Consider the following 144,179-nt stretch of genomic DNA (forward strand, 5'->3'; position numbering starts at 1 on the left):
GTATATGTAGATGAGGAAGAAAATGAATAAGAGCAAGGAGAGGAATTAGAATTAAATTATTTTTTGGATATAAGTGGTACATTTGAAGAATTTCTAGAAGTATAAACTAAAATTAAAAATTCCCAACAAACACCCACTTCCCGTCAACCATCATCGACTTCAAATATGTCCCCAAATAATGATATTATAGTTTCCAAAACCTTAATTTTCCCTAGTAAAATTGAATATGACATTTTTGAGGACATGAAAATAACTAGAGAAAGCATAATATTATATGAATTAATCAAGTTTAAATCCAAAAATAATGTTTTTCTAAAAGTGCTAGGTTATGGATTTAAGACATCTGTGGTTTATATCTTCTAACTTTGTAATCGAAGAACCCACAGTAACAACCATTTCTCGTCAATGTTTCAAATCCCATCAAGGATCCATCATTAGGACTTCTTGAATGATGATAGTAGAAGAGCTTGAATGAGGGTTTTAAATAGTTTTTAATAGTTTTGAGGTGAGAATATTTAAATGGATGTCGACTTGTTTTAATGAAGATTAAAACAAGCCAACGTCCATTTAAATCTTCTCACCTCAAAACTATTAAAAACTATTTAAAACCCTCATTCAAGATCTTCTACTACCATCATTCAAGAAGTCTTGATGATGGATCCTTGTTGGGATTTGAAACGTTGAGGAAAAATGGTTGTTACTGTGGGTTCTCTGGTTACAAAGTTAGAAGTGTTAGGTTATGTTGATAAGTATCCCCTTTCTCCTATCACATCAGCCAAAAATGGAAAAGCTATTATTAACCAAAATGCTATTTCTAATAGCCATATTGATACTATAATGATTAGGGACAAATCCAACTCACATACACCTCCCTTCCTCCTTACTTTTTATTTTTTCAACAAGAATGTTCACAACTTCTTAGTTGATTCTGAAGCATCTTCTAACATTATGCCTTACTCAGTTTGTTTAAAGCTCAATGTTGAACCCCAACAATTAGCTATTCATATTGCACAATTAGATAGGAGAACAAAAGTTAAGGTTTTAGGAGAGTTACCAAATATCTTCATTAGGATCTCTTCCAATCCTCAAGTGAACCAAATCATAGATAACGTAGTTGCTAACATTCTAGAACAATATCGTTTAAATTTGATTCGAGATTTGTTGCAAAAATTGAATGGTATCTCAGAATAGAACTGTCTCACTTTTTGCTTCCTTGTAATAGGAAACCAAATCAAATTAGAGTAGAAAGAGAAAGACATATGAAATCTATTATGACTGATTTTGGAGAAGAAATTGAACCAAGTGTCACACCAAAATCCATTATCGGTAATTATTCCTTTGATTCATTCTTTGGGAACTTTTCTGCACCAATGTCTCCTTTCGAAAAAGGTTCTCGGTTGTCTAAAATTGAAATTTTTTCCCATACCGACTCTTCTCACTATGTAAATCTTGTATATGGTCATGGAGATAATTTTGTAAGTAACCCATTTTGGACTTTATACTTTAATGGATCAAAATCGAATTACAAAGCTCGTGCAGGTTGCATTCTTGTAAACCCTGATGGTGAAAAGACAATGTTAACTTGTAGGTTATAGTTCAAATATACAACCAACATAGCTGAGTATGAAGCATTATTGCAAGGTCTTGAAAAGGCTATTAGTATGAATGTTAAAGATATTAAAGTGTTTGGTGATTCATAAATTGTAATTAAACAAGTCAAAAATGTTATTCACTATGTCTCCAACAATATGAAAAATTACCAAACTTTAGTCCAAGATCTAATCTGTAATTTTTATTCATTCAACATTAGTGCCATTTAAAGACTACAAAATAATAGTTCTAATTTCTTGGCTAATGTGGCTTCAAAGCTGATTTCCCCAGAAGATTTTAATCCTGACCAATTTTCGATACAATTAATTTTCAAACCTTCCATCCTAGATAACATCAGTAGTATGCGAGTATTCAATGATGATAACCATATAATTAACTTTCTTACATCTGATAGTAAATCATGTCATCGATGAACAAACCCATGATCTTTCAAAGGTGATAATCTCATAACTGAAAATTTCATTCCCAAGTTTATGGTTAAGCTAGAGGACTTTTATGATCTTCAATATAGGTTCAAAAAATCTATAAAAGCTAAAAAAACAGTCCTACCATGAATCATGAAATCATCAACTTAGGTATAGACCAAAATTTGAAAAATGTCAATATTGGATTAGGGTGTTCACCTTTAGAAAGAATTTCATTAATAAATCTCTTCAAGTAGTATAAATATGTTTCTTCTTGGTCATACAATGATCTTAAAAATTTTGACACATTCATTATTCAACATACGATCCCAATCATGTATGAATCAAAGCTTGTTCAACAAAAGTTACGGAAATTCCATCCAAATATTGAATCTAAAATTAAGGTTGAGCTCAATAAACTATTAAAGGCCAAAAAATTATTCCCGATAAGACACTCTAAATGGGTTTCTAACTTATTTCCCATTAGGAAGAAGAATGGTGACATCCGGTTATATATCGATTTTTGGAACCTGAATAAGGCTTCTGAGAAAGACAACTTCCCACTTCCTCCTATGGAACAAATTCTTCAAGCAGTGTCTCAATCTGAAATGCAATCTTCTCTTGATGGATTTTTGGGTTACAATCAAATTCTAGTTCACCCAAATGATAGGCTCAAAATAACCTTTAGAACTAAATGGGGTACATACGCATATCAAAAGATTCCTTTTGGGCTCATCAATGCAAGTGTGACTTTCCAAAGGGAAATGGACATAGATTTTAGGGGTTTGATTAACAAATATGTTGTTATTTACTTGGATGACATCACCATCTACTAAAAAATATGATCCAATCACTTGCATAATCTGAAACGAACTTTTGAAAGATGTTGAAAATATGGAATCTCATTAAATCCAAAAAAAATATTTTTTTCTAGTCATCGAAGGTAAGTTACGAGGATTCATTGTATCAAAAGAAGGCATTTCCATTTATCCTAATAGAGTTGAAGAAATATCTAACATTCCACTACCTAATAAAAAAAAATCCATGCAATCATTCTTGGATAAATTAATTTCGTTAGGAGATTTGTTCCTAATTTTACTCAAATTTTCGTACCTCTTAAAAATATGATCAAGCAAAACAACTCATTTAAGTGGAATAAACTTGAAAAGAATGCTTTGAATTCTATTAAACAAATCATCGTAAATGCTCCTGCTTTACTCTCTCCAAATTATGAAAATGAATTCATTATTTACACTTTCGCATCAGATCTATCTTATGCAGTCGTACTAATTCAAAGAAATGATCAAAATGCTAAAATACCAATTGCATTTCATAGTTGCAGTTTTCAAGGAGAAGAATTGAAATACTTTGACGTTGAGAAACAAGCCTACGTTGTATTGAAAACCATCACACATTTGAGGCCTTTCTTAATCAAGTCTCACACAAAAGTCATTGTTCTATTCCCTGCAGTATGAAATTTTTTAGTATAGAAAGATCTTAGAGAAAAAAGAGCCCACTGGGTTACTTATCTTCAAGAATATGATATTGAAATCAAACCCACAAAAATTGTACATGGTCAGGGGTTATGAAAATTAATGACTCAAACTATTGATTCTAATTCTCATGATGTTTTTGATGAACAAGAAGTGTAGGAAATACAACAAGTAAATTCAAACTCTGATTCTCAATATGCTGATTTGATATATTATTTGACTCATGGTACTATGCCTTTACATTTAGATACTAAGAAAAAGTGCGCTTTGAGATTAAAATAAGTATCAAATCATTAATGGTGTTTTATTTCATAAGAATTATGATTATTTTTTGCTTCGTTGTTTAGAAAAAATAGATGCTGACAAGGTTTTACAGGAACTTCATGATGGAGGGATTGGTGGTCACTTTGGAGGCGAGACAACTGCACAAAAAAAATTGCATGTAGGTTACTACTCGCCAATATTATTCAAATATGTACATGCTTACGTGCGGAAATGCAAATTTTGTCAGACATCAACAGGAAAAGTCAAAAGACCAGCACTTCCCTTACAACATGTGGTCATCAATCAACCATTCAAACAATGGGGACTTGACGTCATTGGTGAGATTGTTCCAAACTCATCTAAGAAACATAAATTTATTCTTACTGTGACTAATTTCTTTACAAGATGGGTGGAAGCTATACCTTTGAAAATTGTTACTTCAGATCAAGTTATTTCATTTATTGAACATAACATTATTACTAGGTTTGGCCTTCCTAACACTTTGTTGTTTGATAATGCTCCGCTTACAATTTTTGTAGTTTAAAAGGGTATAAAACTGAAATATTCTGCTAACTATTACCCACAAGGTAATGGTCTTGCAAAATCCACTAATAAAAAGCTTTTAAAAATCATGAAGAAAATTGTTGATGAAAACCAAAAGAATTGGCACAAAGTACTTATTAATTCCTTATGGGCTGATAAGATAACACATAAGACCTTGATAGGAGATTCTTCTTATTTATTAGTTTATGGTAAAGAAGCTATATTACCACCAAACATTGCTTTTCCATCAATATCCTTAGTCCAATCCATCCAAGAAGAGACTTTTTCTAGCTTACAACATAAGTAAGCCCAAATATTTAAATTAAAAGAAGCTAGAAACAAACTAATCAAACTTTCACTAATCATCAGAAAATTGTCAAACATTGGTTTGATAATCATATAGCGAGTGACAAAACTTTTAATGTCAGAGACACAGTTCTGAAATGGGACACATCCCATGAAGACAAAGGTAAACACACAAAATTCCAAAAGTTGTGGCTTGGACCATTTTAGATTGCTAAAAAATTAGGCTCATCTACTTTTATCCTTCAAACTCTATATGGAATAGAGGAAAACTTATGAGTAAATGGGAAAATTATTAAAAAGTACTTTTATTAAAGATGGAAAATAACCTTTGTAAATATGTAACTAATAATCTGTAAATTTTCAGTGTGAAAATTATTCCAGTAATAACAGTTGTGACAAGCTCATATTATGTCTCATTTGGGTCTTCCTTAAATGAGAATTGTTTTAAAAGTATGTTGATAAGTTGTAATGCATGATCATCTTCATCATAATCAGTCATTCGTGTCACATTATTTTAAACAAGAAAAATATTCCTAAATGACTCTCCAACTTCTCCTTTATTTAGAATTGCATATTGTTTCAACTAAATAAGATAATAAATAAAATGAAAAATAATGTATATCATAAAACAAATAGCACATTGAACACCATTACGTGTATTGTTCCTTTTTTACATAACTTTCTATATCACCCTGCTTTCCTTGCCCAATTGCAAAAAAATAAAAATACGAAAATAAATTATTTAAACAAGTGATACTAATAAAAAATGGTGTCACAAGAAAGTTGAAAGCACTCAGCGTTAGAAGCGTATGTAAACCCGTCAGGGCTATGGATGCTTGCTGGCAGCGAGTAAATGCATATATGATACTAAGGTAACTTTGTCGAGGTACTGTCGAGGCTCGCTGGTAGCGAAGCAATGCTGGGTCAAGAAAGTATAGTAAATAAACATACATGTTGAATAGTATTAGTTGTTGCTAAGTAGTTAAACCTTAAACCTTTTGTTTAATTCTACATATCATAAATTGCAATCCATATTTAGGCAAGTTGTGAAGGTGTTGAGGAATACTACTTTTCTCATTGTTTCAATGCTCATGAATTTGCATGATTATGAATGTTTTCCAGTCATGAATTGCCACTTGTTTTCATACTTATTCTCTTCCATTTTGCCCTAAACATAGATAATTGGTCTTCCTAGCTTGTCGCTAGTTGTTGTAGCTGCAACAACCCCCCATTTTGGTTTTCTCTTTTCATAATAAATGGGGACCCTTCTTGTAAATTTTTCTAAGGTCATTCTTGGCTTTCTTTGCTTTGATAATTTTATACTTGTTTCGATCACATCCATTGTCGTGGGCTCTCTGAAAACTTTCAAATATTCAGTTTACTTAACTTCAGCCTCTAAAGTAAACTTTGAGACCTTTTAAATTATTCCATTACTTTTGTCATCTTGACAGGATGGCTTGATGAACTCCCTTTGATTTTTTTTAATTTTGGCTCGATTGGATCACTTTATGACATTTCATAATCTTTATTACATAATGTACATATATTATAACATATACATTAATGTAAAATATATTATCATATGTAAATAAATATAGTTATGAATATTCATGTACATAATAATAAATATATTATTACAAATTAATTTTAACATAACAGATATATATATATATATATATATATATATATATATATATATATATATATATATATATATATATATATATATATATATATATATATATATATATATATATATATACACGAATCAAAATGTAACATAACCATAAAATGTCATGCCAAAAACATCCAAGGCTATTTAATGCAAAGGGAATGATATAAATGCTCAACGTAATGGAGATTTTAATGCTCAACGATGGCTTTATGTGCGTCAACCTTATCTCCACGATGGCATTATGCGCATCAAAAATTATGTTTTCAGTAATAGTAATTCAATTAATCTTGAATTGTTGAATTTACTATCCATCTTTTATTTCCAAGAGCATATGTTTAAACCTAAGCTTGTATATATTTTAGTGAAACATAGAATTGCATTTAGAGTAGGTTTGATTAAATGTGTTTCTCTCATATCTTCAAAAAACATTCAAAAAATATGCTTTCCTCAAATCAAGGCTCCATTCGTTGGAGCGTCACCTCGTGAAGGGTAAAAGGGTCCCAAAATTCCAGTCAATACTTCCATTAATGGAAAATATTTTAATTGGGAATGTGACCAAGCAGTTCCTCCTATGTTGAGTCAGGACATTTCCAGACCTCAACAAAATGATCCTATTTCATATTATCATATTGGTTGGTAGTGCATCTCTCCATGTGGAGAATAAGTCACATATGCAATATGCTCTAGAATGTCTAGAGCTAACGATATTCAACTAGAGTGAAGGGGTATTGGTAAACATGAAAGAGAAACTAACTAAAGAAAAATATGGATGGTTGAAAAACTTTGGCTATGGTTCGATTATGATATCTTTTACTTAAGAGTGAATTCCATTGCTCAGGCACACCACATCACGCTTGATCTTGCAGATCTGAGAGTCTCACAGATGAGGAGATGAGTGGAACTCATGTCTAGGCATGCATGTCCTTCATTATCTTCTTCAGTTGGTTGTGCATGTAACTTATCATGATAAAAGACTATCCAAATGTAGGGATGAATTTCTGTAGAGACCCAGAGCTCACTCCTCCTGATGGTGAGTGATGAGGTGCCATAGGTAAGAAATTTTGACCATTTTTTTTGTATTTTTAAATTTTAAGTTTTAATTTTAATTTTTAATATATCCGAGACTAAACTACTGGTTTGTAATCATGCATACATTGGACTTGTTCAACCCATGGGATCTTCTTATCTTCATTATGCAGAAGACCCACAACAAGCACCAATAGTAGTATAGGTGGTTTCAGTAGGATGAGAGGTACTACTAGATCTTGATGTGGCCGAGGTCCTAGAAGAAGTTGAGTGTGATATGGAGGGATTGATCCATGGTATAGATGAGACTAGGGTCGACCAAGTCCCTATATAGTTGCAGTGACATACTATTGGCATGCCTAGCTGTATCAGTCGGCTTATGTGCAAGATGACTCGCATAGTTGCGAGCTACCATGAGAACTATGATGAGTATACTAGGGGGCTTATAGCCATATTTTGGTGACATTTATATTTTAGGCCGTGTGGCAACACGTGTCTTGGGCACAAATTTTGTGAAACCAAAACTTTGATATATATATATATATATATATATATATATATATATATATATATATATATATAAGTATCTATCTTCAATGTTTCTTATGGTTCTATTATTTGTTTCAATGTGATGTGATGTGTATTGAATTAATTTACATGTGTTGTAGATGTATATATAAAACATGATTGGTAATTGCATCTGTTAGTGTATGTACATTTCTAGAAATGTGTTAATACTGTATGAAATCAAAATACCTTTCTATAAGGCGAACCCTCACGAACATGCAAAACATAGTTAGACTTCTAACTGAATAGACATTAGTCAATTGTACTACTACAAGTTGTGAGTCAAGTATGACGACTATGTGGTAGATATCAAGTGAAATAACATCAGACAATAGTTTGATCACTGTGATATACTTAGCGATTTTATTTGTAGAGCGACTGATAGGAGCAAATATGGCCCAATATTTGAAAGAGAGGTTCCAAGTACTAGGAATAGCACCATCAGCATAACCAACATATGGTTTGAGGTATGCTGACATCTGCAAAACAAATGTAAACAAAATTAATAGAAAGCTAGGAAAATTTGAAGGGAACACATTGCAAACACACTCAATCACACTTATAGACAGTCTGTACATAGTGTACTACGTAAAACTCAAGCATCATATTTCTTAAGGTACAACCCATTACTAGACTACACCAAGGGAACTCCATCAAAATCAACTAGTTCATAGGCCCCTTTATCAAGAGCACATTTGACAATATATGGACCCAACCACATTGGCTCGAACTTTCCCGATCCTAATTTATCGGATACTTGATCATATAACAGAACGAGCTCTCCTTCCGTGAAGACACAAGGCTTGACACTCTTATCATATTACGCCTTGATATGTTTCTTATTAGCTTCGTTAGACATAACAACATCTCGCAGGGTTTCATCTAAGCACGTTAGATGTAAGAGACGTTCCTCTTTCACAAAAGTAGCAGGGAGTAGTTCAACAATAGGTTTTAGAGGTGGAATTTCACATTCAATTGGAAATATTGTTTCCAAACCATAGACTAATTGGAAATGTGTAAATCTAGTAGTAGTCCTAATAGAAGTTCAGTATGTCCACAAATTCACATAAATAATGAGATGTCAATCCAATTTATGAACCCCTATCATACGTTGAAGAATTATTTTGAGAACTTATTAATCGCCTCAACTTTCCCATTTGCTTGAGGGTAGTAGGGAGTGGAAATTTCATGGGAAATTCCCAGCTTGGCATTTAATTCAGAAATCATGTGATTTTGAAAATGTTCTCCATGCTCCATAACTACAACTTGCGGAACACCAAACCATGCAATTTCATGGTTGCATAAAAATAAATCAGTTGTTTTGTCAATATTGTTATATGTAGGCATCACCTCAGCCCATTTGGTAAAATAATCAACCACTACGATGATATAGCCATGCCCCTGATCGAGTGAGGGTTACATGTCATGGAATCAATGCCTTGTTTGATAAAAGGACCAACAATAATAATAAGATATAAAGGAGCGGGTGGAACACAGAGCTTTTGATAAAAAATCTAGCATGCATGGAACTTCTAGACGACAGGGATACAATCGTGAAATATGGTAGGCAAAAAGTAACCAACATGTAAGATCTTTTGTGCAGTTGCATATCTAGATAAATGACCGACACATGCCATAAAATGACATTCATTTAAGAATTTCTCACCCTCCTCATGGGTGAGGCACCTTTGAAAAACCGTATCGATATCACTACAATAGAGAGTGTCACCAATTATAATATAATTTTTGCCTTAATATCGGATATGTCGTTGGTCAGAGTGAGAGATATCAGACCAAAAAGTCTAGGTCTAGAGATATATGAGAATGTATCCATACCATGGGTCGAATGACAAAATAAAAAATAACAACTCATCTGGAATAGAATCACTAGATTTCATTTCGGTTTTAGAATTGGGAAGCTTGCAAATTAACTGAGTGAAAACTAGGGATTTCTTCGACTTGGATTTGATGAATTCCAAATTGAACTCTTGTAGGATGAAAATCCACTTAGATTATTTAACCCCCAGTAACTTTCATGATAGGATGTACGTCATGGGGTTACAATCTGAAACAACCATAATTTTGTGGAGCATGATGTAACGGTGGAATCTCTAAACGGCTTGAACAACTTCCAAAGATAACTTCTCGACATGAGTGTACTTGACTTTGGTATCATTGAGATTATGACTCAAGTAATAAATAGGATGTTCAATTCCTACATCATCCTCCTAAACTAATACGATAGCAATGGTAGTACTTGTAATGATGAGGTACATGAAATAATCACGTTGGTAATCAAGGGAGTATAATAAATATGCCTGAACCAATACATCTTTCAAGGCATCAAACACTTTTTGAGCAACATCATTCCAATGGAAGGGGACCCCTTTCTTTAGCAAGAAAGTAAATCCTTTGGTTACTTCAGCATAATTGAGAACAAACCTCCGAAGAAAATTAGCCTTCCCTTTGACTCATTGAATCTGAAGGAGGGAAGAAGGACCAGCCAGATCAATGATCACCTAGAATTTCAAGGGATAGACAAAAATTCCTTGATTTGATACAATAAATCAGAGAAGATGACTAGAGCTAACAAAAAACACACATTTGTGTAGATTGAGTCAAATGTTATAATGGCTACATTGTAAAAGTATGGCTCTAAGATGCATCAAGTGCTCAACTCGATGTCATGAATGAGCAAGAAAACTATCCAAATAAGGCTACAAAATATGCTTGATGTCATGGAAGGCATAATTCATGTCCCTTTGGAATGTAGCCCCAAGATTCTTTAATTTGAAAGGGAGTTTTTGTACGAAAATTTGCCCTAGGGATAAATGAATGCAGTCTTATGTTGGTCAGCTAGGAGAATTTGGATATGATTATAGCTGGAGAAACCATCCATAAATGAAAATATCTCGCAACTGACACAATTATCAACAATGTGTTCAGTGAACAGGCTGGGATAATTGTTCTTCGGACAAGCATGATTTATGTCTCGATAATCTATGTACATGTGAATTATTCCTCATTTTTCATAACAGGAGCAATATTAGACACCTAGTTAGTTAAAGGTATAGAATAGATGAAATCATCTCATACAAGTTTTTCAACTTCAACTTTGATAGCCATGGCCTTCCTGGGATGAAAGAGGCAAAGGCATTTCCGCACTGGTTTAACATCAGGATACGTTTTAATCTTGTGCACAATTATGTTTGGATCGATTGCAGGAATTTATTTGTAAGAATAGGAAAAAACATCTTTGAATTCTTGGAATAGGGCTTTGTAAGTCTTGGCCTCATCTGGAGAGAAATATACACCAATATGTAGATTTTTGACAATGTTAGGTTTAATTGAAATGTCGAGAGGGAGGGTCTCTTCAATTTTCGATAATTTCTTCTCAGAACTGATATCGTAAATTGATATAGAATTCGTAGATAACTCAATGATATTGGGTTGATAAAGTTCATTAAGATTGTTTGTGAAGGAATCTAGCAAGGATGAATGATGATGATGATTTTCCCATGGTGCATCATCTGGTATCATGATTTGCATGATTCTTTCATAGGTGGAAAATGTACGTGAGAAAGGATTGGATGATGCACTATAATCTAAAGAACGATAAACCTAATTTATTAAAGAAGAAGGATCAAGATAGGTCGTGTAAGATGAATGGATGGCTTTGTAATCTTGGTTAATGGGGTTGAGTGGCATACAGTCACATAAACTATAGATATTAGATTGATCTGGTACTACCCATGGATCAGTTGGAGCAGTACAAGAAGAAACCATATTAATATAGGCGAACAAGTGGATTTGTCGAGTATATTGGTGGAGAAAGCGGAAAGGTTCCCATGAGAGAGGAATCCTTAAGTACTCCAAATCCAACATGCTGATACAGGTGAGGGGCTTCACCACGAGAGGGACTCTTCTTGTAACTGAAGAATCAATGGAAAAGAAAGTGAGTTGATCGATGGCAACGATATCGCCGTTATGAGGAAAAGTGATAATTCGAAAGTATGTGGAAACAAACTCAACCATGACATAGAACCACGTGTGACACAGTAGAAGATTATAATCTAGAGGTATGTCGATAACTTCAAATTCCATTGATACAACCTTTCCACCTAATTCTACTTGTAGAGAATTCAAAATCCCACATGTTTTGTAAGTTCTTCCATCAAAATCTTTCAAAGTGGTTGGTGACTGGCTCATTTGGGGAGAACCAATATCCTTCCAGTAAGACATGGACATAATATGGGTTGTGGCACCTTCGTCCACTATGGAATGATTAATACTTTTACCACGAAAAATAGCCTGGATCATGATGGCTAGCTGAGCTTGAAGTCAAGGTGTATGGTTCTTATGGTTAAAGACTACTAGGTTGGAATTTCAAGGATCAATACATCCAATTTTTGAGAGAAAATTCATATTTTGGGTGAGCCAATTTTGCAACACCTCGAGAGTGGACATAGTTGATGGGGCTTGAGCCAGGTCCTCAACTATGTTATAATTTTGAGCAGCTCTTGCATGAGGGTTTAATGTCTATTTATGAATAACACCCTTGGGAGGCTTAACTGTTAATTCAGTAAGTATGAAATTTGGAGTAGAGTCTGATGGAGATGCGATCAAAATGGTCGATTGATCAATAGCTTGACAATTTGAAGGATTCACATTACCATAGTCCTTACTTCTAGTATACCCCAAAATATCATTTTTAAACTTAGTAGATGAAAGCATTAAAACCAAATTAGAGGAGGTAGGGTCTTGGGCAACCAAATTGGTCTCTTGATTTAAGAATGGGCCAGTCAACACAATGGGTGTGGTAGAGGATTTAAAAAATTGATTCACCTTTGCCCAGTGTGGACAGTCATGAGTGAAATTCTCATCACTATAGATTAGACATGGGTAAGAAGGTTTCCTCTTGTATTTAGGAGAGTGATTTTTTTTTTTAATCCAACAGAGCATTGTCTTTCTTCTTCTTGCCTTTGCCTTTCTTCTTACTTCCTGGTTGCGTAGATTTGCCTTTAGATTATTGAATGAAATTGACCTCAAAAGTAGAATCCATAGGAGTGGAAAGAGAGTTTTGAGAAGCGACAACAATATTTGAACCAGATAGTTTACTTGTCGAATGCTGGCTGGTAGAACCAATCATGCCATCAACAACATGTGATTGTTTACCAGGAGTTTGAGAAACAATATAGGTAGGTCATGGAGCATCAAGTATCTTATCATACAATTTGACAAATTGGGTATAAATGAGATCCAGTACTGGGCACGAGCGATTACATGTTCTTCAGTTACAACTCTACCTTTGGCTATGTCTTTTGTAATAGATGGCAATAAAGACTTTATGAACCATTTAGCTAACAATTGATTAGGAATGAAAGTCTTAACCAAACAATGTCAGCATCACCACTCATGAATATGATTAGAAATGTGAGTGTCGTTACTTTGTTTGAAATTAGTTAAGAGTTATATTCCAGTCTCATATCTCATGGGTAACTGGAAATGTGTTAGGAATGTAGTAGCTAAGTTGATAAAGTTATCAAATGAATCTTGAGGTAATTTTAAGTACCATGTATATGTCATACCAGTGAGTGTATGCTGGAAAAGATGCAAACGAATAGAATCATCATTGAGTGAATTTGAAGAACACCACAAATGATATGTCATTATTTGCGTGGATGGGTCTTCTCTAGGATTTCCATTGAATTTAGGAATATCATAAGGCAAATTGGTAGGAATAACTAGCCACCAAGAAGAATGAAAAATGGGATCGTTGGTGAGTTTGGTTTGCTGGAGGATATCCTGGATAAGAAGGAATAACCTAAGAAATAGATATTTTTGTCTTGAGATAGGGAGGGTTTTGATAGCTAGTATACACATAACCTTGTTTTCTAGTTCCAGGATGGCCTTGCAAATGTTGGAATGACTGAGTTTGGACTTGTTGATCATAAGGCATATGAGGGATTCCTTCATATAGTGGATATGGGTGCCTAGTGGGACTCTTCATCATCCCAACATAAGTTGTATTCAGTTGTGGTTATTCCTGTGCCATATCCATACACATTCTAACCCATTTGATCTTAAGGGATGGCTTGCCCAAATTATTGTGATTGTAAGTTATTTGAAGAGATTGGGTATACATGGGTTGAGATGCACCAGATGCCAATGAAATGGGTTTAGTTAAAGGTACAAACTATAAATGTTAGCTCACATTCATTTAATTTTGGATAGGTTGAGACATGGGTTGTTGAACATAAATCTGAGGGGTAGATGGAACAGGTTGAGAAGCTAAAGATGAAGCCACAAATGAACCATGTTTAATAGGAAAAGTAGGTTTCCAAACACTAGCATTAATTCCTAAATAAGGAGGACTCATTTGAGGTTGAGCACTAATTTGAGGAGATGGAAATGAACCTACAACATGTTTCTCGCCTACTGAAAGAGGAGGGTAATACAAAGGCAACTACCCTCGAAGTGGAGGGTTCCCAATAGGTGATGGATTGGGTTGTTGTAAATAACCATGTCCACTAATATAAGGGCTAGTTTGTTTTTGAATATAGGTGTAGATAGAGGAAGAGCAGTCTGTGTAGCTGCCATTAATGGAGTGCTGGACAAAATTCCAGATGGAGATGTCATGGGAGCAACCCACGAACTGGATGTTGCACCAGAGAAGGTACTAGACAAGGATTGGTAACAAGGCAAGATGTGCAGACCACCATATAAATGTGCCTCTGGTGTAGTTACAAAGATGGATGAGCTTTCAGCTTGGGTTGTCTCATCCATGGTAGCATATATAGGCTGGGAAACCAAAGAAGACTCAGTCATGGTTAATCCCAAAGACGATTTCCAAGAGAAACTCAGAGGTGAGTTGAAAGGAAAAGAATCAGACAAAGGAGGTTGAAATGGAGTATGAGGAGATGGAAAAGGATGGGCTTGATAAAAATGAGTCCCTGCTCAAATGGGAGAGGATGGTTGAGGCTCTTCCTATGGAATCTATTCGATACTCACAAGGCTAGGCGGAAGGGGTTCATTGTTGGGCTCAAGATATATAGTTTGGGGTTATGTCTGAGATAGTGGAAGAGAATGAGAAGGGCCTTAAGTGATAGGTGAAGATGGCTAAGGTACTTTAGGTTGTATAACCTTGATTTGATTTTTCTCTAACTCTGGAAAGTCCGGTTCAATAACCTTAGGTAAATATATTTTAGTTGCTTCGATATTGACTGTCTTAGAGTCACTAGCCAATGGAGAGGCAATCTTGGGCTCCATACACATAGGAAAAGATGATTCTAGTGGATCTATCTCATATGGAGAACTAGAAGTAATAGCCGCTGAAGTACCAGATTTGGTAGTTTGCATTTTCTTATGCTTTTGATAATGACCATGAGTTTCCTCTTGTGGAAGAGGAGGCTTATTTTTCATTCTACACAAACGATGGGGTAAAGGGGTTTTTCTTTGAGGTTGGATTAGTAAATTTTAACAATTAACACAAAAAAATAAATCAAAGAGGGTAAACTAGGGAAAAATGTTTACCAAGCAACTGTGAACTACAATATACAACCTTAGGAAACCAAGAATTTACATATGGGCAGGAAATCTCCCTGAATGTTGTGTTCGATGTATCATAATGTACAAGGTGGTTGAATCAGTTACCTATGGAAAGGATAGAAACCTATGGTGGACTTCCAAAATATACTTGACGATACATGGAAGTGAAATCTGTGTTAATGTTTTCTAATGCATAACCTTACAATAAGAGCATTCCCATATACTTTTCATGTGTGGAGTTCCATCCAATATACCCAGAGGTACGTGGAGAACAGTTTGATACACTTACATACGTGGAATGGGATATCACCCTCGAAATGCAACACTGGAAAAAATGATAGCTCCAAGGTTTAAATACGTCGGAACATGTCTCTATCCTAGACCTCTAGATATTTGTGTTACTGTTACAATTTCTCCTTAGGTTGATTTATTAAATTTTAAATTTTATATCGATTTAAGTTTTGGTTTTCAAGGATCACCATGAATTTCACTAGCGAATATCCTAAAATGCAAGCTAGCATGATCAAATGAAACTTTTCATTTCAATGAAAATCTATATACAGGAGGGAAGGGAATAAATAATATGCTGCATACAAGATGCAACAAATAAAATTTGTCAAACAATTCCCCTAATGAAATTGTTTCTAACTACAAATTTCACTCACAAAACCCTAGATGCAATACATAATGCATAATATTTTTCTTTTAAATTCCATTTAATTTTTAGACGAAATCTAAGATATTTGTCTAATCACTAATAAAAAACACTTTTTAGAACGATGACTGAAATATCATGTTGGGCGCGGGATCCCCCAAGGGATGTTTTGAAGCTTAGAGCCTAGATTTTGGTAAAAAATTGTAACTTTGATGTAAAGACTCCACATTTTGTGGGTGCAGAGTGCGCAGCTTGTAAAAGAGTCATAGGGTTGTCCACCCTCAATTTTTTAATGTAATGTTGGCTGTAGAGATCTACCCATGGTCCATGGACCATGGGATTGTATAAATAGAGTGAGGCTCTAAGTATTTTGGGAGATTCATAATGGAATAATAATTGATGTATGCGAGATAGGTCTGTGGAGTAAAGTCTAGTTTCAGGTCGTAGAGTAGGAGAAGGCTCTACAGCTGAGTGTGCAGAGGCCTAGTAGTTCGCAGCTGAGTGCGCGGACCCCTACAGCTGAGTGCGCAGGGAAAGTCAAGTCTATAACAATTGAAGGCATTAATAAAGAGAAGTTTCATATCAATTCTGTGCATTTATTTCCTATTTTATGCATTGAATATATTGGGTATAAATTTCACTTCTATTGTTTATATGATGCGCGAATATATATGACTGTGTTGATTAAGTAAATGCAAGATAGAATATCTATTTACGCGAACTTAACCAAGATCTATTAAGAAGATAAGTAAGATACGCGATGTAGTTTGGTGAAATAGTGCAGTTCACTGCCATAGCAGTGAGAAAGCATAATAGCCCCTCATTAGGGCTATGCGAAAGGCAATTACAATAGATTGCGAGGGTATTGAAGGTTAGAACAGTGCGCAAAGTAACCTGCGCGAAGATAGGCATAGTTGGACTAAATCGACACCAAAAATGTCTCAAGGGTGTAGAAACTTGGTTCCAGCATCCTCCCATACTACTTCGGGTGAGACTTCAATCTACGCTTTGCAAAGAGATGATGAAAGGGCCAGTAGTGTAGGGATTTGTTTGGCTAAATCACTCTGAACCTTGGTCAGGCCCCCTTAAGCCAACAAATGGTTTCATTGTCGGGACCAAATCTGCATAGAAATGTTTGATGTTGTATCATTAGAATCCAACTAAGAAGGAAATTGGAGGCTATTTAGACAGAAGAATTCATGAGTTTGTAGCACAAGAAAATAAGAACCCACAACTTTCAAAAGAAGAGTGGTTGGACTACTACCTATACATAGAGATCCATGAAGTCTTCTTCGCGTCCTTCCCTACTGAGCTATACGAGTGGATCGCGAAGCTAGGAGATAGCCAAGGAAGGTGGAAACCTGATGGTCCTATTGTGTGGACCCTAGAGCTAGTACAAAGGTTGGAAGCATCGGAGGATAATATTGCACGCGCCATTGATCATTGACTCGATCGTATTATAGGAGGATTCATTATTGAGTTCGCGGTTGCCACCTTAGTTAGCTACAACGAGGTAGAGGGACACTTTCTCAAAGGATCATGAGGTAAGTATGCAAAATATTTGAATACTTGGATTAAAATGCTATTGTGCAAAAACAGGGTTATGCAGTCACCTTGATGTTCGGGGCTACGCGAAGTGGAAAAGAATACAAGAACGAAGGAAATAAGGGACCAGAAACTAGCCCCTTGATTTCATCTCCGCGAGGGGACGAGTAAGAGCTCGTGAAGGTCTCACCGTGAAGTGCGATCCATCTGATAAGGAAAATAATTTTGTGAATACCACCTCCACCCACATCACCACTAGCTTCAACACCATCACCTCCATCTTCAACCTACCACCTCCACCACCATTGCGATTGAAAATGGCAAGCACCGTGAAGTTGCTTGTGTTCAAAGGTTTGGGAAATGAGGATCTGGACCAATTATGGTTCTTGGTAAGGGCTATATGGGAAGTGCAAGGAGTTACAGATGACAATATAAAGAAAGTGACACTGGTTAGTGCCTTGCGGGACCTCGCACTGACCTCGTATATTAAACACTCCAATGATAATCCAAATGCAGGAATCATGAATATCCAAGCAGCGCTAAATAGAGAATTTAGCAGGCCCAAGTATGAAGTACAGTCAATCATTGGATTAAAAGAGATCATGATGCTACTAGGCAAGACTCCTTGGGAGCTAGATCAGATGTTGAAATGTACAATTTGCGAAGCTAATATGAATCTGATGGATTGACAACATCGCAAGTGGTTTGTAGCTTTGCTAATGCTACATTTAAGGAATGCTATATCAAAACAGAAGATAACGACTTAGGCAGAGGCCTTAGAGATTGCTATGAGGCTACATGAGACCCCGATGCAGGATCCTAACTTAGGATTTCAATAGATCCACATGCAGCTGAAGAATTTATGCCTTGAGATACAAAGTCTGAACTAGGATAGGACAACTCAACCGGAAGTGCGCGAAGAGGTATGGTGCATAAAATTCAAGGGTCAGGGTCATGGTAAGGAGCACTACTCAGTTTTCACATATTACCTCACAAGAGTAGGATCAATTCCCTTAAGACCAGAAGTGCAAGTAGGGCCTAGCGCGACACCCACTTTGTGGTGCATGATTTGTCAAATAGTAGGAAAACTTGCCACGGACAACTGTCACTTGTTACAGAAGTATACGCAAAATTCACAATAGTTTTTCTGCAAATTTTGTAGGTCAGTGGGGCAGGATGAGCGCACTTGTAGAAGCTTTGAGTTAATGATGGATAGAACCCCCAACTATAGAGTTTAGGCCGAAATGTGATCCCTTGACCAAAATGTCAGAATGGAGTGAATAGGATTTCAGGGGCGCGGACGAGGCCGAGGTGGAGGAGTACCTGGAAGAGGTCGCGGACAGTTGATATGCTACAATTGTGGAGGGCCAAGACATTATGCCCACGATTGCACAAATCCAACGTGCCCGTCGTGTTTGTATTGCAACTTGTTTGATCATGAGACAGAAGATTGTCCTACACTAATATCTAGGATACACGCAAAGGAGCGCTACTACCTCCCTTGACTCAGAACCTACAGATGATGAGGTCTGAGCCACGCGAGGAAGATCCAAATGTGAACATTATGCTCCGAAGTGGAATAGTGATGGGAGATGACAAAGGAAAAAAACCAGAAGATAGTACTTGGGTTCACAGAGCTTCGGCGAAAGAAGAAAAGTTTGATTTGGAGTGCACTCAGGAAACCTTCATAGTAGCCAAGAAGAGATTTGCTTATGCCTCCACTTCAGGAAGCAAAGATAAATCGGAGCTGGAGATGGACCCATCTATGCTCACAACGTTCCTGGAAACATGTATGAAGCTACTGCATGACAGTAGGGTGGTGAAAGGGTTATAGGAACTCATTAACATATGTGCTGGGACCATGCCAGGAGAACCACACGTATTTAGGAAGATCGGAAAACATAAGACAAGAACGGGAAGAGAAATGAGACTAACCACATAGATTGGAGAATATGAGATGGATCAAGTCATCCTGGATTTAGGATCGGATGCGAATGTTTTGCCGAAACTGACATGGGAGCAAATGGGGCGACCAGTGCAGTAGTGATCTCCAATTCAGCTAAGAATGGCGAACCAATAGAAAATAATACCCATTGGGCGGTTGCAGGGTATAACTGTGGATATTGAGGGAGCGAGCGTGTTAGTATAATTTGAAGTGATAAAGATTTTTGATGACAACAATCTCTACCTGGTGCTCTTAGGAATTTATTGGGGTTGCTTTCAATATACTGTCATGTCGTTTGGATTGAAGAATTCCCCTGCTATCTTTTCGTGTGTGCTTGTTGCGGCATTTAGGGAATATATACATAAGTTCTTAGAGGTCTATTTTGATGACTGGATTGTATTTGGTTTGGTTAGGTGCGATGTAACGAACTTGCGCTTGATGTTGGATACATGCCGAAGACACCAAATCAGGCTCAACCTCAAGAAGTGTATATTCCTCGTTCCTTTTGAGAACCTTTTGGGGCATGTGGTTTGTAAACAAGCGATGATGGTATACCCCGGGTAAATCATGGTGATTCTGAATTTGGAAGCACCATGGAGTGCAAAACAGCTAAACGCTACTCTGGGATATAGGGGTACTATAGGAAGTTCATCAAAGGCTATGCCCAGATCACCATGCCAATGGAAAAGCTATTGAAAAAGGATGTCATGTTCTGCTGGAATGATGACTGTAAGAAAATCCTAGATGTATTGAAAGAAAAGATGATTATTGTGCCGATTCTAGTCTTCCTGAACTGGAAGAAAAAGTTTCATGTCCATGTTGACGTGTCGTGTATAGAACTAGGGGCAGTACTAACACAGGATGGTGGAGAAGGCTTGGATCACCCTATCGAGTTCGCGAGTTGCAGATTATCTAAAGCAGAAAAGAACTATTCCACCACTGAACACGAGTGACTGGCTATGGTATATGTGCTCCAGAAGTATTGAGACTACTTGCTAGGAGGTCACTATAAGATGTATACAGATGATTCCGCGCTGAAGTACTTGGTCAATAAGCCTGTGTTGGGGCGGTGCATATGCAGGTGGCTTTTATTATTCCAAGAATGTGATTTTGAAGTTGTTGTGAAGCCTGTATGATTGAATGCGGGACTAGATCACTTGTCGCGCATTGAGACAAGCGAGGAACCTACTGGTTTGGAGGAAGGATTACCCGATGTGCAACCTTTTGCTCTGCACATAGTAGATGGACATTTTGAAGATATAATTCACTTCCTCACAGCTGGAGCTGCACTGAAAGAATACTTTTTCCAGCAGAAGAAGGAATTAGTGGTGCGCGCGGCTGATTTCTCTGTCATTGCTGGGAATCTATACAAGATGGGGAATGATGAAATACTGTAAAGGTATGTACCTAAATTTGAAAAAAGAATCATCCTCGTGGATGCTCATGGGGGCACTGTGGGAGGACATTATGCAGGAAGAGTGACCACGTAGAAGATTCTACATGCAGGGTTGTGGTGGCCAACCCTTCATCAGGATTCAAAAGCACATTACAAGGCATGTGATGTATGTCAAAGAATAGGGAAACCATCACGGAGGGACAAGATGCCTTTGAATCCACATGACGTTGCAGCCCTTCGAAAAGTGGGCAATTGACTTTGTAGGACCTATCAAACCTCAAGGAAAGACATGCGCGAGATATATTATCACTATGAAAGAGTACCTAACTCGTTGGGCAGAAGTGCAGTTGGTAAAGGATTGCACGGCCATGACAGCCACGAAATTTCTATTTGGACAAGTACTGACACGATTCAGATGTCCGAAGATCTTGATGAGTGATCATGGTACACATTTCCTGAACGAGAGGATCAACGTGCTGACGGAAGAATTTCAGGTGTATCATCAGAAAAGCACACCGTATTACGCGCAGGCTAACGGGATAGTAGAAGCGTTCAAGAAAGTACTGGAGACTGCACTGACCAAAGTATGCAATGCGCAGTGAAGTGATTGGGACTTGCGTGTACCTACAATATTATGGGCTTATAGGACGACATGTAAGAAACTGATGGGACAAACACCTTTTAGGCTTGTTTATGGAGTGGAAGCCGTAATGCCTATGGAATACATCATGCCTAGTCTGCGCATAGTAGTGCTCACAGGTATGACAGACCGCGGAGCATTGGAGGAGAGGCTTGCGCAGTTGGAGGAGCTCGAAGAAGAACGATTTTTGGCTAGCTTCCACTAGCAGGTCCAAAAGCACCACGAAAAGGCTTGGCATGATAAACATATTAAGTTGTGCACCTTCAAGATGAATGATTTGGTGTTGTTGTATGATAGTAAGTTCGATAAATTCCCAGGGAAGCTCAAAATGCATTGGCTGGGACCATATGTTATTAAGGAGATCACAGATGGTGGCGCGGTGTAGTTGGTAAAGTTAAATGGAGAATTGTTCCCAGGAAAAGTCAATGGAAGTCATTTGAAGGTGTACATAGGGGGATTGACCATCTGACAAGCCGAAAGAAGCACAGTCTTAGCGCTCTAGGCTACTGAAAGGAGGCGGTGACTATAAAATACTCTACCTGGGAGTTGCGTGATGTCAAGATTGTCAGTAGCGAAGCATCACAGGGTCCGCAGCAATGCCAGGGTAGCTACACTACCACGTAGGTCGGCTGGAAAGTGACCGTTACAATCACTATTCATGATGTGATGCTTGGTTTGAGACTAAATGGAGTGGGCAACACGCATTTAAGGCAAACTTTATGGGCTAGATTCTTGAAACTTTGCCGATAATCGAGCATTAATGGACCAAATGTGGGGAGAACGATCGAATTCAAATTCAAAAGGCGCTATACATTACAAAAGTTTGTCCAGCAAAAAATGCTTGGCTATTTGAGGACTGAGTTGTTGCATGCACAGACACTCATGAACCCAGACTTGTTCGATCTTCTAAAGGCGAATTCATTGCTTGAGCAATTACCTGAGCCGTTAAGAGAGTTATGGAATAACACTATGGTAACACCTGAGGAAGCCATGGATACCGGAGTAATGACCGCTAAGGAAGCCATGCAAGCCATGACGGAAGTGGAAGCCCCATAAAGTGTCATGATAGTCGTAGAAATCCCTAAATCATTGCGCACACCGAGACCCAAGAAGGACAAGTAGGCTATGGTACCAGTGCGTGTATCCCCTAGAAATTCGTTAAGGACTAATCTGACCATGGAAGAAAATGGAAAGGCTATTAATTTGGAGGCCGATGAGGAGGAATAATTTGAAGAAATCCTAGTAGAGGAGGAGGAGGATGTAGAAATGGAGGTTGACACCTAGGGTGTGGACCCTCTTACCAGGCTGCCCGCATATGTTCCTCTACGGAAGGGTAAAGCTAAGGTGCCTAAAGATATAGATGAGAGCAAGAGATCTTTGCAGACTCCGCTGCTCCCCGATGACATTATTTTTGATGGAGCGCACTTGGGGTGAGTACTTGTACTGAAATTTGAAGACTGGGATCTCGTGGACCATGATAAGTTCCCACATTTTGCAACCGAACAACTAATGTTCCAGAAGAAAGACACGCCAACTGGAATCATAGAGCTAGATTTGCATAAATGGCTGAGAGGTGTGGAGAATTTTTCGGCGAAAATCACATGGATTCCATCAGACAAATGGTATTACATGTGATTTTCGCCGAAAAATCTCTCTCAAACTTGATATGGATCACAAAATCCTGAACTCTATAAGGTGTGGAGAAGGCAGGACTGTTAAACTTGCTCTGGCTTCCGCATTACCATCGCGCCCTAGTGACCATTTTTGTCATTAGGCAGTTGCTCAGCTTGGTGCATGATGGATGCTTGTGGCTGGAGGAGCCCATCCCCATCACAGACCATTTGATTCACAGAATTACCCAGCTCCCTTACAAAGGGGAGGATCCAGCGAACATCTCGAAGGGCAAGAGTGATAACTTGGCCATTGCAGAGGCCATGAAGAAGAAGTTTAAGCTGGAGAAAAAGAAGAGAGGATACACCATTTATAGCATCAATAACCCTGTGGTTAAAGTCGAGACGCAGATATTGGAAGCGAATGTTATGCGGAAGTGTCGCGCGGATGAGGTGCCTGCGCTGGTGGTTGCTCTAATGGCGCAATGCGCAGAAGGGGTCCAGTTCAATTGGGAAAACTACTTATGTGGAGAGTTCCTTGAGAATTGTTGCGAGGCACAGGAGTAGGGAAAAATTTTTCATTATGTGTGGCTTCTGTTGTCCATAGTATTGGTGGCATGGGAATTGCTCGAAGACAGCCAATTCCCGATGATCGCATAGGACCTTCCAGAGGCAGCGAAGTATGCTTCCCTATGGGTAACCAGGGACGCACAAAAGATAAGGGACAACAAGATATTCTAGGTGTTCATGGAGATGAACATCAGAATAGGGATTAATTGCAAGTCGCGGTTATCGCCCATGGTCTACAATAACTTGTAGAGCTTCACGGAGTTCAAGGAAGATTTCCACCACATTTACATCAGGGCACAGAAGGAACCTGCAAAGACGTGGCACGAGCTACCCTATCTGGCGATAGACGATGTCATGTTTGCGTTCCTTAAGTCATGGCCACTGGAGTGGCATGTTTCAGCCAGCTCTGCGGCGGAAGCAGAGAAGTCCACCACGCAATGGAAAAAGGACGAGGTGAAACTACAAATGGCGCATTTGGCAAAAAAGCACAGAAACGAAGCGGCAACAACTAAGGCCCAGGCGGCGCGCGACACGATGAATTTGGGGGAAGAGCAGCAAAAGGCAACAGAGGAAGAGTGCGAAGGATAGAAGTCACCTTTGCCTAAGCTGGAGATAGATATAGAGAACAGTGGTGCGAACCCACAGACAGCGTCCACCTAGCTGAAAAGTTTGCACCCAAGAGAGTAGGTAGGGCTGCGAAAGAATTCAAAGGCTTCAAAGACTTGTTTCGACCCAATCACCCTCACTGAGGGGGATCTACATGAAATTGGCGAGACGATGAGGGATGTCATTGTGGAGACCCTCCAGTAGTTTGAGGAGGAACACTAGATGGTGTTGGGGGCCCTCCGGGCATAGATACAGGAGTTTTAAGTGCGCACTCCATAGGCTGGCACTGTGTTAACCAACTTTCCAGTAGGCACGTCCACAACCAAGGAAATGCTGCGCGCCCGGATGACCAACACCATAGTGTTGCTAGATGGAGAACTCATTACAGAAAATGAGGTCGACAGGCCTATGGTCAATGGGTTGAAGGTAATTGGGTTAAATGTGGTTGTGGTCCCTCGGGAGATGCTCTATGTTTTGCAGGATGGAATCACTGCAGGACTTTGACATAGGGAGGGTTGCGCACTCTAGGTAACGAGCGAGCTGAGCATCAACATTGAACAATTGAGCCTACAGTGCAACAAGGTAGTGGCGCTGAATAGACAACTCGTACAGGTGGTGGAGGAAGCCTGCCAGATGGTCCTGGAGTTGGTCATCCAAGTAGAGGAGCTGGTGGAGGTGCGTGTCCGGAAATTAGCCGTAGGGGTGCGCGAGGCAAAGAATGAAATGGCTAGGGTTCATCTTGAATTGAACCTTCAGATAGCCGAACTATAATTGAAGGCATGACCTTCAACCCCAACGGAGGTTAGGGAACAACATGCCAGTGTGATTACAACAACAATAACAGAGGTTAACAATGCAGTGATCTTCTGCACAAAGCTGTTTGAGCAGTTTTCCGAGGTTCTCACCACCCTATAGGAGAACCCGAATATACAACGTCTAGAGACAGAGGTGTGGAAGCTACAAAAAGATATGACGAAGTAAAAGGGACTGCGCAGATGGTTTCCCTTACACAAAGGCTCACGAGGATGCAGCAGGTGAAAGCACTCAAGGAATAGGTATGCTGCTCGACATAAGGAAGCAGTTTTGAAGGCATGCCTATAGCCATGGATTGATGAGGCGTATATCATTATAGCCTCCATTGAAGCAAAGATCGCACAACTGCAAGAAACACAGGAAAAGGTTTAGGGCAGCAGTTCAGCCACAAAGGTCTCTGAATAGCACGTCGAGGAAGTATAGCAGGCAGCCTCTTAGTGCACTGCTGATCTTGCAGTGATTTAGGCAGAATTGGGAGGTCTTCATGCAAATATCTTTGCACCAAAAAAGTGACTCGAGAGAGAGTCACGATGTTTGTGTTGGGGACTTGTTGCACGTAGTATCCCTCAAGGGACGTTTTGGGGCTTAGGGCCCAGATTTTGGTCAAAAATTGTAACTCCATTGTAAAGACTCCTCATTTTGTGGGTGCAGAGTGCATAGCTTGTAAACGAGTCATAGGATTGCTCACCCTCAATTTTGTTAATGTAATGTCGGCTGTAGAGATCTACCCATGGTCCGTGGACCATGGGATTGTATAAATAGAGTGAGGCTCTAAGTAGTTTGGGAGATTCATAATGGAATAATAATTGATGTATGCGAGATAGGTTTGTAGAGTAAAGTCTAGTTTTGGGTCATAGAGTAGGAGAAGGCTCTACAATTGAGTGCGCAGAGGCTTAGTAGTCCGCAGTTGAGTGCGCGGACCCCTGCAACTGAATGCATAGGGCGAGTCGAGTCTGTAATAGTTGAAAGCATTAATAAAGAGAAGTTTCATATCAATCCTATGTATTTATTTCCTATTTTATGCATTGAATATATTGGGTATACATTGCACTTCTACTATTTATATGATGCACGAATATATATGACTGTGTTGATTAAGTAAATGCAAGATATAATATCTGTTTACGTGAACTTAACTAATATTTTTAAGAAGATAAGTAAGATACATGGTGTAGTTGGGGGAAATAGTGCAGTTCGCTGCCATAGCAGCACGAAAGCATCTCAGCCCTTGGTTAGGAATGCGTGAAAGGTGATTATAATAGATCGTGAGGGTATTGAAGGTTAGAATAGTGTGCGAAGCAACCTGCGAAAATATATGCATAGTTGGACTAAATCAACACCACAAACATCTCAAGGGTGTGGAAACTTGGTTCTAGCATCCTCCCATACTGCTCTAGGTGAGACTTCAGTCCGCGCACCGTTGAAATGTGCGGAAACTTGGTTCCAACATCCCCCATACTGCTTCGAGTCAGACTTCAGTTCGTGCTCTGCTGAAATATGTAGAAACTTGATTCCACCATCCCCCCATACTACTTCGATTTTGGCTAAATCAATTTGAAACTAGGTTAGGCCCCCTCAAGCCAACACATCAATTCTTTCAAGATATCCAATGATCAAGAAATCGGTTTTCTAATGACCTAATGACAAGAAGAAAGTAAACCCAAAAAAAATCTTATCAAAGGCACTCAAAACCAAAATCAAACTAGATGAATGCTTCTCAGAGGGTTAAGCATACTCACGAATACAAAGAGGACCAACTGGAGTCAAGTTATCTAGAGAGAAAAGCATCAAACATAATTTTTTGCATGAAACGAGGGTTAGCGGAGGTGAAAAGAGGCTACTAGTCCCTACAACAGGTAAAAATAAGGCCAGGGTGCTTTACAACTCTCTATCAGCATATCAAGGGGTGCACTGATAAGGGAAAGGGGATTTTATGACACAACAAGTCAAATGGAACTCAATGAAAGGTATTCCTAGGATCAATTCAAGCTAAGTGAGACACTGGAGGTCTTATGAAGAGGTGTAAGAATGGGAAAGGTGAAGGAAACCATTAAGGGAATGAATCGATCCCTAGTAGAGTCACACATTTCTTATACGGAATCTACGACTATGGACAAAAGTATCTTCCCTAGACCTAATGGCCTGGTCAAGAATAATAAAAATAAAAAACTATAAATTTTTCCTTAGAATAATTGGAGAATGGAAAGATGCTTACTTTTGATCTGTCGCAAGTTCTTGTTGTTGAGAAATGGCAACAAGAAATTATAGTTTAATTTTTCCTTGAATTAAATAGTGAATTAAAATAAAATTCTTTTCTCTTTGCAATTTGAAAATAATTAATTAAGTTTAATTAACTTAATTAATTTAGGAAGTTCGAATTGGAAGCCTTTTAATAGACATGTATATGTTCTCCCTAACTTATAGGAGTTCAGGATGAGTTATGAATAAGTTCTAATTAGTTAACTCAGTTTATTGAGTTAAGTCTAGTTGAAATAGTTCCAATCAGTTATAGGAACTAATAGTGAGTAAATAGTCAATTGGGACACTAGTGACCTAATTAGTGCTTCTCTAGTTAACTAAAGATTCCACCATCAAAAACTCATGCATGTTGATTCTGAGAAAGACCCAATTGGGGCTAGAGTGCAAGGACATTGCACTATGTGTTTTATATTTTTCTGAGTTGCATTGATAGTGCATGCAATCATAACTGATCCTTGAGGGATTGTGGTATTTTTAGAGGCTTTATTCCCCTTTAAATACAAACTATAATTCATAGGAATTACACATTGGAATAGAGACTTGGAGAGCTTGTGAAGAGGCTAAGATTTGGCCTTGAGCTTGATTATGAGTTGGAGATTGAATTTTCTGAGTGTTGAGATTGTTCTAGAGAGGACAAGCATTGTAATTTCATCTTGATTTAGTGGGGTTTTGACCTGTGGATTTCCCCATATATTTATTGTGTTATGTGCCTCTGATTCTCTTCCTCTACTGATTATTGTTTCCTTGATTTTATGGGCTTCTGCTAGAAAGAGTAGAAGTAGATTCTTGTCTCTTGTTTTAGTAGATTACATGAGCTTGTGAATCTACAAGTTTTTCTACATGGTATCAGAGCAAGATTGGTTTTTGGGCCGAGAGTTTTTAGAGAATTCATGGGAATTTCTGTGAAAAAGTTTCAAAAACAAATTGCAGATTTGGATTCCTTTGGAAAATATACCTAAATTAAAAAAAATCAGTCGAATCGGTATTCAGATGGGGGAGATATCACTAATTTAAAATCATCTCTCTAGAGGAGATTTCGATGTTTTGAGTTTCTGGGTTGCAGGTGAAAGTTGAATTTTCATAGATACTTTAGGATTAGAAGATGGTGTTCCATGGGTTGAGACATGAGTATGCCTTGGAAGACAACTCAAATTTTATATCGTGGAGGGACAGGATAGAGGTTGTGCTAGAAGATAATGGCTTGAAGGAATTCATCGATCAAGAAGTCCCCAAGCCAGCAGCTACGGATGCACAGAACTTGGTCGAATGGAAGAAGTGTGTGGCAAAGGCAAGGTAGATAATCCTTGAGGGAGTTTGAGACCACATTGTCTCGAGTCTCCATGGCAAGGAAACTCCACATGCTATGTGGAAAACATTGACAGACTTGTATCAGAATAGCAATGATCAAAGGAAGTTGGCACTGAAGGATAAACTTCGTAAAATCAAGATGGAGAAAGGCGAGACGATTCCAAAGTACTTGAAAAAGTTCACTCAATGTCGGGATGAACTTGAAAGTGTTGGAATCACAGTTTCCAAGGAGGATATGGTGAGCCTTTCTCTTCTTGGACTCCCAAAGAGTTGACATAGTTATTAGGACTCCGTCAATGGTCGAGAGAAGCTGCCAGATTGGGAACACTATGGTCGGATTTGATGCAGGATGAGATCAAGAGGAACACCAGGGATGGCTTTTCATTAAAGGATGATGATGAAGAGAACTGTGCCTTAGCGATAAGGCAAGGAAGGGGAAGGTAAAATTTCTCATTCCAAATCAGATTCTTATCATGGAGATAAGAAGAAGGACATGAAGAAAGTTAAATGCTTTCATTGTCACAAGATGGGTCACTTTGCTACAAATTGTACATTGAAGAAGTCCAAGGCAAACTCCTTAGGAGGAGCGGCGAGTGAGGCTTTGGCCTCCCAAATTGAATTGGACTTTTCCCTCATTGCATGCATGGTGTCTTTAATGATTGGAAGTGTCTGGTACTTAGACAGTGGAGCTTCTTTCCACATGACTCGCGACAAAGAGTTATTCATTGAACTAGAGGAGAAATATCTCAAGATCCATATTGAGATGGGTGATAACAGTAAGTATAGTGTTACTGGTGTGGGAACTATTACTTTTCAGAGGGAGCATGTGGCTCCACTCACCTTGCAAAATGTTATTCATGTACCCTGACTGACGAAGAACTTGGTATCCATTGCCATGCTTGAGGATAGAGGCTATGATGTGATCTTTTCGAAAGGAAAGGTGTTCCTTCGACACATAGCCATAGGTCAAGTAAAGAATATAGGGATTCAAGTTCAGAATCTCTATAAGATAGAGGTAGAGGATTGTGCTAATTTGAGTTCAAAAGAAAAAAAGTTGTTGAGCCGAGATGTCGGCGAGTTGTGGCATAGGTGATTAGGCCACTTGCATCATGGGGCTTTGAAGATATTGTAGCAAATCTCTGCCGGTCTTCCCAAAGGTATGCTTGAGCAACTTGATACATGCAAGGGTTGTACTTTAGGAAAATACACCAAGTCTTCCTTTCGAGAGAGAGATAGTTGAGCAGATTCTATTCTAGAGAGAGTCCATTCAGATGTGTGTGGACCACTCTCGACAAGATCCACCACCAAATACAGGTATTATGTTATATTTATAGATGACTATTCTCATAAATGATGGATATTTTTCATGTAGAGAAAGGATCATATATTCACAAAGTTTTGTGAATTCAAAGCATTAGTCGAGAAAGAGTTAGGCAAGAAGGTTAAAACTCTACGATGTGATAACAGTGGAGAATATGTCTCCAATGAGTTTAAGAACTTCTATACAATAGAAGGGATTAAATGAGAGTTGACGACACCTCATAACCCTCAACAAAATGGGGTTTCCAAGAGAAAGAACATGAGCATAGTAGGGGCTGCAAGGGCGATGTTTCATGATCAGGGCCTACCACTACACTTGTGGGCTGAGGCATGCAACACAACGGTTTATGTTCAAAACCCTAGTCCACATCGGATACTTGAGAGTGAAACACTAGAGGAAGCTTATTACGGTAAGAGGCCAGATGTTGGTCACTTCAGGATTTTTGGGTCATCAGTGTATTTCCATGTGACCAAAGATGCACGAAAGAAGCTTGAGCCAACAACAAAGTTGGGGATCTTTGTGGGGTACATTGATACTCCCCTCAACTATCGAGTGTACATGCAAACCATTCGGATGACAGTGGTTCACAGGGATGCCAAGTTTGATGAGGAGAAGGCCATGCGAGTATCCCTTGAGAGGGAGCTTGAGCTACATGCGGAGGAGGAAATTTTAGTTCATAAGGTTGAGGAGCCTCATATTGATGTGGAGAAGCCACATGCAGAGGTTCCAGGAGTGGAGACATCTACTCAGGCAGAGTCTTCCAGAGAGGGAAGAAAGCGCGCTAAAGAGGCTGACAAATTGTTGGATGATGCACGCGAGAATGTGGGAGCACCCTCTTCTCAACACAGACAGAGGAGGTCACCAGAGAGGTACAATGGATACATGGCACTTATGGGTGCATGTGTTGTGACAGAGCCATCTTCCTTTCATGAAGCAGTGCAACACCCATTTTGGGTTGATGCGATGGTGGAGTATGACTCCATAGTTCGAAACTGTGTTTGGGGATGTTGTCCCGAGAATGGAGGACAAGTTAGTCGTGAGATCCCATTGGATTTACAAGGTAAAGCAAGCTGTAGATGGTAGTGTTGAGAAGCATAAGGCCAGATTTGTGGCCCATGGCTTTTCACAGGTAGAGGGGATTGATTATGATGAGACCTTTGCTCCTATTGCAAGGTACTCATCTAATAGATCTAGTTTGGCACTATCTACACAGATGGGTTGGAGTATCCATCAGATGGATGTGAAGGCTGCCTTCCTGAATGGCATGATTGAGGAAGTGGTGTACATAGAGCAGCCCGAAGTTTTTGAAACCTTGGACCGTGAGTCGCATGTGTTTCAACTCAAGAGAGTGTTGTATGGGCTGAAGCAAGCACCTCGTGCTTGGTACACCATGATAGATAGCTACTTCATTGGGTTGGACTTCTCAAAGAGTGAAGCAGATGCGAATCTGTATCGCATAGTGGTGGAAGGTAAGATTTTGATCATTGTACTTTATGTAGATGATCTCATACTGACAGGTGATGAGAAGCTCATCAAATCTTGCAAGGAGAACCTTGCAAGATAATTTGAGATGAAGGACATGGGGCTCATGAATTACTTTCTTGGCATGGAGGTATGGCAGTGAGATGGGGAGTTGTTTGTTTCTCAAGGTATGTATGCCAATGAGATACTCAGGAGATTTCACATGGAGAGTAGTAAACCCATGGAGACTCCTCTAGCTAGTATCTGGAGGAAGGAGGATGCTACATCAAGAGAAGTAGTGGAAGCTACTATTTACAGGCGGCTTGTGGGTTCACTCATGTATTTGGTGAACACATGACTAGATATGTGTTATGTAGTTAACCAACTTAGTCAAGCGATGGTTAGGCCTACCAAGCTGTATTGGAAAGTGAAAAAGCATGTATTGAGATACCTCAAAGTTACTACTTAGTTTGGGTTGTGGTATAAATGAACAAAAGAAGAGAAGCTTCAAGGCTTCATCGATGTAGATTAGGTGGGGAGTTCATCTGATAGGAAGAGCACATCAGGAGGGATCTTTAGTATTGGGTCAGCTACATTTTCTTGGTACAATAAGAAATAAATATCGGTTGCACTCAATTTCGTAGAGGCAAAGTACATGGATGCAAGTTAAGCAACATGTGAGGCTATCTGGATGAGGAATATCTTGGTTGGTTTGTTGGGTCAGTAGATGGATCTGACAATGATTTATTGTGATAATCAGAGTTGTATCAAACTCTTTGAAAATCTAGTTTTTCATGATCGGTCCAAGCATATAGATATCTTGTATCATCATCTCATAGATTGTGTATTGAGGCAGATCATGTTGTTAGATTACATTCCCACGAAGAAGCAAGATGCTGACATCTTGACAAAGTCATTACCAAGATGTAAATTCGAATTTCAAAGAGACATGATCAGGGTAGTGGATAATACCTTTCTTTTTGAGAGGGAGTGTTGAGAAATGGCAACAAGAAATTCCAGTTTAATTTGTCCTTGAATAAAACTGTGAATTAAAATAGAATTCTTTTCTCATAGAAATTTGAAAATAATTAATTAAGTTTAATTAACTTAATTAATTTAGGAAATTAGAATTAGAATTCTTTTAGAAGACATGTATATGTTCCCTCTAACTTATATGAGTTCAGGATGAGTTATGAATGAGTCATAATTAATTAGCTCAGTTTATTGAGTTAAGTCCAATAAAATTAGTTCCAATTAGTTTCAGGAACTAATAGTGAGTAAACAGTCAGTTGGGACACTAGTGACCTAATTAGTGCTACTCTAGTTAACTGAAGATTCCACCATCAAAAAATCATGCATGTCAATTATGAGAAAGACCCAATTGAGACTAGAGTGCGGGGACAATGTACTTTTGTTTTAGATTTTTCTGAGTTGCACTGATAGTTCACGCAATCAGGAACTGATCCTTGAGGGATTGCACTATTTTTAGAGGCTTTATTTCCCTTTAAATACAAGTTATCCTTCATAGGAATACACATTGGAATAAAGACTTGGAGAGCTTGTGAGGAGGATAAGCTTTGGCCTTGATCTTTCTTATGAGTTGGAAATTGAATTTGTTGAGTGCTGAAATTGTTTTAGAGAGAAAAAGCATTGTAATTTCATCCTGATTTTCAAGATTAATACAAAATAGATAGTGGGGTTTTGAGTTGTGGCTTTCCATGGATATTTATTATGTTATGTGCCCTTGATTCTCTTCCTCTGTTGATTATTGTTTGATCGACGTTTATGGGCTTCCGTTGTAAAGAGTAGAAGTAGATTCTTGTCTCTTGTTTTAGTAGATTACATGAGCTTGTGAATCTACAGGTTATTCTACACTTCTCTCCTATTGGATTCTCAACTCCAACTATAGCTCCAAAAGCTATAATTAGAACCTACAAAAAAAACAACACAAGCCAAATATCTATGACATCTATGTAGCATTATCCAATCATTCTATTCAATGGATCATCATAGCATAGAAACACATGTACATAAACATAAAATAACACATGTAGGAAAATGATATACTCTTTGTATTAAAATGGAAGGGAGAGATTTTACAACCAAAAGTGGAAGTTGATCTTGTAAAAAACCTCTCAAGTTGACTTGTCCTTCTATGCCACAATATACACTTCAAATCCAACCTAATGCGTGGGATGGATGTCTTCTTATGATCAAAGAAGCAACATAAGGGTATGATTAATCTCCAAAATCCAACTTCTAGCTTGTGGATGGTAGTTTAGGAATTCTTATCCATTTACCAATCTAGGCTTTAGAGCCACTCTTGACGAGAGGATGAACTCATGGGATAAGAAGTTGAAAAATCCAAGGTAGGGGAGATAGGATTGAAAGTTATTATCCAAGGTAAATGGTTGTAACAACTCCTAAAAGATTATGGAAGAGGAAACTTCGAGATCCTTTTTTTTCCATAATTTTCTTAATCAATGCACCCTCGATAAGGGAGAATCTACTCTGATCATAACATGTGCAAACCTGAGCAACCTTCCATTGAAAGAAAGTCCCTAAAGGGCCAAGGTGTGATGAGTCCTAAAAGCACTGAAATGAAGTAGTGAAGGTCATTAAATCAGGTATTTGAGAGAGTCATGCTTATGGATTTATGTAGGGATGATGACAAGGTATTCACAAATGTTGATGGATCCAGTTTATAGGCCTAATGACCAAATGTGAAAAAATGGCCTATAAAAATATGGTTATATATATAATGAGTTTGGTTTGAAATAAAATGGTTTGGGATACTGACTCAAATTGTAAGTGTTTGGTTATAGCATCATATATGGTATCATATGTTTTGGTTATATATATTCTATAGGTCTTGGTTATAGTTACGTTCCATATGGATGTATCCATAGGTATGATCATATGCCAAGTGGATGTGCTTGAAGATTCAATTATGTGTCAATTACGTGAAAGATGAAATGCCACAGAGAGAAGTTACAATTTGACAAGGACATTTTTGTTATATCTATGAGGATTTTGGGCTAACAATTTAGTTATCAAACCTTGTGGAGAAAATTTGCATGAGCTTAATGTTATTTCCAGGAGACTTTTATCTAATGATGAAAGGAGTTCCTTGGGATCCCGATAGATAGCGACCATTCCGGCTTGTTGCATCCACAATCATACATTCAACTATAGCCAAGATGATAATTCTCAACTACTCATAGGCTTGTGTAAGATCAGTTGTTTCATGTGCCAAGTTCAAGTTTTGGAAGGAATCAAACACTCCAGAGTTCATATCCCTTGAGGATAAAGTTAGCATAGGTAGTTTTGAGCGATCACAAATATTTTTATGTAATTGTAACTAATTACTATACTCTATCTTTGAGGAGTTAGCATGAATATGACCGAACCTCTTTGCGTGTCGTGTAAACTTTATATAAGAAGTAAGCTCTTAGAGCACAACAGTTGTTATCATTCCATTCATCCCTGAGTTATAATATCAAGCTTGTTGTTTGTGTGATTGACAGAGGTTCAATTCTATATTTTCACTCTATGGTATGGTATGCATTGAAAGCATGTTTATTTTCAATTTTTTGTGTTGAGTAGTTAGAAGAACATAGGCATATACCAATCCTTGAGTTGGGGCTGCTCAAGGTGTGGTCACATTCCATAGTCAATTTGTTTTATTGGCATGGTATTGTTTGTTTATATCTTGATTGAAAGTTGAATAATCTCTATCTTTTCTCCTTTGCGAATAGAATTGTGGTTTTCCTCTTTCGATTTCTTTATATTATGTGGATACTTCGAATAGTCATGCTTCTATATATGAATGTGTATTGTGTGTTAGGGTAGTTTGATATTTTGTTATCAAAGGTTACATGAATATTTTAAACCATTTTCTTTTGATTTGTTTAATGGGATTGGTTTTTAGTTTCATTTTAAATTGTTATAAAATCATTAATAGTTATAGAATCAAAAATTAAAATAAAATTACTACATCAATAACTTCAAAGATATATCTAGCTTACCTATTGGAGACCTTTAGGTAACTGAAGGTACAATTAGCTAAATTAAGTTAATACGTAGGATTAATTTTGATGAAACTACCATTCCCATGCACTTAGATTAGGCCATATCAATAAGCAAGAAATATTGTCATCCATGCATACTAAACTAAGGGTCTCATAAGTTTAATAGTCAGTCGACAGTTAAATCAACATTATATGATTAAGAATATTTGAGACTAATAAAAGAACTCATCAACAACCTTTAATATGAGATACGTGAAATACAAGTTCATAGTGGCATGATTTGGCCTCACAAATTCCCTATCCATATTCATTGAATTATGATCAATGTCCTCAACTAGTATTTCAACAAGTACTAGCTAGTATTTGCTGATGATATTTTGGTTTACTAAAAAACTAGAGAAGAACATGAAGAGCACTTGAAGTTTGTGTTGTAATTACTATGGGAACACAAATTATATTCCAAACTTAATAAATATGATTTCTTCTAATCAGTAGTATAATATTTGGAACATGTCATCTTAGAGGAAGGAGTAATTGTAGATCTAGAAAATATCAAGGCCATAATGGAGTGGTCCACTCCTTGAAGTGTTACAGTGTTTAGATCCATCATGGGATTGGTCGAATATTACTAGCGGTTTATACAACTCTTTTTAAAAAGTGGAACTAAAGAAACTTAAACACTTTCTCAGACATGCACCAATTTTCAGGATAATAGACCCAAAGAATGATTTCCTACTTTATAAAGATTCATCGAAGGAAGGATTCAATGAAGAACTGATGCAATAATAACATGTAATACACTATGAATCAAGGAAAATAACAAAGCACAAGAGAAACTATGGTACCGATGACTGAGGGCTAGTAGTAATTGTGCATGCACTAAACGTGTGGTGGCACAAATTGTTTGGGAGAAGGTTTGTGTTGATGTGAGATCATGGAGGACTGAGATACTTCTTTGATTAGGCTAATTTAAATTCTAGACAATCTAGATGGTTGGATTTGATTGATGAATTTGATTTTGAAATCAAGCATATTGACGATGAGGAAAACTGAGTATTAGATGCATTTAGAAAAGTTTTGCAAGTAGCTCACTTAAGAGCCACGAGCACTTATGAAATTAACACCAAAGAAAATGTTAACGAGGCATTGCTACAAGATGAGTATTTCCAGTATGTGAAGGAATTCTTGTAGTAGGAATTGGAGGGAACAATAAGAAATAATTATAAGCTAAATGATGATGGTATGTTGTTGTATAAACACATATGTTATATACCTTGTGTGACCAATTTGAAGAAACACATAATGGATGAGTTTTAGAAAATACCTTATTTAGGTCATCGTGGTTACTAGTAAATGATAATAACCATAAATAAATTATATTATTGGCCAAAAATGATGAAGTAAATAACTAAATATATTTCTAGATTCTTGGAGTGCCAAAAAGGAAAAATAAAATGCACACATCCAACAGGATTACTGCAGCCAATTTCATTCCTTGAGTGGGAATGAGAAGACATATCCATGGAATTTAACATGAGATTGTTGAATACATCCAAACAATATGATGCCATTATGTTCGTAGTTGAAAAATTGAGCAAAGAAGCTCACATTGTAGCGATTAAGTCCACCCACAAAGCTAATGACATAGCTCATAATTTTATGAAAAAAAAAATTGTATTCAAATTGCATGGTATACCCAACAAGATCATTTCATATCGAGAAGCCAAGTTCACTTCAATTTTTTGGGAAACATTGTTTGCAATATTTTAGACTCAACTAGCTTTTAGCACAACCTATCATCCTTAGAAAGATGGTCAAATTGTAAGAGTAAAAAAAATCCTAGATGACATGCTGAGGATGTATGTCATGCATAAGCCAAAGAGGTGGGAATAATACATACTCTTAGTTGAATTTTCATACAACAATGGGCAATAAGAATCACAGAATATGAGCCCTTTTGAGGCATTGTATAGTAGAAAAATCACTATTCCCATTAGTTGGAATGACCTAGTGAAAAGGGTGGTACTTGGACCTAACACAATGAGAGAAATGGAGCAAGAAGTGATTAATATTAGGAAGAAGTTGAAATCATCCCCTGATAGGAAAAAGAGTTATGCAGACAAGAAGAGAATGCATAAAGAATTCCAAATGGGAGATCATGTATATCTCCACATCAGACGAAGGAAGATCTCACTGAAAGTTGGTTCATGTGCTAAATTAGAACTGATATTGTGTGGATTGTTTTAGATTTTGGAAAGAGTGGGAGTAAAAGATTATAGACTGGCCTTGTCACCCACAGTGAATTCATAAGATATCTTTCATATTTATTTGCTTAAAAAGTATGTATGTGACACTAATCATGTGATAAATTGGTTTGCGATAGGTGGAACATGAGGGATAATTCCAACCCAAACCATTGTGCATCCTAGACTAGACAAACCACGCTTTGAAATCGAATAATAGATTTTGTTAAGGTGCAATGGAATCACTTTGGAAGCGATGAAGCTATGTGGCAATTTGAATACCAAATGAGAGAACTCTACCCATTTTTGTTTTATGTATCGATTAATTTTATAGTTATTAATTATAAAGCTCAATTTTTGTTTTATTTTGTAGAACACCAAGGACCATTTTCCTTTATGGGGTGGTGTTTGTGATAGCCATCACATGTACGACAATTTTTGTAATGTGAATGTAATTACAACATGGGAATAAGACTAATGACTGGATGATACATTGTATTTTAAACATTTAAATTTGATCATTATCATTGCCAATATAAGGAGAAGACAACCTTTTGGATCCCAATGTTTGATGGATTTTTCTTTCTTAGAAATCCATGAAACAAACATTGAACTTAAATTCTAAAGTTAATGAGCTAGTGTTTGCATACCTAATCGAGTCACTTCATGAAAGTTGATTTATGAGACTTAATTGGAGGTTGTGGAGGATACGATGGTGCATGTTCCCTTATTGCATCGAAGAGACAAAATTGTAGCCTCTAAAATTAAAGAAAGGACATTGAAAGAGATATATGAGGGTATAACAGAAGAAATTAGGTTTCTTTTATCTGTGGGCTCTCACTGGTTGGTTTCCTAGCTCTCAAGTTTTCTCTTAGACAAAGATTTTCTCCCTTCTTATTGCGCTTAGTTGATCACTAGAGCATGTGGGGGTCATTTGGTAGTGGTAGTAGAATATAGAGTAGTGCCTAGGCTAGTATGTAGAGACATATGCATGAGTTAAACCCTTGTGAATTTTGTGTGAATTCCTTGTGTTGTAGCCCAATTTGACCCTATTTAAATTGGGCTATCTTTATAAATTTCTTTTCACTTAGACTCTCATCATATTATCCTTATTCTGTCTCTAAAAACCCATCTTTGTCATACTAATGTGCCCCTTATAATTAACCTCTAGCTCAGTTATTTAAAATCATGAATCAAAATCAAACCCCCTTTGAAACAATGGAACATAATGACATAAGGAGTGAAGACACTTGAATTACATGAAAAATTTAATCATTAGATAACATTAAAGAATTTCAACAATAATGAGAATTATTAATGCTATAAAATAATTTTTATAAATATCTCATTATTAATGCTATAAAATAATTTTTATACATATCATGATACGCATGTGAGAATTCACTCTTTTTTAAATAAGAAAGCATATTTTTTGTAAAAGTAAAAAATATTTAAACTTTTATAAATAAATATTATGTTTAAACCTAGTTTAACATAAGGCACGCGAGCATTCTAATGAAATTGGTTAAAACTGGAAGGTTATGTCATGAATTATTTGACACTCGATGTAAAGTTCCACCATTTCTTTCATTGGTTACCTACCTTTGATTCCAATCACATGACAACTTCGAAATTAAAATCCCTTCTTTCTCAATTTGTGATATGCATATTTTGTTTATTGAAAAAACATGTATCACATAAAGTTAAAAAAAAAAGCTTTTATAAAACTTTATTAAATATTACATGTGAACAACCCAGGCTGCATTAGGTTCACATGAGAGGTTAATTAATGAAAATAAATTGTGTCTAATATGATTAATTAATCAAAAGCATTTATGACCATTCGATATATCAAATTGAGATATTGCATTTAAATCTTGAATACCTTTCCACCCGATATTCAAATCTAGTCATCCATCTTCGCCTCCCAGATTTATCTACTCATGTGATTGACTTATCCAATAATGTTGAATATTTTCGTTGCAGATTCATTTTACTATATGTTTTCTCTAAATTTTGAAAAACAAAATCCACTGAATTGAAATATATTTCATATTTTAGGTTTTTTTTCATATATAGGTTAATTGGGAGAAAATTGTACTGATATTTATTGCAAAATACCAAATCAAGAAATAATCTATTTATATTATGTGAAATATAAGACTCGAAACGTCGACGAAGAAAAAATGAAAACTGTGGAATATCCGAATTCAGATTCCAAAAAACCACACCACAAAAATCTACAATCCATATAAAATGTATTTTTACTTGTAATGATTTTTATTTTAAGTTATTTTAAGAAAATATTAATGTAATTAGTTAAGAAAATTAATTTTCTTTGGTTCATTTCTAAGTCAATATGTAAACGATTAATTCTCATTTTATCCTGATGCAAAAGTGTAAAGTGGAGACCGACTAAATTTTTAGGTGTAAACATTTGGAATAAAATATTCAACAAAAATCCCATTAATCTAAATTATCATTAATACTAAGGTTTCTATTAAGCGAGAAGCTATTAAAATGGAAATGGTAACTTACTTCGAATGAAAATGGAAGGGTTGTAAGCTATCAAAGCAGTAGGGGTTGGTGGGGGGAGGGGACAATTGTAATGTGAAAATTTATCTATTTTGAATGTGTATAGTGCACTTGTTGTGTTAGCTTACTCCATTATGACAATGTGAATTTGTTATATGCAATTGTGATTAATGATGCTTATATTTAGTGTACTATGTTTTGTTAATTTTATGTTTTTATACACTAGTACACATGAATGATTAACAATTTGAAATGATCAAATTAATTATTACATGATTTATTACTTCTTAAATATACATTATTTGGAAGATTCAAATTATAATTTGTTTGATTTGTTGCACGATAGAATTATATGGATACACGATGTCATATGATTTAATTGCATGTTTCATTTAAATACAAATACTTACCAATAATATACATTTTATTTTTCTTGTTTATCCTTCTTTGTTTGTTCTTTATCTTTATCTTTTGTTAATTGTATTATGTAATTTCATTGTAGGCTATTTTAATCACTTCTTGATCCCAATTTCATATTTGAAATTCATAGTTTCATTGATTAATTATTCATTTATATATGATTTACAAAATTATAGGGAATACCATCTATGGTTTAGGAAGGCCAATCCTGTGAATGATGTCCCTTAGATTGTTTCGATGACACAAACAATATTAAATGCATTCAATGAGGATCAATGATCCTACTGCTTTAGGTTAAATGACTAGCCTTACTCAACCATAGAGGGTATTCCGTGTAATTTTGTGAATATTTTTCTATTATAGTCTTTAAAGGTTAGCCAGATTATAGATAGAGAGTTCTGAATAATAATAGATGGTAAATCTTAGAATATATGAAATCCATATATAAATGAATCATTAATGTTTTGAAATGTCAATTTAAAAGATGTAATTGGGATCAGCAAGTGCTATAAATAACATACAAAGAAAGTACATAACACAATGACAAAAGATAAAATTAAAAAACAAAGAAAGAAAGATAAACCAAAAAGAAAATAAAACATTACTAGTATGTATTTATATTTAAATTAAATGTGCAATGAGATCATATGGCATAGTGTATCCAAATAATTTTGGTTTGCAAACAGAACAATCAAATTATGATTTAATTTTTCTAAATAATGTATTTTTAAAAAGTAATAAATGAAGTAATATGTAGGAAATGATTATCAATTCGATCATGTCAAATTGTTAATCATTCATGTGTACTAGTGTATACAAACATAAACTTAGCAAAACATAGAAAATTGAAAAGAAGCACCCTTAATTATAATTACATAAATAAGAAAATCACATTGTCATCATGGAGTAGCCTAACACATCATGTGTGCTATACTCATTCAAAGTAAAGTTTCATATCAAAGATCCCACCCCCACTGCTTTGATTGTTTACAACTTTTTTTTTCATGGGAAGTTGGTTACCATTTCTATTTTAATAACTTCTCCTTTAATAAAAACCTTAGGATTAATGTTAATTTAGATTAATGAGCTTTTTTTTGAATAAATTATTCCAAATGTTTAAACCCATAAATTTAGTCTATCTCCACTTTAATTTCCTTCATCATGATAAAATGAGAATTAGTCTTTTACATAATGCCTTAGAAATTAACTAAAGTAAATTTATTTTGTTACCTAATTACATTAATCTTTTCTTGAAATTACTTGAAATAAAATCACTAGAAATAAAAATATATTTTACATGTCTCATGTTTCATGTAATATAATGGATTATTATAAAATTTTCTCCTAATTAACCCGTATATGGAGAAAACATATAATTTGAAATATATATCATTTGAGTAGTTTTTTTTTTTTCAAAATGTAGAGAAAATATATAGTAAAATGAATCTCTAGCCAACACATTCAACATTATCTAACAAATCCATCACAAGAGTAGATAAAATTGGGAGGAGAAAATGGATGGTTAGATTTCAATATTGGGTGAAAAGGTATTCAAGATTTAAATGTAATATTTGAGTTTTATATATATATATATATATATATATATATATATATATAGAGAGAGAGAGAGAGAGAGAGAGAGAGAGAGAGAGAGAGAGAGAGAGAGAGAGGATTTTAATCATATTAGATACAAATGATGCTCATTAATTAACTTCTCATGCAAAGCAAATGCAACTTGTGTTATTCACGTGTAATATTCAATACAATTTTATAATTTTTTTTTAAATTGATATGATACATGGTTTTCAATAAAGAAACATTATTCATACACATTTTTCAATAAACAAAAATTATGCATATCGGAAAGTGATAAGCAAGGTATTTTAATTTTGAAGTTTCCATGTGATGGGATCTAAAGGCAGACGATTGATGAAATTAACAGTGGATTTTTTTTTCTACATAATGTTGTCATTGATGAAAATAAGTGTCATTGATGTCAAAGGTTATGCCTAAGGAACCAGCAATATCATTCTTGATGAAATATGATAGGCCGACTGTTAGTGTCAGTCTTTCCAGCCTTCCTCCAGTGATCAAATATGCTCTTACAAAGTGGTCTCAGAGTGTCAAGGTCAAATTTTGTCATTTCAAAGAGTCTTCAAGCAAAATTTGGTCACTAGGCATTAGGTCTAGGGTTTGCTTTCACTCCCTCTAAAGTTGTCCAAATGTCGGTCCATGTCATCATTCAGCCGAGTGTATTATCATTCATAGGGTTGCCATCATCATGTCAAGTTCCAATGGGTCATTCTACACCTTGTTCATACTTCAGTTGTGCTGTGGTAAGGTCCATTTCCCTCTCCTAGGGTTTTGGAGGTAAATTCTCTTGGAGGGTCAAATCATCGGAAAAAATTGTATCATGATGTTCATACACCTTCCCCTATCATTAATGTATCTTATTGAACACTTCCCATCACTGAGATTCCCCAAATTCCTCATTTTTCCACAAACCCTAGTTTCTTGCTACAACCTGGCAATTTTCTAGGTTGGGCCTGTGTTTTTCCCTTTTGGACCCCTTCCCCTCACTCAATATCTGAGATTCCACTTTCCCCTGCTTCCTAACATCCCTTCCTACTCCCCAAAATTTCCTCAAGAATTTAGAAGCCCCCTATCCCCTTCATTTCGCTTCATTTCAAAAAATCCCTTGTTCCACACATCAGGATAAGTTCCACTCAAATTATGTTTCAGAGCAATAAAAGATGAATTTTGGAAAACGGCGAGAATTTTTTGTCCACAACATGCAAAATAAGAAAAACCTCCCTCACTTTTTACATAGGCATCATGGTTTTAGAGAAATGTCAAAAATACAATCGCCTCAGGAGAATTGATGCACCTCAGAAGTGACCTTGGGAAACTCCTGTTTTCTCCTATCTTGGTTGGCCAAATAACTTTCTTGATGATTCAAAAGATAACTAGACAAAAATATCTTTCCAATGAGCTATCATAAGCTCAATTTGGAGTTGCGAAAGGCATTCAAACGTTGACTGCAACAGCACTCTGCCTTGAGGCAGCCTCATTTGGCACATTTTGACTAGTCTTGGGAGATTTGACTTTTGACAAGGCAAATGAACACCAAATTGAAAAATTCCAATTGGGTTGGAAAGTAGACTCAAGGACCTTTCCAACGAGCTATCTTGAACCTGATTTCAACACCTAGAAGGCCTCTAAAAGCCTCCTGCAAAAGGAAATACTCACTGAGGTGGGCGCTACGCATTGGGCCTCACTAGCCAGTGTAAAAATACACAGGCGCTACACATTCAGGTGTGCTCTACGCATTGGGTAAAGTTTTTTGCTCCTTCATCCAGATTCATGCCAAATTGCCTCCAACTGCTTTCAAGTAGGTTCTTTATGTTTTCTCAGTGAATTTTAGACATGATTATGGTGTTTTGAAGCGGAGAAACAAGTGTGAAATGTAAAACCCTATGTTTATTTCCAAATTCACTTCTTAGGGTTTGAAACAAATATTAGGGACTGTGTGGGTTAATATATGCCTATGTCATCTATTTTTAGTGGTGTCCATGCTCATTGTTAACCTTGGCCTCACACTCTCTTTTTCCCATTACATCCCTGCTGTCAGTGTTATGGCCATTGTCATTTCCACCTCTTTTCTACACACTTGTCAAATTCCTTCATAATCAAAGCAATGACTGTTTTTTCATGCAAACTCATTTGACAAAACTATTCTCATTGTGGCTTTCCTATGATACTTGGATACACATGTGAAATATTTTGAAATTGCGCCAAACTCTCATTCTTCATCTCATTGAAAGTCAAACAGACTTTGAAACACCATGAAGGCGGATAGACAGTGACTTTACAACTGAAACTGCATGCACCAAAAGGGCACTAAAATGTCGAAAAAGGGAGGATAAACTTTGAATATTGGCCGAAGCTTATTTTATTGAGCATAGTACTTGATTGGGGACCCCCAGCCCAAATTTCAACAAGTTTGGGGAAAATTTTGTCAATTTTGAAATTTTTGTGTAAAAAACAGGTTTTTTGGCTCAGCGCGTAGTGCGCCGCGCGCTACCCATAATATTGGGAGGTCCAAATCACGAAAAGTTTGTATTTTTTGATTTTTCATGATGAAATACACCTGCTTAGCTACTTCCAAGGCTTTTCATCAAGGTTTGGGTCCCCAAAAGGTCAAAAAACATGCAAAAAATGACCTCACTGCCCCTTTTTGGACACACAGCAAGAAATCTTGGGAGAATGAACTTTTGGAGGGGTAAATGGACACCAAATAGGAAAATTCCACTTGTGGAAATTAAACATCCAGACCTTTCCAACGAGCTATCGTGATCTCAATTTGGATGCCGAGAAGTGCCCCAAAAGCAGGTGGAAAGGGGCGCTACGCGTAGGGCTCAGGCGCACTATGCATCAGGATTTTTTGTACAGTTTTCAACTTCCAGCTCAGGAATTCGGTCAATTTTGACCAGTTTTGACTTGTGATGGGATTTTTCACCCTCCTTGATCTAATTAATGGAACTTTATGTTGACTTGACACTTATTTACCTATTCTAGATGATTCATTCATAAAATAGCAAAAATTTAATGAATGAATTGGTTTCCTAGCTTATAGAGGCAAGTTGTTTTGACTGCCTAGATTGTAGTGCTTTGTTTAGAATTGGTTGAAACAGCTCCTAGGATGATGAGCTCGATCCCTAGAGGATAGGGAATGGGTTGGAATGGTCTATATAATGTATTTTCTAAATCATTTTCATGGTTGGAGAGGTTGGACTCTTGGGAATAGCTTGATACACTATTGTACATATTTTATCTGCATTTTTGGCAAAGGATAGACCATGGTTTTGCAGCACTATTTGGGATTCATGTGGCCTTATGTGTTGATGGTGTGTTTCTCTTAGTACTTGTAAGTTGTGTATGTGTACCACTTTCCTTATTTGATCTTCTGCAATTAAACAAATGAAGTGTTAAGGTAGAATTCATAAATTTGCTATGCTCTGCCTTTAAATTTGTTTAATTTTCCATGTTTTCTTCAGTTTAAGGAGAATCATTGAGACTTCCTTGCTCTCCTTAGCTCCTCACATGTCAGATCTATTCATTCAATCACTTTAAAGGCATCAAAACAATCGCCTATCTTGCCCCAAGTAGACCTCTACAAAAGCTGTGCCTCATCCCCACACCCAAAATTGCCTTTCCCTTGAATTCAACAAAACTTCAAAAAATCAATTCCATAGTCCTTGTACTTCATACCTAGCCTAAAATTAGTCATCAATTCAGTCATCTCGAGCCTCTTTGATTACCTTTTGCCGAGATTGACCGGAGAGAGCCCTCTCCTGTCCTCGTAGGGCTAGCTACGAGGCTGAGCTTGGTTTGATGTTGCCTCGAGTTTTGCCTTCCTCAGCTTGAGGCAGATTCGAGCATTAACATAGTGGCGACCATACTGGGGAAGAAAAAATGGTTTACTTGTTGATGTCATTTGTTTTATAAGCTACAGACGGAGCCTGAAGTTATGCCAGGTAGCCTTCAAAACGCTTTTGCTTTACATTAGCGGAAGTAGATAAACGCTGCTTCAGTCAATCTCCGGTCTAGCTTGTAATCGTGACATCTAAATTGTTAATTACCCCAGTACATGTATCAAATTTAGATCTGATTGTTGATGGTGGACAACGATCAGACACTGGCAAGGCTGAAATCATTCACCTGGCGACTCCTTTCATGAAGAATCCAGAAACCTGTGCTTCATGGTGACTTCACTGCAGAGAGATCAGTAGCTGTGAGATTTTCAAGATGGACCGAATCGCAAGAAGATACGCTCCCATGAGCCGAGATCACATCCTTGGTTTTCCAAGTAAAATTCCGAAGGTAGATTGGTCAAGGAATTTGCCTACATTTAAAGATGATGGTCGGAAGGACACTGCTCTACATCTGGTTAGATTTCACATGCATATTCGCAAGTTGAAGGTTGATTTTCCTGAAGATTGCTTGATGAAGGTATTCTTGGCCACTCTGGAAAGTAAAGCCCAATCTTGGTATGAAATTTTGTCGCCTGCTTGTATTTACTGTTTAAAGGATTTTCATGCCTTGTTCATTGAAAGATATCAAGCATCTTATCCATCATTAAATTTGGTTCATGACTGTTGCAAACATGCTTCTACTTTTATTGAAAGCCTTGAGAAATATTATGAAGATGATAATTTTATGGATGATGAAATCATGGAGGCCCTGTACGAAAATCCGTTTCAGCAGCATAAAGAAAACTTAGAGGATACTTGTCAAAATGATCAGGACATTTTGCAGCAGAATCAAGATCAGCAGGCTGAAGATGGTCATATGGCTGAAAATAATGAAAGAGAAAGTGTCGTTTCAGATCTGCCCACAGAAGAAGACAGCGTGCAGGGTAGTCAAGATTCAATTTCAGAATGTGATGCAGTCAAGTCAGCTATTTCAGATCAACATTCAGATCATGATGACCAAGAATACCTTGTGCTGAATCTTGAAAAGGAGAATTTTGTTGTTGAGATCATAGACAACGGTATGGATTAAAATGTTCTCAATCGTGCTGCCAGTCTATCATTAGAACCGAGTCTTCATGAGGAGGTCATTCAGTCAGCTCATGAACAACAAGGTGAGATCTTTGCTCAAGCAAGTGAAAACGTTTCTATGAATGAATTTGTGGTAGACAACATAAATGATAATATTGTGTTTTTAAATAATGAATCCATACAGGTGAGGATAGTTTTAGGTAGAGGAGGAATGACCTGTTGTAGAGTTTTATGAACCCAACGTTTCAGACTACCAAGTGAGTCCATCATCAGGGGAGAATGCGTCAATAGATATTCTTAAAATCAATTATGATTTTAAGAATATCTATTGACGCATTCTCCCCTGATGATGGACTCACTTGGTAGTCCGAAACGTTGGGTTCATAAAACTCTACAACAGGTCATTCCTCCTCTACCTAAAACTATCCTCACCTGTATGGATTCATTATTTAAAAACATCAAATCCTACCATGGAAGGGGTATGATGGACAGCGCATCAGAATTCGATAATATTGTGCTTCAAGGATCATCTGAAGTTTCTTTCCTTGTGATTGAAGAATGTAATAAGGAACATGAAAACATGGCTGTCATATCATATACAAATGACCTACAACACATTCACACCACAGAAGAACAAAACATTCAGGATTTCCATTCAGATTCCTCTTCATATGTTTCATGTGCTGAAATGCTTTTCCAAGAAGAGATCTGCCCATCCATTTGTTCAGAGTTTTTTGAAGCCCATGAGCATACTTTTACTGAAGCACATGATGAAGGCAAATCAGAATTTGAAACAAAGGACACCTTGTTCTTTCAGCGGGAAGTGGCAGTGGCAAATCTTCATGTTTTTCACGATCCTCTGGCAAGTTTGTTGCAACCAGTAGTGAAAATGTTTATTACAGTGTTTTGTTGCAGCCATGGTCAACTATGTTTTTGGATGCCCAGTGATAGGTTTGTACTGTTGACCAGAAGTTCTGATAGGAAGAATCAGTCAAGAAGCCATCTTCTTGATTGGTTGCATTGGCATTTTGATATAGTTTGAGGATATATTGTCTTGTAAGAAACACAGGTGTCCATGTACAGCCACCAAGCTTTTGTTTTAAGTTTCAGGTCTTAGTATTTATGAATACAGTTTGTCGAGTCAGTTGATTAGTCCTTTCAGTTTTAAAATTGAGTCATCAGTTTTCAGTCACGCATTTTAGTTTGAGTTTTTGACTCCATTGCCCAATGGACGAAGGCATTGTCTGCTCTCCCAAAGATCTGCCATTCTTGGCACCTCCAAGGAGCTACCATCCCCATTGGAGCCAATTTTAGTGTCAGTCTTTCCAGCCTTCCTCCAGTGATCAAATATGCTCTTACAAAGTGGTCTCAGAGTGTCAAGGTCAAATTTTGTCATTTCAAAGAGTCTTCAAGCAAAATTTGGTCACTAGGCATTAGGTCTAGGGTTTGATTTCACTCATTCTAAAGTTGTCCAAATGTCGATCCATGTCATCATTCAGCTGAGCGTATCATCATTCAGAGGGTTTCCATCATCACGTCAAGTTCCAATGGGTCATTCTACACCTTGTTCATGCTTCAGTTGTGCCTTGGTAAGGTCCATTTCCCTCTCCTAGGGTTTTGGAGGTAAATTCTCTTGGAGGGTCAAATCATCGGAAAAATTTGTATCATGATGTTCATAAACCTTCCCCTATCATTAATGTACCTTATTAAACACTTCCCATCACTGAGATTCCCCAAATTCCTCATTTTTCCACAAACCCTAGTTTCTTGCTACAACCTGGCAATTTTCTAGGTTGGGCCTGTGTTTTGCCGTTTTGGACCCCTTCCCCTCACTCAATATCTGAGATTCCACTTTCCCCTACTTCCTAACATCCCCTCCTACTCTCCAAAATTTCCTCAAGAATTTAGAAGCCCCCTATCCCCTTCATTTCGCTTCATTTCAAAAAATCCCTTGTTCCACACATCGGGATAAGTTCCACTCAAATGATTTTTCAGAGCAATAAAAGATGAATTTTGGAAAACTGAGAGAGGTTTTTGTCCAACACATGCCAACGAAGAAAAAAATCCCTCACGTTTTACACGGGCATCATGGTTTTATAGAAATGTCAAAAATACAATCGCCTCGGGAGAATTGATGCACCTCTGAAGTGACCTTGGGAAAATCAGGTTTTATCCTAGTTTGGTTGGCTAAATAACTTTCTTGATGAGTCAAACGATCACTAGACAAAAATATCTTTCCAATGAGCTATCATGAGCTCAATTTGGAGTTGAGAAAGGCATTCAAAAGTTGACTGCAACAGCACTCTGCCTTGAGGCAGCCTCTTTTGGCACATTTTTTACCAGTCTTGGGAGATTTGACTTTTGACAAGGCAAATTAACTCAAAATTGAAACATTATAGTTTGGTTGGAAATTAGACTCAAAGACCTTTCCAACGAGCTATCCTACACCCGATTTTGACAGCGGGAAGGCCTCCAAAAGTCTCCTGCAAAAGGTGCTACGCACTGAGGTGGGCGCTACGCACTGGGCCTCACTGGCCAATGTAAAAATACACAGGTGCTACGCATTCAGGTGTGCGCTACGCATTGGGTAAAATTTTTTGCTCCTTCATCCAGATTCATGCCAAATTGCCTCCAACTGCTTGCAAGTAGGTTCTTTATGTTTTCTCAGTGAATTTTAGACATGATTATGGTGTTTCGAAGTGGAGAAACAAGTGTGAAATGTAAAACCCTATGTTTATTTCCAAATTCACTTCTTAGGGTTTGAAACAAATATTAGGGACTATGTGGGTTAATATATGCCTATGTCATCTATTTTCAGTGGTGTCCATGCTCATTTTTAACCTTAGCCTCACACTCTCTTTTTCCCATTACATCCCTGCTATCAGTGTTATGGCCATTGTCATTTCCACCTCTTTTCTACACACTTGTCAAATTCCTTCATAATCAAAGCAATGACTGTTTTTTCATGCAAACTCATTTGAAAAAACTATTCTCATTGTGGCTTTCCTATGATACTTGGATACACATGTGACATATTTGGAAATTGCGCCAAACTCTCATTCTTCATCTCATTGAAAGTCAAACAGACTTTGAAACACCATGAAGGCGGATAGACAGTGACTTTACAACTGAAACTGCATGCACCAAAAGGGCACTAAAATGTCGAAAAAGGGAGGATAGACTTCGAATCTTGGCCGAAGCTTCTTTGACTGAGCATAGTACTTGATTGGGGACCCCCAGCCCAAATTTCAACAAGTTTGGGGAAAATTTTGTCAATTTTGAAATTTTTGTGTAAAAAACAGGTTTTTTGGCTCAACGCGTAGCGCGCCGCGCGCTACCCATAAGATTGGGAGGTCCAAATCACAAAAAGTTAGCATTTTTGGATTTTTCATGATGAAATACACCTGCTCAGCTACTTCCAAGGCTTTTCATCAAGGTTTGGGTCCCCAAAAGGTAAAAAAACATGCAAAAAATGACCTCACTACCCCTTTTTGGACACACAGGAAGAAGTCTTGGGCGAATGAACTTTTGGAGGGACAAATCTACACCAAATTGGAAAATTCCACTTGGGTTGGAAATTAAACATCCATACCTTTCCAACGAGCTATCGTGATCTCAATTTGGATGCCGGGAAGTTCCCCAAAAGCAGGTGGAAATGCGCACTACGCGTAGGGCTCAGGCGGGCTACGCATCAGGATTTTTTGTACAGTTTTCACCTTCCAACTCAGGAATTCGGCCAGTTTTGACCAGTTTTGACTTGTGATGGGATTTTTCACCCTCCTTGATGTAATTAATGGAAATTTATGTTGACTTGACATTTATTTACCTATTCTATACGATTCATTCATAAAATAGCAAAAATTTAATGAATGAATTGGTTTCCTAGCTTATAGAGGCAAGTTGTTTTGACTGCCTAGATTGTAGTGCTTTATTTAGAATTGGTTGAAACAGCTCCTAGGATGATGAGCTCGACCCCTAGAGGCTAGGTAATGGGTTGGCATGGTCTATATTATGTATTTTCTAAATCATTTTCATGGTTGGAGAGGTTGGACTCTTGGGAATAGCTTGATACACTATTGTACATATTTTATCTGCATTTTTGGCAAAGGATAGACCATGGTTTTGCAGCACTATTTGGGATTCATGTGGCCTTATGTGTTGATGGTGTGTTTCTCTCAGTACTTGTAAGTTGTGTATGTGTACCACTTTCCTTATTTAATCTTCTGTAATTAGACAAATGAAGTGTTAAGGTAGAATCCATAATTTTGCTATGCTCTGCCTTTAAATTTGTTTAATTTTCCATGTTTTCTTCAGTTTAAGGAGAATCCTTGAGACTTCCTTGCTCTCCTTAGCTCCTCACCTGTCATATCTATTCATTCAATCACTTTAAAGGCATCAAAACAATCGCCTATATTGCCCCAAGTAGACCTCTGCAAAAGCTGTGCCTCATCCCCACACCCAAAATTTCCTTTCCCTTGAATTCAACAAAACTTCAAAAAATCAATTCCATAGTCCTTGTGCTTCATACCTAGCCTAAAATTAGTCATCAATTCAGTCATCTCGAGCCTCTTTGATTACCCTTTGCCGAGATTGACCGGAGAGAGCCCTCTCCTGTCCTCGTAGGGCTAGCTACGAGGCTGAGCTTGGTTTGATGTTGCCTCGAGTTTTGCCTTCCTCAGCCTGAGGCAGATTCAAGCATTAACACCGACCTCTTGCATGGGCTCATCAAGTGAAGTAAAACAAGTTTGATGTTTAACAAGTTTTTGATGAAGTTATGATGTCCTAATGAGCCTATGAATAACATGGTTCAATAGTCCTCATTGAGACCATTCCAACAATATATCAAACTATAAACAAACCTCTCGGATGAGAAGTTTTTTCCATTTGAAGTAACACTAATAAAGGGTTTAATGAGCATCTTCTAGGTGGATTTGTGGTTTAGTGATCTAATCTATGGTGGATATTGACCAAAATTGCATGAAGTTTAACATAGTTAAAGACCGAGCATGTTTTCTTATATTGGATTGATCTAATGTTTGGACAAATATTTGAATGAGGGATGAAATGTCAAAATTCTCATTGATTAATGAAGGGGCCACCCTTACACATTGGCTCACTCTTGTTGTGGCACATGGAATAAATTGGTCGATGTGGACCCCTGATAATGTGGTGATGATAAATTATAGGTAAAGAATGTCGGGAGTGACATGTGGCCTCCAACAGTTGGGCTGAGATGATGAAATGACACTCTTATTGACATGGCCTCTATGGATGACATGGTGTTGATGTGGAATCCTTTCATGATGTTATGTGGCATGTCAACATAGCCTTTTGGATAGATAATAAGAATGATTTTTGGTGACATGTGGACCACTAAAAATGAGGCACGTAGCGGGAATGACATCAGTGAGAGGTTGAATAATGACCCTTAGCCATCGAGTCACGTGGCATGGCCACATGAGAATGGGGAAGGGATAAAATCCCAATGATTTTTACTTTTAACCTAAGGTCACATGGTCATCCGTATTTTAGCCTCATTGGTCTGCTCTCAATAACCAAGGGCTACGTGTGAAACTATATATACATCCACCAGGAGCATGGAAGAATGCTTGTCTTTAAGTGCAGAAGTCACAGAGCAAAGTGTGGGAGTTACCATCATGGCTAGGCCAAGGTATTTGTATTCAAAAAGCAACATGGTCGATATCTTGTGTATGTTATTGGTTGGTCATAGACACTAGACATTGATGTGGAAAGGACACAATTTCCTTGATTGGTCCTGACGTAACGACGAAGAAGGTTGTAACACCCTCCTCCCACATCTACCCAACCAACTGACCAGTGGGGGTAAAAATGTGATGATAGGCCACTATGATATGATTTGAACTCCTAAGTCATGTTAAGGAAGTGGAACCAACAGAAACACACCATACACATATTCAAAAATAGCAATAGTACCCTCAGGAACCAATCTAACCTTTCTACAAATCAGCCCCTGGGTCCCACTAAGATTTTGGACCACTTGACCTTTGGATACTCTCATGTTATGGGCATGGCAATGTCTATAAACCTCTGGATGCTCTCACAGGCATGCAAGCCAATGTTTAGGGACTATTTTTGTCAGTGTTTGTTGGAAATAATACTGAGAGGGGGGGTGAATCAGTATTATCAAATTCTTTTCAATATATCTTCCAGACTTATACTTTAATTTATTCTTCAGATATTGATCATTAGTTTGTATGTCAGTACCATATAATAATGAGCAAGAACAGGAAAAACAGATAATCACACCAAAGAACACCAGATATAAGGTGGAAACCCAATGTGGGTGAAAACCACCTGCTGCAATATATCTCTATCTTCTTTCAATTAGAAACTTCTTTTACAATGATTTTGTACTGGTGCAGTCCTTTACCAGTATGCAGGCTACAACCTGCAGAGAGCTACAACCCTCTCTCGTTTTCCAGTCTCTCCTGGAAGGGAGCTACAACCCCCTTTGCTCTTGCACTAGCCAAGATACTAGTACGTAGGTGCTGGCCTACAGAAGGCTACAACCTTCTCTTTCTTCCAGGGACCACGTTTCATAAATTTTCAGACTGGATCCATGAACATCAATCAATCATCAAGTATATCTGCATCAAACAATCTCCTTTTCCCCAATTAGCACTGAATCAAGTAAACACTTCTCTGACAGCTGTACCCAGAACACAGTAACAGTAACCACACACCAAATTCTGAACCCAGAATACTGCAGCAATAAACAGAAGCAGCTAGAACATAAATCAAGAGATGTACGCTACTTCACTATTCAGAAACCTGCGTACAGATCTATAAATTCATTCTTTCAAACATTCAGATATTAGTTAACCCAGATTATCAGATTTATAGATCAAGCATGTGCCACATATCATAGATCAAAATCATATAGAGATACCACTATTCCAGCCTTAAGATTTTGACCCATCAATAGAACTTATCCTTCTCCTTGCGCTCAGGTTCCTTCTTTATTCAGATCTAGATCTGCACCATAACCCAATCACAAATATTTCAGATCTAGCACTTATAAGATATTCAATTCATTCAGATTGATTGCCTTGCCAAATGATCTCCTTCCTCTTTTATAGTCTTAGGCCTTTCACAATACCACGGTCCAAAACCATAATAACACAATACCATGAGCCCAATACTTGGGGTCAACACTTTTGGATGCAATACCACAGAAAAAAACCATAGGATCAAAAAATTTCAGACTAATACCATGAGCCAACCATGAAAGTGCGTGAACTTTTCTCTTCATGAAAGGAACTTTTCTCTGCATGAAAGTGCATGAACTTTTCTCTATATGAAAGAAACTTTTCTCTGCATGGAAGTGCGTGAACTTTTCTCTACATGAAAGAAACTTTTCTCTGCATGAAAGTGCGTGAACTTTTCTTTACATGAAAGAACCTTTTATCTTCATGAAAGTGCATGAAACTTTCTCTACATGAAAGAAACTTTTATCTTCATGAAAGTGCGTGAACTTTTCTCTACATGAAAGAAACTTTTATCTTCATGAAAGTGCGTGAACTTTGCTGCACTATAATTTATCATCTGAGATGAGTGGGTTTCCATCAAGTACAACATATGTATAATAATGCCAACAGTGTTGTGCCAGCGTCCCTAGGATTTGAGACACTTTTTCAGGCCCAAAGCCCAGGTCACTGCCTAGAATTGAATCACACCTTCAAAATAGTAAAATAAAAATGAAATCATAGTATACATGCAATCCCTTGAATGAGACCTTGACTGGACCCCTACTAGCCATGATAGCCATTTTGTCAAACATATCACAAATATGTAATATACATGTGTAAATAATAGATCTGAGCATAGGCGTCTCATACTTAGCTGAGAATCACTAAGTAGCATTGATGCCTCAACACATCAACTTCCATTTCATCCATTAGGTCATAGATACATTAATTGTTAATTTACAAGTAAAACCATGCTAAGAGCCATGAATATCTATTGATCTAAAACACATATATAACCAACATAATAGCAGCAAAAATACAATTGAAATCACAACCATATAAACCACATATAATACAGTATAATGCTCATATAAATACAAGGAGAAATAACCTCTTATTGATGATGCAAAATCCAAACCTGGGATGAGACTTCCACGTTCCACTTGACCATAGAATGGTTGAACCAAATCTCTCTTTAGCCATTCACCCTCGTGCCATATTCCAAGCATGAATGTGGGATCTCATAGAACACATTAATGAAAAACCATCAAGGGCTTCTATAGGCCATCCATCTGAACTCATCATATAGTGATTCTACCTCATGACCAGAAAACACAAAACCATCATCAGATTGGTCTCTATCCAAGGCTTCTAGGGCTTCCAGAGCGTTTGTTCCAACCGAGGCTTCCAAGACTAGCAACTCAAACCATAGCTGCCATGGGGCTTCTAGAGAATTTGTCCAACCAAGGCTTCTAGGATTAGTAACTCAACCCAAGTTGTTACATGACTTCCAGAGTGTTTTTCAAATTAGGGCTTCTAGGAACTAATAACTCAACCCAATCTATGGAAACATGACAACCAACTAAAACAAAACAATGAAGTAAACCCACAATCTCCATGGCTATCCAAGAAATGGAAAGGCTAGGCAATCCACTATCAATCCAGGCAATCCTCCATGCTAGTAACAGATCATGACCAATAAACCACATGCATAAGCCATGCATGCCCAAACTAGTGAGGAAAACATACATGCCACTTGGTACATCCAAGCATATCTTGTTGTAGTTGCTCATCTCGATGTCCTCTTGCACTTTCTTTCTTTTCCTTTACCTTCTTGCTCCAAAATCCAAGTATGCCATGCCCTTAGAGAGTGGTCCAAGAAAAATCTAAGTCTCCAAGAATATGAGAGAGAGAGAGAGAATAATGAGAGAGCTCCAAAAATGAACTGCTAAAGGGTTACCAATTGATCCTCAAAATCCTTTTTATGAATGAGGCCTCTATTTTCTTCATTTTCCATTATTTTCCTTTATTTTCCTCCTCACATGCAACTTGTGACCTTTCACCTCCCTTTTCTCCTAATTTCCATTATTTTCATAAATAAATGTGCCAAAAATTTCAATTTTCCTTTCAAAAGCCTTAGTCATTACCTTTTCCAATTTCCTTAGCCATTAAACAATCACAAGTGATCCCCATCACTAGGATTTGTCCCAACATTCATCTTGCAATCAATGTCCCATCAACCGTGATTATTATTTTGACTTTATTAACTTTTATTACATGGAATTTTCACCTAGGATGTTACAAAACCCTCCCCCTTGGGGAACACCATCCTTGGTGTTCAACAACACTTATAACCACAAAACTGTTGTAAGAAAAATATACTATCAATGGAGCTTTATAACTTAACTCATTTCAATATTTACAATGATAAACCTATTGAGAAGAAAACCACATGAAAAAATAACAAACATAACATCATAATGGCACAATACCCATACCGCTTATTGGAGCTTTATAACATAACTCATGGTGGTATTTACATCCATATACATATGTAACTATACCAAACATCATCAAAACATGTACCAAAACATATACCAAGACATATACCAAAACACCATACCAAAACTGCTTCGCCTCAACTAGCAAACAAGGAAGGATACATAACTTGCATCTGAACCATCATCTCCCATGTAACTTCATCAGGCCCAAATTTATTCCATTGCACTTTAATTTGCTCAATTTCTTGGTTCTTGAGCATGAGAACCTTTTTCTACAATATACATTGAGGCTTCAACTAGAATTCTCCATCTAGTTCTAGCTACAATACAAACCAGTCAATCACATGATCAACATCTTTAACATACTTCTTAAGCAATGACACATTGAAAACATCATGGAATTTCAATGTCAGAGGTAGTGCAAGTCGATATGCTACTAGTCCAATCCTCTGAACAATACTAAAGGGTACACATAACCATGGTGTCAACATGGCACATGATCCAATCCATTAGGATCTCTTCTTTGGTTTGATGTGCAAGTACACCTATTCCCCAACTTGGAACTCCTTGAACAACCTATTTTGATCTACATATCTCTTCTTCCTATCTTGTGTTGTATTTAGATTATTCTTAATCACTTGCATTTCCTGTTCCATGTCTGCCAACATGTCTGGTCCAATAAATACCCTATTAACTGGATCACTCCAACTAATAGGACTATTGCAACACCACCCACATAATGCCTCAAACATACTCATATTCAAATATTCCCAATATCCATTGTTGTAAGAAAACTGTACCAGTGGAAGATATTCTTCCCACTTTCATTGATGATGCATCACATACATCCTCAACAAGTCCTACAATATCCTGTTGACCCTCTCCATCTGTCCATCTGTCCGCGGATGATAAGTTGTACTAAAGTCCAACCCTATGCCCAAACCTACAGAAAAACTCCTTCCAAAACTTGGAAGTGAACTTTTCATCCTTGTCTGACACAATATTCTTTGGAACACCATGCAATCTGACCTCATCTATAATGAATACTTGTGCTACATCGCTAGCTAAGAATGTAGAATTCACTGGAATGAAATGTGTTGCCTTTGTCAACCTATCCACAATAACCATGATGGGATCATGTTGTCTAATTGTCCTCGGCAACCCTGTGATGAATTCCATGGAAATGACCTCCCATTCCCACTCTAGAATCACAATCGACTGTACTAGTCCTCCAAGATGCTTACACTCTGCCTTCACATGCTAAAAATCAAAACACCTAGCCAAAAAATTTGCTACATCCCTTTGCAAGTTCGACCAATAATAAGATCTCTTCACTGCTATCAATATCTTCTAATAACCTGAGTGACCCAAATATGGTTTCGCATGAAATTCCCTCAAGATTACCTTCTTGAGATCACTGCTATCTAGAAAATATATCCTTTCTCTAAATCTAACCAATCCATCTACTGTATGACAATAATCCACATCTTATGTATTTACACCTGCACCTGTACATATACCTTCACCTGTACTATCACCTATACCTGTACCAGTACTTCATTGCAACCTATGCCTAATCTCCCTAGACCTGACATCCTGCTGACCTACCTGCAAGATCCTATCATGTAATTCTGTCCCATAGGAGCTCAGATCTGCTAAGTGATTTACCTGTATCCACCTGCTAAGAGAATTTGCCACTCTATTTTCTTTGCCTTTGAATTACCTGATATTAAATTGAACTCAATGATCATAGCCAACCACCGAGCCTATCTACCATTCAGATTTGGTTGGCCAAATAGGTACTCAAAACCAATGTGATCGCTCATCAATGAAAACCTCTTACCTAGAAGATAGTGTCTCCACATCTTCAATGCATGTTTATCTTTGTCAATTCAAGATCATGCGTGGGATAGTTCTACTTGTGTTCATTCAGTTTCTGTGACCCATAGCATACCACCTATCCATCCCACATAAGGACTCCACCAAGTCCCTTCTTGAAAGCATCTGTGGATACCACAAACTCTTTGTTCATATCTACAACCTCTAGCACTAGTGCATGCGTCAACAACTACTTAAGTTGCTCAAACATAGCCTCACTCTCCTCTATCCATTCAAAATTCTTACCTTTTCTCTGTAATGATGTGATAGGATAAGAAATCTGTGAGAAGTTCCTGATGAACCTCCTATAATAGCCTGCCAGTCCCATTAAAGATCTCACCTCATCTACATTTTTAGGAGATACCCACTCCATGATGGCCCTTATCTTTTATGGATCTACTGCAATGCCATCATTTGAGATAACATGCCCCAAGTAGTTTACCTCAGTTTGAAAGAAACTGCACTTGTTGAGCTTAGCCCACAACTTATTCTCTCTCAACAATCTCAACAATGCCGCTAAATGATCGATGTGCTCTTTCTCATTTTTAGAATATACCAATATGTCATCAATGAACAAAATAACAAACTTGTCCAAGTACGGACGCAACACACTATTCATCAAGGAAAGTTGTCTTGTAAATGTCCTCCTCTTTGATGTGTACCTGATGATATCGAAATCTCATATGAATCTCTGAGAACATTGTTTCTCCCTTCAATTGATTGAACAAGTAATCAATCCTAGACAATGGATACTTGTTCTTGATGGTCACTTTTTTCAACTACCTATAGTCAATGCATAATCTAAGAGTTCCATATTTCTTCTTCACAGACAATATCGGTGTGCCCCAGGGTGATACGCTTGGCCTAATTTATCTCTTGTCAAACATTTCCTTCAACTGAAACTTCAACTCTACCAACTCAGGTGTGCTCATCCTGTAAGGTGCTTCTGATGCTGGAACTTCCCCTAGCACTAACTCAATAGAAACTTCTACCTCCCTATGAAGTGGAAGCTCTGAAATATCCCTAGGAAAAACATCCTAAAATTGTTGTAGAATAGGGTACCTACTCAAAACATATGCACCCTCAACTTCCTTACCTTTGTCATTAGAAATGTGCACTATGAATAACATATATCATTTCATGTGACTGAATTTTTTTTGCATAGATGTCACCATTATAATTGATGTAGCTTTCTTATTTCCCTTTAAGACACTTGGTTCCCATTGTCATCTAAGAAATCAATTTGTTTTTCATAACAATCTACCTTGGTTCTATGAAGATACAACCAATCCATTCCCAAAAACATGTTGTAGGATCCCAATGATAATACATTCAAATGTCTTGCGGTAGGCATACCATTCAAATAGAATGCACAAGCCCTTACCCAATGATGAACTTGCTTATTTGTACCAGTAGCCAACTACACTAACCAAGATTATGCATGTGATTCATTGAACCACACTTATCCACCAAGTCAGGAGTAACATAGCTATAATTATATCTAGGGTCAATCAAAATAGAAATAACTTGATCACAAAGCTTACCATCCATCTCAATGATAGATGCTTGATGATTTGCCTATTTTTTTATCCAATTCTGCATAAATACGAGGAATTCTCTAACCAACATCCCCAACAATCCGTGCATCCTATGCACTATATATCTAAGGTCTAGCACCCTAATTTTGCGAACAATCTCTCCTGCGATGATCTTTGCCACAAGTCCAAAACTCTATAGGCTTCCAACGTGCACCCTTATTCTGCTCCTCAGATCGATGCCCATGTCCTCTATTTGATGCATTGAACTTCTTAGATGGTGCAACATTCTCCTTATTATATGTACCCTAAGGTCATCCTCACTTTTTGTCCCATTTTCCTTTGTTTTTTGCATTACTTTTCTACTCTGGCTTAGTCTCATATATACGCTTTGATTTTTCATAGAAATGCCTTAAATTTTCAATGGCCTCCTCCAATTATCTAGGCTCATCGAACTCAATCATATTTTTTAATGAAATCGATAATCCACTAATGAACCTATGAATCTTGGCCTTCTCTTCTGTGAGATTAGGCGCATACCTCAGTAACTCCAAGAACCAACTAGAATACTCATCATCTGTCATTGATGCCATCTTTAGCTCATAGAATTCTTTTTCCCTGTCATCAAAGTATCTCTCTAACAAATACTTCTTCTTGAATAACTGCTCAAACTCACTCCAAGTAAAATATTCCTCATGTATACATTTGACATTCTTCACATCTTCCCACCAAACATCTGATTTACCTTTGAGACTGAGTGTATCTACTCTCTCTTTCATGTTCTCTGAATAATCATGTAACCTAAAGAACTTACTCATGCCAAGAAACCATGCCTCTGCATCCCTCTGTTTCTTCATCTCTCCATGAAAATTAGGTGGCTTTTATTTCTCAAACTGGTCTAGCAAGTATCCCCTATCACTCCTCCTATAAGGATGATAACGATAATGATCAGAGTTCCTATTTGTATCAGAACTAGAATAATACCTATGTCTCTCCCTCCTCCTATTCAAAATGTCTAAAATTCTTCCATATCTAACCGTGTCATCTCTATCTGACCTGTGACCACCATGCGACCTACTACCATATGCCCCATTATTTCTTCCCTCCTGCTCATAACTGAATCGACGTGTTCCTGTCATTTTAAATCTAAAAAAATCTCAAGTATCACTACATTTACCTTTGCTTGTTTCTATTGTGCTTGTATGATTCTATCATTATCTGCCTTACAACTCCTTATTTCTTCCTTTAAGATTATCAGCGTAACTGCCAAATTAGAGGAATTGACAACGCCATATTTGCCTTCTGATTCATACGGAGAGTCTTTGTAGTCTACCATCTTGCTAGCAATTTGATATTTCTTCCTACAAGGTATATCATGCCAGCTAAACCAAATCACAATAAACCAACGTACCTTAGTATAGCTTGGGGAGGATAACTTGTCTGCAATATCAACAAATCAATGTGATTCATGTATAACATAATCATGACAGCATATAGAAACATAATACATAAGCATATGACCATGCAACCATCATTTTATCTAGGGTAAAATCATCAATGCATGACCTTAAAAACAACACACATCACAACCTCATGCATAATAGGAACCACTACATCATTGTACACTTGACCACATGCAAACATTAACATGCATAAGCAATGTGTAACCAACCACCCATGTGCATAAACACATGTAATCAAGTAGCATAAATGAACGATACTTGAAACCAAACCTACAAGAATGATACATGTAACCAAACATATAAGAATGTAACAAAGCGACATATAACAACAAGTAAGCGCCATATAATAACATGTAACCAATCATACACTCATGTCAATGCACTCCACAATAACAACATCAAGTTCCTTATGATGACATCACTAAAACCATGATCAACATTTTGCAAATGCAACAAGCACATGGAATGCAAGTGCAAGAGACACACATGAAACTAACATGCATGCATGACCAACAAAGAATCCATACAGTCTGAAGGATGAACCATGTTATGATACCACTCTGTAACACCTTCCTCCCACATCTACCCAAGAAACTTTCCATTTGGTGTAGACATCTGATGAGTGGCCACTATGATATGATTTTACCTCCTAAGTCATGTTAAGGAAGTGGAACTGACAGACATGCCATACAGACATTCAAAAACAACAATAAGAACCTCAGGAACCAATCCATCCTTTCTAACAACTAGCCCTTGGGTCCCGCTGAGCTTTTGGAATACTTGACCTCTAAACGCTCTCATGCTATGGGCATGCCAGTGTCCATGGACCTCTGGACACTCTCACAAGCCTGTAAGCCAGTTTCCCCAAGATTTGAGCCACTTTCTCAGGCCTTGATCCTAAGTCACTGCCCAAAATTGAATCACACCATCATAATAGTAAAACAACAACAAAATGATAGTATAAATGCAATCATTTGAATGAGACCTTGACTGGACCCCTACTAGCCATGACAGGAATTTCGTCAAACATATCACAAATATGTAATAAATAACAGATCTGAGCATAGGGGTCTCATACATAGCTAAGAACCTCTAAGTAGCATTGACGCCTCAACACATGAACTGCCATTTCATCCATTAGGTCATATATACATTGATAATTGATTTAAAAGTAAAAACATGTTGAGAGACATACATAGCTACTAATATAAAACACATATATAACCAGCATAATAGTAGAAGGAATACCAATGAAATCACAACCATATGAACCACATATAATCCAATATAATACTCATATAAATATAAGGATAAATAACCTCTTATTGATGATACAAAATCCAAACCCGGGACGGGACTTCCACGTTCCACCCAACTGTAGAATGGCTGAGCCAAATCTCTCCTCAGACATTCACCCTCGTTCCATATTCCAAGCATGAATGTGGGATCTCATAGAACACATCAATAAAAAACCATCTAGGGATTCCAGAGGACATCCACGTCAACCCATCAAACAATGATTCCACCTCATGGTCATACATCACAAAAACATCATTAGATTAATCTGTATCCAAGCCTTCTAGGGCTTGTAGAGAATTTCTTCCAACCAAGGCTTCTAGGACTAGCAACTAAACCCATAACTTCCACCTGATTTCCAGAGTGTTTGTGCAACCAAGGCTTCTAGGACTACTAACTCAACCCACCAAGGGCTTCCAAAGTGTTTGTCGAACGAAGGCTTCCAGGACTAGTAACTCAACCCAAGTTGTTACAGGGCTTCTAGAGCATTTTTCCAACTAGTGCTTCTAGGAACTAATAACTCAACCCAAGCTAAGGAAACATGAGAAACAACAAAAAAAACAATGAAGGAAACCCACAATCTCCATAGCTATCCAAAATATGGCAAGGCTAGGCAATCCATTGTCAATCTAGGAAATCCTCCATTATAATAAACCACATGCAATAGCCATGCATGCCAAAACTAGTGAGGAAAACATACATACAACTCGGTACCTCCAAGAAAATCCCATTGTATCTGCTAATCCCGATGTCCTTTTGTGCTTTCGTGCTCTTCCTTTGCCTTCTTGCTCCAAAATCAAAGTTTTCCACACCCTCCAAGGGTGCTCCGAGAAAACACTAACTCTCCAATAATATGAGAGAGAGAGGGAGTAATGAGAGAGCTCCAAAACTGAACTGACAAAAGGTTACCAATTGATCCTTAGAAGCCTTTTTATGAATGAGGCCTCTATTTTATTCATTTTCCATTATTTTCCTTCGTTTTCCTCCTCACATGAAACCTGTGACCTTTCTCCTCCCTTTTCTACTAATTTCCATTATTTTAATAAATAAATGTGCCAAAAATGTCATCTTACCTTTCCAAAGCCTTAGCCATTTCCTTTGCCAATTTCCTTATCCATTAAACAATCACAAGTGATCCCCATCACCAAGATTGTGCTTGACATTCAACTTGGAATAAGTGTCCCATCAACTGTGGTTATTATTTTTCCTTTATTAACTTTTATTACATGGAATTTTTACCAGGGTTGGTACAAAGGTTGATTTTGATGTGGTCACTCTAATTGGTTCTAACATAGCAAAAAAACTTTTAGACTTTGACATGGAAAGCTAGAGTTTCCCTAATTCAACCCTTCCTCGATGTGATAAATACTCAACCATTGCCACGAACTCAATCATGCTTTGGGAATTTGAGTTAGAACTGTTCAAATGTAAGTGTGAAATCTTGTCAAAGAATCTAGGATAAAAGGAAAATCAGTAGAAAGAAACTGATATGAAATTTTCCTCCTCTATAGGGAAATAGATGCAACCATATTGTTAAAAGAAAATCAATAAGATTTCCAGGAAAACATAAACAACAAGAAACAATCATTCAAGTACCACAAATTATTTCATGGTTATTGTTACATATGTTATGCATTTGGTCATAAGGTAGCTAACTATGGTTTTGGAAGAAATCATTTTCAAATTCATATCAAATGTTTTATATGCCAAAATTTTATACATAAGTCTAGGGACTGTAAAATTAATTAGAAAAAGGAAAGGTACCCCCCTAATATGTGGAAGGAAATATAAGAAAGGTGTGCTCTCATGCTATATTATCAAAAGTAAGAAGATAAGTGGTATGTAGACAATGGCTGATCAAGACACTTGATGTGGAAGGAAAGAGAAGAAAGGTGTTCTCTCATGCTCTATGCTCAAAAGTAAGAAGATAAGTGGTATGTCGACAATAGTTTCTTAATACACATGATAAGGGATAAAAAAATTCTTATCAACATCAAGGTGATAGATGGAGGTAAGTGATCCAAAATCTCTGATTTATCGGCATTATCCAAGATATTTTCTTTAGTTGATGTTAGTAGGATTGCATGTAAAAACCATGTATGCAAACACATAAACAAGAAGAAACATAATGGAACCCACAAGAAAAAGCACATAAAATTTTTCTAACGAACTTCGTCCAGTGTGGACTACGTCTCTGGACCTTGCTTCAATAGCGAGGAGATCACTTCATTCATATTGTCAAAATAAAGGCAAGTATATGGAAAAATATATCATTATACCTCCATCCCAGGCGTGACTTGAAATTTGGCAACTCAATTCATAACATTCATAACACAAGTAGATTTGTCTCATCCTCCTAAGACTTTTTACTGTAAACATGACCTACTTTTAACAGGTGCATTTTTATCTCAAACTTCATGCCAAATAATTAAGGAAGAAAGAAGGATTTTACCATGACCTCTAAATTTCACTGCCCAAATGCAAAAGCTAACTGCACCATTGCAATCCTTGTGAAATTTTGGTTAAAATGAATGTAAAGTTGACCACATTCTAACACTATCAATTCTCGCCCCACAAAGAATCTCTTAGATTCCTCACAACATTAAAAAGGAATATTCTCTAGAATGTTCTTGCAGAGTATTCCATCTTGAAAAAATGCTAGCAAGGTTCTGCCCTTGTCTTAGTTTCATGGTGTGAGGTTTCCTTTCACAGTTTTTCAATCCACCCATTTCACCCTGCAACCCTCTCGGCTCTTGTTCACAGTTCCTCCTCCATTGGTTGTTGTTTAAATGGAATAATTCATTTTAAATATGCCCCAGTGGGCAGAGTTAACAAAGCAGGCCCATTGGGCTATTAGTTGGTGTTCTCCAATTAATTTGTATGGTTCGATGGGTTGCGCGTTCTAGTTCCCTATCAACCCATTTTTAAACAATAAACAAAACTTGTTTTGACATACCCACTAGTGACACTTTGTTGAACTTGTCAACTATCGACAAATCCTTTGTTGTTGTACTATTCAACAAACCCATATTTTTAAATATACAACCACTATGATATAATAATAACTGATCATTTTATTTTTCCACCAATTTATATGGCTTGTTTTATATGCCCAATCGTCAAACGCATGTTTTTTCGTTGTCACATTATAACCATGTGGTCACCACACTATATATGGGTTTTTAAATAAAAGATGGAACCATATGGTATAACCCCCACCATATATATTTGTTGGTTTATTAAAAACCATATTTCATTGAAACCATATATATATGTGTGTGTGTGGGGGGGGGGGGGTTATATATTAAACCATATTCTATTATATATGATTTTTTTTTTTGTTTTTGTATGGATATATTAATAACCATATTTTATATAGTTTTATTTTTTTTATGGTTGGATAGTCCTCATTGAGACCTTTTCAACCATATATCACACTCTAAAAAATCCTCTAAGATGAGAAGTTATGGAAATTTGAAGATCAACATTAGTAAAGGACCCAAAATAATAATTTTCCCATGTTTACCATACTTGTAATTTCCATGATATAACACATTGATTGATCATTTACAGTAAATAGTTGATTCAATACAAACAATAATTTAACATATTGCAACAACACCACCAATGTTCGATCCTCAATTAGTTCAAACTAGTTAGCACAAAAGCTTCAAGAAAGAGAAATGAGTAGAAATAACAAATCCATCAATTAATAATCAATTAAAAAAGGATAAGCTTTTTGTTGAAGCTTGATAAACAACTATAAATTATATAGACAATACACTGCAACTAGTGGTCTTATTCAAAGAGCAATACTACCTGAAGAACTCATCTTCCAAATTATTTTCTCTATCCATGAAACTTTATGCTATCCTCAAAACATAGTTTGCATTCAATATTTTAGGTTTCAGAAGCTTCCCAAAAGCCTTGCAAAATGAAGCTTTGAATTTCATTGATTTTCATAAAATGCTTCTTGTACTAAAAAAATATAGTTTGACCATGTGATAGATAATTCAACTAAGTAAAACATTATATGCAATATTTCCTAGAAGGTTTCATGTTAAAAGGAGAAGTTGCATATTTAGAATAGAAAAAAGAATCTTAATATAGATGGTAAATATTACAAAATAATAGCGTGGATATAAAACAACAGGTAGAACTAACAAAATCCTAATTGTAATACAATTGATTGATTATTCTAAGTGAAGCCAACTAGATACAAACACATTTTCTTTTTTTTGCTAAAGCAAGAGTCGTTCCTTCTGTTTCATTAAACCACAAATAAATTTATAGAATTTATAAAAGCCATGAACCCATCATGGACTCAGGAAAACCAAGGGCGTGATGTCATAGTAATGATCCAACCCTTCACAACATGCAGTGATAATCTTTCAAATAAAACTTTAGGTTGAACAATAAAATTCATAAGCCTACTATAAAGTTCCTCTACCCCACCACTACTCAATCACGAAAAACCTGATAAGACCGATGGCCCCACAAAACAACAATTTCATGTCTGACCGTTAATTAGCATTGTGAAACCGGACGGATAGGCAAAATATCGCTCGGCCAAGATGTGCGAACAATAACTCATGATGGATGGTGGTTTTAGAACCGTACCCTTGCCATGCGTCGTGAGCCTAATGGAATCGCTCCCAACATGCCAAAACCACTTACCATTTCTAAGCTGCGTGATCAACCGGTTACTGCTAGAGCCTGGATTTCCATCCCGTGAGAAGATTGGTGAGGAACGACCTCCACCGGAAATACTGTACCTCCCTATTTCACACAAGCCCCCGTCAATACTTGTTACAGAGACTGCCATTGACTGTGTAATGAACCCTGTGTTGCCGTCCGAAAGGAAAGGGGATTGGTCCATTAACATCATGGCATTAAAAGACTGCATTGAGCTTGCCATTCTTCCAAGTTCCAACCCTAATGCTGAGATCGAACTTAATTTAGACTTCTTCATTTCGTGCCTTTCACACTGGCCAAATTTTCTCTATATTCTTCCGCATTTTCTTCACATAGAGCTTTTAACCTGCCCTGAGGCATCTATTGCCACTTCATCTCAAATCTGCACTCTGAATTAATCACCCCTTAGTTAGCTAGAGTATCCGCTAGTTTGTTGGCTTTTCTTCTAACATGGTTGAAACTCACAGTTCATAGACTCAGGAGATGTTTTTGAATTATTTGATACACTTGTATGAGTCTCCAATGTTTTGAGACCCTTTCCGACACTGCTCCCCAACTGATTCTTTTAACAACTTTTATGGAGATCTCTGAGTCTGCTTCTACAATGACATTTGAGCTATGATTTAGACTCAGCAGTTCTAGACATTGTTCTAAAGCCATTAATTCAGCCATATTGTTTGTGGCTTTACCTAAGTGGTAGTGAAATATGAAGATTATGACTCCTTCTTCATTTCTTAATACCCCTCCATATCCTGCTATTCCAGGGTTGCCTTTTGAAGCACCATCAATATTGCATTTTAGATAACCTTTCGGTGGAGGATACCAGAAATCATTTTTCGTTTCTAGATTCCCTTCCTTTCTACTGAGCCCATTGGGAATGATCTCATGCATTCTTAGTTGTCTGAGAGTTCTCATCTCATTTTCTGTGGGAGGGTTCTTGGGATAATTACGAATAGAGGTGCTAATTGTCTGCTTAATCTGCTTCAAGATCAGATCCAATAGGCGAAGAGGAATAGTATTTTCATCCTTGAAAATCATTTTATTCCGTTCTTTATAAACATTCCAGATAATGAAGCTAGGCGTAAAGACCCAGGCCAAATTAAGGATCTTGTTCTCTGAAAAGTTCTCTATCTGTCTATTTAAAAATGGTGGCAATATCATCCCACAACCAGGAAGTATAGGTGCAACTGTTGAGAATATTCTCCATTGTTTCCTCTTGAGCTTCACATAGCTGACATATAGAAGGCCCAATGACTCCTCTTTTCCTTATGTTGTCCCAAGTCAAAAAAGTTTTGTGATGAACTAACCACATGAAAATCTTGATCTTCATCCACCCTTGGTGCCCCCAAAGTTGTTGCCAGGGATTCATTGAATCATTGGAAACTAGGTTCAGGATGATTTTTTTTTCTTCCTTAAGATTAAAGGAGCCTTCTTTATTGAGTCCCCATGTTAACTAATCCTACCCCTTTGTTACCAAGATTTTCCTTTGTTTAAGAATGTTCATGGTTGCCTCTGCTTTTATTTTTATAGGGTTGTCATCTCTATAGTCTATGTTTCTCCAGTTTCTCCACTTCCCGGAGTTGTGAGGAAGAGTCCAGAAATCTTTAACTTTTGTTAATCCCTGGGAATCTATTTCCTACTTGAGTCTTCTAAAGTCCTCGCTTAACAGCATAGGTTCTTGTTGCCATTTATCCTCCCAAAAGATAGCTAGATCTCCTGCTCTGATTTCCCAGAAATTGTATTCTTGTACTAGGCTTCTGTTTTCCCAGGCTTTATTCCAGATGTAGGAGCCCTTTATGTTTCCATACATTCCAATAAGATCTTGTGTTTGCCATGAGCTTGCATATTTTTCTTTCCAGGTTTTAGTGCATTGAGCATCTGGTTCTTTAATCCATCTCCACCAGAGTTTGGCTCCTAAAACTTTACTTAGAATTTCCTGATCATCTAAGCCTAGACCCCCATGACTCTTGGGTTTACAGATTTTATCCCATGAAACAAGGGCCCATTTCTTCCTTGTTTCTTCCTTGCCCCAAAGGAAGTTTCTCTGGATATTCTTGAATTGATGTAAGACACCTTTGGGAGCTGGGAGTGCTGATAAAAGGAAAACAGGGATTTCCCAAAGGACGACTTTTGTCAGTATCAACCTACCGACTAGGTTCAACGATCTGATAGTCCACTTTTTGACTTTGTCTTGCATCTTGTTGAGCATTGGTTCCCAAATACTTTTGTGCAGGGGTTTGGCTGTAAGGGGAATTCCCATATACTTTGAAGGGAGGGAATCCCTTTGAAATCCTAGAATACAGGAGATATTTCTTTGAATTGCAATGTTAATATTTAAGAAAAATATTTTTGATTTGGATAGATTTACTTCCATACCTGTAGCCAGTGCAAAGTCATCCAGGATATGTTTGTATGCTGAAGCTTCTTTGACTGTAGGAATTCCATGCAACATTGTATCACCCACAAATTGTTGGGGAGTAATGGTTTGCTCATTCTCCATTAATTGAAGGCCCTTAATATTTCCCAAGACTTTAGCCTACTTAATGGACCTGCCCAGTCCTTCCATCATTAGGATAAAAAGAAAGGGAGAGAGGGGGTCACCTTGCTTGAGGCCTCTAGAAGAAGTGAATATTTCAGAGGGTGAGCCATTCACTAAAATAGAAAAGCTGGAAGAGGTTACCAGATCCATGACCCATCTGATCCAGTTGTGATCGAACCCAAAAGCAGAAAGTACCTTTCTGATATAGCTCCAGTTTACCTTGTCATAAGGTTTGGCAATATCTAATTGCATGATCATACCAGCCTGTTTCTTGTTGGTTAGCATGTGCACTACCTCATGGGCTTGAATAATATTATTAAGGATTTTTCTGCCTTCCACATAACCAGATTGTTCCCCTGAAATTAAAGAAGGAAGAAGAGGTTTGAGTCTGCTAGCCAAAACTTTGGATATGATCTTGTATACCACATTGCATAAAAAAATAGGTCTGAACTTGTCAGTAGTCAGGGCTGCATCCTATTTGGGGATTAGGGAGATGAATGAAGTGTTGAGTGCTTTCAGAATAGTCCTGCTTCTTCTGGAATCCTCCACAACATTTGGTGTATCCTACTTGACAATGTTCCAGCAGGCCTTGAAAAAGTCTACATTGAAACCATCTGGCCCTGGAGCTTTGCCATTCTACATGTCATTAATAAACTCATTGATTTCCTCTTCAGTCACTAGTTTATTCAAGTTAACATTATCCTCTCTTGACACCAGCTTAGGGATATTTTTTGTAATTTCTTTAATGCATTGCTCTCTGTCTGGATTGTCTTCCTTAGTGATGCCTCTAAAATGTTGTACCAACACGTCTTCGATATTCTTATGAGAGGTTTGGAGCTCCCCATTGTTATCCAATATCGAAGAGATTATGTTGTGTGCTCTATTGGCCATGGTGGATCTATGAAAAAAAATGTATTACGTTAACCTTCTTTGAGCCATTGAATTCGAGACTTTTGTCTCCAAAATATTTCCTCTTGTCTACATAATTTTTCCCATTCTTGATGGTGTTTATCAGCTTGCTGACTTTTGACTTTATCAAAACCATCTATGATCAGTGCTTGATTAAGTTCCTGTAGTTTTGTTTCCACTACCTTTTTGTCCACAAAAATGTTACCAAATTCCTTCTTATTCCATTCTTTGAGTCTGGATTTAATATGCTGAAGTATTTTGTGCAGGATGAACATATTAGTGCCCTGGATCTGCAAATATTTGGTCCACCATTTTCCAATGTTGCTGATGAAATCTGGGTGGGAGAGATAGATATTCTCAAACCTGAAGGGTCTATTCCTGGGAGAATCAAACTCCTTGATCTCTAATTGAATCGGCCAATTTTCCGAGCCTCCAAAGGGGAGAATTCTAGTTGTTATTTCTCCATTTGCTAGCATAAGCTCCTCTAAGACCAAAAATCTATCTAGCTTCAAGGCGACCTTAGCCTCACCTCCTCTTCTATTGTTCCAAGTAAAAAGGCCATTATATGTTGTTGAGTCTACCAGCTTCATATCGTCTGTGAAGGTTTGGAACAATTCCGAGTCTTTACTTAACAATCTGGTGCCTCCTTTTTTTTTCCAAAAGGGATTTAATCATGTTGAAATCTCCTCCCAAGACCCAAGGTATTTCCTCATGTTTTCTTCTGATCTCTGCCAAGGAGTTTAAGATTTTGACTTTCTCATCTAGTCTTTGAGGACCATAAACATTTGTAACCAGGAAAATATCCACTACTCCCAATGGTTGAATAATTATAGATAAATAATTTCTTGATGCCTCTGCATCTAATATGTTCGCTTTTTGGGGATTCCATAGAGTGAGGATGCCTCCCGCTGTGTTCTCAGCTTTTACTTCAAGAAATTCAAATCTATCCAGCCATTTTCTATGGATTTGCTTTAATTTTTGAATGGAACAATTTGTTTCCTGACTAAAGATAATATCGGATGTTGCTTGTTTCATTCTGTTACTTAGCATTCTTTGTTTTCTTTTACTACCTAGACCTATGATATTCCAAGATATGAACTTCATAATTAAAGGTTTGTGAATGAGTAACTGGTTAGGTCTTTCATCTTACCCGCATCTATCATTAGCTTTCCGCACTCCATCAAGAGTTCATTTTTCTTCTTCTTACCCCTTTTCTTTCCTAGATTTTTGGTTGCTAAACCTGGAGTTGATTTCATAGTTTTCACACCTTTGTGCTCCTACTTGTGAATATTTTTACCTTTATCCAAATCTCTTTCCCGTGTTTTCCACAAAATTAACTGTTGTATTCTGGTGCAGTCTTCTTGAGGTAGTGAATCGATTCCTCCCTTGGTTCCCTACCTCAAGAATCCTTCCAGATCTAGGTTTTCCTTATCTAGAATTTCCTATAGTTCATGATCTTCCAGATCTATTTCACTTTGGGTCATTTCCTGGTCCATTTCCATTTCTGATTCACTCATACCAGTCTCATTTCGATTGCCCATATCGTGAAATTGTTTATTGTTTTCTTCCTTTTCTTTTTCATTAGGATCTTCCTCTTGAGATTGATTTTCCTTCGTGTTTTCTTCATTATCTTCCAGCACTTGAAACTTGTTATGACTGACCTTCTACCCCTCATTCTGTTGTTTCTTTATCCCCTTTTTACCTCCTTTTCTTCTACTTGCCACTTTCTGAAAGCTTTCTGTATCCTTCATTGTATTGGGTTTCCCTTTATTGTCTTCTTTACTGAGAGGGAAATCTCTGAACAGATGTCCATGCTAATGGCACTTACGGCATCTAAATGGGATATGCTCATAGTCCACTGTTTGCACCCACTCCTCATCAAAAACTTCCAAAATAACTTCATCCAGAAGAGCTTCTGGTAGATCCATTTCCACACATATTCTTCCAAAAGAGGTGTATTTCCCTGTCCTTGTAGACTCATAAATTTTGACAAAACGCCCTAGTTTATTTCCAATGGCTACTAGAGATTCAGTTTGCCAATAATCAAGAGGTAAAGAATAGAGACTTACCCATACTGGAACTGAAGTGAAGGTCTCCCGCTCTGGGACGAAGTTCATCATCCAAGGCCTCATATAGAGACCAGCTACTGCATAAAAGTAGGGTCCTCCTTCGAATATTTTGTCTTTATCTTCGATGTTTGAAAACACCACTATGAAGAATCCCTTTGACACAAGATGTAGGTCAATGCTTCCTTTGGGTTTCTAGTGATACTTGATCCACATTTGTAAAGCTTTTTCAGTGGGCCATAGCCCTATAAATTTACAGATGATGGCGTAGTTACCCATGTGTTCCCTGTGCGCCTGCAGAGCAGGATCATTTAATATTACTCTGGGAGTGATTTCTGATTTAGGCCTGCAAGTTCCCTGTTGCTTTTGGACTTTTGAACCCTGATTTTTGTCTTCTTCCTCCTTGTCCTTTGCGCTACTATTTACCTTTGTCTCGGTCCCCTCTGTCCCCTTTTCGTTGTTCCTATTTCTTTCGTCAGCCAAGCCTTTTTTGTTTATCACCGGTGATTTACCTTTGTTGGATACCATGTCCTTGTAGGAGGGAGTGGAGCTCCCTTCTTTGCCGCCCTCCATTAGAAACAACCTCTGCAATTCTCTGAAGCCTAGCTTCTCCTTCCCATTGTTTGCCTAGTTTAAGCTACTAGAATGTGTGAACATTCATCCATGTTTTCAACACAACATAAATTTAAAATACAAAGAGGTTTACAAATCGATACATACACGTTTTCATTTTTAGCTTTCTTTCCCATATCTTGATTGGATGTGGAAGCTAACTTGCATGCATCTCACAAGGATTTTTTTGCAAGAGTATATGTTTCATTCTCATATTTCACACTTTCATTTCCATGAACAATCATAGCAAGTATTGGAGGAATTAGTTTCTACATTAGCTGAGTTGTCAAATTTCATTTTCTTGATTTCTGTTTTCTAGCATGTGCATTATTTGATTTTTCCTTAGTGGATTTTTAGATAAGAAAGCAATAGGTTTGAAAAGAAAACATTCATCATGAAAACAATGACTAATTATATGATGCCAACCCATATTTCTTTATTGTTGGAAGAAAACTAGTCAACTATGCTCAAATGACATCATTAAAGTTATCCAAAACTAACCTAGCAGACATTTGAAGTTCTTCTACATGAACTTGTTCCTTTGTGTGGATAAATTTTTCTTTGTCTGTGGCAAGGGCTATTAATTTTTCTAGGAGTGATGATGTATACTTACCATCATATTTTACTGTTTCCAACTGATTTTTTAGCATCTTGACAGATAATCCTTTTTGTTGCATCTCAATTGTGTATGATCTCATTGCCCCTAACATATATGACCTACGCATGAGGCTACTGGTACAAAGAATATAACACATACCAAAGAATCTGAAGGTAATTAATGATTATAGATGTCTATGGCACAATGTTATAGATTATAGGAGTAGTTGGTTGTTTCCTATAGATCTTTGGGAAGGCCCTAAGAAAATGAAGCTAGGAATGGTCAATGGTCCAAAATTGGACCCACTAATCTAATTTTTTTTCTTTACAAGTAGCCATGACGAAAGTTATTAAATTATATCTTTATTTTGTAACAAGGCATGAATTTGAATTAGTAATGCTTCTTAGTGGAGATACCTACTAGTGATATTTTGAAACATTCAACACATTCCCTATATTCATTATATTTCCATTTTTCTTCTTTTATTCCATTGTGTATGCTCCCATCCATAGTTATAATACATAACTAAAATATTTCCATGAATTCATTATCCTATAAATTTGTATGCTCTGGGCCCAAGGTGATTAATATGATATTGTTTGCAAGAAATATGAACAATATATTGCAATAAACAAGAACAATTGTGGTCATAATCTAGCAAGAAACCCAAAAAAGGAAATAAGAAAAATTTCAAACATGGTTGAGAGAGATGGAGATGAATATATCAAAAAGTGATATTTATTTGTATCATAATTCAAATCACCTTGCATAAATCTATCTTAACCTTAGATCTGTCAAGCACCAAGATAGACAAAATCCTTTGAAGTACGAACCTTTCCTTAAGTTTTTGCACTCTAAAAAATGTTTTCACCTTGAATATCAACACATTATAGATATACGGTTAATAAAAATCTACACTTGTTTATATTTTATTGATAATACATCAACTTTATATATTTATGGTTTTTGGCATACTAGAGATATAGCTTATAGAATGCACCTCTCGATGCAATGTCAAATGTCAATATATTTAGTTGAAAAACTACAAAGAGAGGATATTCTCTAATGGTTTCATTACAAGACTAATATCATAGAAACTAGAGAAATAAAGAGTAGAAAAGAAACTAAAGATAGACAAATAAATTAAGAAATTTTTGAGTAGGAGAAGTTGTTGATATCTTAAGCCATTTTCACTCTAGACCAATCATAAGAAATTTTTTAGTAGGAGAAGTTGTTGATATCTTAAGCCATGTTCGCTCTAGACCAATCATAAGAAAAACAAATGACTCAAAGGGGTTTTAGAGACAATAGTCCTAAAATAGTATAGGAAATATTCAAGAAAAGTAAAGGTGACCAAGATAAAGAGTTAAATTTATGTAAAAAAAAATAGAAATAATATAAAGTGGCCTTAATTAGCGAATCAAATGTGTATCCCCTGTTATTCATAGACTATAACCAATGTAGTATCTCATCCTTGAATTAACATTACCAAAAACAATCATGCATTTGAGTAGGCACCTTCACACCTCTGATCTACAATGTATCGCCTAGTACCACTACATGCACCAAATTTCTATGATAGGGTCATTCACAAACCCCCTTTTCTTGGCAATGAAGTATTAGTTACCTATTCAGGTCAAAAAGCAATTAATTTATCCACCAAGATTCCATTTTGAATGTGATTTTCCCCACCCAAATGGCACAAATTTGAAAGGGATGGAATTGGTTAAAAGTCCTAGGTGCAAGCTCTTGGTGGAATCAGCTGAAATAGCTTCTCATGGTTCCCCCATCGATCTAGTAAAATTCAGTGATTTTTTGTAAAATAGTACATCACTGGTAGAAAAATTCAGTCTTAGGAGGTGTTTTCCATGTTGATTAGTGGTAGACAATATTCTCCAAGTACAAAATGCAATAACCAGTTACAACGCATAAACATCTTAACTCAAATGTGACATATCTCCTACCATATACAAACTTTTACATGAAATAGGGCACACTCACCTATTTGATTGTAGACAACGAATATGCACCTAGCACTGCAACATTTAATGAGCGTACATGTAAGGATATATACCATAAGATTTTCAAAACCACCACATCCAATTTTGTTATCCAAATGTATACCCTCATAAATGATGCAATGATTTGTTTATTAATTGCTATTAATTGTATCAACATATCTGTCATGATTGTCCAATTTTAATCACTATTATGTTAAGCTAAATATTAGAATGAAACCTTGATTAATATGCACTTCAATAGAGAAGTTTACAATGTATCATCTAATATACATTGCAAGGAGATAATGTCACTAATACATATCAAAATCCTCGTGGAAATATATGTCACTTAAATTTTTATTTTAAGTTAGCTTGCAATTAAAACGGTATCACAAAGACAATAGGGAAACACAAAACACACAAGTAAATCTAAGCAATGCTAGTGCCTAAATGAGGGATGATATATTACAATTATAGAAAAAATTAAAAGCTTTGCCTTAAGCTAATGAGAAGGCTAAGGCATTTCTCTCATGTATTTTATTGTAGGGTAGGGGAAGATATGTCATGAAGGTCCTCCTATTCTAAATATTGTTGTGCTATGCTAAATATCAGAACACCATCTTCACTAATGTGCATTTTTAATAGAGAAATTTGCAATGTATCATTCAGTATGAATTACAAGGAGATAGTGACACTCATGTTAAATAAAATCCTCAAAGAGGGATATTCCCTATTAATTTTAATTTTAAAAACATCTTGTGAAGAAGAAATCACAAAGTCGACAAAACCCTAAAAATGAAATATATTACTTTACCTTTAATTAATTTTCTTACAGACACCACAAATACAAGAAGGAACCACAAAATGAACAAGCACCCTGGAGCAATTTTAGTGCCTAAACAAAGAAATACACATTGCAATTTGAGTAGTAAATATTAAAATATATACCTGACAAAGTTAATGTGAACACCAAGACTACGATGAGATGAAGAACAATCCAGGAAAATGAAAATCCCATAAGTGACCAATTCCCATGTGGGATTTCTTGTATTACAGTCAAAGCATATCTGCCATGAATAAAAATCACAGCGTATCCAAATCACATTAAATTTTGTTGTGAACGATAAAAAAACAATGCAACCACAACGAAATGTTTTTGGCTATAGCGAAAACATTTTGTTCCCACTAAAGAAATAAATTAGCCATAAAGAATTTGAAGGGAAAAATCAGGAAATATGAATAGAACCTTGTTTTCAGGTTTGACCCAGATCTTTCTGAATACAAAATTCTTGTCCATAAAACCCTTGGTATCCATTGGTGAATGATGAAGGCAATGACTCAAAGCCCAAAGATTGGAGTACTATGTCCTCAAGAAGATCAATGTCACCTGACTCTTCTGTAATGATTTTTATATTTTTGGTAGCTAAAATGTAAAGTGGTTTTTCAAATTATTCACAGCTTTACGTATAAATTTATGAATAATATGCCCTTCCAATGGTTCTTGCAAAATAATTTGTAAATCTAGGTTATAGTTATGGACTTTCAAGAATTTAAGTAACATAGTGTTTTAGAATTTCCCTCATAAAAATATAATTCAAACAATTTTACTGGAAAAAAATTGCAAGATCCAGGCCAATTTTTGGATTTTCAAGAATTTAGGTGACATAGGGTTTTAGATTTTCCCCGGTAAAAATATAATTCAAACAATTTTACTGAGAACTTTTTTTGTAATATATAGGCCAATTATGGGCCATCCCGGCATGTTTTTGGCCATCCTAGCTGTGACCTTGGTAGACAATGCCATTTTTATTGGCAAACTAATTTAAATTGTTATGTGGTTTATATTCAAATTTGACAGTTATGGTTGGATGTTTTGGCCATCCTAGCTGTGACCTTGGTAGACAATGCCATTTTTATTGGCAAACTAATTTAAATTGTTATGTGGTTTATATTCAAATTTGACAGTTATGGTTGGATAGTCAATTCCCCCGCGTTAAATTTTTTGGTTGGTTTCCCTTTGAAGTCATCATTCCAAAGACGTTCCATTACATAGTTATGGTTGGATAGTCAATTCCCCGCATTAATTTTTTTCGTTGGTTTCCCTTTGAAGTCATCATTCCAAAGAGGTTCCATTACATAATTTGGACCTGTCTACGAAGCTCCCATTAAAAAGTTGGGACTAATTACTAAAGATTTTAGACATTAAATTTGATGGTAATTGTTTAATCTATTATTTTTTTAATACTGGAAATGCTCAGTATAGAGTGGATGTGAAGGTGTAATGTAAGTATGTAAATAATTTTAAATATCAACTTAATTAAAAAATAGAAAAAATTAAAAGTGATATCAAGGATGACTATAAACATTTAAATGTTGGGCTAATTAATAATAAAAATTTACAATAATAAAAAAAATAAAAATCAATTTTGTTATATTTTGGTTTTGTTATTAACTTGTAATAGGTTATTTTATAATTCCGTGGGCCAATACCATGGCTTATCAATACCACATGCCAAAAAACCATAACTTATTTTACAACCAAAATATTTTATAATAATATCACAAGATTCTTAACCATGGATATTCACCCCCACATTACCATGGATATCATTAACTTGTAAAAACTAGGCTTTGTTTCAATACCATGGGCCAATACCATGGCTTATCAATACCACATACCAGAAAAATGTAACTTATTTCACAATCAAAATATTTTAAAACAATATGAAAATATATTAACCATGGATATTTACCCCCACTTTACCATGGATATTATTAAATTGTAAATAGGCTTTGTTACAATACAATAAGCCAATGCCATCTTATCAATACCACATGCCCAAAAAACATAACTTATTTCACAATCAAAATATTTTATAACACTGACAAGATTCTTAATCATGGGCATTCACCCTCACTTCTCCATTGATATTATGAACTTGTGAATAGGCTTTGTTATAATAGCATGGGGCTAATACCAAGGCTTATCAATACCACATGTTAAAAAATCATAACTTATATCACAATCAAAATATATTTTAGCAATATGACAAGATTCTTAACCATGGATATTCACCCCCAATTTACCATGGATATTATTAACTTGTAAATAGGCTTTGTTACAATACGGTGGGCCAATACCATGGCTTATCAATATCACATGCCCAAAAACCATAACATATTTCACAATAAAAATAATCTAATTTAATTTATTTTTTTAACATTTTTTAAATTGAAGCTAAAAGGAAAAAGATTATAATTACTTTTGAGATATATCTAAACTCTTTATCCTCACCACTACTAAAAATATTCCCATAGAAATTAAATTAAGGATTAAATAAAATTAAAAATGAGAATACTTTTATATTTAAAGATGTGAAATTTATATAATATAAATAGTGTTAGTAAGCACCAACATAGATCCATCTTACCAACATAGATCCATCTTAACTAGGCATCCAAGGAATGAAAAAAGAAAAGTGAAGGGGAGAGGTGGGGGGGAGAAGAGGGAGGGAGATAGTGAAAAATCTAAAGGAAAGAGAGAGACTGAGAGAGAGAGAGAGAGAAAGAGACGCAAAGAGGAAGAGGGAGGGGGATATATATATATATATATATATATATATATATATATATATATATATATATATATATGGATAGAGTGTGTGAATTTTTGGGGGTGAAATAGAGAGAGTGAATAAGCAAGAGACATAAATACAAAGATATATATTATATAGCATTATATAACCTGCCTAGATCCATCTTAACCCTGAATCTATCAAGTACTGAGAGGGATCAAATGTCTTGAGGTGCACACCTTTCCTCAATTTTTGCACTAAAAAAATAGGTTTTCACCTCAAGAGACTGGATCCCTCTCTATGCTTGATAGATCCAGGGTTAAGGTGGATCTAGGCTAGTTATATGTATTTGAAGTTTTTATGAGGAAAATCATAGTTGGATATTTTGTATAATTTTAGCTTGATTGCATGTGTTTGATGTACGGTTTTGTATAAATTATAAATATATATTTTTCATGAAATTTATTTTCCACATTAATACCAAAGCATAGAGTGTTTAACATACGGTTTAAGGGGTGGCACAATGTTTTTGTAGGATTCAAGGTAATGTATTGAAACCTCGACAACCTTTCATACAACATAGACAACATTGTGCATACAAAGTTTCAAACCCCATATTCACTTTCAACAAGTTGTGTGCACACCTAGGGGTTCACATGCCTATTAAGAGGAATCCCAACCATCACAGAGTCATCATGGAAGCCCAAAATTGACATATGGTACCAAGAATACAAATAATGATCATCATTGTTATGAAATCAAACCATAATTAGCAACTAAGCAAAGATTTTTGTAGTTGCATGTATTCCTACATGAATTATGTCTAATAGCTTAGGTGGTGGGAAATTCCATAATTTGTTTTTCCAATAATAAAAAGACATCATTTTTGTATTAATATTAATGCAAATATGTAATTTACATCATCTAAAACATACTAAATTTTCATACCTAAATGACATGATATTGTAATATGTTCAACATCTAATGTTTGAGCAATATCAAAATTCCCATAGGATTCAAAATAATTTCATAAAAGTATAGTACTGTTATGTTCATAATGTATGTTCAAACTAGATAAATAACATGGTATACAAGTTAAAAACTAGTATCCTAATTTCAATGGATATGACCCTAATAATAAAAAATATAGATATGCATGAAAAGTTAAGTTTTCAACCAAAGTAAATGTGTCCTCTACTAATTACTCAATGCTTCTCCTTGTAGGTATTCCTCATAATGTATTTGACCCAGTTGTAATCCCACTCCCATTTTGGATCATCTATCAATATTTTAATGTAGTTCCTTGTGAATGTGATCAAAGGGTATAACCCTAAAGGTTCTAATCATCTCCATAACTCTAATAGTCCATTGATGCAATAAATAAGTGTTTAAGTAAGTATAACCTTTTAGCCAATCTATAACAACTTTTGAATCCCCTATCACTTGTAAGTTTAGGTTGTTGAAGTGACATAATTAAAATGACTAACATAAATGATAGATTTGTACTATTGTATTACTTGTTAAGTAGTCATATTTATGTTACTAGACTAAATTAGTCATTCAGGCTAGTCATTTTTAGTTGTATTACTTATTAGCTAGTCGTATATTTTAACCCGAGACTAAATCAGCCATTTATGCTAGTCATTTTTAGTTAATCACTTGATATTGCTCATTTTTGTTAGTATTTCACTTGGAAAAGCTACAATGACTAACGTTTTCAGTCACCTAGTCACTAATTTCATCATTTTCTACTAGTGAATGTACATAGTTACAATATTCATGACATGTCATGAATATATCCATTAAGTAGTGGAGACGATATTGATTATGCACCTTCTATCTATTCCTCTAGTTCTGTTAACTCACAACCCGCTATGAAATGTCACTGATAATTTTCTTCCGTGGTCTCAAGCTCCATGGCGATGTGGACACCATCCAAAAATCACCATGTTGGAACCACCATAATCGAAAGCCACATGTTATTTATTGCCACAACAACATAGGCCTCCATGTCACCCCCTCCTACTATGTTTTATTGACATCATGTTGATGTCAAGGTGGCATCATCCTACCAAGTGGCATTCCTCAAAGGTGCCATGTGTCACCAATAATATATTCACTTGATCCACCAAAGGCCATATCTACATGTGATGTGTCATGCCTCAGTGTGCCACCTTATCAACTTTGCCACATCACACATACACATCATTTGTATCTCACACGACTTCTTCCACTTTGGCTTAAGTCATGGGTCCCACCAACATCCCAAACCTCCATGCAATGTAGTGGTTTTCTATTTATGGATGGAGTGGTATATTTTTTTAGCCCTCCATAAATAGTTCCTCTATTCACCAACTATCTATTGGAATTTTTATTATGGCATAACATGAATATTATATGATGATTAATGGGAATTTTCCTATCCCACTCTTCATTATCGCAATTCCTTTGCAGTTACACAACTCTTCCCTTGGAAGTTTATTAATTCCCATTGGGCCCGAAGATAGGCTAGATCTATTTGAGTCTAGACCCAAAGTATTGAGAACTTTAACAAGAATCATACATACTAGGAACCCAAATGGTATCTTAACATGTTGTATGTAACATTTTCACAACATAACTCACTAGCCCCAAGACACAAAGATTCCTCCTCTACCATAGCATAAAACCCATACATAATAGGAATCCACATGGTGTCTTAACATGGTGTATGTAACATTTTCATAACCGGGCTCACTAACTCTAAGACACAAAGATTCCACCTCTTCTATAGCATATAACTGATGTATTTAGGAACACCATGACTATTCAATCGGATTTATTAAATAAACATACATGGCATTGGCCACGGGTTCTCAACAGCCTTTACGTAACAAATTTTCAAATATTCACACACAACATGTAATGGAAATCACACACATCCATAATCATTTGGTCATGTTCAATGATTAAACATAAGCATATAAATAACCTTTCAATAAGGAGAATAACAACATCATAGGGACTTGAAAATCCCTTAAAACAATTGAAATCATTCACAAATCATCACAATAGAATGAAAGGGATATATGTGTGTGTGTGTGTGTGTGTGCACACACACACACACACACACTTTCCTGAAAGTAGTAATTCAAAAACTTATACAAAAATAAATTCGTAGAGGTATTTAGCCTGATTAGTACATAGTTATTTTCATAAATGACAACTGTTTTTAAAAGAATGTCCAAAAACAGTGATTTAGGGCCTGTCCACCCTATGATATACATGATCTATGTAATGGAAATGATAATATTGGTATTTTTCAGCACCCTCCTGTTCCGTGATCATCCACATGCCTCGAGGTAGTAATGTGGCCTCCTTGGAAAGCCTGTCAGCACTTTTGTTATATTCCTTGTAAATATGTTGACATGAAATTATGTTATAATTTTCTTTGAGGATGACAACTTCATCCAATATTTCTAAGTGAATAAGTATGGTAGTGATTTGTATTTTTGAACCCGTTTATAGTGATTTTGGAATCCCCAAAAATCTGAATGATTGTGCAATCATATCCTAATGAAAAGTGTAGAAGATGTCTGAGGGTGATAAGCTCGGTGAAGTTGTTTGTCCCCTCCCCCAAACCTAGTTGGACTCTGTATGAGTGTTGTTTATATATATACATGTGTGTGTGTGTGTGTGTGTGTGTATCTTCATTTGATAACACTTATACACCCACTATCATGTAATAACATCATTCATCATTCATACTACACCAACATTCAAAAGATACAAGAAACATATCTCATTATTTGGATGACTAATAACTAAGAGAGGGACTAATTCTCCTCCCAGTAGTATGCAAACTACAATACAATCCTTTATTCTAGTTAACCAACCTTGAGCTAGATTCAAAGTCTAAGGAGTGTAGTTCTTAAGGGAAATTCACACTATTCAATCAAAACACATGGGAATGAAAGACACAAGGTGCCTCCACCCTCAATCCAGAAGGAGTCCATAGAGCATAGTATCTCCACCTAAGAACTCACTTGCAAGAATCTAGAGTCAACAGTGTCTCCACCTGTAGTTCGATAAGAATCCATAGCACACAATATCTCCAACCAAAAATCACTTACAAGAATCTATAACGCATGTGTCTCCACTCGATTACACTATAGGAATCGAGAGCCCATAGTTCTTTCACTTGTAATCTGACAGGAATCTAGAGCACTCCATACCTCCACCTGATAACTTTCATGGGAATCTAGAGCCCAACTTGATGGTCTACACCTATGAAAATAAAGAGAAGTCCTAGAGTATCTAGTGCCTCCACCTGTTATGCAGGAATCTAGAGTCCACTACCACCCTATATTCTCAACACCATAACTTCTCCTTTCTGTAACGCCCCTTAGCTAGCTCCTAAGTATAAGTATATGTTGAGCCTTGTACAATGATTTATGAATTTCTATTGCACATTTCTTCATGTTTTCATGCAACCCAGATCATGGGTATTCCTTATGTGTGCATGATCTTGCTTGTTATTTATACTTATCATCTATCTGATAATGCTTAATTGCATCTTTACATGAAATCCCATGCGAGAGTGTCTCCCATATTTTTCCATTCACTTACTATTGTGTTTTGACCAATGCCAACTATCCTACAAGATTGATATGATAGTGTAAATTATTGTACCATGAAAGAGGGATATAGGTGGAGATTGAATTGCGACATTCAAAGATTGGATATTTCCCTAGGTCATTCCCAATAATATTCTCCTCAGGGATTTGAATCTGTGTCCCCTCTCTCAATCTAGTCATCAAATATATTTCACATCAATTTACATAATCATTTAATATAATAATATTTACATAAAGAAACACAAAAAGTGTTGTCACAAACTTGACCTCCTTATAGGAATGCCATCCTTAGTGTTCTATACCAAAACACAGTTCACATTGAGATTTATATACAAATAGATCTCTTTACATTTTCTTACATAGAAAAGAAAAATGGGTAAGTTTCTATTATTTTCACTTCCATCTCCCAAGTGGCTTCATCAAGTTTAGATTTCCTCCACTACACCTTGACCTGCTTGATTACTTGATTCTTGAGTGTGATCTACTTCTGATCCATAATGCACATTATCCCTGGCTGAAATTCTTCCCCAAATTCCACTTGTATCATAGACCAATCAAGAACATGATTAGTATCATGTTCATATGTTTTAAGAATGGAAGGATAGAAAACATTGTGTGCCTCCACTGTAGGTTGTGATGCTTATTTGTAGGCCATTAGCCCCACTATTTTGATGATCTGAAATAGTCTAGAAAATCTTAGTGCTAGATTTGCATAAGACCCAATCTTTAGTGAACTTTTCCTTAGTCCGATGTGGATGTAAACATGTTCCCCCACTAGGAACTCTTTGTGCATTATCTACTAATATGCATGGCTATTTTTCCTATCTCAAGCCATTTCCAATTGCTTCCTAATGGAAACTACTTTGTATTCCACTTCCTTAAGTATATCTGACCTGATATGCACTCTATTATTCAATGGATCATTCTAGCTGATAGGTGTATTGCACCTTTTTCCATAAATATCATCAAATGGACTCATCTTTAATGATTATTGGTAACCATTGTTGTAGGAAAAATCTACCAAGGGTAGAAACTCTTCCCACTTATTTAGCTGATACATGACATACATTTTCAACATGTCATCCAACACTCTATTAACTCTTTTAGTATGCCCATCTATTTTAGGATGGTATGTTGTACTCGAGGCTAAATTTGTCCCAAAACCAACAAATAATACCTTCCAAAACTTAGAAGTAAATTTATCATCCTTGTCTGAGATGATATTCTTGGATATACCATGCAATATCATTAGTTCCTTTCTAAAAACATGAGAAATATTACTTTCCTTATCAATTGATTTAATAGCCACAAAATGAGTTACCTTGCTCATCATATCTATCACCATAATTACATAATCACACTGCATGGATGTACTTGTAGTGTGGTAATTAATTCCATTGATATGAATTACCACTTCCATTGAGGAATGGGGATTGAATGTAGCAATCCCACTGGGTGTCTACATTCAACTTTTACTTGTTGGCACTTTAGGAACATGGATATGTATTCCTCCACATCTTCCCTTATGCCTAGACAATAATACATATTTTTCATGGATATTGTCCTTTTCTGATAACCTAGATGACCAAAATATGGTTGATGAGCCTCATTATTGGGTAACTGTATGGACCTTAATACACTTCCTAGCTTATTCAAATCAACTCTTCTAATAATTTCTTACAGTTTTGATTATATTTTGCTTAATGAGATGAGTCAAAGTTAGATATTATGCGTAGTGGACTAATGTGCATTGATTGTAGGTTTTTGAGAGAAATTCATGGAAATTTTGGCTAATTAAGGGTTGAAACTCGAATGAGACAAGAAGGAGAGAATATTCGAATGACAGGAGATAGAGAAATAATTGAGGGCAACTTTCCCAAGAGCGAAACTAATGGGGATACCAAGATGAAAAACATAAGCCCCTCTTCTCTTCCTCATTTCCATGGCTTGACCTCAGAAAATCCAGACACTTTCTTGTTTGAGTTTGCTATCATATGTAGAACTTATGATTACACCAATGATGAGTAGAAGTTGAAACTATTCGCATCCACTCTCAAGGATGCAACTTTGCGATGTTTCATGGGTTTAATTGGGGATAACATCACAACCTAGGCTTAGATGTAGCAAGCATTCAACAACAAGTATCGAGACTACTATAGGTCCAAAGACACTAAAGAGGAAAATTTTAGGATGACCTTAGGGCATGATGAATCCCTAGAGGATTATGAAAAAATATTACAGCTTAGCTACAAAAGGGCCAAGTGCACACTTGATCCTAAGTCATTGAAGCTAGTCCTGCTCAGAGGGGTAAGGGAATATCTTCTGGATACCCTAAACCTGTTAGCAGGAGGGGGCATCTACCAGCTACCTTATGAAGATATCAAAACTGTCTTTATGAACCATTCTAGGGCAGCTAGGAAAAAGGGTAGGGGTAGTCAACCAATGGCTACTCCATCCTCTTCTAATCCATCCATCAAAGGTGAAATTAGAAATATGTTGGATGATTTCAAGAGTGAAATGATGCAAACCCTTGCCCTACAGATGGACACTATGCACATTAAGAGGAAGTAGGAGGAAACAGAGAGAGCCTTAGCCATTATCTACCCTAGATTCACAAGGAGGCATCCTAGGAATGAATGTCCATTGAATCTGATTGAAGTCTGCTCGGTCTATGAAGAAAACCACTCCACAAAAAAGTGCCCTTCTCTACCTGGACTGTTAGTCCCCTACACTATTAGTATAGGGGCCAGGCCCCTATACTACTAGTGTAGGGGCCTAACATGGACTAAAAGATGTATATCAGGGAACTGAAGGGGTGGCTGAACATATCTGTTACATAAATCAAAGGAGACCTCATGGGCCTCGGCCATACTAGCAGCACATGCAAGGGTCATCCCTTGCATATTACAACCCTAAATAGACCACATCCATTCCCTGTTGGGGGGGCCTGCTCATCCCTCCTAGTCTACACCTCCTCCTTGGTGTTTTTCACCTTAGTACCATACCCAATCGACCAACCAGTCTTTTCAGCCATATGTTCCACCACAGCCTTAGTGGAATGGACCGCCCGAGGGGTGGAGGCCCCCATACAACAATTCTCCAGCTTTATTGCCTTCACCGCCTACTCAACCATATATTTTACACCCTGATCCACCTAAATAACCTCATATGCCTGCCCAACCAAATACAAACCCAAACAATAGACAGGCACAACAAGTGTACAGTGGAGAGACATCTTATCCTGCTTATGTTGTGGAGATTCAGGAAATCAACCTGAGATCTGGGAGAGTACTCATGGAAAACTAACCTCCACCTCCACTTAAGGAGAGTGTGGAGGAAAGAGAGGAAATCATGCCCAGAGTAAATACACCACCCTTTCCTGAGAGATTAACTCAACTAGTCTAGCCTACCCCAGAAGAGAATGAACTTCTGGGTGAATTGAAAATTCTATGTGTCAAAATTCCACTTCTCCAAGACATAAAGGATGTACCTATTTACAACAAGTTGTTTAAGGAGAAGTGCTTCAAACATCAAGGGAGGCGAAAAAGAGACACTCCTACCATTAATGTCATTGGACAACTATCTGACTTAATGCTGGGGCAGGTAATTTGCCCAAATTATTTGGACCCTAGAAGCCCTGCAGTAGATGTACACATCAATGGCACCATTGTGCCACACATTTTGATTGATCTTGGGGCTTCCATTAATTTAATGACTAAGGACACCATGCTCAAGCTCAATCTCCAGGGCTCATTGAGAAATACCAAAACAATCTTGCAACTTGCAGATCGTTCCACAATGACCCCTGAGGGGATTGTTGAGGATGTGATGGTCTCCATTGACTCTTGGGAGTAACCTGCAGATTTCCTAGTTCTCCAGCCTAAGGCCAAACTTACTGGTTATGCTCTCATCCTTGGGAGGCCCTGGTTAGCCATTGTCGATGCCTACGTCAGCTGCAAGGCTGGAAATATGGCTATAAAAAATGGGCATATGTCCAAGCAGTTAGTCTTATACCCTCCTCCTCAACCATCTATAGAACATGACTTACCTTTATGGCTGGAAGAGGAGGAAGAAGATGAAGTCTACTCAGCCCAACTCTATACCTTAGAAACAACCATGGGAGGAGGACAACCAGATGAAGATGATTTGATTGAACATATACTCCAAACTCTAACTCCCAACACCTTGTCCTTAGAGGAAGTAGTAAAGGAAACCTAGAAAAAAAATCAGATTGATCTATGCTTAACTGATTCAAACCCTCAACCGTGTCAAAACCATAGTTTGGCCCCAAGAGAACTTTGAAAATCAACCCATGTTTTTCTGTACACCAAGAAGAAAAGTTGTGCAACATGCTAAAGGAACATTTGGATGCCTTTGCTTGGAGTTACAAAGAAATGAAGGGAGTGCACCCCTCGGTGTGTACCCACAACATTTATATCAAAGAAGGTTGCAAACCAGTTTGACAACCCCAAAGGAGAATGAATCCAGATCTTAAGGATATAGTCAAAGAAGAACTGCAAAAGCTGCTAGATGTAGGATTCATTTACCCTATCTCAGATAGTGAGTGGGTCTCTCCTTTGGTGTTGGTTCCAAAGAAAAATGGGAAGTGGAGGATTTGTGTCAATTACAGAGAGTTTAAAAAAGAAACAAAGAAAGACAATTTCCCTCTACCTTTCATTGACCAAGTGCTAGATGGCCTGATAGGGAAAAAGTTTTTTTCTTTCCTAGATGGGTTCTTCGGGTACAATCAAATCCAAATCAGTCCTGAAGACTAGGATAAAACCACCTTCACTTGTCCTTGGGGTACTTTTGCCTATAGGGTCCTTCCTTTTGTCCTATGTAATGCCCCTACCACTTTCCAGAGAGCAGTCCTGAGTATCTTTGCCAAGCTAGTCCATGATGCAGTAGAAATTTATATGGATGATTTTACACCCTATGGGTGTGATTTCTAGGAGGCTCTATCCAACTTAGGTAAGGTGCTGAACAAATGAATTGAAATGAACCTATCCCTTAGTCCCAAAAAATGTGAGTTCTTGATGACTGCAGGGACTATTCTAGGTCATTAAATATCCCAGAAAGGACTGTAGGTGGACCCAAATAAAATAGCCATCATCCAAAGGGTCCCACCTCCACAAAAACAGAGAGATGTCAGGAGTTTTCTAGGTTTAGATGGATACTATCGGAGGTTCATAAAAGACTTCAACAAGTTATCTTCTCCTTTATTTGGGTTATTGGCCAAAGACTCTAAATTTTTATGGTCAAGAAGCTATCAAGAGGCCTTGGACACCCTGAAGGAAAAGTTGACCACTACACCTATTCTCTGAGGCCCAAATTGGGCCCTTCCTTTCCATATACATGTTGATGCCTCTCACAAAGACATAGGAGTAGCTCTAGGCCAAATAGATGACAAATTACCTTATGTCATTTACTTCATCAATAAAAATTTGTTAAAGGCTGAATTGAACTATAAAGTAACTGAGAAGGAGGTCCTAGTTGTTGTGCATTCATTGAAAAAATTTAGGCATTGCATTATAGGTTACCAAAAATTTGTACATACTAACCATGTTGCAATTAAATATTTTATGAATAAAACTGATGTGAATGACCTAAATATTAGATGATTACTTTTATTACAATAGTTTGATCTAACTGTTATTGATAAGCCTGTCAAGGAGAATGTTGTTGCATATTTTTTATGTAGATTAACTTTTCTTGTAGGGGAGGAAGAAATGGTTGATGATCAGTTGCTGGATGAACACTTATTCTCCATTTCAGTTTTCTCTCCATGGTTTGCTGACATAGCAAACTAATTGGTGTTTGCACAGTTCCCACAAAAATTGTCCTCCAAAGAGATAAGCAATATTGTGAGGAAGAGCACCCCATTCACTTGGACTGGGGGAAACCTCTTCAAACTAGGCCTGGAACAAATTATGAGAAGATGTGTCAGGGAGGAGGAAGTCTATGACATCCTTCTGACTTGTCATGATGGGCCTTGTTGGGGTCACTTTTCAGCCAAGAGGACAACATTCAAGGTGCTATAAGCTATGTATTATTGGCCCACTCTTCATCAGGATGTGAGAATGTATACTACTCAGTGTGATCGGTGCCAAAGGATGGGAAAGCCTACTCCAAGGGATGAAATGCCTCTAAAACCTAAAGTGACTTTTGAGCCATTTGAAAAGTGGGGCATGGATTTCATTGGACCTATTGACCCTCCATCTAGGAAAAATTAGTACATCATTGTGTGCACTGACTATTTGACCAAGTGAGTTGAAACCAAGGAAATCAAGGAAACAATAGAGGAGAAAGTTGTTGATTTCTTAAGGGAAAATGTATTTTATAAGTTTGGGTACCCTAGGAAACTGGTTACTGATCAAGGCAGTCAGTTTACATCTCACATGATTGAGAAATTGTTAAGCCAACACAAGATCAAGCATAAAACATCCACTCCTTACCACCCACAAGCTAATGGGAAAGTGGAGGTGACCAACAGAGCGTTGGAGGTCATACTGACCAAAGTGATTAGCAGTAGCAGAAAATATTGGACATATAGATTAGTTAAGGCCACTTGGGCCTACAATACCACTTGGAAGACCACCACTGCATTCACTCCCTATGAGTTTCTCTATGGGAAAAAGGCCCTTTTATCCATTGAATTTGAGTACAATACATTGAGAATGGTAGCACAACTAGATCTTGACCTCACCAGTGAAAAACAAGAGAGATTTTTGTAGCTAAATGGGTTAGATGAGTTTAGAATGCAGGCCCTCCTACACACAGAGGTGACTCAAGTTCAAAGGAATATCTGGCATGACAAGAACATAAAGGAAAAACAATTTCAAGAAGGTGATTTGGCTTTGTTGTATGATTCCAGATACAAATATTTTAAAGGAAATTTAAGGACAAGATGGTTAGGGCCTTATGTCATAAAGAAATGTCATGATAATGGTTCAGTTCAGATAAGAACCATTGATGTGGAGGCTATTCCTTTACTTGTCAGTTGACATAGATTGAAGGTCTACAAGAAGCCCTTGTCAAAGAAAGAATTCATTGATGGAATCAACAAGAGAGTGATGGTAGTGGATAAAGTCTCAACTTCCACCCAATCAAGCCACTGAAAAAAGAGAAAAAAAGAAAAAAAAAGAAGAGAAAAAATAAGGAGACTTAGGTGAAAACCTCCATGAGGCACCTGATGTAATATTCCTAACCCAGAATGATATAATAACCCAAGAGTGATAAAATAATAGTGGAACAACATATACTAATGTAAACCGGAAATATAAGCAGATACACAAGAAATGCAGTGAAAAATGCTAAGCCATTTTATTATACTAAGCAATAAAATGAGTACAAGAGGTGATTAGACAGATGGCACCTCGACTTGCACAAGGCAAGTGAAGAAATACTCTTAGAATGACAAGAATGGCCTCTCTGTGTGGATGTTGCCACTGCTGCTAGAAAACAAATGATGATTTTGGGTTGCTCCCCTCCTCGGAAAAAGCTGAAACTTTGGATTCGGGCTCTACTCAAGAAACCTAGAAAAACCCAAGAAGCTTTCCTGGAATGGCCGACCCCCGAAAAACACCCTCTTGGGGTTCTGCGCAGTTCCTCAATGCCCTGCGCTGTCCCTGAAGAAAACCCCTCTAAACTCTTCATGTGATACTGCCAGAAACCCTGCGAAAAATCCTCTAATGAGACAAGAGCTGGACCCCTTCTTAATATCCCAGCATAACTCCACCTGCAAAGCCCCAATCGAGCACTACAATAAAAAAGAACTGTGTCCCTCTCCAAGTGTTTCGTAGTCCTCCAAAATGCTGATGAAACTGCTGCTAAAATGCTGATAAAACTACTGCTGAAATACCGATGGAAATACCTTGCCTGAGCAGGCACTCGAAGCCCCCCAGGACTAAGGGTGAGATCTCTGAATGGAGACACTCAATGCGCTAAATAGTGCTGTAGACCAGCTAAATAGCCAGCATGCTAAGAAGTCGAAACGACTAGCTCAAAATGCACATAACTGAATGATCCAAAATGAGGGGGTTCCTCTTTATTTTATAGCCTCTGCCTCTCACAATCCCTAGGCTCACCTCCTCCTACATGATTCCCCTCTTTCCATGTGTTCTTCCTTCTTGCGCGGTCCCTCCATGTGTCTGTGTGGGCTCCATTTCTGCGTCCCCCCTTTGGCCCCCTTGGCTCTCCTTTAACTCACAACGTTGTGAGACCTAGGAAGTGACTTTTTATTCTAAAGTGAGTTATGTCCCTCTTCCTCAATTTTTATTCACAAATAACTATAGAAGACAAAAATTGAACAAAATCGAATATTCCAATTAGCCATAGCTAATTATGAATATTATAGTCTCCCTCGGCAAAATGTTGCTTGTCCTCAAGCAACTGAAGTGATGGACTCTGTAAGATCTTCTCACTCTCCCAAGTGGCATCCTCATCCTGCAAATTCTTCCACCTCACCAAGAATTCTCGGACAGTCCTGTTCCACAGCTGCCTCTCCCTGGTATCAATGATAGCCTCCGGCTGCAATACCAAATGCCCCTTGTCATCCATGGGTGGTAGCTCATCTGTCACTGTCACCTGCTTGCCCAATTCCTTTTTCAGGCATGATACATGGAAAAAATTATGAATCTTGCTGCCTTGGGGTAGCTTCAACTCATATGCAACCTGTCCAACCCTGTGTATTACCCTTTACGACCCATAAAAGCGGGGCTTAAGCTTCTCAGCCCCTTTCTGTTTTAGTGATGACTGTCAATATGGCTGTAACCATAGGTAGACCATGTCCCCTACCTCGAACTGTCTCTCCACCCGACCCTGTTGTAGGAAAAAGTATCCAATTCGGATGACCCTATCCCACTCTAAGGGTGATAGTACCTCAGCAACAACTGTAAAGGAAACTACTGAAGGTTTACTTCTTTATGAAAGCAAAAGAGAATGAAAGAACGCACTAACCGTTGCCTTGTGCTTAATGTCGAATCCAAACTCTTCTCTATGGCTGCTTGTTCCCAGCTCCTTGCTCTATTGCTGGCCCAGCTACAATGAGATCCTGCAAATAGCAAAGAAGGAAACTACAAGCAACATGCAATCATAACTGATTCAGGGATTAGTGTAAATCAAATATACAATTATCACAATATATCATTGAAACAAGAGCATATAGAAGAACCTCAATAGCTTTTATTAATGAAGAAGTAAAGGTTCTGAGAGTGTTACAACCATTGAAGGCTCCAATCCAGCAACACCTCCCAGCAGAAAGAATTTCTCCTCTTCACCTCCTTCAAGCAATCACCCAATAGCTCTATAGTGAAACCAACAGCATATAATTACTTTGCACAAAATTCCAGCCTCCTGAGCTCATAGGAGAGAGCTCAATATATAGATGAATTGAGAAAGGATGAGTCAGCTTGCAACTGATGTGTAGCTGCCTTGTGTCCTCTCTCTCTTCAGTTGATCTTCAGTTCTTGAGTCCACTTGGAGAACTTTGCTTCCACTTGGAGAAACAGAGCCTCTGACTCATCACAAGGCGAAATCCCTGATCCAAGTGTCATTTTTGGAGCAATGACTCAGTGTGCCACTTGTCCAATCTCGCTCAACGCAGGTGGCCTTTGTTCTACCTGCTTTGCAATGCAGGTACACCATGGAGGAGTTGTGTTTCAGCGCAGAAGCCTAGTGGAGCACCTGCTTTGATTTCAGGATTGCTTGTTTTTGAGTGTTTTCAGGTGGATAACTGATCTGAGAGCTGTTGGTTTGCTGACCTTGTTCCTCTAGGGGTAGGAACATCATGTTTAGGGACTTTGGATCCCTTAGATTATTGACAATTCATGCCTGTTGCTGTAAGGCACAAAATTGTCTATAACAGATGCCCCCTAAAGTATGAGGTCGTTTATCGGGTGAAATGCTTTATTAGGAGGATCCGAAGTTCATTCAATCTGTTGAGAAGTGTCCTGTAATAAGATACAATACAATACATTATTCTTTCATACTTTTTCATGATCTAGCTGAGGCGGGCATTCCCATGCTCAGCTTTATAAATACATTTTGGTACATAGAACAGACGATCGTCTGATGGTAGACTGATAATTCTCTGCTGAAATTATCATCCTTTGAGAAGGATGATCATCTGCTGTAATGATGTACATATCAAATGCCTTTATATCCTGAATATATATCGCAGCCCGGATGGATGAAACTAGATCCGGGGTCTTCAATCTCTTCCGATCTTCACTCGATGTACAAGTCGATCCATGTGAGAATTTCTTGAAGTCGAACATGGAAAGACATCGCTTGATTACCGGTCAATGATGTAAACCGTTAACAAGCGCGAGAGGAATCACCGATAAGGATGATGACCCTCAAGGTACGGCAGTACAATTCACATGGTGGGAATAAAGGACTTGGCGTCGACCACCATGCAAAATCTTCTGGTCGAAGGTCATTGATGTATACCTGTCGCCGGAAGTGAGAAACTTGCCATTGAGGCATGCAAGCTTCAAAGTACTGAAGGGGTTGTTCCTAGATCAACTCCTTGGATAATGAGCTGATGTCGACAAGGAGCGATCCATCAAAGGAGGGCCTTAATGAATCCCACATCAGTGACACGAAACGGAGCTAGTGATTGTGATGAGGTGAAAACAAACTGTGATGTATGATTCAGGGTGGCGGTCATGAAATGGATGAAAGACAATGTATGGCAATGGATGGGACACGGTTGACTCTTTGCAGAACAACATCTCTTGAACATATAACGACACTGATGTGATGGATTGGTAGCATTACCCCAAATGTGGATGGTGTGGCGAGGACCATGGTTATGAGACCGGTGAATGAAACAACCCAACCCGATGTGATACGGAGGACAAAGTGTCATGTTCAAGAGTGACTTGCTACCATTAAAGCTGTGAGGTTCTCCCAATTTTTCCCCAGTCATTGCTGACCAGTACCTCTTTATTTTTGTCAAGCTTGAGGAGGATAACATATGCTTGTTCTATAACCTGCCCTTCGAGCAAGCCCATCGCTATGTTTTAACGAGCCTAGCGATAGGGAAACTCGTTCTCGTCTAAAGACAAGTTTGTCGCTATTTAATAAATTTAACGAGTCTAACGACAAGGATAACTCGGCCCTTTTCATTTTTAGAGAGTCTGAAAAGGTACATAAAGTCAACTCCAGAATTCATTTTTCGTCATCTAATCCCTTAAGTCCGAAAAAGTATAAAACAATACAGAAGGGATGAATTTTCGATTTCTTTAACGAGCCGAACAAAACAAGCGCTCGATCTTTTTGTGCAATAATCCATCAGGTCCAAAAAGATTAAAATCTAGAGGAGGGATAGCTTTCCGGTCGCTTTAACGAGCTGGAAGGCCAAAACTCGGCAAACTTTTCATATTTTACGAGTCAGTGAAAAGAGCTCAAAGAAGACTCGTCTTTTGAGGAACGAGTGATGAACAGGGATAGCAGCAGATTCCAGGTACAGGTTGGAATATTCCAATCATGGCAGTGTCACAAGGATGGCTAAGTGAAATCACTCTTCGCAGTTGTTCCTCAAAATGGGTAAACAAACATATGGAGATGAACGATTGGCCAAATGAACGGATGGAGGTGAGACTGCAAGAACACGACCAAGGGCTTTAATATGGCTGTCAAAGGTTACATTTACCAAGGTTATTTACCGGTTCATTTTTTCTGGGTGAGCTTGAACTCTAGGGGAAGATTGCTCACAACTTATGTTTATTTTTTAACGAGCATGAACTCTGTACAAAAACTGCTCGATTATGGATGCCCCCAGCATAATAATGCAGACGAGGCATATGCCCCCTAAACTTTAAGGGGCAGTTCATTTTTTAACGAGCTTGAATGCGTTCAAACCTTGCTCAATTATACCAGTCTTAATACAAGGAACGCCTCAGGTGAGGTATTCTTATTTAAGGAGCTATACCTCATTAGCTACTCCAATTTGGCAAGTTTTAACTTTTGCCCCACATCCTTTCTTTATGCAAGCTGGAAACGGCTAATCCTACGAGTTTAACGGGTTAGACCTACAGGTTTAAAGGGAGGACCTAAAAATTTAAAAAAAATAAATAGTCGTCCCGTGCTTGCACTCCAAAAGGTTCGCATGCCCCCAGGTATAAAGTATAATTTCAAGGCTGCCCCTCCTCTGTCCCACCTCTGTTTTTCTACTTGTCGTCTTGCTATATTTTTAACGATACTTGTCTTCTCGTTATTTTTCGGTGCCGACGGTACTTGTCTTCCCATCAGTTCACTTTTTGATTTTTGCAAGATCGCAACAGATAAAACATTGGTGTTACGGAGGGAGGCCCTCTTACTTATTATCCGAAAAATGGTTTTGTTCGCTGCCGCAAACTAAACTCTCTTTTCGGCGATGTCTATCATTAGGTTGCTAAGGATGGTGACTACTTGTTGCAGCAATTTCATCTCTTTCTTTGGAGACTGCCCCTACTTATCCTTCAAAACATATGTTTTAATGGGTGAGGCTTGAACTCCAAAGATGGTGGCTACTTACTGCCACAAATGGATCTCCTCCCTTAGGAGAGCCTAATTTCTAGACAAAGGGAGCCGATTATTTTGCTCACATAACTTTGACAAAAGAACTTTATCCTAGAACAACCCTCTCTTCCTTCCTACGGACGGCGTACAGACTAGTCATGTTCTTCTGCGGAAATTAACTTTATACCCAAGGTTTTCTCTGCCCAAGGCACGCCAGGGTGCATGCCCCTTGGGTCCCAGTTCTTTCTTCCGAATCACTTGCATTCATCGGGAAGTAGAACCGGGGGTGGAGGCATTCCTTGAGTGAATAAACCGTTAAGGGATGGTATTTGACTATTTGCAATGCGTGATCCTGGAAATGAAAGTTGGTCTACGAGCTTGACCATTCTTCCTTCGTGCGGAAAACACATAACTCTAAAGAGTGAGGACACTATCGCCTCCATGCAATATATATAGTCTCATCCAAGGAGTAAGTTATACACCAAGGGTCCCTGGACGACCATGATGTTCATATGAACTGTCTTCCCTTTCAATGTAACTGGAACATTGGGGAGAATCCCTAACGGGTGACTGGTTCCTTTATCAAAACCTGATAGATTTCTCATCTCAGGTAAAAGCGCCGGGCAACCCAGTGCTTTCCAAGCAATAGAGGAAAGGATACTCACAGATGCCCCTTCATCAATGATAGTTCCAGCCATCACCATTCTATAGATTTGGACTATGATTCTGAATGGGATACTGGCTGGTAACCGGGGTCTGCCTAGTTGATTCCAATCAAAGGATACAACCAGGTTGCTTGGTGGTGGGACCGAATACATGGCCGGATACGACCCTGACGATGTTCCTTCCTGCGATAAAGGAATGGGCGCATTGCCCTGATGCTCATCAGAGTCTGTGTTGATGAAAAGAATATGGATGGTGTCATCCTTATTCTCCTCAGTGAGGGTGTCATTTGAAGATGAATCTTCAACGACGGTGTCATTTGAGGATGAAACCTCTGAAGGAAGAACCGGGTCAACTTCCGTTTCGACCTTTAGACTTTCGTCTGGTCTGGATTCAGTAGGTTCATTCTCAATGAGCGACACTTCAGCTGACCATTTGAGCGGGTCAGCTGGATTTTCAACTATCGAGGGATTAGGCGTGAGTTTTTGGTATCCAGGAGGAAGTCATAACGGTGAAACCGGACGATCTTCCAAAACTCTCTTTGCCTCATCTAAGAATGGACATCGGTGGATGGCATGATCGCCTTCACACAACATACAGGGTGATCTTGGTCTCCCTCTTCGTCCTTCACTCTCGCTAGTTGACGGACTGCAATCAACATGACTACCAGAGGTTGATGCTACCGGATTGTGCAACCTTGGGGACCAGTCCCTTAGTATCCGGGGAATACAAGGACAATCACGATGGAAATGGGTCCCTTTGCAAATGACACATGGCGATTTAGGCTCGGTCGGTGCAGTGTGTGGATTTTTGTCAGTTGTCTTTTGCTTGCCCCCAGTCGCCTTCGCCATAGGCCCCTTCTGCTTCTTTTCTTTCTTTTTCTTTTCCTTCTTCTCCATGGGAGGCTGACCTTTGCCGGCTCTACCTTGTGAAGATGAAGGATCAGAGGAAGAATTGTAAGAAGTGGAAGGCTGGTGGGTAGTTCTAGACTGGTCTGACTGTTGATTCGACTGCTCAGGATTAGTGGCGATCTGAACTACATTAGTTGAAAAGAGCCATACAGGTAGGCCAATTGTCAATCCTGGAAGTGACAATGTGGCCATATGAGGCGCACCAACATCTCCCCAAGAGGAGAAGGGATTGGGACTTCCGCCAAGGTTACTTCCTTGGTTGGTGGGCTCCATACTTTTCAACTGAAAGATCAACGTGGGAATAATAGGTGATTATGTTCCGCTTAAAATAAATTTTATTAACGACGCTTTAGACACAACTTTGCTTTTTCATGTTTTAAGAGTCGAGAAAAAGCTAAAGATGACTCTAGTCTCCTTCGATGTATTAACGAGCCCGAAGTGACAAATGCTCGGATGGACTTTTTCAGTTATAGAGTTTGAAAAAGGCCAAAAGAAACTTCTCTGGAGTTCTAGGCAGAGGGTGTGCCAAACTTTTCGCGAAACCACAGAATACGTTTTACGGTACGGGTGGTCGATCTTCGTGAATGCTGTGTTCACTGCATCGCGATCAGTAGGGCGGCCGACACGGCTTCCTATGGATAAAGGCTTTGTTCCTATAGGGGTCTCCCAATATATACACGACGGTACGTGGGAGCACAAGTCCGTATTAGTGCCACCGACTCTCAGGAGGAATCACCCACCTTCGTAGAGATCGACAGTCACTATGTTTAACGACGCCGGAACACGTCTCTACCTAGACCTCTATATGTTTGCGTTATGTTACAAAGCGTTGTTATGTAAATTGAATTTATTTTAATGTTGATCTTGCTTAGCAGTTTGCCTTTAAGGATCACCACGAGATGTATGTAACAAATTCCTGAATGCAGTCTAAGATGAGAAGCAATCTTTTCAATCTTTCAACTTTGAAAATCTTAACTACTGAGGAGAAGAAAGGCAAATCTTTTCACACAGATCATAGAGCACACACTAATGCAATTTTTTCCTAAATCATCATGCAAACTTTTTCAAATGCAAAATGCACAATGCATGTATTTTCTTTTCCCTTTCTTAATGTTGATGGGTTACAAAAAGAAAGTTGCTATATAACTTTGATTTCGATTTAAAGCGAAAGTAAACAAGCTTGTCCAAAATCAAAAGACACCTTAAGATTTACTTGTTTAATCACTGGAAATACATGAAATCAAACCATAATGACGAAAGTAAAATGACTAATCAGCTATGGACAGCAAACAAGCTAACTCTTTAGACCAGCAAAATGCCTAACACAGGTTCAGATCTAAGAGGCCAAAGCAAGACTAGTTTACTTTTCGTTATGGGAAATTGTAAATGAAATAAGAAATACAAAAGAACAAGTACAATTTCGTTATATAACAGAGGCGGAATGATGGCAAGTAATGTTGGTTTCAGAACAGGTACAAGACTGGTAACTGGCAGCCAAATCTATGGTGAAAACAGGCAAGAGAAAGGGAGGAAACCCCAACAGCACTAGGCAAAATTGGGCCAACGCAGGTGCTGCACAGCCAGTCTGGCTCTCAGCGCAGGTAGCCCCTTCGGGACCTGCGTTGCAAAGCAGGTAGCCTGTGTACTACCTGCTTTGGAAAACGAAAGTTGCGTTTTCTCAGTTTCCGGGTCACAATTTTCTCAAAAATGCACAGTTTTTGCTCAAATCAGAAGCAATCAGTCAAGCACACTCAAAGGGATGACAAGGAAGGTGAAAAGCTATCACTAAGAGCTTACAAGGATCCTTGTAGATCAGCTCTTCAAATCATGAACATGCTCAGAAATGAGCTAGAGTAGCTGCCCTCTACTTCGCTTTTGATATAGTCAAAAGCTTTTCGATTTGGTACTCTTTTGTTCAGGAAATGAATAGCAAAATACTACAAACACAATCAAACAGATACGATCCCCAGCAGAATCGCCAGTTTGTTGTAGGGAAAAGTATCCGATTCGGATGACCCTATCCCACTCTAAGGGTGATAGTACCTCAGCAACAACTGTAAAGGAAACTACTGAAGGTTTACTTCTTTATGAAAGCAAAAGAGAATGAAAGAACGCACTAACCGTTGCCTTGCGCTTAATGTCGAATCCAAACTCTTCTCTATGGCTGCTTGTTCCTAGCTCCTTGCTCTATTGCTGGCCCAGCTACAATGAGATCCTGCAAAATAGCAAAGAAGGAAACTACAAGCAACATGCAATCATAACTGATTCAGGGATTAGTGTATATCAAATATACAATTATCACAATATATCATTGAAACAAGAGCATATAGAAGAACCTCAATAGCTTTTATTAATGAAGAAGTAAAGGTTCTGAGAGTGTTACAACCATTGAAGGCTCCAATCCAGCAACACCTCCCAGCAGAAAGAATTTCTCCTCTTCACCTCCTTCAAGCAATCACCCAATAGCTCTATAGTGAAACCAACAGCATATAATTACTTTTCACAAAATTCCAGCCTCCTGAGCTCATAGGAGAGAGCTCAATATATAGATGAATTGAGAAAGGATGAGTCAGCTTGCAACTGATGTGTAGCTGCCTTGTGTCCTCTCTCTCTTCAGTTGATCTTCAGTTCTTGAGTCCACTTGGAGAACTTTGCTTCCACTTGGAGAAACAGAGCCTCTGACTCATCACAAGGCGAAATCCCTGATCCAAGTGTCATTTTTGGAGCAATGACTCAGTGTGCCACTTGTCCAATCTCGCTCAACGCAGGTGGTCTTTGTTCTACCTGCTTTGCAACGCAGGTACACCATGGAGGAGTTGTGTTTCAGCGCAGAAACCTAGTGGAGCACCTGCTTTGATTTCAGGATTGCTTGTTTTTGAGTGTTTTCAGGTGGAGAACTGATCTGAGAGCTGTTGGTTTGTTGACCTTGTTCCTCTAGGGGTAGGAACATCATGTTTAGGGACTTTGGATCCCTTAGATTATTGACAATTCATGCCTGTTGCTGTAAGGCACAAAATTGTCTATAACAGACCCCTATCGGCATACAGCTTCTGTTGGTTCTGCACTGTAGCCATGTTATCCTTGAGAGCTCGGAGAATATCTTGACTCTCTTGGATCCATATCTTGGCTCTAGGAGCCTTGCTATCACCAAACATCACGTCAGCAAAAGATAAAGGATGATACCCATATAAAGAATAGAATGGTGACATACCAATGGACATGTGATGTGAAGTATTGTAGCAGTACTCCCCTAGATGCAGCCACATCAACCATGCTCGCTGCTACCCACTAACATAGTTACACAAGTAGTCCTCTAGCCACTTGTTAACTATCTCTGTCTGCCCATCCAACTGTGGGTGATAACTGGTACTCAGTGTCAACTCCATCCCCACCAACCGGAAAAGCTCCTGCCAAAAACCGCCCATGAAATGGTTGTCCCTATCACTGACGATGGTCTTAGGAAGACCATGTAGCCTGAATATCTCTCTAAAGAATAGCTCGGCCACTTGTGCTACTATATAGTGTGAAAAGATGGCAAAAAAGTGTGCGTACTTTGTCAGTCGGTCAACGATGACAAAGATGCAATCCTTGCCCTGTACCATGGGCAACCCTGTGATGAAGTCCATCGAAATTCTCTCCCATTTCCCCTCCAAAATGGGAGGAGGCTGCAGTAATCTCGCGGGATGGCTCATCTCTCCCTTGTTCCTCTGGAAAACATCGCACTCCTAGATGTGACAGAGTACGTCCTCCTTGAGGCCCTTCCATGAGAACCTCTCCCTAATGGCCCTGTAGGTTTTCATAAACCCTTGATGTCCTACCAACGGTGAATCATGTGATGCCTGGAGTATCTCAATATTGAGCTGAGACCCCTTAGTCAAGAAGATCCGGTCCCTGTAATAGATGATCTCATCGACCACCCTGTACCTATCATCTGCCACCTACCCATCCAGAACCTCACATGCAAACCTGTCCTTGGAGTGCTCTACTAAGATTCAAGTCCTCCAGTCTGTATCCAAGCTCATAAGAGGCAATCTGGCTGGTCTACGTGAAAGGGCATCTTCTACCACGTTGTTCTTACCCTTGACATACTCAATGTCAAAGTCATATGCTTGGATCTTGTTGATCCACTTCTTCTACCTCTCCTGTAGCTGCTTCTGCTCCAAAAAGAACTTGAGGCTATTGTGATCAGTCCTCACCCTGAACCTGTTACCCACCAGATACTTCCGGTACTTAGCCAATGCATGCATGATGGCCAACATCTCCTTGTCGTATATAGAATACAACCTCTCGTGCGGAAGGAGCTTCCGGCTCTCAAAGGATATAGGGTGACCTCCCTACATCAACACTGTGCCGATCCCCTCTCCTGACGCATCACACTCCAAAACAAAAGGTTGCGTAAAATCTGGCAACGCAAGCACCAGGCAGCTGCTCATAACCTCCTTGAGCCTGTCAAATTCTCGTTGTGCTGTATCTGACCAATTGAATGCCCCCTTCCTCGTCAAGTCTGTCAGGGGTGCAACAAGCTGTGAGAAACCTTTGACGAACTTTCGATAGTACGTAAAAATGCCAATGAATCCTCGAAGTTACGTCACGTTTCTCAGCTCCGACCAATCTTTGATGGCCCTAATCTTCTCCTCGTGGAACCTCACTCCATTCACTGCAATGATGTGTCCCAAGTATAACATCTTCGTCAACTCGAACTCACATTTGGAGAGCTTGGCATAGAACTGCTGCTCCCCCCAGATGTGTAATATTGTCTCAATATGCTGGAGATGCTCCTTCCATGCCCTGCTGTAAATGAGTATATCGTCAAAGAAGGCCAACACAAACTTCCTCAAGTGACTATGGAAGATGTGATTCATGCAAGACTAGAATGTAGCTGGGGCGTTGGTTAGCCCAAAAGGCATAACCAAGAACTCAAAGTGCCCATAGTGACACCTAAAGGTGGTCTTGGGAATGTCCTGCTCCCTCATGCGAATCTGATGATACCCTGATCTCAAATCAATCTTTGAGAAGAAACGTGCCCCTCTCAATTCGTCCATCAACTCATTGATCATGGGTATGGGGTACCTGTTATTTAGGGTCTTCTTGTTCAGGGCCTTGTAGTCAATGCACATCCTCAGCGTACCGTCCTTCTTTTTCACCAACACCACAGAAGAAGCAAAAGGACTCGTGCTTAGTCAAATGTGCCCAAGAGCCAGCAAGTCCTGGATAGCTCTCTCAATCTCATCCCGATAGGCCTTGGGGTGCCTATAAGGGGTGGTGTTCACTGCCTATATGCCCTGCTCTAGCTTGATGGTGTGCTCAAACCCCCGATCCAGTGGCTGTCCTGGTGGAATCTCCCAAAGAACTATGGCATATCGGTCAAGGATGGACTGTATCTTTGGATGTAATGACTACCCTGTAGTCCCTACCTCTGATGCACGCAACTCCACTGCCCACTCTATGTCTCCCTTCCGGAAGATTGCCTCCATCCGATGAGCCGAAACAGTCTGAGGTGGATATGTGTGGTGTCCCTGTATCCTCTCATGCCTCCTTGTCTTCTCATCATCCCACTCCATCTCTAGGGTCTTCCAATCCGTCGTGACCTTCCCTAGAGTGATAAGCCACTGAACACCCAATATCATGTTGGTGTCCAAAATATCGACCACGAAAAAGTGGTTAGTCAGTGTGTAGGTGCCCATCATCACTGAAAGCTTTAGAACATAACGAGCACACGTCATAGTGTGATATCCTGGGACCAAGACTGAAAACCCATCGAAGCTCTTTGTCTGTATACCTCTGCTCTTGACCATCTGTGCATCGATGAATTTATGGGTCGCCCCACTTTCAACCAGAACTGATACCCATTGGCCACGTACTGTCCCTCATATGCGTAGCGTTAGATACTTGGGAACTCCTCGTAATGCTGCAAGGGTCCCTCCGGTGGGTGTAAAAGATGCACCTCATACTACTGTGGGTGGATGTGGTAAAGGTCCCTGTATGGCATGGCTATCTCCTGCCTCCCCATCATCCTCGTCATCCTCTTCTCCATTGCTCTCAAAGAAGACCTCAATAAAATGTGCTTTAGTAGTAGCACATCTATGTCTTGGTGCCCATGGCTCCTGATAGGTGAAGCACAACCACTTCTTCTTCAGCTCCCTCCTGGCATCATCATCAAGCTGTACTCGTCCTGGATTCCCCTTTGGAGGAGGAATCCTCACATCCTTCCCCTTAGACTGAAAAGTCTGTCTCTTGGGGTAAGGTGTCTGGGTCCTAGGTAAGACATCCTGTAAGTCCCGGGTCCTGCTGATAGCATCCTGGAGTGTGGCTGGTTTAATGGATCGAACTAAACCCCAAAGTGGCTTTGCTAACCCCTCAAAATACATATAGACCCTCCATGCCGTGGATAGGTCGGCACCATCACAGAGACCCTCAAGAAATCTGCAATTTAGGTCTCTGGGCTCCCTGTCTATTTGAGCCTCGTCAGCTCAACGAAATGCTGCTTTGGATCCCTTCGATCAAATTGCTCCATTAGTCTCCTGGTAAACTCGGCATATATCATCACTGTGGAGTGCCCCAGTGTAACCATCCCATGAAACCACCAATCCTGGGCCTCACCATTCAAATGCAATGTTGCCACCTTGATGGCCTCTGCCTCAGACATTTGGTTAAGCTGGAAATAAATGTCCAGCTTCTCCACCCAAGACTTTTCTGAACTGTTTGATGAGCCATCAAACGTAGGCAAGTGAAATCTACTCACTGCATAGTGGATGTCGCCATCATGGTAATGCTGGTACCCTTTCTGATGGTCACAGGGTCTACTATCCCACTGGAGCTGAACAAAATCATGAAATGAGAGGGCTTCCTTGAACTCCTGCCCATAGGCCTAGTACTCTGCAAAATGATCACCCATGTGTCCAGGCTTCGCCTCCTGCTGGGCTATGGACGCCGTGTCTGCTCCTAAGAAAGTGGGCATGGTAGAGCGTGTAGGGGCATGTGAGGCCACCTGTTGCGCAGTATCACGCTGCTCTGGCAAGTGATGGGATGCACCTGATCCCTCACCAATCTGAAAAACTCATGGGCTCTCATGCTATCTGGCCTCTACTGTCGTGAATCTCTGCCCCATCACCTCAATATGCCATGACATATCCTCTACTGATTTGAGGAACATATTCGCAAATCTCTTCCCGTCCTCATCGGCCATCTGTTCTGCGTCCACTACTGGCTCTCTTTGTTCTGCGTCTACCACGGGCTCCACCTGTTCTGTGTCCACCATAGGAACACAGTCTCCCTCCCCATAGGTATTCTCCAACCTACGTCCAATGTCTTTGTACCTCCTACCTCTGTAACAAATGTAGGGTTTTCCCCCTAGTGTCATAGATTGCTAGGTCCACAAGCTGAGCCAAGTCTATGCTCTGATACCATAGTAATATTCCTAACCCAGAATATTCCTCAAACCCTAGCAAAAACTCAAACCAAATATGTGCAAATGTTATAATAACCCAGAAGTGATAAAATAATAGTGGAACAACATATAATAATGTAAACCAGAAATATAAGTAGATACACAAGAAATGCAGTGAGAAATGCTAAGCCATTTTATTATACTGAGCAATAAAATGAGTACAAGAGGTGATTAGACATATGGCACCTTGACTTGCACAAGGTAAGTGAAGAAATACTCTCAGAATGACAAGAATGGCTTCTCTGCGTGGATGTTGATGCTGTATTGTTGTTGCTGCTAGAAAACAAATGATGATTTGGGGCTGCTCCCCTCCTCATAAAAAGCTAAAAGTCTGGATTCGGGCTCTACTCAAGAAACCCAGAAAAACCCAGGAAGCTTTCCTGGAATGGCCGACCCCCGAAAAACACCCTCTTGGGGTTTTACGTAGTTCCTCAATGCCCTGTGCTACCCCTGAAGAAAACGCCTCTAAACTCTGCCTATGATACTGCCAGAAACCCTGCCAAAAATCCTCCAATGAGACAAGAGCTAGACCCCTGCTCAATCTCCTAGCATAACTCCACCTGCAAAACCCCAATCTAGCACTACAATAAAAAGCACTGCATCCCTCTCCAAGTGCTGCGCAGTCCTCCAAAATGATGATGAAACTGCTGCTGAAATGCTAATAAAACTACTGCTGAAATACCGATGGAAATACCTTGCCCGAGCAGGCACTCGAAGTCCCCCGGGGCTAAGGGTGAGATCTTTGAACGGAGACACTTAATGCACTAAACAGTGTTGCAAACCAGCTAAACAGCCAGCATGCTAAGAAGTCGAAATGACTAGCTCAAAATGCACATAACTGAATGATCCAAAATGAGGGGGTTCCTCTCTATTTTATAGCCTCTGCCTCTCACAATCCCTAGGCTCACCTCCTCCTGCGTGATTCCCCTCTTGCCATGTGTTCTTCCCTCCTGCGTAGTCCCTCCATGTGTCTGCGTGGGCTCCATTTCTGCATCCCCCCTTTGGCCCCCTTGGCTCCCCTTTAAGTCACAATGTTGTGCTACCTAGGAAGTGACTTTTTATTCTAAAGTGAGTTATGTCCCTCTTCCTCACTTTTTATTCACAAATAACTATAGAAGACAAAAATTGAACAAAATCGAATATTCCAATTAGCCATAGCTAATTAGGAATATTACACTTGAGTCCCACTGTTGGGTTGAAAACCTCTTGAGGCGGACCAATGGTGTCAAGAAAAAGGGAGATAAAAAGGAATCTGGGTGAAAACCTATTTTGAGGCACCCAGGGCAAGCAGCTAGGATGAAAACCTCTTGGAGGCAGACTAGTTGTTTCCTAAAAAAGAAAAAAAAAGAAAAAAGAGAAAAGAAAACTTTCAAAATGTTGTTTGCAGGAGGATTAGAGCAATAAGAGGGGATCAAAATGACCTATACAATTCATTTTTTCATTTGTACATTCCATATCCTTCATCATTCCATCATTCCCTCCATTTTTTAACTCATCTAGCTCAGTTTGCAAGGGTTCTCTGTTTTCTACGGGATTCCCTAAAAACCTATAGTATGATCTTGTAGGAATTATAGTGGCTTGGGAATCCCAAGGAAGTTAACCCTAGAGCAAGGGGATGACCTGCTTGTGTCAAAAAAATAAGTATCTACTTCACCATCTCATCACCATGTCTCTCTCCACCATGATCACCGCTGCATTCATCCAATAAAGTTAGTTTCAAAAAATTATTACAGTTTAATATATATATATATATATATATATATATATATATATATATATATATACATACATACATTAAGACAAAGAACAAGGGGACAACACCTGGAGACATTACCTCTCATTCACCAATCCTCGGACCCCTTCTCTACCCATGACAACCATCCTCATGCTCTAGAAGTGAAGAAATGATTAAAAAATCTTGAGGGAGAGGGAGCTACATGACATCCTGTAGCAACCTATCCCACAAAACAAAAAAATCACAGGTTGTAGTCAGCTTCATCATGGAGATCCAGAGGTCAAAGAAGCTCCTCCAGAGCTTAGCAGCAACAAAAGGATCATCAGCATCAGCATCCAATACTTGCACATCAAGGAAAAACATCAAAGGAGGACAATAAAAAAAAGAAGAGAAAAAAAACACATGCAACCAATACATAACAAGGACTTCACTCTCCAACAAACAACATCAAGGCATCTTATCACAGGTATGTATCTCGCTTCAACTCTCTCGTTAGCATAATATGATCAAACATGTAGATTTTTAAAAGAGTTGGTTTTATAAGTGAAAGGTGGCAAGTTAACTTGGCCACATTCAGTTAGTCAACGAGGAGAATACAGTTAGTTCATTACACACGTGGCAACAATCAAGTCAGGAGAAAGGAGAGATGAGGTCGAAAGTGGTTAAGTTACAGATGCTTGAAGTGGGAGATGATTATGAGGAGGGGAGAAATGATGATGTGGTAGTGGGACCAATGGTCCAAAAATGGGTACTCGTACTTCGAGTAACAGCACACCATACCACTCAAATCACCCATATGAGGAAATAAAAAGTTTATTCCCATGCATAAATGCATGCATAATATCGAGGCTACATCAAAGAAAAGTTTCTCTCGACCCTTGAAGCAGTCTATAGGAAAGACAGTGAGCAGTTTTTCCAGCACATGAGCACCTACAAGATCCTACAGGAAAACCTACAGGATCCTACAGGAGATCCTACATGATACATAACAGTCACCTACAAGATTGGCAGTGAGCATTTTTAAAGGGGAAAAAAGGTTGACTTCATTAGGCAGTGACAAGGAGGTAGGAGCTATACCTTCCCACCTTTTCGAAGTAAAAAATATATATAAAAGCCTTCTATTTTGTTGAAAAGATTGCATTCTAGGGAATTATACACAGAATTTTCATTTAAAAGTCCTCATCCATTAGAATTTGGTATTAGACATATACAACCCTCCACATCCATAAGAGAAAAATGACAGGGGGATTTAACAATAGGGAACCCAAAAACACAGTGAGAATTCATCAACACCCTCCTGTACTAGAGACATTCGCAAGGCACAATTGGATGGGTTTCTTTGAAAAATTGACAGGATATGATGATGAAGTGGTGAGAGACTTTTCTCTCTCCCTCATAGCACCGACTAGGACCCATGCCATTGTTGTGGTGAAAGGCCTCTCTGTAGAACTCACCCCTGAAATCATAGGCAGAATCACCACACCTCCTTTAGGGTTGCCTTGGAGAAAGGAGGATAAGGGTAAGAATGAAATTGCAAAGAATAAATTCTTTTCGGAAGGAGAGGAAGCAATGGAAGACAAAAATGGGGTCAGAAGAGGAAGCCTACCATATTCTTGGAATGAAATTAGCTACCACCTCATTAAGTATATATCATGTGAAGGTAGGTACAGTGTGGTATATGGGTACCATTTTAGGCTTCTCCAAGGGATGAGGTTTGGAGCAGACACACCTCCTCAGAACAGACTAAGCATATCCTACTTTCGTCTTCAATCAGTGATAGATATGAGCATTAATGTGCAGGAAGGAAACCATCAACAGCTAACCCATCATGGGTTAATTAGACTTATCATAGAATATGCCCTCCAAAACCTAAGACTCCCTATCACATGGGAAAATTTTAGAGACATGCAGACAGAGGAAGACATAAAAACCCTTGACTATGACAAAAGCCCCACTGCTAGTGAAAGGGATGAAGAAGAAAAAAAACGGGATGAAGAAGAAACAGAGAAGGATAAAGAGGAAATAGAGGAGGAAGAAGAGGAATAAAAGGAGAAGGGAAGTGGTGAAGAGACAGAAGAAGATGCAAAGGAAGAAATTGATGAACATAGTGAGGAACTAGAGGGAAACAAGGAGGAGAAAGACAAGAGTGAGAAGGACAATGGAAAAGAGAAGACAAAAGAAAAAGAAGAATAGAGGTCTACAATGCAAGGCAAAGAAGGGGAGGAATCACCCAGGGTATCTCCAGAACCCACTGAGAAAGAGGTAGTAACTACCCTCACTACCCTAAGTACCCCTATCAAGTAAAAAGGGAAGAGACAGAGAAAAACTCCATTGTACTTTAGGACAAGAAAAATTACAAGGATCAGGCAAGGAAAACCTCAAACACCCGCCAAAGTTCCTATTTTCATTAAATACTCACCAAAACAACAGGAAAAGATATCTCCTCTTGTGAAAAAACAAGGGGAAGGATCATCACAACAAGCCTCTTCCAAGTCTCCTATCACTTATATTAGGAGGCCTGTCACTAGATTTTCCTCATAGAAAAGAAAAGGTATCCTACAAGAGACACAGAAGGACCTACAGGAAGTAGAGGCCATCCCATAGGAAACTTTGCTCAACCTACAAGAAACTCACAAATTGGACGAAGAAGGGATCATGCAGCAAGAAATAAAGAAGGATGATCCATAACTGAGCGAACCTAGTCCTCAACCCAACCTTGACTCCTACTATAGGTTCATTGAAGGGGGTAGGGTAATTCCACAAAATTTTTCCATCCCCTTATTCTTTGAGCTTGAGAAATAAAGGGAAAGAGCACATAGGTGGATGTTAATTTCCAAATCTAAAGGAGTGAAGGACATAGGTCATATGGAGGAGAAAGTAAAGGAGATGGGTAGAGAACTGAGTAGCCTGAGGGACAAAGAGGCAATGATGAAATATTAGTTGGAGGCAGAGAATGCATGGTTAAGGGGACAACTACAGGAATGAGAAAATCAATTGGCATCCATTGTATCTTAAGGAGTAGTGGCTGGAGTTCCAAATCAAAACTTTAGCATGGAGAGGCACTATTCCCTTCCAAGATTATAGATGATTCATTTATATCTATGATCAAATCACCTTGGAGGATAGAGCTAAAATGTCTCAGTTTTACCTCCACAACTTGGCCTTGACTGATCTAAATGTGTGGGATCCAAATTCAAAACTACGGGACTTACAGTTGATGGCTCTGGCATCTTGGATGAATCATGAGGAAGAAAGGGTTGCAGAAATGAAGAAAGTAATGGAAAGAGAAGAAACAAAACCCCTCATGGTAAGAGCTGAGCAATCAAATCCAATGGTTGTCATCAACACCCATAACTTGATTGCAAATGAACCTCAACTTGAACCTAGGTGCCTTGCTACGGAAGAGCAAGCAATCACACACTTTGAGGGCATGTTCAGGCTGTTATGGGATGACATCATGAAAGGTTGCCAAAGGAGATGGAACACTTTTCCCTACAACTTGAAAATCATAGATTACCATTCTCCTAAGAGAATGAGAGAGGCGCTGAACAGAACACCAATGTACAAGCAAACTCTCCAAAGACTCAAAGTCAATTGGATTGTTAAGACTCAGTCCACCACTACTCTTAGGAATGTTGGAAGGAAGGAAGGAAGAGGAAGAAAGAAAGAAGTGGCAGGAAATAGAGAGGAAGACAGGATTCTTTGCACAGGAAGAGGAAGCTACAACAAAAGCATGGGATTTCAAGGAGGTCACTAGAGCAATGAAAGACATGGAGATAGCTTGAGTTGCTCAGAGGATGAGCAACACTTTCAGTAGGGGGTGATGATGCACTTCATCGTTGGGTAACTATATGGACCTTAATACACCTCCTATCTTATTCAAATAAAATCTTCTTATAATTTTTTACATGTTTTGATAATATGTTTCTTAATGAGATGAGTCAAAGTGATATATTATGCCTATTGGACTAATGTGCATTGATTGTAGGTTTCTGAGAGAAATTCATGGAAATTTTGGCTAATTAAGGGATGGAACTTGAATGAGACAAGGGGGAGAGATTGTAGGCAATAGATCATCCTCATTTACTCCTCACTCATTTGAATATTCCTCCATCAAATCACACTAGCTCAGAGTTACAAGCAGCCAAATCATGAAGATCAAAAGGCAGCTGAGCCAGTGACAGTTAAAGAGCCAGTTCATCTTGAGTTTGGGAGCCAAGCCTCCCTAGATTTAAGGAAGTCGTTGGGGACTTCATTTGTATAAATAAGGATGTCTAGAACCTCATTAGGATTTGAACTTTGATGTAAAAACTCTAGGCATGTCCAAGTTCAAGACTTGTGGAAGACATTGTTATGTAATTTTCTGATTTGATAATGAGAATGAAAATTTCCTTGATCCAACACTAAGTTGACTCAGAGGGATGAAGCTCTTGGGTTAGGGCCCAACACTAGCAGAAGAGCCTCCTCTTCTTGTATTTGTATTCTTAGTTGATTTCATAGATTAATGGTTGAATTGTCTTTAGCACTATTTCATTACAAGTAGTTGTGGATTTGATTAGTTTGCTTCCATTTGTGCATTGCTTCAGCGTTAGCTTAGGAATATAAAGGAATATCAAAAAAAAATTAGTAGGTGGATTTGGCCTCACTTCTCCCTTCAGGTACCATGGTTTGAGGAAAGAACTCCTATGCAGCCCCAAAAAGACAAAATTCTGATTTCTCATGGAATTTAGGGTATTTTGTTACTTAGGTAAGCATTTTACTAGTTTTCAAGAATAGGATTTAATTGTGATTTCTACTATCTTCAGTCTTACATTAGATTTCATCAAGGTTTCATATTACCCTACAAGTTTTCCCATGGATGAAATAGGAATTTGGCTCATGAAATTCTGTTTTCCTTAGTTAATTGAAATCCTTCTTGTTTACATGATTTATGGATAAATGTCAATGATTGATGCAGTGCAGGAGTTTCAGAAGTACAGAGAGATTTCATCATTAGCAACCCCATCCTAACCTCATCCATCCACGATTATCACTTTCCTTCACTAAATTCATCATTCCACAAGAATACTTCTCCAAGCTTGTTGAGCAAATTCAACCATCTCACAACTCTATTTTTGAGTTCTGAAGGAGTCCTAGGTACTCCCTTGCCTCATTTCATCCACCATACACCTTCTCTAAGCCTTACATCACCTTCCAAATGGCTCATCTTGCACTTGGTCGTATCCTGTAGGAATACAGGGGATCATGTAAGAATACAGGACATCCTGTAGGATGCATTAGGACATCCTGTAGGTTGACCTGTAATGGCCTGTTTTGAGGCCAAATTGTGGAAAAAGCCCTAGGAAGCTAGAAAAGGACCCCTACTTGCCTCCCAATCCATCTGACCATCCACCATCATCCCTAATCCACCTTCCACATCACCAAAAGAAGTTAGCTTTCACACTTTCACACAAAAAAGACAAAAAGGAAAAAAAGAGTTATTTTGTTCATTTACATGCACAACAATAGAATGTTTGATGCTTCAAATTGCATTTCTAGGACAGCGGGATTGCACATATGATAATTTAGCATTCCCTTGAAGAAAAGCATCATAGCAGCTAGATTAGATGAATGGTGTGTTTAAGCATTTGATTTCAGTCTTTTTCCTTACTGCAGTAGACAAGATTTCTTTTAGTGTAGATTTCCCTTTTTCCTCATTGGTAATCAAGCTTCTTTTGAATCAATAGAAGTCTGGTTTGAAAAACCTTAGTGGTATATCTCCATCTTAGCAGTGACAAAGAGCGGACCCATGACATTTACTTGTGTATACAACACTGTCACCTCCAAGTTTGTACGAACCCCGGGTTGATAAAGTAAAGTTGGTAACCCGAGGAGTTGCAGCATTCTTGATGTAATATTGGTGCTCATCAATGGCATTTTATGAAACTCATCATAAATGAGCTTCTTAAAGTTTCCCATACAATGTATTTACCATATACCTTTAAATTTGAGATAACCATCATTTATAAGTGATAAATGTTTGGTCACTATTCCTTCTATCTCACGCTACAAGCATTCTTTGATTTATTGGTAGCGTTCATCCTATTGTATATTCTCCTTAATATTTTCTTGCATGTTAACTTCACAAGAAATTATAGCTACTGCATGAGCTACTTTTAACCTTCTATTGAGTGCATCATCTACATTTTTCTCCTTTCCTTTTATATATTATATTTCAAAATAAAACTCATTAATCAAGGCTAACTATATTTCCTGTTGTTGTAGCGGCTACACCAACCCTCCAAAATTTTGGGCTACACCAATCTTAGAACCTCCCTTGAAGAGTTTCACTTGATGACTGCACACACTTGGGTTCACATCGTGAGCTCGTGTGAGTCTTTACATTTGGCTTGCTTGTTTATTGCATTCAAGTCCCTGCATGTTGATGTCTAAGGCATGCTTGTGATCATGTTATGGTTATGCTCAAAGTCTTTTCTTCGTATGTGTTTGTTTTGTTCTCCATGAAAGCATCTGTCGCACTCATACACAAAGTCACATTCACTATCACACAAGCGTCATCTCGATCACGATTGATCAACCATGAATATCACGCTTGTTTCTTACACCATTAGTCAGTCATGTTGAACATGTATATCTCGATGGTTTGGTCATTTTGTCGTCAATTCCTGCGAGTGTGTGTTCGTATGATCACCTATGCATCTTTTGACTATTCACACACTTAGTCATTTTTGCTGAAGTTCTGACAACCAGACTCCTCACTGATAGTCAGACCATCACCTTACTTTTGATTCGATCGACTGTCAACCAGAACAGAGCAAAACCACCAAGCTAGTCCTTTCAAGTTGTGCTGCCAGCAAGAAACTCAATCAACTCTCATGCTTGTCACCTAGATAGTCGGACCTAGAAGTCACCCCAGGACTGACTCCCCTAAAAATTTGCGCAAAGGCCATTGACCTCACCCATTCAAATAACTGAGAAAATTGCAAAGATAGGCCAGACAGACACTAAGTGCCCATTCCTATCTCCTTCAGAGAATTATGTAGTTTTCCCAGTCAGTCATCTGGACAGTCGACTGACTGTTCATCTTAGAAATTGCGCGATACTCATGAGCAGGCCTTTTGCTTCCCATTAATCAGTTCACCTCATAAATTGTGCAGAGATGATCAGGAAGCCGACCTCAGTGCATTTTTCCTAGCGAGCAGCTCCTAGTAGCAGACTGCCTGTTCCCTCCAGGAATTGTGCACTTTCTGCTGCCAGTGACTGAGTGGCTAATTGCCAGTTCTCTTTGGGAATTGTGGAGTTTTGGTTGTCAGTGACCCCAGAAATCAACTAGAAGTTCCCTCTAGGATATGCGTAGTTTTGGCTTCCAGTGACCCAGTAGCCAACTGGCAGTTCCCTTTAGGAATTGCGCAATTCTCGCTGCCAGTCCCCTGGGCAATTCCCCAGAAAAACTCGAAATCCTTGCCTTCTAACGCTTCATGCAGTCCAACCTGTTCCTCTGCAAAAATTGTGCAAATCTGGCTGTCTATCCTCTGCTGACTGTTCGTTCCGGAAAATGTGTAGAGCATGCTTGCCTTGCCTCCTATAGCCCAAACTATCCCTCACAAAATTTGCACAATTTTCCCTCCCAGCCGAGGCAAACCTTGTAGACAGTCACTGTCGACTCAGATTGTCTGTCTCCATCTCTCAGTGACTCTTGCAAAATTTTCATCAGCAGTTTCTCGGAACCATCATCCCACATCACACCCCCGTTGCCTCTCCCAATCAACTGCATTCGAATGATCATGTGTCATGGTATACTAGGAGGTTTTGGATTTGATGTCGTCTTGTCATGAGTGACTACGAGTACAGGTACACCAAAAAACATGTCAAAATGATCAAATGGATGAACGAAGGGAGCACATGCATATGGATAGGTTCACCAATGAATGAACGAATGAAGCATGCGAAGCAGACGAATGCAACGAATATGCACCTTCACGAACAAGTGAGCCTGTCAAGCCTTCCAGCATGAAAGCAAGGAACAACATGCTAAAGCTTCATTAAGCGAACCAATGACCATTGAAGACTCCAACACTTCACCATGCGGAGGTGAATCTATGATACACGATGAAGACATCCATCAATTAGTAGAAATGTAGCTCGACATGCACTCCAGCGCAGCACGAATGTACCACCATTGTCATGTCAAGTCATGTCGAGTCAAGTCATGAGTCATGTTTCCCACATCTCCACTATGGGTTTGTCGTCAATTAATTTGATGCAATATGGAAGTCCAAGAGACCCACTTGTTGAACATAGAGTCATGTAAGTCAAAAAGTCATGGAAGTCGAATGGTCATGAGGGTAGTTGAGCAACCACAAGGGTCAGTTTCACCCTTGGCTATAAATACCCCCCTCATTTATACATGAAAGGACTTTTCACCTCAGCTCCTCCCACATAGCCAAGAGAGTATGTAATATTTTCTTTGAGGAGTAAGTAGTGGCTCCAACACCCTGCTGATGGGTTAGTGATGTATGGTGTAATGATGTGTCTCGTAACTTTTTCTTAATTCAGAAGCCTGTCAATAGGCCAACACGTTTTCACACATGTATTGCATTTGTTGTAAGACTGATCTTTAACACTTGTAATGCATGTTTCTTTAACATGTGTTCTACATATGAACTGATACATTTGTTGTAATGCATAATCTATTAATGAAAATGTGTTGTATATGCGGCTAATATTGTCCCATCCGTATCGACTAATCTGCCGGACATCAGACAGACCTTTTACATGAACCTTGCTATAAAATCCATTGCACTCATTCAGACCGATTCGTGAGTGCTATACATGTTATCTTACCTTGTATTTTGTGGCTGTTGCATCCGAGTGGACTTCTCCACCAAAAGCTGTCTATCTACTTTGTGTTGTGTGTTCCTAGCCAAATTGGGACTGATCCCTTTCAGCTTGGAACTCACCTTCACCTTCTTCTTCTCACAGTGAAATAACCATTGAAACAAGTACACTTACACTCACCAAGCACATGAACCTCACTTCTCGAAGACAAAGCGAATCACTCTCCTGTGCTGACAAGCAAGATTTGAGGCAAATCCGTAAGATAATGGCAACCAGGCCATCATACCAGACAGGACTTCCACACCAAACGGTGTGAGGTCTAGTCGGAACTTCATACTGGGTGATACCTTGAATTTTGGTGAGTCTAGGACTGTCAACATTTCTAGCACTAGAAGGAGGGCAGCGAGTTGTACATGGCTGAAATTCCCCTCACACTCATTCAACAAATATCTGGTCAAGCCAGTAACTCGCACTCTCTCTCACCTACATGCAACTCAACAGTTGGTTACTCATCACCTCCCAATGTTGAGCACGAAACTTCCGATCAACACCTTCACTTCGTTCATCCCATCACTCACCAGTTTGCGAAAGTAGTCGGACTGATCCTAGACAAACAACATCTTCCACGTGGAGTGACGAAGCCAAAGTCCACTCCCACGAGTGTTGTTGTATTATTAGTGGAAGAAGAAACCCTTGCCACACTTGAAGGTCTAGGAGAAGCTATCAAAGATGAAAATAAATCTCCCATCCTCTGGAAAAAGTGAACAAGGCACTCTTGTGATCTCGGGATCAGACTTTGGTGTAGGAGGTGGAGGGGAAGGAAGCGGAGGAGGTGAAGGTGGAGGCGAACCAATAAACTCATAGTTGGAAACATCAAACTCCAAAGGAGAGGAATAGTATGAAGAATATGAGCAGATGGCTGAATAAATATTGAATGAATGACTCAAGGACGATTGGCTCTCCCAGCCATATTGCATAAGATTTCGAAGCGAGGGGAGAGAATGAATGTCAAGTTCAATCCTGACAACGCCGTAAAGGTAGAAGACCACCTAGACAACTTCTATTTACATCTGTAGACCCTTGAGGTGCATTATGATTATGTCTCATGTAGATTTTTCTCATGTACCTTGGTTGGTTGTGCAACTGCTTGGTATAACAACCTTCCATCGAACTCTATACATAATTGGGTCATATTCAAATGCATGTTCCTTGAGAAGCTCATTGATGACAAGACCCCAACCATGCTACTCAAAGAGTTGGTAAGCCTCAAGATGGAGGGAAAAGAGAAAGTGAAAGATTTCAATTAGAGGTTTACATGTATATGGAACAAGTTCCCAATAGACACTAAGCCTCATGACTCCATCACCATTGATTACTACATGTTCCCACTACTAACCAACATTGCACAGTTCGTCAAGTGATCTGCAAGACCGACACTATTGGAAAATTGTGAAGAGGCTATCATTTTTGAGAAAGATCTGCGTGTAGTTGGAGTCATCAAGGATGATGAATCAACGAAGGACTCTAAGGATGTGAGTAGGAAGTCCTAAGAAATGGTGAGCAGGTGTAGAGACAAGGAAGAAACCAATATTGAGACCCTCACTCACCTTGTCAAGATCTTGAAAATTGAAGTGTCCAAACTCAAACAATGTAAAATGGACACTTTTGCAAGAAATCACCCGCCCAGGAAGAGACATGCAAGTAGCTTATCAAACACCAATCGGTTCATTTCAAAAATTGCGCAGAAGCCTATGTTCTAGCTCGAACGGTGTGTGGATCCTAAGTTCTTTTCTTGCCACAAAGAACATCATCCCGAGAACTCTTGTTTGTACTGGAAGTGAGTCACAAAATCTTTCTACAGTCATACAATCAATGCGCAAAGAAATATGCAGGAGCAACTGGAAGACACTAACAATGATCAAGAGGTTGCACCTGATGAGCCATCAATCTTTGAGCATGAGGTGAATGTGTATCAGTGCTTGCAAACAGACACCGATAAGCAGCAATGGAAGCAAATTGACCATCACAACCTTAGAAGTAAAGGGGATTCCCCTACACTTGGGGAGATCTAAGAAAATATTAGACTACTGGTAAGGAAGGCTAATCCACCAGCTACTCTGAAGTAGAAAACAAAAAGCAAGTATAGGAAGACAGTGGTAGATAAGAGTACATCCATGAGCAGCAAGTTGCGAAACACTCTGCTGGACAACATGAACATTTGTTCCACCTCGGATAGTCAACCACCTCTGGACTACAACATTATTGCTGACATGAAGAAAACTTGAGCGAACATTGGTTTGTTTGAGTTGGCTAATATCCAGAGTCAGCAAGATATCCTGATGTGTGCTTTGGGATAAACAACAACAGATAGTGCAATCTCTACCAACTAGGGAGAAATCACACCTCCCGGATCACTTTCCATAGTGCTTAATACACTCTAAATGGAAGAAGAAAACTCAGGCTTCCCTCCATTCCTACTTTCATTTCAAGTTTTTGACTACAATGTTCACAACTGCTTGGTTGATTCTGGCATGATAGCCAACATCATGCCACTCTCTATTACTAAGAAGATCAATGCACAATGGAGCGAGACATTCGAGCGAATCATCCAACTTGATCGAACATAGATGCCAACCATTGGTGAATTGCAGGATGTGAACATCTATCTATCCCATGACAGTCAAGTCCACCAATGCATCAACATAGTTGTTGTGGACATAACAGAAGCATATGGTCTATTACTTAGCAGAGACTGGTCCAGAAAACTAGATGGATATTTCGCTATGGACTGGTCTCACATGTGGCTTTCGTACAAGGTCAAGTGCAACCAAATCCTAGTAGAATCCGAGTAGTACATGAAGCATAATGTCACTCCCATCAATGGCGAGAATGAACCATTGGCTCTCACAGAACTCATGTTCAGCAACTACCTCCTTCAGACAACGTCGGGGTGTTATCTTGCACAGCCAGCTCCAACCCCACCAGACACACAGTTGGGACTCCTTCCTTGACCAACTGATGGTAATGAAACTTGTACATCACATTGTACCAATAGTAGTAGTAGTAGTAGCGACACTAGGAGCAATAGTACTAGGACATCAAGCGGTCCATGTATAGATGAGTTGTGGAGTTTGTACTTCGATGGATCAAAGACACAGGATGGATCACAAGTGGGGTGTGTTTTTATCGATGCTTGCAACATGAAGCATCATGTGTCAATCGGCTTGGAGTGTCAGTGCACGAACAATGTAGCAGAATATGAAGCACTCATGTTGGGCTTGCAAAAGGCCATCAACCTCAAAGTGGTCATGCTTAAAGTGGTAGGTGATTCAGAGATAGTGGTACAGTAGGTACATGAAACCATCCACTATTTATCACCACATCTAAAAACTACCAAGAAGAGGTATGGCTACTAATCTCAAACTTCTAAGAATTTAATATCATTATTGTGCCATGTACGCGTAATGCGGCTGCCAGTGCACTAGCAAATACATCCTCAAGAATGTCACTGATTAGGGATAGATTTACTATTGAAATTTTGTACCAACCATTTATCCTAGACAACATAACTAACTTACACGTGTTTAATGATGATCAAAATATACTACATTTTATGGCCAACGCTGATGTTTTCAAAATGTAGCAATAGACGATGATGAGCATGAGCGCTCTCTGCAAACAGGGGTTGATGGCCTGAAAGGCCACATTGTCACAAAAGGTGTGGTATCACTGGAAAAGCTATATGACTTAGGAGCGGTTCCAAGGGCCAAGGAACAACAAGACTTATAGTTCCACCATGAGGCACGAACTGATAAACTTGGGAACAGAAAAGGATCTGAAGTTTGTTATTCTTGGTACATGTTTTACACAACAAGAATGGAAAGCCTTCATCTTCTTGTTCAAACAGTACTGAGATGTGTTCACGTGGATGTACGATGACTTAAAAACTTATGACATGAAAATCATCCAACATATCATCCAAATCAAGGAAGCGATCAACAAAATCTGAGAAAAGTACATTTTCCGCTTGAACCCCTCTTATAGAAAGAGGTTACTAAATTGTTGGATGCACAGATCATATATAAAGTTCTCCATTCCACTTGGGTCTCCAACCTTGTGCCTGTATGAAAGAAGTCTAAGGAAATCCCCTTGTGTGTTGATTTCCAGAACGCTAACCATGCCTCAGACAATGACAACTACTCCGTGCCATCTATGGACCATATTTTGAAAACAGTATTTGGGGCACAGATGTTCTCTCTCCTTGACATTTTTTCAGGATACAATCAGGTTCTGGTAGCAGAACTTGACAGACTCAAAACTACTTTTTGTACCAAGTGGGGTACGTTCGTGTATAGAAGAATTCCATTTGGGCTTGTAAACACAGATGCAACATTTCAGTGTGCTATGGACATCACATTTCACGGACTCATTGGTTAGAGTGTAGTGGTATACCTCGATGATGTGACTCTGTTCTAAAGAAGATGAGAAGACCACATATGCCATCTTAAGAAAATTTTTGAGCGATACCAAAGATACGAAACTTCCCTGAATCCCAAGAAGAGCGTATTTGTCATGTCAGAGGGGAACCTCCTCAGAAACATTGTTTCCAAGAGCAGGATCAAGGGGGATTTGGACTGGGTCCAAGCTATCACGTAGATTCCTCACCTAGTCAATAAGAAATCCATGCAGTTCTTCTTGGGTAGGATAAACTTCCTTCAGAAATTCATCTCAGATTATGCACAAATAGTCAAGTCGATGCAGGACATGATTAAGAAAGATCTAGTGTACACCTAGGGCAAGAAAGAAAATCATGCATTCGCCCAGATTAAGCAAGCCATCACCGAAGCACCCATGCTTTACATCCAAGATTTCAAAAATGATTTCCTGCTATACACCTTTGCTTCCGATAACCCACTAGCTATAGTGCTCACTTAGAAAGATGAAGCTAATGATGAACGTCCCATCTCTTTCATGAGTGCAAGCATGTAGGGATTAGAGCTTAACTACCCCACCATTGAAAAATAGGCTTATGTAGTTTACAAGGTGGTGAAACACTTTAGGCCCTATTTGTTGAAGAACCACTGCATAGTCTTCATTCCCCACCCAACAGTTCATACATTGCTAGTACAACAAGAGTTGGGAGAATGACGTGCGAATTGGATGATAGGTTTGCAAGAATATGATCTTGAAATCAAGCCAATACACACAATCAAAGGACATGGGATTTGCAGACTTGCAGCTGAAGCAGTACATGCTCTAGAGAACGAAGAAGGGCTCACCAGTTGGGAGCAGGAGATTGAAATGTATGAAATAAGGTGAGAAAACCACACGAAAAGTGGGACCTCTTGGCATGCAGATGTACGCCAGTACCTTAAGCATGGTATTGTACCCTCTCACTTTTCTATCAGATAGAAGAGGGAATTGTGCTTGAAAGCCTTAGCATATCAGTTGGTGCACGGAGTGATTTACAGGAAGATAGTAATGGAGTTTTGATTAGATGTATGGAGGCACAGGAATCAAAGAATGTACTTCAAGATCTTCATGATGGACCCGTCGGGGGTCACTTTGCAGGAAATAACACTGCACACAAGGTTATGCAAGTCGGTTTTTACTGGCCCACACTATTCAAGGATGTGCATGCCTATGCTTGAAAATGTCCGGTCTGTTAGCGATGCACTGGTAGAACATGAAGATCAACAACCCCACTACACCCTATTGTAGTGACTGAACCATTCCAATAGTGGGGCCTAGACATTATTGGGGAAATTTTCCCTCATTCGTCAAAGCAACACCACAATATCCTAACAGCAATTGAATACTTTATGCGGTGGATAGAGGCAGTTCTGCTCAAACAAGTGAACGACCAAGAGGTCATCAGCCTCCTCCAGTAGAATATCATCTCACGCTTTTGTGTTCCGATATCACTTGTTTTTGATAATGCAACTTACTTTTCATCTTTGAAACTCTATGACACTGCATTACAGAATGGTATTGTGTTAAAGCATTCATCGAATTACTATCAGCAAGGAACTAGTCTAGCAGAGTCTACGAATAAGAGCCTCATCTGTATAATCAAGAAGACTATTTTCTCTGAGAAACGTAACTAGCATACCGCGTTGCCGAATGCACTATGGGCTGACCATGAACACATAAGCCCTCTCTAAATACCTCACTGTACTTCCTGGTTTACGGTAAATAATCTATCCTCCCACCAAATATATACTCGCCTTCTCTTCAACCTTCTTAGGAATCCCAAGGCGAGCCTTGCTAGTTAGTACGACGTAGGATGGATGCTCTCCATAAGCTTCAGGAAGAGAGGATGAAAGCAAAAGAAAAATTCACACTCCACTAGAACCGTATCAAGAGGTGGTTCGATAAGCAGTCTACAAGGAAAGCTAGCTTCGATGTGGCTGACTCAGTTCTGAAATGGGATAAGCCCCATGAAGACAAAGGCAAGCATACGAAGTTCCAGTCCCTATGGATTGGCTCGTACATAGTCCATGAGAAGCTTGGCCCACACACGTATTGTTTGTTATCACTTGACAGGAGGATTGAAAACCTTGCTGTTAATGATGAAGATCTCCAACATTATTTTCAGTAGGTCGAGCTGTGCCTGTGCGACATACATAGTTTTCTTGCTACTTGTTGTTTCATTTGGTTTTTTTTGCTTATTATCTTTTCTTTCACTTTGTTTGGTTATTCTTACTATTTTTGTTCACATTCATTTTGTTTGTTTGATATATTACTATTTTTGTTTCCAAAAATAATTTCTACCAACTACTACATTTTGGCTTTTGAATAGAATATGTGGTTGAAATTTGAAGAGACTTATGACACTGCAGCACTTGGCTAGTCTTGAGTCTGTTTTCTCTGTGCTTGGTTAAAAACTTTGGCTGATGAAGTCCTGGCGAAAAATATGAACCATCTATAAAGGAAGCTTTGGTCCAACTGTGAACCTGTGTCCACACTGCGAAGCCCCATGCCTATACTCAACCTTCTCCTCTGTGTGTTTAAGCTAATCTAGCTAGTAGAAACAGAGGAGGGGAAAATATAAATGAGCAAACCTATGTCAGAGGTCTTACATGCTTCTTTGAAGGAACAACCTCTTCTCCTCTCAATAAGTCAGGATCCCTCTTCCACTCCAAAAAATAAATAAGTGCCTATGCATGGTTCTCTTAAAAAATACAAAGGCGAAAGAAGAGAAAGGCTTCCTACACAGAGAGGTGAAGCATGCAACTCCACTGGGGTATTTATCAAGCTCGCTGGTAGTGAAGCAATTTGTGTGTTCCTGCGTGACTCCACTGGGGTAATGTCCAGGCTTCGGATTTGAAACATTGAGATCTAAGATGAACTTTTGATTGTGTTTGACTGAGTTGGAAAAGGGTGAACCATATATGTCCATGAGGTAAGTGGGGAAAATGAGGTAACCTACACAATGATTCAATAATCCTTGAAAGACCAAGGCCCTATGCTAGCTATGAACTGAAATAGAGAAGTTGGCGTTATACTAGTGTGTTGCCAAGTGTCGTAATGGCTACAACCATCCTCCAAAATTTTGGCCTGCACTAATCTCGAAGACTCCCTTGAAGAGCTTCACTGGATGACTGTACACACTCGGGTTCACTCTGTGAGCTCATGTGAGTCATTACATTCCCCTTGCTTGTTTATTGCATTCAAGTCCTTGCATGTTGATGTCTAAGTCATGCTTGCGATCATGTTCTAGTTATGCCCAAAGTCTTTGCTTCATATGTGTTTATTGTGTTCTCCATGAAAGCATCTGTCACACTCACAAATAGAGTCACATTCACTGTTGTGTAAGAATCATCTCGATCATGAATGATCAACCATGAGTATCACGCTTGTCGATTGCACTGTCGGTTAGTCATTTTGAACATGTGTATCTGGATGGTTTGGTCGTTTCGTTGTCAAGTCATGCGATTATGTGTTTATATGATCACCTATGAATCTTTTGGTTGTACACACACTTAGTCATTTTTGTTGAAGTTATTATGACCAGAATCCTTGACAATTAGACCATTGCCTTGCTTTAGACTTGATCGATTGTCAACCAGAACAATGCAGAACCACCAAGCTAGTCCTTTCAATCTGCGCTACTTTCCAGCAACTCAATCAACTCTCATGCTAGCCACCGGACAGTCAAACCTAGCAGTCACCTTGGGACTGACTCCCCTCAAGCCATTGACCTCACCTATTCAACTGAATAAGAAAATTGCACAGACAAGACAGATAGACACCAAGTGCCCTATCCTGTCTCCTTCAGAAAATTGCACAATTTCATGATTCAGTCATCTGGACAATCAATCGACTCTTCATCTTAGAAATTGTGCAATAGTCATGAGTAGGCCTTTTGCTACCCATCAGTCATCTCAACTCAGAAATTGCATAGAGATTATCAACAACCCAAACTCCTGTCCTCATTGCATTTTTCCTAGCCAACATCTCCTAGCAAAAAATTGTCCGTTCCCTCCAGGAATTGCGCAGTTTCTGCTGCCAGTGACTGAGCAACCAACTACCATATAACTATGGGAATTGCGTAATTTTTGCTACCAGTGACTCCAATAGCCAATTGGAAGTTTCCTCTGGGAATCACACAGTTTTGGCTAGTAGTGACCTAATAGCCAACTAGAAGTTCCCTCTGGGGATTGCATAGTTTTGGCTACTAGTCCCTCGGGTAATTCCCTAGAAAAACTGCACAATCCCTGCGTGCTGACCCTTCATGCAGCCTAACCCGTTCCTCTGGAAAATTTCGCAAATCTTGTTGTCCAGCCCTTGGTAACTGTTCATTCCGAAAAATTTGTAGAGCATGGTTGCCTTGCCCTCCTGCAGCCTCAATTGTCCCTCCCAAAATTTCTGCATTTTTGCCTCCCATTTGAGCCAGACCTTAGTGACTCTTGTGTAGTTTTCATCAACAGTTTCCCGGAGCTATCATCCAGCATCACAGCCCTGCTGCCTCTCTCAATCACCCGCATTTGAATGATCATGTGTCATGGTAGACTAGGAGGTTTTAGATTTGATGTCATCTCTTCATGAGTGACTGCATGTACAGGTACACCAAAAAACATGTCAAGATGACGAATGGGATGAATGAAGGGAGCACATGCAGATGGACAGTTTCACCAATGGACAAACGAACAAAGCATTCCAAGCAAATGAACACGATGAACATGCACCTTTGCAAACAAGTGAGCTTGTCAAGCCTTCCAGCATGAAAGTAAGGAACAACATGCTGAAGCTTCATCAAGCAAACCAAGGAACATTGAAGAATCCATACACTTCGCCATGCAGAGGTGAAGCTATGATACACCATGAATACATCCATCACTCTGCAACACTATAGCTTGACATGCACTCTAGTAGCAACACAAATGTACCAACATTGTCATGTCAAGTCAAGTCATGAGTCATGTTTCCCACATCTCCACTATGGGTTTGTTGTCAATCAATATGATGTAACATGGAACTCCAAGAGACCCACTTGTTGAACATAGAGTCGTGTAAGTCGAAAAGTCATAGAAGTTGAATGGTCATGAGGGTAGTCGAATAGCCACAACGGTCACTTTCACCCTTGGCTATAAATACCCCCCTCATTTGTACATCAAAGGACTTTTCACCTCAGCTCCTCCCACATAGACAATAGAGTCTGTAATCTTTTCTTTAAGGAGTAAGTAGTGGCTCCAATGCCCCGCTGACGTGATTAGTGATATATGGTGTAATGATGTGTCTTGGAACTTTTGCTTAATTCAAAATTCTGTCAACAGGCCAACACGTTTTCACACGTACTGTATTTGTTGTAAGACTGATCTTTAACACTTGTAATGCATGTTGCTTTAACCTGTGTTCTACATTTGAACTGATTCATTTATTGTAATGCATAATATATCAATGGAAATGTGTTGTATATGCTACTAATTTTGTCCTGTCTGTTTTGACTGCTCTGTTGGAGATCAGACAAACCTTTCACATGAACCTTGTTGTAACAACCGTTGTACTCGTTCGGACTGATCCATGAGTGATGTACGTGCTATCTTAACTTGTATGTTGTGACTGGTGCATCCGAGTGAACTACTCTACCGGAAGCTATGTATGTCCTTTGTGTTATATGTTCCTATTCGAGTTGGACTGATCCCTTTCAACCTGGAACTCATCTTCACCTTATTCCCCTCACAATGAAAGAACCATTGACACAAGTACACTTACACTTACCAGGCACGTGAACCTCATTTCTCAAAGACAAAGCAAACCACTCTCTTGTGCTGACAAGCAAGAGTTGAGGCAAATACATAAGATAATGGCAACCGGGCCATCATACCGGATGGGACTCCCACACCAAACAGTGTGAGGTCTAGTTGGGACTTCATACCGGGTTGATCCCCTGAATGTTTTCAGGTCCAACATTGTCAACACCTGTCAAGCATTTATCTTGGCTTGATCAAATAGGTACCTTATCGTTCAATGATCTGGAATTAGGATAAACTTTTTTTTGAGGAGGTAGTGCTTCCACATATTTAGTGCATGGACTATTGTTTCCAATTCTAAATCATGAGTGACATAGTTCCACTTATGCTCATTCAAATTTATGGACCCATATAAGGCCACATGTCCTTCTTACATTAGGAATGAAACAAGTGCGTCCTTACAAGCATTTGTGCACACCAAAAAAAAATTATTTGGGTTTATTACCCACAATATCGATGCATGTGTGAGCAAATCGTTCAATTGCTCAAAATTGGCTTCACATTGTGATGTCCATTGGAATTTTGTTCCCTTTCATTGTAGCGTTGCGATTGGATGCCCAAGCTTTGAGAAATTGCATATGAACCTATAGTAATAACTAGCCAATCCCATGAAATATTGAGTATTTTCCATTTTTTAAGGCATATTCACTCCATGACAAATTTAATATTTTCTAGATCCACTCCTACTCATTCTTTGGAGATGATGTGCCCAAAATACTAAACTTGGGATGACAATAACTCACACTTGTTAAGCTTGGCATAAAGCTTGTTCTCTCTCATGACTTGCAATATTGTTGCTAAATGTTTTTTATGCTCCTCAATTTTTTAATAAACTAAGACGTCATCAATAAAAACCAGTACAAACTTGTCGAAATATTGATTGAGGACATTATTGATTAAACACATAAATGTTGTTGGGTGTTTGTCCTTTCAAATGTCCTCGAGAATATCCCCTTCTCTCTGATGTATTTTACATTCCTCAAACATTCCCACCAGATATTAGTCTTTCCTTTTAGGATTTATATGGTTACACTTACCTTCATGTTCTCAAAGTAATCATGTAACTTGAAATATTTTGTCATCCCTAGTAGCCATGCCTCTACTTTCTCAACATTCTTCACCTCTCCATTAAAGGAAGGAGGTTTTACCCTCTAAATTCTTTGGGCATGAAGTCCTTTCCTTTCCTTCTTTGCTAGTGATATATTTTAGTTGTAACACCTAAACAATTGCTCATGACTTCCTCACCTCCTTTTCAGAGTGCTCAGTGGATCTCCACGTCTCACACTACCCTCACTCCCCTGCCTATGCGTTTTCTTGGATTCGTTTCCTTTTTCACCATCAAACTTCAATTAATGTTTTCCAACTCCTAGTGGAATTTGTCGACCTATACCCTTTCTTGGGTGGTCGAAACCTAGATCATGTTGCCTTTACTTTTGAAAATTTGAAAAACTCTGCAATATGATGTAATTTACTTCTACTTGCTTCTCTTGAGCCATGAAATATATTTCATTGTCATCCTTGTAGCTTCTCATCTCAAATCTTATGCTTCTAATAGTGTTCATTCAGTCCGGGGAGTCTTCGTCTATCCTAGTTCCAACTGACTCTTCTTCCTGACATTGGTGACATTTATCAGTGTTGTGTTGCACCATTCCACTACTCATTCCTAGTGGCTTCTTATGTGTTTTCATGCACACATCGCTATTAGACAATCCATAATAAAAATAGAACATGATTTGTACAAATTAAACATCCTCAATATCACCTTAGAAAATCTTCCATAAGAATATCATTGAGAAGCTATCTGAAACACCATATTTAAGGTTAGAATAATGTAAACTTTGAAACGGGAACTGATACTGTTACCCATTTCGTAGAGATAGCAAAAAATTGACCCGATTTTGAAAACGGGCGATGCAGAATACACATATTTTTTTTAGAACATAGTTTTTAGCACTTTAAATAACCTTAAATAACCGATACGATTACCCGTTTCATAGAGGTAGTAAAAACATGACTCATTTTTAAAAAGGGGTGATGCAGAATACACATATTTTTCTTAGAACATAGTTTTTGGCACTTTAAATAACCTTAAATAATCGATACGATTACCCGTTTCATAGAGGTGGTAAAAACATGACCCGATTTTAAAAAGTGGTGATGCAGAATACAATAATTATTTTTTGGAGCATATTTTTGACAATTTAAATATTATCATGTATCAAATATAAATATTCGTTTTTAAATGTCAGTGATTTTTATGTTGATTTTGAAACGTCGTTATACATCATACTTTTCTTCTTAGAGGATTTATTTTTCACACTTTAAAATTTATTATGTCCATTTTTTTTTTTAATTATGATTACTTAAAGAATTTTTAAGTTGTTTTATTTTTATTTTTTTAAATGTTGATTACTTCAAGAAAGTCATATAAATATATATATATATAATAAGACAAAATAAAAATGTTAATAAAAAAAAAATTATTTCATAAACTATAAAAGAATTTGGCAAAAAAAAAAAACATAATTTAAAAAATATATATATAAAATTAAGTAAGTCAAAATAGAAAAAATAAAAAAACATTAATAAAAACAAGAAGAAAATAATAAAAAATAAATGAAAACAAACTAGATTAAAAAAAAAAAAAAATTAACAAAAATAAAAATAAAAAAACTAGTAAAATTAACATTAAAAATATTTAAAAAAAAAACAAAAATACACTGAAATTTACCAAAAAAAACCATAAAAATATAGAAATTTTAGAAATATATGTTTAAAAAAAACAAAAAAAAATAAAAAAAAGCATGTATTTAAAATTAAAAATTAAAATTTCCAAGAATTATGTATTTTCTATTTAAAAAATAAAAAACAAAATTGATTAAACACAAAAACACACAACAACAACAACAACAAAAATAAATAAATAAATAAATAAAATTGAAGAAAATTTAAAATTTTTTAAACTTACCTTTTTTTTTATTTAAAACACCCCAAAAAAAATATAAAAAAATTTATACAAATTTGATATTTTTTTTTTTTTGTAAGCTGGGGTGGGACTCTCCGATTTACATGTCCATTATGTACCCCTCTACGGGGGAGGGGTAGCCCAAGATTTGAACCCAAGACTTCTGGTTTGGTGAGACTTCATTTCCACGGCCCTTGCCGCTTGAGCTACCCCATGTGGACTACAAATTTGATATTTATAAACAAATTTGTTTTTTTTTTATTATTTAAAAAAAAAACCATTATTAAATTATTTTTTTTTAAACACCATTTTTGTTTTTTATTTTAATATTTATTAAAAAACTACGATTAAAAATTTTATTTAAAAACAAAACCAGAAAAACAAAAACAAAAATTAAAAACAAAAAATTATTTTTAAAAACATTTTTTTTTAATAATTTTTTTTAAATAAAAAAGAAACTAAATTTACACATTTTAAATAAAAAAAAAAAACCGTTTAAAAAAAAAAAATAATAATCATTGTTTTTTTATAAATATTGAAAAAAAAAAAAAAAAAACATTGTTTAAAAAAAATAAAGTTTTTAATAATTTTTTTTTTAAATAATAATAAAAAGCCCAAATTTGTTTATCAATTAATTTAAAAAAAATTTAATATATACTTTTTTAAATTAAAAAAAGGATATGTATTAAATTTTTTTTTTTTTTTTTTAAATAGAGAAATAAATGTTTCTTTAAAAATTTTAAATTTTTTGGTTTTTTTTTTTTTTTTATCTGAAAAGACATATTTTTAAATTTTTTGGTTTTTTTTTGTTTTAATTTCAGCGTATTGTTATTTTTTATTTTTTTAAATGTTTATGATGTTAATTTTGCTAGTTTTTTATTTTTAATTTTGTGGATTTTCTATGTTTTTTTTTTTTTTTTTTTTTTAAATCTAGTTTGTTTTAATAGTTTTTATTTTTATTTTTGTTAATTTTCTATGTTTTTATTAAATTTAGTTTGTTTTTAATTTTCATTTTTTTTTTAGTTTTTTGATAATGTCTTTTAATTTTATTTTTTTTTACCTAAATTTTATAGTTTATATAATTATTTTTTTTCTTTTCCATATATATATATATATATATATATATATATATATATATATATATATTTTTTTTTTTTTCTTTTCTTTTCTTTTGACAATGTCTTTTATTGTTTACAGATTTTATATATTTTTTATTATTATTTTTTTTCCCATTTTTTTAAATATGTTTTTCTATTATTTATTTGTTTATATTTTTTAACTGTTTTTTAGTTTTTTTAATTTAGTTTTCTTTGACATTTTTATGATCGATTTTTTTGTTTTTTGTTTTTTTTTTAATGTTCTTTTTTTAGTATATGCTTGAATTTATGTTTTGTTAATTTTTAAAAAAAAATTGTTTTGTGTTTTCTGATTATTTTAATTTTTTAATTTTTAATTTTATTTTATGTCTTCATTACTTGTTTGAAATTTTAATCTTTTTCAGGGTCATGATAAAATATTTTACGCTATTATTTCGAAATGTTGAAATATTACCCTTGAAAGAAAAGGGAAAAAAAAAGTGTTATTCCAACGTTAACACTTTTTGTTTTGAGGGCATTTTTGGGACAATTTTTGCATAAAAAATTGGTTTTCACCGCCATTTTTAAAACACGCTCAAAATTTACCCTAGAAAAGAAAAGGGTTATTCCAGCATCAACACTTTTTGTTTTTAGCACTGTTTTTGATGTTTTTAAGGGGTTTTTTGGCTAGAGTTCTCGTTTTCAATTTACAATTCCCGTTTCAAAGTTTACATTGTTTTAGTATAACCATTCTGAAATACAAATCATATTAATTCAATACTTTCTTGCATCAAACAATCACTATAAACTACTACACTTTGTAACAAAGTTTAAATATTATCCTTCTAGCCCCATCTAGTCCAAGTGTTCAAACTAGGCATGTTGTTGCCACACTATTATAGAATTCCAAATATATTGATTTATGAGCCCATTTAGGTCCAATGTTGAACCATACTCTAGAGCCACTCTTTAATGATCCCTCCCACCCACTTGAGCTTATCTCGGTTGAATGGTAGGTGTTATTTTTTATTAACTTGACCCGTTGGTCTCATTATGAAGATGGTGGTAAAAAATTTCTCCTTCACTAAATTTAGTGAAATTAACTTTGGTCAACACCATCACATTTGGCTTGTCAAGAGTTTTCCAATGATATAAATGTTTCCTCAATATGACCATTGGATTGAAATTTATGTCCATTTAAATTTTGAGCCCCTTAATCTTTCCACGTCAACAAATATCAGCCATGTGGCAATCACGTGGCACTACCACCTCACATGGGGTCCAACGTGGCACCTTCCATGTCATAGCACTATAATTCCACTAGGCTATCACTCCAATCCCCGAAGGATATTCCATCCAAAGCTCTACGTTGTAAAAAAATTATGAAGGTCCCCCGTCTAGTGCTCTCATCAGAGCACACCCTTACCTCTTTGGTGTACACAATTTTGGCTTTCATGATTCATCGTGAATATTTCAATTAAGTAACAGAGAGGATATATGTTAGACACATTTTTTATTTTTTTATTTTGTAGGTTCTATTAACTCTGCAGCCCGCTACAAAATGACACCAATAATTTTCCTCCATGGTGACCTGGCCCCCATCCACGCATATCACCATGTCAAAACTTCATGGAAACTCCATGAGAAGTGGAACCACGATCCATAGTTACGTGTCACTTACTTCCATGTCAAGAAATACCTCAATGTGGTCCCATTCTACTATGTCTTGCTAACATCAACTTACCACATGGAATTCCTTGAATTCAACATGACAACTCAACGGATTCACGACATAGTGCATACATGCTATCTATGTCCCACATGAATTATGCCACTTCAGCTTAATTCACGAATCCCACTAGGGTCCCAGGCCTCCGTGTAAAGCAGTGATTTCCCATTTATGGATAGAGAGGGATCTCTATCAAAACCTCTGTCAACAAGGCCCATTTTCACTAACAAACTACTAAAATTCCCAACATGGTGCAACATCAATATAATATGATGAGTAATGGGAATTTTGCTGTCGTATTATCTATCACAATGCCTTTACAATTACACGACTCTTCCTTTGGAAGCTTATCAAGGCGCATTCGAGCTGAAGAAAGACAAGCTCTATACAAGCCTAGACCTAAAATATTAATAAATTCAATGACCATCATACATAACAGGTACCCACATGGTTTCTTAACATGTTGTATGCAACATTTTAACAATTTCACTAGCTACAAGACAGAAATATTCCTCCTCTTCCATAGCATACAAATAGAAGATTTACACACACCAATAACATTCAATGGAATTTATTAAATGGACATACATAGCATTGGTCCCAGGCCTTCAACAAACTTTACATAATGTTTGTTCAAATATTCACACATATCATATAGGCCTTCAACAAACATTACACAATGTCTGTTCAAATATTCACACATAACCACAATGAATTAATCATGTTCAAAGATCAAACATAAGCGTATAAATAACTTTCCAATTAGGAGCATATCAACATCATAGGGAACTGTGAGTCCTTTACAACTATGGAAATCATTCTGAAACCATCATAATGCAACACAGAGGGATGTATGTATATATACATAATCCTTTGATAGTGTTGATACACCCATTATCTTGTAATAACATCATTCATCATTTATATCGCACGAACAAGAAAAATATACAAGCAGCTTATCTTATTAGTTGGATGACTAGAAACTGAGAGAGGGACTTCAACTCTCATCCCAACTGTAGGCCAACTGCACTACAATCCTTTCTTGTAGTTAGCCACTGCCAAGATATATTCATAGCCTGAGTACTGGAGTGCTCAAGGGAAATTCCCACTAGTCAATCACAACACATTGGAATCCAAAGCACATAGTGCCTCCACCTGCAATCTGACAAAATTACAGAGAACAAAATGATTCCACCCAAACGGTTGTTGGATAGTTGGCATTTTATTTTTGGCTAGTGGCATTGAGTGTGTTTCCATTAATGGCAATAGTCACGCTGGGAGATCAAGTTGGGCAGTTAGAATTTTTTGACAATAAGCAAGTGTGTTGGCATTGATTTCAACTAGACTAGCATGGATGTATGTGCTAGCATGATATTAGGCGGGATAGAATTGATTTCCACTAGGATGGTTGTGATGGAAGGAGATGCTAGCATTGATATGCTTGACGTGTCAAGCTCAGGGGGAGTCCCATGGTTACTAGTATCTGGTAGAGAATCACCACAGTAGTATGCCTATTGGAAAATCAATAAAAAGATGATTGTGTGGACCGAAGAGTCTAGGATTCTAGGCATAAGAAGAAGAGCTAACCATGAGTATCACGCTTGTCGATTGCACTGTCGGTTAGTCATTTTGAACATGTGTATTTGGATGGTTTGGTCGTTTCGTTGTCAAGTCATGCAATTGTGTGTTTATATGATCACCTATGCATCTTTCGACTGTACACACACTTAGTCATTTTTGCTGAAGTTTTGATGACCAAAATCCTCACGGACAGTTAGACCATCGCCTTACTTTAGACTTGATCGATTGTCAACCAGAACAATGCAGAACCACCAAGCTAGTCCTTTCAATCTACGTTACGTGCCAGCAACTCAATCAACTCTCATGCTGGCCACCGGACAATCAAACCTAGCAGTCACCTTGGAACTAACTCCCCTAAAAAAATGTGCAGATGCCATTGACCTCACCTATTCAACTGACTAAGAAAATTGCGTAGACAAGACAGATAGACACCAAGTGCCCTTTCCTGTCTCCTTCAGAAAATTGCACAGTTTTATGATTCAGTCATCTGGACAATCAATCGACTCTTCATCTTAGAAATTGTGCAGTAGTCATGAGCAGGCCTTTTGCTACCCATCAGTCATCTCATCTCATAAATTGCATAGAGATTATCAGCAACCTAGACTCCCATCCTCATTGCATTTTTCCTAGCCAACATCTCCTAACAAAAAATTGTCCATTCCCTCCAGGAATTGCGCAGTTTCTGCTTCGAGTGACTGAGCAACCAACTGCCAGTTCCCTCTGGGAATTGCGTAGTTTTTGCTTCCAGTGACTCCAGTATCCAATTAGCAGTTCCCTCTGGGAATCACACAGTTTTGGCTACTAGTTACCTAATAACCAACTAGAAGTTCCCTCTGGGAATTGCGTAGTTTTGGCTGCCAGTCCCTCGGGCAATTCCCTAGAAAAACTGCACAATCCCTGACTACTGACCCTTCATGCAGCCCAACCCATTCCTCTGGAAAATTTCGCAAATATTGCTGTCCAGCCCTTGGTAACTGTTCGTTCTGGAAAATTTGTAGAGCATGCTTGCATTGCCCTCCTGCAGCCTAAACTGCCCCTCCCAAAATTTCTGCAATTTTGCCTCCCATTTGAGCCAGACCTTGCAGATAGTCACTGTCGACTCAGATTGTATGTCTCCATCTCTCAGTGACTCTTGTGTAGTTTTCATCAACAGTTTCCCGGAGCTGTCATCCCGCATCACAGCCCTGCTGCCTCTCTCAATCACCCACATTCGAATGATCATGTGTCATGGTAGACTAGGAGGTTTTGGATTTGATGTCATCTCGTCATGAGTGACTGCATGTACAGGTACACCAAAAAACATGTCAAGATGATGAATGGGACGAATGAAGGGAGCACATGCAGATGGATAGTTTCACCAATGGACAAACAAACAAAGCATTCGAAGCAGATGAATGCGATGAACATGCACCTTCACGAACAAGTGAGCTTGTCAAGCCTTCCAGCATGAAAGTAAGGAACAACATGCTAAAGGTTCATCAAGAAAACCAAGGACCATCGAAGAATCCACGCACTTTTCCATGCGGAGGTGAAACTATGATACACCATGAAGACATCCATCACTCTGCAACATTATAGCTTGACATTCACACCAGCAGCAACACAAAAGTACCAGCATTGTCATGTCAAGTCAAGTCATGAGTCATGTTTCCCACATCTCCACTATGGGTTTGTTGTCAATCAATGTGATGTAACATGGAACTCCAAGAGACCCACTTGTTGAACATAGAGTCATGTAAGTTGAAAAGTCATAGAAGTTGAATGGTCATGAGGGTAGTCGAACAGCCACAACAGTCAGTTTCACCCTTGGCTATAAATACCCCCCTCACTTGTACATCAAAGGACTTTTCACCTCAGCTCCTCCCACATAGACAATAGAGTCTGTAATATTTTCTTTAAGGAGTAAGTAGTGGCTCCAATGCCTCACTGACGTGGTTAGTGATGTATGGTGTAACGATGTGTCTTGGAACTTTCGCTTAATTCAAAAGTCTGTCAACAGGCCAACACGTTTTCACACGTACTGTATTTGTTGTAAGACTGATCTTTAACACTTGTAATGCATGTTGCTTTAACCTATGTTCTACATTTGAACTGATTCATTTGTTGTAATGCATAATCTATCAATGGAAATGTGTTGTATATGCTACTAATTTTGTCCCGTCTGTGTCAACTTTTCTGTTGGAGATCAGACAAACCTTTCACATGAACCTTGTTGTAACAATTGTTGCACTCGTTCAGACTGATCCATGAGTGATGTACGTGTTATCTTACCTTGTATGTTGTGACTGGTGCATCCGAGTGAACTACTTTGCCGGAAGCTGTGTATGTCCTTTGTGTTGTGTGTTCCTATTCGAGTGGACTGATCCCTTTCAACCTGGAACTCACCTTCATCTTATTCCCCTCACAGCGAAAGAACTATTGACACAAGTACACTTACACTCACCAGGCACGTGAGCCTCATTTCTCGAAGACAAAGCAAACCACTCTCTTGTGCTGACAAGCAAGAGTTGAGGCAAATACTTAAGATAATGGCAGCCGGGCCATCATACCGGATGGGACTCCCACACCAAACAGTGTGAGGTCTAGTTGGGACTCCATACTGGGGTGATCCCCTGAATGTTTTCAAGTCCAGCACCATCAACACCTATCAAGAATTTATCTTGGCTTGATCAAATAGGTACCTTATCGTTCAATGATCTGGAATTAAGATAAAAAAATTTTGAGGAGGTAGTGCTTCCACATATTTAGTGCATGGACTATTATTTCCAATTCGAAATCATGAGTGACATAGTTCCACTTATTCTCATTCAAATTTATGGACTCATATAAGAACATGTGTCCTTCTTACATTAGGAATGAAACAAGTGCCTCCTTACAAGCATTTGTGCACACCAAAAAAAAATTATTTGGGTTTATTATCCACAATATCGATGCATGTGTGAGCAAATCCTTCAATTGCTCAAAATTGGCTTCACATTGTGATGTCCATTGGAATTTCATTCCTTTTCATTGTAGCGTTGCGATTGGATGCCCACGCTTTGAGAAATTGCATATGAACCTATAGTAATAACTAGCCAATCCCATGAAATATTGAATATTTTCCATTTTTAAAGGCATATTCACTCCATGACAAATTTAATATTTTCTAGATCCACTCATACTCATTCTTGGGAGATGATGTGCCCAAAATATTAAACTTGGGATGAAAATAACTCACACTTGTTAAGCTTGGAATAAAGCTTGTTCTCTCTCATGACTTGCAATATTGTTGCTAAATGTTTTTGATGCTCCTCAATTTTTTAATAAACTAAGACGTCATCAATAAAAACCAGTACAAACTTGTCGAAATATGGATTGAGGACATTATTGATTAAACACATAAACGTTGTTGGGTGTTTTTCCTTTCAAACGTCCTCCAGAATATCCCCTTCTCTCTGATGTATTTTACATTCCTCAAACATTCCCACCAGATATTAGTCTTTCCTTTTAGGATTTATATGGTTACACTTACCTTCATGTTCTCAAAGTAATCATGTAACTTGAAATATTTTATCATCCCTAGTAGCCATGCCTCTACTTTCTCAACATTATTCACCTCTCCATTAAAGGTAGGAGGTTTTACCCTCTTAAATTCTTTGGGCATGAAGTCCTTTCCTTTCCTTCTTTGCTAGTGATATATTTTAGTTGTAACACCTAAACAATTGCTCATGACTTCCTCACCTCCATTTTGGAGTGCTCAGTGGAGCTCCACGTCTCACACTACCCTCACTCCCCTGCCTATGCGTTTTCTTGGGTTTTTTTCCTTTTTCACCATCAAACTTCAATTAATGTTTTCCAACTCCTAGTGGAATTTGTTTTCCTATACCCTTTCCTGGGTGGTCGAAACCTAGATCATTTTGCCTTTACTTTTGAAAATTTTACAAACTCTGCAATATGATGTAATTTACTTCTACTTGCTTCTCTTGAGCCATGAAATATATTTCATTGTCATCCTTGTAGCTTCTCATCTCAAATCTTATGCTTCTAATAGTGTTCATTCAGTCCGGGGAGTGTTCCTCTATCCTAGTTCCAACTAACTCTTCTTCCTGACATTGGTGACATTTATCAGTGTTGTGTTGCACCATTCCATTGCTCATTCCTGGTGGCTTCTTATGTTTTTTCATGGACACATCGATATTAGATAATCCACAATAAAAATAAAACATGCTTTGTACAAATTAAACATGCTCAATATCACCTTAGAAAATCTTCCATAAGAATATCATTTAGAAGATATCTGAAACACCATATTTAAAGTTAGTATAACCATTATGAAATACAAGTCATATTAATTCAATACTTTCTTGCATCAAACACTCACTATAAACTACTACACTTTGTAACAAAGTTTAAATATTATCCTTCTAGCCCCATCTAGTCCAAGTGTTCAAACTAGGCATGTTGTTGCCACACTATTCTATAATTCCAAATATATTGATTTATGAGCCCATCTAGGTCCAATGTTGAACCATACTCTAGAGCCACACTGTTATGAAACCAGCTCAAGAAAAGATAGAAAAGATAGATCAACGCCTTAGAATTCAGCCTCTTCGAGGGGGCAACCTCCTTTACATTACATAAATGAACAATTCTTGGATGATACAAATGACAAAACCTCCTTTCTATATATAGGAGTCTAAGGAGTCACAATATAATCCAGCCAACCTAACAATAATAATATAAAGCCACAAAAATAACAATAGAGGGATTCTATGGGGCACAGAAATAACAATATGGGGTTAATAGGGGCACAACAATATAAATAAGGGGTATAACTACAATAGTAATGGGGTAATCACTAGTATTATAGGGACCCAACATGCCCCTCTCCTTCAAAAAAGTGTTGTCCTCAACGCTTGAGTAGTTCTGGATACTTCTGCATAAAATTCTCATCCTCCCATGTGGAATCTTCAGCGGATAAGTTCTTCCACTTGATAAGATACTCTGAAATTGATCGATTTCGTAGCTGTCGAGTTCTTGTTTCTGTGACTGCTTCCGGTTCCAATATAATTTTTCCTTCCTCGTCAAGTTCTGGCAATATTGTTTGAATTGGGAGCTTGTCACCTATAACCTTCTTTAAACATGAAACATGGAAAACTGGGTGCAATCGAGAAGCTGCAGGAAGCTCCAATTTGTATGCCATAGTACCAATCTTTTGCAACACCTTGTACGGACCATAATACTTTGGTGATAATTTATTATCCTTCTTAGCTTGCTTTAGGGACATTTTCTTATATGGTTGTAGCCGTAGGAATACCCAATCACCTACATCAAAACTTCTTTCACTGCGATGTTGATCTGCCTGTTGTTTCATTCTATTTTGTGCCAACACGAGGTTATCCTTTAAGAGTTGGAGGACTTGTTGTTGATGTTCGATGTGATGTTCCACTGCCTGAACCTTAGAATTTTCTCTTAAATATGATGTGATGGATGGTGGTTGATACCCATAAAGTGCCATAAATGGGGTCATTTTTGTTGCTGTATGGAAGGAAGTGTTATACCACCATTCAGCCAGAGGCAACCATTTGACCCATTGTGTCTGTTTATCAGATACAAAGCAACGAAGATATCCTTCCAAACATTTGTTTACTATCTCAGTTTGCCCATCAGATTGAGGATGATAAGATGAGCTATGAGCTAACTGAGTACCAAGACAAGAAAATAATTCTGTCCAAAAATTTCCAGTGAAAATGGGATCTCTGTCACTTACAATAATCTTTGGGTTTCCATGTAGCTTTTGAATTGTTTCCATAAATGCAGTAGAAACTGTACTGGCTTTAAATGGATGTGATAATGCACAAAAGTGTGCATACTTGGTAAGTCTGTCAACTACCACCATGATGACACTCTTTCCCTCAGACTTGGGTAAACCTGTGATAAAATCCATTGAAACCTCCTCCCAACGTTGGCTTGGAATGGATAAAGGTTGTAATAGACCTGGTGTCTTAATTGTTTCAACTTTATTTTGCTGGCAAACCAAACATTCCGCCACAAACTTTTGAATATCTGATTTAAGGCCATCCCAAAAAAATTCCTTCTTAACCCTGTGGTAAGTTTTTAAAAATCCTGAGTGCCCTCCTAAGGGAGAAGTGTGCAATTCCATAAGAATCTTTTGTTTTAGCTGGGAATTCTTACAGAGGTATAAGCGATCTTTGTACCATAACGAATCATTTTGCCAGCTAAATGTATCAGAAGTACTGGAATCTTGTTGTAGCTTTCGAATAAGTGCCCACACTTCTTCGTCATTCTTCCATTCCTCCCTTGCTTCGTTTATCCAATCTGGTTGGATAATAGAAATGGCACACAACAATGCTTCCACATCCTCATCCTTTCTTGAGAGTGCATCTGCCACCACATTTTGCTTCCCTTTTTTGTAGATGATTTCAAAGTCATAACCCAACATCTTTGTGACCCACTTTTGTTGCTCTTCAGAGGATAATCTTTGTTCTAAAAAGTATTTAAGGCTATCATGATCCGTTTTTACCTTGAAGTGTCTTCCCATTAGGTAGGGTCGCCATTTCTTAAGTGCATGGAGTATTGCCAACATTTCCTTCTCATAAATAGCTTTGCTTAAAAACTTTCCCTTGATTGGACGACTTTCAAAAGCAATGGGTCTTTCATCTTGCATTAGAACAGCACCAATTCCATTTCCTGAAGCATCACATTCCACAATAAAGGTTTTTGTGAAGTCCGGTGTAGCTAAGACCGGTGCTTGGCACATTGCCTCTTTAAGATGTTCAAAGGCCTTTGTTGCTTCTGGAGTCCATGAAAATGAATCTTTCTTCAATAATGTTGTTAGAGGTGCTGCTATTCTCCCATAATTCTTAACAAACTTGCGATAATACCCTGTCAACCCAAGAAATCCTCGCAGATGCTTTATGGATGTGGGGATTTTCCATTCCTTAATGGCTTTAATTTTGCTAGGGTCTACCTTAACTCCTTCATGAGATACAATATGACCCAAATATTCCACCTCCTGGACTCCAAAGAAACATTTGGATCTTTTTGCATATAATTGTTTCTCCTCCAATAGTTGTAGCACCCTGTCAACATGTTCAACATGATCCTTCCAAGACTTGTTGTAGATTAGTATATCATCAAAAAATACTAACACAAATTTTCTAAGGAATGGTTTGAAAATTGAATTCATCAAACCTTGAAATGTTGAAGGTGCATTGGTAAGGCCAAAAGGCATGACCAAAAATTCATAATGACCCTCATGAGTTCTAAATGCCGTTTTCGGAATGTCTTCAATCTTCATTCTGATTTGATGATATCCCGAACGAAGATCCAACTTGGTGAAGTAAATTGATCCATGCAATTCATCCAGTAATTCATCAATAACAGGAATGGGGAACTTATCTTTAATAGTGAGCTTGTTGAGCTCCCTATAATCCGGACACATGCGCCATGATCCATCCTTCTTGTGCACCAATACTACTGGAGCTGAGAAAGAACTTTGACTCGGTTGAATTATACCAGCCTCTAGCATTTCTGCAACCATACGTTCAATTTCACTTTTTTGGACATAGGGATATCTGTACGGCCTGATGTTTGGAGGAACACTTCCTGGAATCAGATGAATAGCATGATCATGATCACGCATAGGTGGGAGACCTTTTGGAGTCTCAAATACCTTGGAATGATTGTCCAGGACTTTTTGGAGATCTGGAGAAATAGATGATTCCAATGTGGAAACATCTAGCGAACATAATTGTGCAATTACACCTCTTTGCTCCTTTTTTAGAAGCTTTGTCATGCCATTAGAGCTGATTATCTTTCCTGGTTTCCCTGCAATACCCCTTAATTCAACTTCCTTTCCTTCCGTAGAAAATTTGATGAAAAGTTCTTGAAAATTAAAAGCTATTGTACCCAAGGATTGTAGCCATTGGACTCCTAGTACAACATCAACACCTCCCATTGGAATGGAAAGCATTGGGCTAGTCAATACATATTCTCCCATGGATAGCTTGATATTATGGCACTTTCCAGAGCAATTTATTGTTCCTCCATTTGCAATCATCACTTGACACTCTGGTGCTGGATATAGGAAGCAATTCAATTCTTTTGCTACCCTACAATGAATAAAATTGTGGGTGCTTCCTGAATCAATCAACACTATTACCTTTTTCTTCTTGATTTGTCCTTCTATCTTGATGGTTTGAGGAGTGGTAATTCCCGCCAATGCATTACAAGATATGGTCGGATTTATTTGTTCTTCATCTAGGCTTTGTTCCTGGAGTATATCTTCTTCTTTTGACCTTTCTTGCTCCTTTTCTTCTTCCTCTTCACAATCTATGTAGAATAATTTCTTCTCAGCACACTTATGACCTTTAGTGTATTTGCTATCACAACTGTAACAAAGCCCTTTTGCTCTTTTTTCTTCCAATTGTTGTGGTGTCAACCTTATAGGTTGTGGAAGACTAGGGGCAACAACACTTCCGTCTTTATAGTTGTGAGTGGTATGCTTCCTGGTTGCCATAATTTTGCTTTCCATTTTTCTTGCTAACCTGAATGCCTTCTCTAATGAATCAGGTTCCCAAAGGCGAACATCATGTTGGATATTATCCTTTAAAGACCCTATGAACACATCAATCCTATGCTCCTCTGGAATATCTTTTACCCTTATGTTCAATTTTTGGAACTCCTCAATGTGCTCCATTACTGAACCCTTTTGTTTGAGACTTATCAATTGGCTAAAAAAAGTGTTGCTTTTTGTATCTTCATAATGTGCTATCAATTCTTCCGTAAAAATTGCCCAAGTGATAAATTGTTTACGAGAGCAAAGCCATTGATACCATACAAACTGATTTGGTTCCAAATATACAGTTGCCATACGTACCTTTTGTGCATTTTGCACATTATTGAGATCGAAGAATTGCTCCATCTGTAATATCCATGTGGCGGGATCCTTGCCATCAAACTTCCTCATATCGATTTTTGGAATATGGTGATTCTTCGATCCAACATTAGCATCTATGGAATCATGATTAACATTTCTTTTGTTCTCATCATGAGTTTCCTTTACTACCTTTTCACCATTAGCGACCCTTTCTTGTAACAACTTCTTCAATTCTTCCATGTCTGTCTTCAAATCTATCTTCAAATCATCCATCTTAGCTTCCATGCCCTTTATCTTAGATTCCATGCCATTTACCTTAGATTCCACGCCACTTATCTTAGCTTCTGTTAGCTTTTGTGAGTGTGACATTTGTTGCACTTGTTCTTGTAATTTTGATATATCATGTAGCATTTCTTCCTCTTCTTCATGAGTCATGCTAGAGCTTTCAAGTTCCTTACTAGGTGTTTGCATTTTCTTTCCTTTGGGAATCAGTTACCGATAATAATGCTTTACTATGCCCTTTGAATTCCGTTAAACCAAGCTTACACAAAAATAAAAAATAAAAAACTACACACCTTTTTTCACTTTATAGAAGCCTGATATTGAATCTGATGTATCTCTGTAATTTCGAATCATCCAGTTCTGAAATTTCTACCTATAGTAGCCTTATGTGTCCTCTTTCCAATGCCATAAGTCTGAGCCAAGTTGGATTCTCCAAGGAAGCGTTATGTGAAATCTCCCACAGTGACTTGCTTTTAGACTGGTTCAGTGGAGCGAACTTGTACGACGTGCCACGAGTCACTGTTTCAACCTTTGAATCTGAAACACAAACACAAGAAACTGCAGTCTGTCCTCTTTCTGTACCTTCTTACGAAATTTCAATCTGATCCCCAGAGAGAAAGTTATGACGATTTTCCCCAGGTCACCTGTTTTGAATGT

This window comes from Pinus tabuliformis, chromosome 1_2 (assembly GCF_031772625.1).
Source record: "Pinus tabuliformis cultivar Carrire ecotype Pingquan chromosome 1_2, CPIR1, whole genome shotgun sequence".
Classification (NCBI taxonomy): domain Eukaryota; kingdom Viridiplantae; phylum Streptophyta; class Pinopsida; order Pinales; family Pinaceae; genus Pinus; species Pinus tabuliformis.